At 44.3% G+C, this 124,835-nt stretch overlaps 2 protein-coding genes and 1 long non-coding RNA gene across 4 annotated transcripts; 1 reads left to right on the top strand and 2 right to left on the bottom strand.

Annotated features, from left to right (window-relative positions):
* Positions 1-3,446: 3,446 nt before the first annotated feature.
* yipf5 (Yip1 domain family, member 5) lies at positions 3,447-7,502 on the bottom strand. The gene is made up of 6 exons (XM_053847390.1): positions 7,377-7,502; positions 6,166-6,283; positions 5,309-5,481; positions 4,931-5,076; positions 4,678-4,859; positions 3,447-4,051 (listed from the first exon to the last, which is right to left on the bottom strand). Exons 2-6 carry the CDS (start codon positions 6,273-6,275, stop codon positions 3,889-3,891), a joined length of 774 nt encoding a protein of 257 aa, XP_053703365.1. The 5' UTR covers positions 6,276-6,283; positions 7,377-7,502; the 3' UTR covers positions 3,447-3,888.
* Positions 7,503-14,297: 6,795 nt separating this feature from the next.
* On the top strand, positions 14,298-91,862 carry kctd16b (potassium channel tetramerization domain containing 16b). The gene is made up of 2 exons (XM_053848160.1): positions 14,298-15,640; positions 86,534-91,862. The coding sequence occupies exons 1-2, from the start codon at positions 14,827-14,829 to the stop codon at positions 86,995-86,997; spliced, it is 1,278 nt and encodes a 425-aa protein (XP_053704135.1). The 5' UTR covers positions 14,298-14,826; the 3' UTR covers positions 86,998-91,862.
* On the bottom strand, positions 64,622-71,429 carry LOC128748995 (uncharacterized). Of its 2 annotated transcripts, XR_008412862.1 has the most exons (4): positions 71,232-71,429; positions 69,611-69,721; positions 66,460-68,620; positions 64,627-64,891 (listed from the first exon to the last, which is right to left on the bottom strand). It is a non-coding gene; the product is annotated as an uncharacterized LOC128748995 (long non-coding RNA). The 2 variants fall into 2 exon arrangements; XR_008412861.1 differs by having other exon boundaries at positions 64,622-64,891; positions 66,460-69,721.
* Positions 91,863-124,835: the final 32,973 nt, after the last annotated feature.

Below are 124,835 nucleotides of genomic sequence, written 5' to 3'. Positions count from 1 at the left end.
TTTTGCAAGGCAGTCTGTAACACAAATAATCCACCTTCTGGTGGTCTGCTCCAGGGTGGAGACACAAGGGGGAATCAGTTCACCTCGAGCCTCTTATCGACTCACTCTTCAAGTCTTGTTCTTCACAGCGAATAATTGGTCGTAAAGCCGACAGTAGCTAATCGCCTGCTCCGCAACAAACACGATGATTTGTTGCGACTCACAGGTTCACTGAGAGAAGACGTGTCCTGTGACTACAATGTCCTGCTCATCTCGCGTCCTCCGTCCCCTTCCTCCTGCGCCGGCCGCGACGCTGAGAAGCCGCCCAAAAGCAAGGGTGTGATTACGCAGCTAATTCGCAGCGCTAATAAGAGGCTTGTTTACCTAGCAGGAGCAATTAAATGTGTCAATTAGTGTCAATTAGAGCAGCAGCCTTTAAACGCGCCATTAAGATGCAGGAAGAGAGAATGTTCCCATGCCTACTCCAGGTTGGACACGGCTATAATGAGCGCTGGCTTGCACAGGAATAAAAGCTTTTCCGTTGCAGTCGGGGTCAGAATGTTTAGTGAGTTTCAGGAGGTTGTGTACCTTAGACAATATCCACAGGGTTTGCAAACACAGGATCAAATATGTATGTCGTGCTAACTCGCATGATGACATTATTAGCCTGTTTGTGGACTATGGGAGGAAACCGGAGTGCTCAGAGGAAAGCCACATGAGAGGAAAATATACAAACCCCACTGAGAAGTTCCAGTGACCTAATGTGGCCTTGAATACAAAGAAGTGCAACATGTTTGTTTTATATTTGTTGTTCTCTATATTCTGGGAAACAAAACAAAAAAAAGTCATAAAAATGCTCAGGTTTCAGTTGAACAAGGCTGTGTGAAAATACAAATTTGAGGTGTATCAACACGCTTGGAATGAAATTATTTCTCACAGTTTTTACCAATAATTCAGCTCATTGATTTCAAAACTTTTGCTTTTCGCAAAACAGCACCTGTGTTCGGGCAGAGTAGCATGATGGGGGCGAAACCTGATCGGGAAATGCCAAAAACACAATAACAAAGTTGTTGGCAACAAGTTTAAAACTTATCGGCTGCAACACCGATATTGAATTTGTCAGTGCAGCAGAACCAATGTCCGAGACCAAGACAGGAAGACAACAGTCCAAGCCCAACTCTGTGAAACGATCAAGACTCAGAAAAGGAAGTTCAACGGCGGAACACAGACTCTCGGTGAAGCTCCCCGGAGTGAGGAATTGGTCAGTGACCAATCAGGACACAATGAGCCTTTTGTTGTCGCCGTCCTAAAAATTCCCGCAACACAACAAGAGATGTGAAGCTTGGTCCTCTGATGGCGGGATAACCATTGATGTGATGGAGACAGGAAAATAGGTGGTGACCACAGACAGACCCCAACACACGTGCACCTTTTTTCAGTGTGATCTTGGAAAACAGTTTCTTATTTAGTAACATGTTCATCATTGTCTTTCATCCTTTCAATTTCTCTGCCAATGCTTCCCCCAGTTCATTCTTCCTTCCAACCACAGAAGCATCCGATTTTGCTCTCATCGTTCTTCATTATTCTCTTTAATCCTTCCTTGTTTGTTTTCATCTTCCTCTGATCCTCTCCTCTCCTCTCTCTTCTAGGTTCCTGTGGCTGTTGATCCTGAAGTCTGTTTTTGTTTGTGACAATATGTTTGTGTTTCTTGACGTGAATTGTCAGGTCAGGCTAATAAAGTTTGAACGTTCAGCCTTCCTTTCTCTTGGATGAGTCACATTTAATTTCCTAAGCTCCACACTATCAATCTTCCATTCAGTCATTCCTCTCCTCATGACCTCAAATCTTTTATTTTTCTTTTCCCCTGTGATGTTTGTCCATTTTTTTGTGGCGTCTTTTCTTCCTTCCTTCCATTCACTTCTGCTCCTCTTGTACTTTCTAAGCGGGAGCCTTGTGTCTCTTGGACAGTCTCATTGCTGGAGTTGGATCACAGAGTTCTGGTTTGGGCGTCAGTGGAGTCGGCAGAGCAACCAGAGAAACAATTAGCGTAATGAAGAGCAGCATCGAATCACACTCAGTTCACTCTGAATATTCATGCGTCGCCGGCGCCAGCATCGACGCCGCCGCCTTGTCGCAGAATACCAATCGTCACATTTCCACCTTGACAAGACAACAGCAGTGCAGTCAACCTCTCGAGAAAACAGCTTTTATTTTGACCTGAGGGGATGATGACCATTTTCAGAGGCAGTGTGATGTCAACAGGTAGTTAGAAACGGGGTCACACAGGTCTGCAGTTGTTCATTTTCTGCCTTAAGTGGAGACGTTTACGTATCTTGGGGGTCTTGTTCTCGAGTGAGTGACCCCCCTAGCCAGAGCTGGTGGATGTTGCCCTGGAGAGGGGCATTTGGCACAACCTTTTGAAGCGGCTGACACCGTGACCCGTCAACGGTTAAGCGGATGAGTTATACTTATTTTAAATTGTTCTGCCTAAATAAAAATCCATGGAGCAAAAAGAATTGTGAGCAATAATTACAATTTTAAAAATGACGCCTGAAAATATATTAGGTCGATTTGGGGTTGGATTGTTTATAATAAACAATAACAAAAACGTTTTATAGAATAAATGAGCCATAAGCAATGGGTTAAGATTATTATATATATTTTTCTTTTTACACATTTTCCCTTCTTTCCCTCTGTGAGTAATGTAGCTGCAGCCATACGTGCTGCTCAGCAGTCAGCAGAGATAATCTGTAACTACATAATGGTCGGGGGGATTACAGCGTCCAGCTGCTGCTGCAGAAGAGGCTGTCTGCCATTAAGAGGATCTCAACGTTGACTCACTATAAAGTCCAGGCTGATGATTACAGGGAGATTACCGGAGTCAACTTCCACAGATTAAATTATGAATGAAAGGATCGGCTGACTCATACATCAGACAGGGAGATGATATGACTGTTAATCCAGGAAAGCTACAGCTCCTTCCAGACTGGTTTGGATTGTGAGTCCAGATTACAAGACTAATTCTGTTTAAGCGCTGGGAAGACGATGAAGGTAACGAATCCTGACAAACACCGCCCTCTTGTGACAGGCAGGAGAAACTGACTTAACTGTGCAGCGTACGTACAAAGATATTACATAGACTTCTTATTTATTTAAATTAATTTATTTTTTGGTCATTTATTTCGCGAAGTATAAACCTTTTTCTTATACATTTATTTAAATGATATCTGTTTATATTTGTCAGATCAACACTGTTCGTGTCACTGAAAATACTCAGAGCACGACTTTCATTTGAAGCTACATTAAAAGCAAACTATTTAGAGGTGAATAAATTCACTCTGAAGCGTTCTTCGAATACCTCAAAAAGGATTTGAACACTACACATAAAGATATATATATATATATATATATATATATATATATATAGTCTTTGTTGTCGACTGGTCAACATGAGGAGGGAGACAAGCCTTGATGACCACTTTAATGTGCAAGTAAACACTCAAACCACGGCGTGGATCACAAAAATAAACAAGATGTAAATCCAGAGACACCTGCTAGAACATGAGCTGAAGGTTGTCTTTATTAAAGGCATCAGATATAATAAAATAGAGCAGACGGAGTTGATGTTGATTTTTACAAAAATGACTCGCCGTTTCTCATTCCAAAGAAAACCCCGCCACTTCCGTCCTCTGAGCTTCCTGTTGTTTTCTGTAAAGAGTTGTGACGGGTATTGCTGAGGAATGGCGCCGTGTTTTTCCACTCCTTCTTTCCTTTCAGATGGGACCGAACCTGAGCAGATTCTTGCGGTTGGTTACTAACAGCGATGATGAATCCGAAGACAGATTGAAAAATCAGGATGAGGGAGGGGGGCGTGTGTTCCGGTGGGTTTGTGTGCTGCAAATGTTCCACTCAAAAGACAGAGATGAGGGCAAAGACCCCGTATAGCAGAGCGCAGGGATACGCCACCAGCAGCTGCTGTCCGTCCATGGCCAGAGCCGAGATGAAAATCTTTGACGCCGACAAACTGCACCAGCCGATGATTGCCGCCGTTAGTATAATTCCCATCATGCCCCTGTGCAGGAGGACGCGGGGGAGGAGGAGGAGGAGGTGGTGGAGAGGGAGGAGGAAGGGGTTCAAAATCATCAGGAACATGTTTGAAGTGACGTGAAAAGGTTTTACGAAGCTACTTTGAGCTCCTGAATGAGGAGAATCCGATGCATTTCAGGTTCTTGTACCTAAAGGTGCTATTTAAGCCTCAAATTCAGCCATGAAATATCTTGATAATCACAGCTACACCTTTTCTTAATGATGTCTCTCACACACACACACATGCACGCACGCACGGAATCTTTGAATGACGTTAGTCAGGTGACTCTTCATAATCTCAACATCACATGCACTTTTTCCAAATAAAAAAAAACTAGGGGGTCTTTTCTGAGGCAGCGGTGACCATGAACCATGATTTTGCACTCATGACATGAAGAGTGATGACATCATGTCTTGCTGACAGCTGAAAGTATATTATGGAGCATATGTTTTGCTTGTCAGATCAAACCATCAGCACACAGTCTATACATCCTAGTTGAGCACAGCTGATACGGCAGCTGGAAAACAAGTTGCTCATTTTTCTGATCAGTGGAAACAGTAACAGAGTAGCAGTTTGAGAACATTTTGAAAAAAGAGGATCTGTGTACTCACTGTAAAGAGAAGAGGACGCCAAAGCTGGACAGAAGAATCATGGGAAGGAGACAGTACCCCAACACGCTGGCCACACACCCGAAAGAAACGCCCGTCATGCTCATGAGGTTGAGCAGACAGTACATGCCGAGGCAGCCGATGGCGCTGATGCCGTAGACGTAGCCAAACTGAATCTTCCCTGACTGTGATTTTAAAAAAAACATTTTTTTACTGCTCAGACTTGTGAACCATGCGTTGGCGGGTTCAGATTTACCAAGAGGAGTGTGGCGCCGAAGGCTAAGCAGAAAACCATGGGGCCGGCCAGGTCTGTCTCGTTCATGATGCTGCCGTCTGCCACCTTCAGGGGATGCAGCACCGTCAGAGTCTTCTGCCAGATGTGGTCGAAGTTGATCCCCAATTCTAGATGCGAAGGAGTTGGTGAGACACAAACGCAGTCTTTCATAAATTCTTCAGCTCATTGTAACCTCCCATGACACGCGAAGCTTTTGATGCCACAAACCTTTATTTACTGAGCAGCGCAGACTCCATAGTCTTATCGAAAGCAAACAGGATTAATGCTCATGCATTTGTTGGACTGAAGACTCGAGATGTATCACCAGAGTGCAGTGCATGAATAAGCCACAGAACTCACCTTCCAGCAGCGGCGGCTCGTCATCAAAACTACTGCTATACATAGACTGTGAGGCGGACGGGGTGTAGGTCTGTGTGGGCTGGAAGATCTGTCCCGTGTAGGGCTGCTGCGGCTGCATCATTCCTGGGGAAGCGTAGCTCATCGGCTGGGAGTAGTCATACTGGCCGTATTGCCTTGAGGGGGAAGGAACAATCACACTGATTATAGCAAGACTCGGAGCAGATGTAGGAGGATTAATTAGGACAGTTCATCGCTCAATTGTTACAGACATCAAGCTCTAAACCAGGACAACACAGAACACAGCATCATGCACGGTTGATGATAAAATGATCATCTATTTCCCCAATCTGTGAGTTAATATTCCCAACATCTATCACATTCAAGTACATAAAAAAGAGCGGTAGGTTAAGATGTTGCACGGCAGTTATTCCTTCGTCACGTTTTTTTTCTTTGGCGAATGAATTCTGTGAATTTCCACGCTTCTCTCCAAAACTGAGCAGGTGTCGGCCAGTAAGATTATCAGACACGATGTAACATTTGAGATCTGTATATTAATGTCAGCATGAGAGGGAGATGAGATGGGGACTCTTTGTTCAATATTTAATATAATTCCAATACATGACCCTGATGTCTTAATATTATCACAGCTTTCCAATAAAAGATGACTCTGGACATCATGTCAGAAGCAGGCTGTTATCTAGCAGTCATGAAAATTAGACGCCCCACTTTTGAGCCGTTAATAAGGCCGATTTTCACCCTCGCCATTTCCACGGTAACTTTGCTGAATGTGATCGAAAGTCCAAGCTGACCTCTCACTTTCCAAATTTCCACATGACAAAACTCATTTATTCACTTACTTGTTATAAGGGTTGTCGTTGTTGCCGTACCCATATGCCGCTTGGTTCTGGTCATCTACACTGTAGCTGGACTGATAGAAGTCTGTGTTGAAGTTGTCAAACCCCGACATCTCGCACTCTGTGAATTAAAACCACAGAGGAAACGCATTATCGAGGATCTTATAAATTAGAAGGGCCAAGAAATGTCTCTTTTACTGTCTTAAATAAAAGACAGATAAATGTGATTTCAAAGTTTATTTTGATAAGCCAGTCTATGACGGGCAGCCAATACTCAGGTATCTGTCACAGCAGTGATGATAGAAAAAACCTTACTTATCAATTCCAAAACAAATTATTCCATATGACTTAATGCATCAAACATTTTTAAAGAATGTCTTTAGGGCAAGTAATTTGCACACTAACGGTGACCCAAGGGCCAGGAGCAAACTTATTGCACCGAAAATAAAAAGTAAATACAAAAGCATATCGTCATTTTAACATTCATTTTGTGGAGACAATTTTGAAAACTTCAAAATTGAAGCCGATCACATATTTTGAGAAGATTAAATTTAACATTAACGTTCTGTAAAACGTTAGTCCAGAGACACGTAAGAGTTGTGCATATTTCATCTGTTGTTGCTCATAACATGCTCTCACTCAAGTCTTTTGCAGTTCAGCACAAGATACAGACTATCAAACAGTGACTACGCGACAACATGCAAACCTACATGACCTACATTCTAAAACAAAAAACTCGATGCAATACATGGCATGAAATTGCATTCCGAAATCACTGATGCCTCTTGTCGTGTCATTTTCTTTTTCATTTTAACGAACTGTTGAAATTAAACATCGCAGTTAAACTTTATTATTGAAGATAACTTCTGCAAGTTTTGTTTCGTCACCATTGTTATAAATAGTCTTTCGTAAACATTGACGCTATTTTGGACGCTATACACTTTTATCAAACGGGGAAAAACAATACGAAACGACTCAAACAGAAATGCAATAACTTGCCAGTTTACATATAGTTAGTTATTCACAGCATTTAGAACAGTACGTGTTAAAACGTACAGTGAAAGTTGCTAATCTCTGGGAGGCTAACGCAGATGCTAATGCTAACTAGATACGCTATGAAGATGGGGCAACAGCGACTTTGCCAAATGTGAGTCCAGCTCATTTCTGATCAAACAATAGAAATTACATCGATTTTGAATCTTCTTATCGCTCACCTCTGGCGTCTGACAGTCGTGAACTGGCTCCTGCCAACTCGGCTCTGGTTGCTACGTGTCAGGAGAGGAGAGCTAGCGTTTCCGAGTCAACGGGAAGCTGAGAGGGACAAACATATGCGACGAAAGGTGAACAGCGACTACTACTGGCAGGTGGTTGTAACAACAACAACAATAACAACAAAACAAGAAAATATTTTATCCTTTATTTGCCCCACAGTGGCGAAATACTACTACTACTAATAATAAAAATGAACATCATTATTATCACTACATGATTGTGAGATGTGTACATGTACTCTAATACTGTTTACACCGCAAAACATAGCTAGAACCTCAGGAAAAAAAACAGGAAATAACTACTAAAGATCTAGGGAGAACTGATATTCAAGATAAAAGCTTCTATTACTCAACTCTAATAAATGAAGTAAATGATTTGTCGCTATCCGAATCTCCACGGAGTCGAGAGAGGCAGATGAAAGACGAGTGTGTAATCGTCGCACACGCAGACAAAGGGCAGGATGATATGAAAGGACAATCACTGAGCCTCGGGCAAGAACAAAGGTAGTCGTTTCCATTAGCCAGTGGAGGAAGAGATCAATCATGGCGGCTCGTGCTGGAGAACACACTGCAGGGCTCCCAAAAACGACACAGAGCTGGCCTCTTTGATGATGACAGATAATGTAAAATAATACGTCGCCGACCTCTGTGGAGGGCGAACTTCAGAGGCACAGAGGGAAGGATGAGAGGAGCTGGAGACCCACAGCGACAGACAAGGTAAATTGACAGAAACAAAGTCCGTCGAATCAGCCTGGTTATTGTATCATTTGTTGGATGGCGACCTCTCAAAGGTGCATCTTTAGAGGCGTCTTCTGTTTGATAACTCAATGACTAGAGAATGTAGTGGCTGCTCATTCAGTCTTGCTGCTACTCAGATGTGACAGTGACCTGTTCCACCCTGGCTGCACTCTCTTCTTCACCTCCATTACTCTGGATGACCCCGAGCAGTTTTCCTCCCTCATCTTCCTCCATGTAGGTAATAAGCAGCAATACTGCCTCACTTCCTGGAGTTTTGGCATCGGCTCTTATGTGTAAAATCATCTGGACTTCAAAGTGAAAGAATTTTAGCTTCAAAAAAGTGAGAAATGACACAAAATGGTGGGGTGGAAATGACAGCCTTCCTCTGCCAAAACATGTACTGGCACACCTGATGTGGGGAATCAGTCAATGAATTTGAGGCAGGAAACTTGGCGACCATTTGCCACCTCTTCTGTTATTTCCCCCTGTTATAAAAAAACAAAAATAATATGAATATGAATAACACGAATGACCGTCATGAAAAAAAAATCGGGATTATAATTATATTATATTATTTATAATCGCGGCGTTTCTGGACCGACACGCTCATATTTCCGCTTAATGATGAGAAAAATCAATTAGAATTTCTCTAGTGAGTCGAATCTTGAGAAGCAGCGAGTCGCCTCCTCTTCTTCTCCAACACCTTTCATCTTCGTGCGGACTTTGAACCGTCTCTATACGCGTCTTCCTTCTTAATCCACTTAATGAAAGATAATTGAAAAGTGCCACGGACGGTAATTGAATTTAGGGCAACGTTTTCTGTCATGACTGACTTCTTTTATGAAGTCTGGCCTGTAATCCTGCTGTCACACTGAGCGCCAACGTGTGGATTACACTAATGAATTTACTTTAGTGAGGTTTTTTTTTTTCCCCCCAGAAAATGATAAAGCAACAAAATCCCTAATTCAGCACAAAATATAAATGGTATTTTCCCTGAATAATCATGCAAATGCAGCGACGAGCCTGTTCTCATTTCCCCGCAACACAGACAAGATTGCATTTCTTTCAATTAATCGAATTAAATGTTCCTCCAAACCCTCAGCTCCGCATGGATTAAATGAGCTGGCATCTGGTGCTCGACACTCACGTACTCTCCGGCTTGATTTCTCCGTCTGTGATGGAGCTAAATGCTTAATACAATCAGCAGCTGCACAGTTTTGCAGCAGATTTCCTCACCCTGAAAAACAAAAAAAAGCACCTGACAGCATCAGAAGAGCGCTGGGGGAAGTGTGAGCAGAGGAGGAGGTGAAGGGTCGAGGTCTAGGAAGAGTGAGGGATGATGGGGAGCGGAGGCAGGAGGCGTGTTCAGGATGCAGCAGATTGGTTTCCACTTCATTATGCTGAGTCAGGAGTGGAGAATTTCTGGAGATGATTGTGAGGAAATGATCACGTCCATGAACCGAGTGGTCACGCTATCAGGCCTTGTTCGAATGATGAATAAGTTGCTCTTCCAAAATGGAACGTCTCCCTCACATTGGAAGGTCGATGCGCTCCAGATGTCCGCGCCAGAATCGGAGAGCCACTGGAACCACGAGACATTACTTAAAATCCATGTAAAAAAAATCATTTTGCAAACAAGAAAAGGCTATTTTATTATGCGTTCAGTCACCCAGAAGACTGGGCGCCTCCACATGAACTCTCTCCATGGTGGTTCAATGGAATTGCACCAGGTGGGATTGAGAGAGCAGTTGGCCGAGCTCCGGTAGTGGGAGTCGTGGAATGAGGGAGGAAGAGTGGGAGTCGGCAGAGTCTGTGCTGATTTGATCGAAGTCTATCTGACTCAAGAAAAATGTGATCTGCACGACCACCAACCTCTGGATTATTTTAAGTGTTGTTGACCTCTCTGTTTTACCTGTTATGTTTTCTTCAAGGCTGTTGTGTATTTACTGACCTGACTTTCTGGGTGCAGCCGGGGTGAACTCTAACTGACTCTTCAGTTTGATGACATCATCACAGCTAAGTCGACCCTTCACTTAGCACAGGATCAGGATGAGGATCAGCTCCTCTAAAGGCGTGGGATGTTGCAGAGGAATTCCTGCCGAATGGAATGGTCTTTTGTGGTAGAAAAGAGAGCTGAGCTAAAAGACACTGACTCGTGGTTCCAAGCTTGGAGCGTTACATTTTCTGCTGTATTTCTCACTCTTGAATACGGATCGACATTTCTCCGGAGCAAAACCAGCCATGGAACCTTAAAGACTCCCACTATGGAAAGACCAGAGTCTGACTCATTGATCACAGTGGAATTCCATGTCTTGGGAGAGTCGATGTGCCCAACCATGTGGACGTGATGTTGCTAAGCACCGGCTCCTGCTCCATAGGAGGCCAGGAGGGAACAACGTGGGAGGAATGGACCGGTGTGCTGCCATGGTTGTCTCTCCTGAGGTCTGCTGATGCAGGGAAGTCCCCGCGCCTCTGCATTTCCTTCCACGACGGCCAAAGCTTTAGACAAGAAGAGAGAGCTTGCCATGTCCTCCATCAACATTCTGCTGGGAACATCTTCGATTGACAGACCTTTAAGAGGCCATGACAGGTCATCTAGAAACAGACAGTTGCGAAGGTTGAGAGAGTTGGTCATGTGACCGACAGACTCCACAGTGAGTCGTTCTATTTATAACCTACTATTGTAACATGTTTTTCAGTTGTGGAGCCATTCTTTGGAGAAACAAGCCGCTAATTCATACCTGCAACTAGTGATGGGCTGATGAGGCTTCATGAAACAGCAGCCTCATTTTCAGAGCCCACTAGGTGGAACTCTAGAATCCTTGCTTTTGAACAGCTATTTTATTTTTGAAACCTCACATTTTTGTTGTGACATTTTTGGTCCGACAGTGCCACCTATTGCAATCAAATACACTGTTTCATGAAGCCTCATCAGCCCGTCAGTACCTGCCACCTTCACAAGTCTGCACTGAGTGTTGCCATCTTGGTGACTTTGTCTCTGCGAAAAGCGACAATTTTTGCGGCTTGTTTGCATTTTGATATAAAGGATGTTTCACTGCTGTTTATTAATGACGATTCCTGAGTTTATTGTCTATTTTTATAGCTCAGTCAGTGTTTTAATGCCGTCCGTAGTGGCTTCATTTGCTTTTGTCTAGTGATGGGCTGATGAGGCTTCATGAAACAGAGGCCACTATGTTGCACTCTCTGGTCAGCATTTGCTTTTTGTTGCGATGCATTTTATTTGGTTAGTGTTTCGGTACCAGAAAATGTCAGCTCCATATGTGACTATAAACATTACCGTGGGGTGGGCTGAGGTGAGCTGAGTCGAGCTGTCTCAGAGAATTGGGCTGCAACTATCAGCCCGTGAAGGACGTGAGGAACACTAACTGGTCCTGTGAACTTGCCGCTCCGTGTTCTCGACCAGCCCTTCATGCCCACAGACAGGCTGACACCAGCACGCTCTCTGCTCACAAGCAACTTGACAGCTCTGCTTCCTTGTTTTGGACCACCGGAGCACCTCTGCCTCCTTGATGACTCCAAGACTCGCTGTTTATCTGACACAAGGAGTCGCTTGTGTTTGGCCGGCCGGGTCTGCTCCAGCTGCCAGAGCCTTCCGTGTTAAGTGGGCTTCCGGTTGAAGGCCAGGGTCTCTGGGGACCGGACCCAGTTTAGTCTGGCTCACTGTGAGGGATGAGGAGATTTTGGGAAAGCAGGAGGCATCATTTGGGTTACATTCATTTCTATTTTCTCACACTTGACCGAACAGCTAACAACCGTGGAGAGCAAAGACAATTCAGAGGAAGTTTATATTCACCACATTGAAGCACTCTGTCTCTTTATTCATTAACAGAGGAGAAGTTTTATGGATTTCTCCACATCGCAATTGTGATACTTGATCAGCCATGTTCCCGAAAAGCTGGCAGGAATTTACCAGCAGATGACGACTGTACCATAAAAGGGAAGTCCTGCCTGCTCCTGGGAGAACTCTAATGAAAGTTTGGAAGGAATTTGACACTAGATGTGACAGACACCTCCATCAAATCCATTCAGTAATGTTTCCTTTCTGATCTTCATCCTTTGACTGGTTTTGTCAGACCATCATAGCTGACTGGGTCAGCAGCATGGATCACCTGGTGGTACCTGCAGTTGATGTTTAAATTGAAGGTGAAGAGCCGCTCCACTGATCCAGGACCTGCTTTGGTGAGTGTCTTTCCAATGAATCCTAAAGACTCAACTAGTGCAGTAGCTGTGATGAATCCAGTTCATGTCTGATTCCGGGATCAGACACCGGTCTGATCTACTTCCTACCTCTGTCTCTGTCTCCAGTGATGATTCCCAAACTGCCCTCAATTCTGACGTGATCAGCTTCCTTTGTGAGAGTGCGCACAAAGTTGTCATGATTTGTACTGTCTTTCAGTAGAACAAGTCCTTTTGTAAAGTCCCGGCTCCTCCAGGGAGGTGGATGAATAATAAATGGGCTCGTGGTTGAGTTGGTGTTTGATCTCCAAATTTGAAAAGCTTTGTAAGGCCAAATTAATAAAACTTGAAAATCATAGCGGCCCTTGTCTTGAGCTGTGTGCGTGACAGCTTAAATGCCTTGAAGCCAAAAACTTCTTGTGGGACGGAGAGTCGGATTTCTTCAGCCCAAACGGGTCAAACTCGGTGCAAATCGTCCATCATCTGATCTGGAAATAGCAGGGAGCGGCGTGGTGGCTGCATGTATTTATGATGAAGCGACTGGCCTACTTCTGCGTGAGCGCTCAGGTCCGGGCCGAGCGCACCTCCTGCACCCGACTGTTCCCCTCTTACTGTCACTTCTCCCTGATAAGTGTCTGAGAACTCCTACGTGTCATGTTTAGGTACAACATGACAGAATATTATGGGAGAGCCAGTGATCTTTGAGGACAATATCCAACATTTTTACTTCACACTGTTGATATTTTCAACTGGCAGACATATAGAAGAGTAGTTTTAAAACTGTGTAATACAACAATTACCTGATTCTGCTTAGACATAACCAAGGGCAAAGAGGCAAGGAAACATTAATAAAAAAAAAGTATATTAGAAAAACTGATTTTGAAAAACCTAATGCTGAATGTCTTTACTGCTATAAATAACAATAATAACCATAATAATAACAGGGACTAATAAAGGACTTCTAATCTAATCCAATACTAATACTACTAATAATAATAATAAAATCTCAATAAATATTATTTAGATTCTTTTTCCATCTCAAGGCTTTTGAAATTCATATTTGGAATATGAACTATGCAAAGCTGAAACAACAATAGTACAGCAACTACATTTGTATTCTTGTAATCATTCTATGAAATCAAAATAAATTATGGTGGCAATAGTATTTTAGAAAATACAACTGAATATTTTACACAGGATTTATTTGTTTTAGATTCAGTAACTTTCTTATATTAAAGGAAAAAAAAACATAACTCAGAATCCTGACAAACAAGCAACTAATAAATAAGGGTTTCCCGAATTATTTTGAAAATTATATACATTGAAAAAAATGATGAAAAAATGGAAAAATATCTCATTAAAATAAATATTTTCATTCTACTGCAACTCTATAAAGATGCCAATAAAAACGTCAAAAACCGTTCTTCATATGAGGTAAAAACAAGTAAATATATTTCACGAGGTAAGTTGAAAATATGAAATGGAGGTTTATGTGTAGCAATTATGTTAAGTCGTTATATTTACCATAGAGTTGACGTTTAACTTTGAGTGTAGAGATGACGGTCCACACCAGTCTCAACTTCGCGTCCAAAACTAGAATCAGAAACTCGCGATGTATTTGTATAACATCTATCAACTGACAGAGGGGGGCGCCGTTGCTCATCTCACCCGGTTCGTCGCCCTTTTACTTTAAACTTGTAACTGAAAGACGCACATTTAAATATAAAACACATGTCAGTTGTGTATCGCCTCTGACACGTTGATGACTTTTGTTTGTGGAACAAATAGAAGTAGATGAGAGGAAATACGGAAGATGTGTGTGTGTGTGCGCGTGTGTGAGAGTGCGCGCGTGTGTGTGCGTGTGCCACCACAGAGGGGGCGGTACAAGAGGAAGGGCGAGAGAGGAGAAGTAAAGAGGGAAGAGAGTGTTTCAGCACCGCGGACAGCTCCGGGTGAACCACCAGCAGCAGCAGCAGCAGCAGCGCTGCCTCCGCTCAACATCCTGCGCGCTTGGATTTGGGAAACCGGTTTACTGGAGGAGTGAAGACGGATATTTCCTTTGGTAGCGGCCGGGACTACGAGAGACGTTTGCACGCGCAACCTCGGCCAAGTTTCAGGTGAATAGCAGACGCTCCGCTGCAGAAACCTCTGCCTCTGCTCCCAGGATCCTTCCAAAGTCCTTCTGCGGAGTTCAAAACTTGATTCTCGTTGGATCGTACCAAAGCGAGCGCTCGGTTCTCGTCCCGCGCAGGTGATGGAAGTCCCACCGGCGCTGACGCAAGCGCTCCAGATTTTTACGCGCTGATCTTTCCCTCCTGTTTCCTATCGAATCGAGCAGACCTCGCCTCAGCTCAGATGCCGGAGGCGATGGATCGATGACCTCTGTGCGATGAACTTGCAGAATCAGCGGGGACAACTCTGATTATTTCCAGGTAGACGCGGTGCGCGGTTCCTCACGATGGCGCTGAGCGCGAACTGTCGGACCAACAAAGAGCAGGTCCAGAACAGCTTCCCAGATGTGGTGGAGCTGAACGTCGGCGGGCAGGTTTACTACACGCGTCACGCAACTTTAGTGGGCTCCCCGAGCTCGCTGCTCGGCAAGTTGTTCTCCAAAAAGGACGCCTCCAACGATCTGGCCCGGGACCCTAAAGGTCGCTACTTCATCGACAGGGACGGCTTCCTCTTCCGGTACGTGTTGGACTACCTGCGGGACAGGCAGGTCGTCCTCCCGGACCACTTTCCGGAGAGGGGTCGGCTCAGGAAGGAGGCGGAGTACTTCCAGCTGCCCGACCTGGTGAAGCTCCTGAGCCCGGAGGAGCTCAAGCAGAGCCCGGACGACTACTTCCACAGCGACTATGAGGACGCGTCCCAAGGCAGCGACCACCGGCAGTGCCCCCCGCCCTCGCTGGTGCCGGCGGACCGGAAGAGCGGCTACATCACGGTGGGATACCGCGGGTCGTGCACGATGGGCCGCGAGAGTCAGAGCGACGCCAAGTTCCGGCGCGTGCCTCGGATACTCATCTGCGGACGCGTGGCCTTGGCCAAAGAAGTTTTTGGGGAGACCCTCAACGAGAGCCGGGACCCGAACAGGACCCCGGATCGCTACACCTCCCGTTTTTATCTGAAATTCAAGCACCTGGAGAGATCGTTCGACATGCTGTCCGAGTGCGGCTTCCAGATGGTCGCCTGCAACTCCTCGGTCACGGCCTCGTTTGTCAACCAGCACACGGACGACAAGGTCTGGTCCAGCTACACCGAATACGTCTTCTACCGTAAGTAACGCTTTGGGCCGGCCCCACCCATCAAGCAAACTAAGAAGCTTGCCGTGATCTGTCATGGTGAAATCTTCTGTAATTACACTTTTCTCCAGTCATCCTGAGCCGTACAGGTCCACAGATCCAGGAGATGTTCGTAATTGCAGCTCAGCTGAAGACAGTGTGTTTGGCTGCGACGTGGTTTGTGTCGCTATCAGAAGTCTGCTAGTGAAATGTGTCGTGAGTTGAGTTGGTGTGTTGGCGCTGGGGGCGTGCCCACTCAGCAGCTCCATGTCGAAGTGGAGGATATTATCTGACACCCCTTGTTGTTTTACCCAAGACTGAAATCCAGACTGTTTCAAGGTCCATTTATGGTCCAGTTGGACCTTATAAGTCAGGTCTCTGGTGACGCTTGTGTAGCAGCTTCCTGTACAGTTGGATGCGTGGTTGTTTTGGAGTTGCTGTGTGACACCTGGATACAAGCAGGATTTTGACACAGGGCATCTCAATGTCTGTATATATTCATGAGATACCATGAGATTTTGCCCAAAAACATTTGTATGAGTTTGAATGAGTTTGAATTTAATAATTCGAGTATTTTCAAAATGAGTTTTTTTACACATATAGTTTCACATTCCAATTATTCAAACAAATTTAATGTTTTTAAAATCTTTTCTAAGCTTCATAGCTGACCTTAAACTAATGGCCAACATGTGCTCAAACATAGAAGACTTTCAGTTATCATTCTGCTTCTTCTTCTTTTTCTTTCGGCTTCTCCCTTCAGTGGTGGCCACAGCGGACCACCTTCCTCCATCTCACCCTGTCCTCTGCTTCCTCTTCTCTCAAACCTACAAACCTCATGTCCTCCTTCACCACCTCCATCAATCTCCTCTTTGGCCTTCATCTCCACCTTCTGCCTGGCAGTTCCAACCTCAACATCTTCCTACCAATGTACTGGCTCTCTCTCCTCTGTACATGTCCAAACCATCTCCATCTAGCCTCTCTGACTTTGCCTCCTAAACACCTGAGCACATGTGCTGTTCCTCTGATCCTATCCATCCTGCTCACTCCCAGAGAGAAGCTCAGCATCTTCATCTCTGCTACCTCCAGCTCGGCCTCCAGTCTTTTCCTCAGTGCCACTGTTTCCAAACCATACAACATTGCTGGCCTCACCACTGTTTTACCTTTCATTCTTACGACACCCTTTTGTCACACATCACACCTGACACTTTACACCAATGATTCCACCCTGCCTGCACCTGCTTCTTCACCTCTTTCTCACACTCTCCATTGCCCTGGGGAGTTGAGCCTCAGTACTTCAAATCCTCCACCTTCATTATCTCTGCGTCCTGTAACAGTTATCATTCAATAAAAAAGCCATATAAATATGAAAAGATATTTAAAATATTGCTGATGAAGCAAATGTTCTTGCTCAGTAATTTGCATGAAAACACTTGTTGGATTTAAACACGTATGTGTATTAAAAGTTAAAAAAGGAAAATATGACAAAAAATGAAAAATAAAAAAAGGGCAGCAAAAACGAAAAATAAAAAAGAGAAGTGATATAAACTTGAATGTAAAAGCTGAAGCTTAACCCTCCCCAAAATAGAAATAAGTGATAAATAAATAATACAAAAATGTAAAAGATATAATTATATACAAACAAGCACATAACTCAAACAAAAAAAAAATCATGATTAAAAAACAAAACAAAAAACAAATGAAGACAAAAAAAGACACAAGATCCCGATAAATATGAAGAAAACATCCATCTCCTGCGTCAATGAAAGGAAAATGCATAAAACACAGAAGACAGTAAACAGAACTTCCTCATGAAACTTTGTCAGTCGCATCAAAGTTTTATCTTCCGCAATGATGTGGCACTAATCATCCTCCGTACGGCTGCGCTCACCTGTTCTAACCTCCTGCTGCTCAGGTAGTTGAATCAGAACCAGGAGACGTAACTGGGTCAAATCCCACAAGTTCTTTTTCTTCCTGAAATCAAACCCAAACATCTCCGTCGCTGTACTTCCTCCTCGCGGCCTCCCCACTTACAGCAGGTTGCAACACTCGGCTTCTCCTCCAAAAACGCTTTCACTGCACGTGAATAACTCGCCGCCGTCTTTAGAGCCGCGATTTGTCAATCTCCCGCTTCTCCTTATCAGGCAGCAATTTTCTCCTCCACCTCCTCCCTCCTTTCATCCATCTTATCCTTTCTATTTCCGTCCTGCCTCCTCCCAAATCTCTGCTGCCGAGAAGAGACATCATCGAAACTTTGTTGATGTTTTTGTTATCCTGGATTCAAAGTAGTCGGCCGCAACATTATGACCACCTGTCAACACAGATTGTTCAGGACTCAGTTTCTGAGATTGTTTCTCTGACTACATAGCTGCTCTCACTTCTGTCCTATGTAGCTCTTGCTTTCCACCCTGCCTGCACTCTCTTCTTCACCCTTCATATCTGGGTGATTTACCCTACCCACGAGCTTCACTCTTCTTCCTGCCTCCTTCTTTTACTCCTTCTTTTATCTCCTCCTTTCTCCAGCTTCCCCTTACTCACACTACAAACTACTTTATCGTCTGCAAACATCATCATCTCACAGATCCTCAAGGCGAGCCTCTTCTCTCCGTCCATCATCATCCTCATTTTCCAGCAACAAACGCGCTCGTCCTCATCTTCATTTCGCCGTGACAACTGCCAAACAAACCCACCATTGTCTTCTCTCCTTCACACTCCATGTTCCAGCGCTCACACACTTTGCCAAGTACATGCTGAAATTTATGAAACACTTGCAAACAACACTAGACCGTTATTTGGGTCATAACTGCCGTTACCATGGCAACTCACACTCCAACAACTTGTGGAAAATCTATTTCTCACCGAACCCACAATCCCAAAAGAAAATGACTTTGCTGCATGATTGTGACGGAACAATGAGGAATTATAGTCTGAAAGGGAAGTTGCCGACGGCGGCCACGGAGGTTCTCGGGGCGACAACATTTGACACACCTGTTATTATAGATAACAGAGCTTCTCTTTTCTTTAATGTTTTTCTTTGGCATGTTAGTTGAATGTAGGGTTTAAGAGTATAACGTGACCTTGTTTGTTTCAGGATTGGCACTGATGGTTTGCTCTGATATTTCAACTCTCTGTGCACAAGCCGCTCATATACAAGATCAACACACTCTCCATAACAATCATCTGACATTACTGACCAAAAAAAAGGCTACTTTTCTGATGAAATGTGTTGTTTTAGGGTGAGTGAAGGGGGTTTTACTGATTCTAAGTCATTGTTTATGGGTAAAACATCCAACATCGCGGTACATTTTTACATATTTGGAAGTATAAAATATGATAGAAATGTATCTCAATAGTGACAACTGATGAGGCTTCATGAAACACTGCCCTCATTTTCAGTGGCCACTAGGTGCCACTCTCTGCTCTAAAATCATTGTTTTGGAACAGCTACTTCAATAAAACCTCACGGCATTTCTAAACAGACAGCTCCACCTACTGAACTCTGAAAATAAGTGAAGCTTCATGAAGCCTCATCAGCTTGTCACTATATCTCAGCAAAACACAAGGAGAGTTCGGTGCTGCAGGCAAGTGTCTTGCAGCGGTGTGGTCAGCAGACTCTGTTAGTCTTTGTGCTTTTTCCTGGTCCTTAAAATTATTATTTTCTATGGAACTTTACTTACTGTTAAAGGACTCCAAGAGCAAGCAAAAGTCCTTCGACGGCCTTCGAAATGCTTCAGGGGAACTCCTTGGTTGCTTTGGCTGCTTGACCTTCTTGCCTGGTTGCAGGGGTCAGACTCCTTTTTTCTGTTTTTTTTTTAAATACTTCAAAGCCTTTTGACCTTAAATTTAATCTCTTCAATAAAGTTATCTATTAAAATCACCATTTACGAATCGATGTTAAGACTAGGGAGCCCCCTAGTGGCCGTGGCAATGATGAGGATTTGCAATGCACCTCGTGGTGCAGGCTGCCTCCTGAGCAAGTGACAAATATAACTTTTATTGTCTGCAGTTATCTTTTATCATCCAGTTTCGATGTAGCCCATTAATGGTGACGTCGCCCCCCCCATCCCTCCCACACGTCCCGCCTCCTGTCACCTTCCTCTCCTCCATCTCCATGATTGTTTATTTACCTTCACCCTTCCACATCCATCTTTCCGCGCGTTGCGTTGGAGCTCATGCGTCTCCTCTGGCTGCCATTGCCTCGGCAGTCTCTGCATCATCGAGTTGCCTATCGACGCCATCTGCCCTTTTTCATCAGGCTGTCAAGCACCCGTGCTCCATCACGACCTGCCGAGTCTGATACGGAGGCATCAAGGCTTCAGGTTCTAGTCTCTGTCAAAGCATCCAGCGATTGAAAACACGCCAACATGAGGAGGTCCATGTTCCACTCAGAAATGAACCTTTTATTAACTGATCAGTTTTGTCTTCCTCCTAAAAATCTGGTATATTGTCTTGATGTTTTTGATTCTTTTTTTTTACATGGTTTCATTATAGTATTTACTTTTTTTTTTTTTAATTATAGTTAATTCTTTGCTAAACAGTGTATTCCATTGAACCTTTTTTTAGGCTTCCGTCCATTTTTATTTTCATTTATTCATGTACCAAACATGATGGGTCTTTTAGTAATAACTAACTTACACAACTTTTATAACAATTTTTCTGTTTCAATAAAACAATCTTTATTATTCTGCACCTTTTTATTCTTATTGTTAAAGATTAAAGAGTAAAAAAAAAGTAAGAATTGGCGAGATGGAAATGAACTAAAGTTCATGGAAAATTTTCAATAGTTTGCTTAAAATGTTCTTGTTTATTTAAGTTATTGAAGCACAGTTATTGAGCTAAATATGACAACATTGCAATATTTACATGAATTTAATCAAATTAATTTTATAATTTAATTATCATTTTATGTTCATATAGTTAAATATTTATTTTCATTCCAATAGTATTTTTTCATTACTTTTTTTTTCCTGAATAGACTAGTTTCAAAGAATATTTAGTGGATATTTTTGGAAACACTTTACACTTGTTTGTGTCACCTGATAAAAATAAGATAATGAAAGTACCCTTTAATGTGGAACAGCAGGAAAGCAGAAGTGGAAAGTGAAATCGAGCCTGGTTGAGTATCAATTTTTCGGCTGCCTGGATGTTGATGTGTATTTCGCCTGTAGTTTTGGATCCCTACTCTGCAGCAGTGTTGTGAACCAGGCTGACCTTCCGTCAGCCTCTGTCAGCGCGAGCTCCAGGGCGACGCGTTTGACGCGAGACACACTGGAGAGCTCACATCTGCCCGTGTTAAAAGTTGCCCCGTCACGTCGGGCCGACTCGCCACTGGCTGCGATTGTGATAATAATGGTTCGATGAATCCAGCGAGACGCTGCTGACGGAGGATTTATTCGCTCCAATCCAGCACTAACGGTTGTTTTGGACGGCCGTAAATAAACGGCTGCTTCAGACTGTGACCCTGAGGCTGGTGCGGCAAACGTGTTCTGGCAGGTGAGAAGCGAAGGGGTTAAAGAGATGCTCTTTGTGACCTGCATTTGCAAAGCCGCTGGCGGAACACATCAGAGCCGGGACACGCTCTCCACCGTGGGTGCACGCGCCCCGTCTCCCGGCCCAGCGGCTGACAGCGGTGGCAGCGCCGCTCCCACGCTGCATTGCTGCAGGAAGTGATTAGCCGGAGAGCAGACAGGCCGTGACAGCTCCGAGGAGAGTCTTGATAGGGACAGCTGCTACCCGGCCCTCCGCTCCACCGGGGAGGACGGCACCTGAATTCTGGATTATTCAGCTTATAGCCGACGGAAGAGAGCAGCAGTCAACGCTCCTTTTCAGCCTCAGCACTTCTATTTTTAAAAATGTAGCTCATAAATCAAACCATTTTTGCATGAAAGTACTTATGTAAATGGTCACTTGAGTTGACAGCGCAGGTGAGAAGGACGTATATTAAGCTGATTTCTAGGTTCTTTGTCGACTCAGTATTCTTCTCTCAACTCAAGCACATGATTATTCATCTCAAGAGAGATTTTAAAAGCGAAAAATTCTGTATTCCGTCTACTGAAATTGATCATATTAAACAGAAAAGGGTCACGATTAAAATAAAATAAGCAGTTAGCCGCATAAATACCAAAATATTCTGGAATAAAATTCACATTTTTCTGTCTCTGTTCTCTATTAGAGTCTGGGGTGCACTAGCATGGAAATCCAATATGGCCGCTGCCAGACTTGTTTCTTACTTCTCTGCTGACGGAGCAACAGGTCTTAAATATCTCATATCATTAAACGTTTTCACAGTCAATATTTCGCAACAGCAGAGCATAAAAATGCACCGCAGTGTGTAGTTGTGTTGTGATGAATTAGTCATAAGAGGACAACATGGAGGACGGCTGAGAGGCGAGAAGGTCATGTGGAAAAATATGGGCCCTTCTCACTTCGCCTCCCCTCCCCTTGACCTTCTCCTCCGGAGGCTTAGTGCATCTACGTAGTGTAGATTCCTCTAATCCTCTGGCTCTGGAGAATACAGCAGGATCTCCAGGAGAGAGGCAGGCGGGGTGGTGCGGCGGGAGGGTGGGGGGGGGCTCCCTAAGCCCTCACTAGTGACTCGCTCCTCCGCCAGCTCTCCTCCCGCGGGACTCTCCTCCTGTTGTGGTGGAATGAAGTTCTCTGCGCTGGTCGTAACGGCGGAGGGTGAAGTTCATGGAAAGCCGCCTGACGCGAAGGTCCAGATTGGCGGGAAACGCGATGTGAGGGATTCAAGTGGCTAATTGCGTTTTCTAATTATAAAAACAGATGTTTCCTCTGTGGGAGTGTTGGTCATGGTTCACGTCGTCTCGCCAATTATCTAACTTCCCTCCACAGCAGCGGAGTTTTGCACCGAGACGCGATGGTGAATGGGATGTTGAATGGCAGACTTGCTTTCAGAAATAGCCGGGTCACGACCAGACGTGTGTCTCAGCAGCTAACAGGCGCTTGGTCTGGCTCCAGCTGGAGGCAGCACTGGGCCAATCCTGTGCTGCGCTGAAATGTGCCGCCTGACGCTCGTGCTCCTCCGCCACTAACCATGCAGATGATTGATACAAGTACATGTTTCATCAGTTGAGCTTCTTCTACTTTTGGTTGCTAAAAATAAAGCAAATAAATAACAAAAAACCTCTTGAACCTCAATAGTACTTGAAAGCAACAAAAAATAAATTGCTGTGAAAAAAAAAAACGTATATAACAGAAGAAAAAAACAAAACAAAATGAGTGGAAAAAAATATAAAATAAATAAATAGAAAACAAAGAAAGAAAACAAATATGTAAATGAATAAATAAATACTGAGAAAAAAGAAAAAAGAAGAGAGAAGAAAAAAATGCCCATGCGAACTAATGGACACAATAACACATGACATGAAGTCTTAAAATCTCAATAGTGTAAAATAAATGAAGAATAAATTGCAATAAAAAATTGAAACGAAAAGAGGGAGAAAAGACATAGAAGAAATAAAAGAAAGAAAAAAATAGACAAATATCAAACACATTTTGAAAAGAAAAAAAAATCAATAGTATAAATAGTAAAATAACAACAGTGGTATTTAAAAACAGTAAATAAAAAGCTTTTATAAAATAAATAGCTTTTTTTCAGTAGCATAAAAATGTAAATAATAATAATAAAATAAAACAGAGTGTCTATCATTACCTCACAAATAAGAATATTCCTGAAGAAGCGACACCACCCGACAGCTGGCCGGGGTCAAAGGTCACACTTTTCAGAAGCAAGTGAATCGATGCGTGTGGGTTATTGATGGCAGGCGCTTTGGTGGTCAGTGACGCAGACTGTGATCATCACCAGCGATGATGCATGGTTCCGATCAGCGTCGGCCATGCTGGAGCCATAATCAACTTTCCCGTGACCTTGATCGTAACGCTCATTATTCATCATCAGCGTGATGGATACGGTTTCATGAAGCCAGTGAGGGAGTTTCGTCCGACGCTTCCCAGTTTAGCGCTCACGAGTCGAAGGGTGGCGAGAAGTTCCTGAGCCATACAGCAGCTGAAGCGTGATTTTTTCCCCCTGTTTCCGCTGCTAGTAAAAGCTGCAGTGAAGACAGAAGTAAGCAAGTGTGAGGAAGGCACGTCTGGCTCTCCACTCCACCTGCCACTTCTCACGCTCCGACTGAACATCTGGCTGCCAGTCACACCATTCATTCTCCAAACTTCATGACGAAACTTCTCACTTTGGTCGTGTTTCGGATTGTTTCCAATTCCTCCGAGTCTCATTAAAACGTCCATTGTCACTCCGGCGGCGGCGGCGTGATGGAGTGTTTGGTCACGCTGCAGTAGTTCCCTCCTGCTTCCTGTGTCACCGCCGTTTCATTTGCAAGTGGTAATAAAGTCTTTACGTCCATTAAGAAACCTCCGGGCTCTAATGTAGCAACTCCAGTGGAGAAATGCCCAAAGCACCAGTGGTTACCTGAGAGAGAAAAGAGCGCTTCTTATGATCTCAGTTATCTGTGAGGTTGAGCAGTTGGAGGCCAGACGCAGCCGGTGATAACATTAAATGAAGATTGCGGATAATAATGTAAGAGGCAGTTGCGTAACTGCTGTATGAACAGACCTGAGAAAGTGCTGTGATGTTTGCTGATACAAAAGAATGACGGCTATAAACTCAGACACCATTGCTGAATTGACCTGAGCTAAAGGTGCGTCCCACTTGTCCTCATCATTGAGAAGTCATTTGTATTCACAGCACCATTTGTTTTGGCTTTGCGACTTAAGACACCCATCCATTGTCTTCCTCGTATCGAGGGTTACGACTGCCGTACAGAGGAGCAGACTTCCTGCATGGTGACTGGGTCCACCCCAGGATCTCCTCCCAAAATGCCACTTCACTTGACTTCTCTCGACATGAGAGAGATACTTCAAATCTGTCCTGGATGACTGCGCTTCTATCTTCATGAAAGAATCCAGAAGAATTAAAGAATAAAATGACACAAGAAAACTAAACAAACTTGACAGTAAGAATAAGAATGAAAGAAAAACAGACAACAAACCAAACGTCGCAAACTAATGGACAAAGCGATGCTTAACAAAACAATATAATATTCATACATGATACATGAAACTGAAATTCCATTATTAAGAGAACAAAATCTAAAATCCAAAGAAAAATATTTCTCACCCTAAGAGATAACAAGATATAAATATCAAAATTATAAATAGATGTGATGTGACAGTAAAATTGGAGAATAAATTGCTGAAAAAAAAACATAAAACACATGATAAATAAGTTAAAATACTAAAATAAAACTGACCTGTTAAGGCTGAGGAACCAGTGTTGGACTAGGAGGAGCTGATCCAAGTGTAAAGCGAAAAGGAAATTGCATCAAAATAGCATTATGAATGACATTATTAAACAAAAAAGGGTAATCGTTTTTAAATCCAGTCATAAAAATGAAAAAAAAGAGTAAACAAACAATATGCTTAACAGCATAGCATCACATCCACATCGAGAGGAACCAGCTGAGGTGGCTCGGGCATCTGCTCCGGATGCCCCCTGGACGCCTCCCTGGGGAGGTGTTCCGGGCATGTCCTACCAGGAGGAGACCCCGGGGAAGACCCAGGACTCGCTGGAGAGATGGTGTCTCCAGTCTGGCCTGGGAACACCTCGGGATCCCCCGGGAAGAGCTGAAGGAGGTGAAGGTGAAGGCTAACAGCAGAACATTCAAAGCATTAGTGGCCACTCTTGTGTAGATTAAACCTTTCTTTAAGCTACATTGAGAACAAGTGCAAAATGTGTGATTAATTCACCATTAATCTCAAGTTAACTCAGCTTCAGTGCGATTAATGTAGATTAAAAAATAATCTATAACACTAAACAAAACTAAAGAAAACTGCCGTGGTGACAGCTTTATTATATATTCTGTGACATGGAACGACTGTCTTAGAGAAAAAATAAAAATAGTCCCAGTGAAATGGTTCGTGTTTCAGGGACGTGTGCGACTGAGATCAAGGGAGGCGAAGAAGCGAGTGCACGTATAGACGACAAAGAGACGTGGAGTAGTTAGAAAGTTAGAAAAGCCAGGTGGTTTGGAGAGGAGAGACAGAGGTGGAAGAAGAGAAGAACAACTAGTGAAGGCCATGGTGTGTGACGGTAGGGACCAAACTAGGATCAAGGCTGAGGTGGAGGACTTGCTGCCGAAAGAAAAAAGATCTGAAGGGTGTAAAGTCATTTTGACTTAGTGTAACAGGAGACAGCGTGTGCCAGCAAACACAGCAGAGATCATCAAACCTTCCGTTCACTTCTGGGAGGTAAATTTATATGAACAGCTCGCTGATGAAAAATGACTCTCATTAGAGGAAAGATTATGGATCAGACTTCACACCGACACCAGCTCGCCGATGTTTGCAGTCTATCTAATTGCTGCTTTGAATCATTTCGGCCCGTTTATGTAAAGTGGGCGGACGAGAGATTTAATTCGCACAACCTGTATTTCTCTGATGGATGTCCTCAATTTCTCCAGAAGAGTTATACGCCGGGAAACGCTGGGTGGGTGTGTAAATCTGCTCACGCAGTCTGAAATGACTGAATCCTTCCCTCCAGTGTGAGCGCAAACATTCTCGGAATTGTTATTGAATGTTAGCAGAAGCATTGGTTTCTGTTCGACCCGGTTTGACTTGCTGCACCCGGGACTTGAGCTGTCAAGAAATGAATAAACAGAGTTTGAGCGACGCGACACTGAGCCGATAAGCTGACGTAAAGATGCAAGGTCAGAAAGATAAGCTCGTTTTTTTCTTAGTGTGCGACAATTATCAAGTTTAACACGATGAAAAACAGAAATAGACAAAGAGAAAATATACTTCCATAAGCTACTGAGCTAGCTGTCAACATGGTTCTGCCCGAGAAACTTGGAATCAGGAGCCAACTATATTATTTCTCTCTTTTGTTTTGCTCTTCAACATTCTGAGGCTTTTTAGGCTGAACACTTTACCTGCAGCACCAGAGTTAGAGTTAGGGTTAGCCCACGCTAAGCTGAGAGACAAGCCAGGTAAAACTGTGTGGCGCTGCATTGGAACCTGTGCCAGTTGACCCTTAAAGACAACCAAGAAATATCAACCTTTGTATCCTCGACCTTGTTTTCGACACCTTCTAAAGGTGCCAGAATTACTTGCTGGTCATGTAAAAAAGTTAAAATAAAAGAGGTGAACCCAATTCTAACTGGTCCCACACTTCTGAGTGGGTCCCCATAAGCCTCACTCCCATACAAGCGTGCTCAGGATTTATTTTCTCTAGAAAACGACGCCCTCACCAAGACAACCAAGATGTAGGGACCTGGGTTCACCTTGGCCATTGCACGGTCCCTCATTCTGGAACACCATACCTAGTCGGTTATCCAACCTTGTCATTCAAGAGAAGACAAGTGAGTGCTAGATGCGCAAATTTATGGCCTTGTCTTCATGCGAGGGATCAAGAGGGTCTCCCTGTGGTACCATTCCCCTTATAAACAAACCCCTAGTCTGTGCCTGAGCCAGCACTTTTCCTGGGTAAGGAACCTCAAGGCTCCAATTGAGTCAATACATCCTTGTCAGCGAGCAAACAATGATAACTTGGCATGGAACTGCGGCCTTCTAACCCCACCTGGGGCGTCTACTGGTTTGGTTTGGGAGCAAGATCCCGAAGGTGGGAAGATCTCAAATGGACTCAGATGTGTGGCACTCTGAGTCTACCATAGGTGAGACCCACTTTCCACCCAGGAGTGATTCTTTAACCCACAGCAGGTCGCCCTCTGGTGCGTACCAGCGCCTCATATATGTTCCAGCCAAGATAAGGTATTACTTTCCTGCGCAGTGAATCAAAGTGAGAAGAAGCAGATTTGTGACTCACACTGAACTCTATTATCAAGGCAAAGATGCAATTTGCTTATAAATGACATTAGCTTAAAAAGTAATTCACTGCTGAGCTCGTAGCAATCACACTTAATTTTTGTTTGTGTTGTATTTACCACATGCAGATGACGATGCGTTTCCTTTATCCAAATGGAAATGACACATTCCACTTCACCACAGGAGGACAGGGAGGAAAAACATATTGTAATTGGTGCTTATGACAAAGTTAGGGGGAGACATGCTAGCGTGCCGTGTTGCAGCGAAACACTGAATTACTGGAGTATAATTTCTGTGTTTGTGGTAGAAACAGACGCTTAGGCATAGTGATGATGATTTATGGAAAACAGAGCAAGCGCTGTTATCGTGTCCCTCCTGCGCTGCTGTTTCACGCTTTAATGAATTATTGAGTGCGTCTTGCAGAGAAGTGTGTTGTCGCCTCACTGTTTGTGTCTTTCCTGAGCCCCTTAATACGCACAACCTGGATGCCAGCGTCCTGAGCGCACGCCTATGTATCAACAACAGGTCGATGATTTTGGATCTCCGTGGGGGACCGGAGGAGACGCTTCAGTGGGTGGGGGGATGCTATAGGAGCATTGGGACACGCTCAAAGATTACCCTGGCAAAAGCTAGCGACGGATTAGCGAGTGTTGTGTGTCTTTCTGTTGCAACAAAAAAGCAACTCCGCTGAATGAACTGTACAAAAACCTGATTAGCATAGCCACATTTCTCTGGGAGCTAGCACGTTGTGTGAAGGGTGGGTCGATATCAGGGTCCTACAATCTAAAAAGAATGTCTCAAAATGTAGAAATAGGATCCTAGAAGCGCAGGGTAAAATTGCTACTTATTTCTGAAGGGCAAGTTGTGCGTCTTGATGAGGAGTTGAGATGAGTGAGTTGGTTCATCCTTTAGTGTTGAGCTAAAGATGTTAAGTACTGATGCTCACTAAGTAGATTTGACACAGCTGTGTTTCCTGATGCCGTCGCTGGCGTGTCACCAGGCTGTCTCACATGTCTTCATCTGAACATGTGAGAGTGGTTGGTTGAGGGGACACTTCCTCACTCCCATGCTGCAAGATATTGACATAAGCACATGATCCGCCTTCCATGGCATATCCTGATGCCATGTGCAGTGCGTCGCATAAACATGGGGGTTGAGGTCAGACATGGGATGGGTGGCGCTTTTTTTTTTCGTTCCCCGATGGAGCCTATGCGTGACTTCTGCGTCAGCTATATACGCAAGCGTCCACTTGACGACAGTTAACATGAGACGCTGCAAGAGTGCGCATTCGTTGGCTTGTCTTCGGAAAACGTTTTATTGGCTCACAGGATATTCTTAATTCTCAGTGAAATACCAGGTACTATTCCTTCCTCCACGATTGAGGGTAGTTTAGACAGTGAATCTCCGAGTGGAGCAGAATTCCCTATTTAGGACAGGGACTCCCGTGACAAGGCACAGCACATGGGTCTTTTATTTGACATTCCTCTGGATGGCGACTGAGTCTTTTGAGTAGCTTTACCTTCCTTGAATTGCTACGAGAACGTGATGTACGGGTTAAGGCAACCCTTTTGAACAGGCGCCATGTGTCCAGATGGATTGTGCCCATGGTAAAGTCCAAGGAGTGTCATGCGGGACCCCATCCTCAGTCAACTTAAACAGAACTGTCATGTTTTCTCTAGGAGTCTGACCCAAGTGTTTAATCGTTACCTGTGTACAGAAGGCTCAGAACAATGAGAGTAGGTTTGACAGAGTTTAATACAGACTTACGATAAATAATAGAATTAAGAATCGAAGGAGTGGACACCAGAAGTGCAGCGAGGAAGACAAACACGACAAACTCACAAGGCCCAAACAACAAACTATCAAGGAAAAAACAAAAGGTGAGTTACACAAAACACTCACACACAATCGTAGATAGCAGTAAGATTAACAGAAAACGAAGCGAGGAGAACAACAGAGTGGGAGATGGTAAAAAGAACAAGCTTGCACCAACAAGAAACAATCAAACATAATGGAAGCCATGAAAGGTAGAGTTTTATCATTGGAACGCGGAGTAACCATCTGGCAACACGAACTGGCACCGAGGTGTAGATATACAGCTAGGCTCATTAGCTGAACAGGAATCAGCCGCGTTGCGAAGGAAGCTGGAGGGAGACAAACAGGAAACAGAAACACAACAAACGGAGAAAACGCCAAAATAAAAGAACAAAAACGAACACAACAAGAACAGGTCAGTCGAGGTCTGCCTCTAGTGTTGAGAAACATATGAAGGGGAATGGCGTGACAAGGGAAGAGGCACAGGAGGCCGATTTGCTGAGGCACCTTCTGATGAGGAATGGTGAAAGGGGAGGTTTCCTCATTCAATAATGATGCAGCAAAACATCGAGATATTCTAGATTCAATTGAACATCCTCACTCAGGCGAAGAAATGTCTCTAGTTCCATACTGCTAGTCACTAGGGGTCCAAACCAAGTAGCAAGGGATGAATGCCGTATAAGTCTGAGAGCCAGAATTAGTCCCAGTCCATGGGTAAAACTAGTCCCACCTGCAAAGCTTGTTCTTGAGTATCAGCGTTCGACCTTCAACCAAACCTGATAAGAAAACATTTACCACACAGCTTGTTAGTTTTTTGGCAAAGAAAAAAAAGAGTTCTGTTCCAAACCAAGATCAGCACATGCAAATAGACGCAAACACACAAGCATCAAATAGTGTTTGCGTAAGAGTTTTCCTGCGAACTAGAGTCATTTATTGGGCTTATCCGTTAATACCTTGTGTTCTCTGAGGACTGTGTTTTGTTTGATTTGTGAGTCCCAGTGTGCTTTAGCGATCGGTAGCATTGTGTTTGCACAGCAACACTTGCAGCATCCCAACGACGGGACGCTCTTCCCCTCATGGGCCCACGGGGTGATTGTTAGGGGAGTAACTACCATGGAGCACGCAAACAATGATGATCACCCATCCGAGATAAGACTTCTTAGCGCAGACAATTATCCGTCTGGTTTTAATATTTAGCATAAATGAGTTGACGAGAGTGAGCTGAGGACAATATCAGTGTTTGTGTCAAGATCCTTGATTCCGTTTGAGGTCACATGCAGCGTGAGCGCTTCCTCTCACGTTTATAGTCGGAGAATGAAAGAGAGGAGTTCAAGCAATTCGCCACAAACACACAAAGGTTTTTGGCTCACTGGCAACGTGTAAATACACTGGATCGGACTCCACACGTGGGTTGGAAAAATGGCTGTTCCTCTCCTGCTTTTCTGATCTCACCTTCCTGTCCTGGATCTGCTGCCGCTGCTCCGAGCGATTGATTCCCTGCCAGTTGTGTGGATCAGAAACCGTTTTAAGCTTCAAGGATTTTTTTTTTTTTTTTTCGTGGGGATGTGTTGATGCAGTGCTACGCTAGCTGCGGATGCTTCCCATGGCTGTTCGGTTTGAGTCTGTTAGAGTGGAAAATGCAGGGAAATGAATGGGCTTTTTGATTGCTCTTGAGGGGGTTTGATGTTTCCTTATACTCTGTTAGAATACAGAAAACTTGACGAATCAATTCCGCATCAATAAAGTTCTAACCTCAGACACAGCTGCCCTCACCACCAACTGCTCCCCTCGGGATACTTAAACGGTTCCAGGCTAAATGAGATTTGTGTCTCTCCCCCTTCAGGGTGTTGTGGGTCTGTCCGATCGGTCGGACATGACCGGAATACCTCCGGGTTCTCGCTGTCCAGCTGGCATCCTGATTCGATCACCCGTCCTCAGAGCTCTTTCGGTGGTGGACAAACACGAGCGGGACTCTTCTGCTCAGAGACATTTCCGTCACGAGAGACTCCGCGGCTGCACGTGATACACGTTTGGTCCAGTTGTTCGGGTAATTGGAGGGTTTGCAGAAGAGAAGCAGACAGCGGGTGAAGTCGACTGTGCGTACTGAAGCGGGTTCAGGATGATGATAAGACGTCCGGGCCAGTGGAAATGGAGCCGCAGTCATGCCATAATAATAATACGATTCTGTTTATGGGCTTGTGTTTTCTTGATAGTGATGCACAACCCAGCCAAGTTTCAGGCTTAGAGATGAGATGAGTAGCCAGAGCTAACCTCAACATCATGAAAGCACTCGCTTCTTTAAATACCTCTTAAATAATGCGACCGGATCAGTGGGTTTGGAGACACGTGGATGGGGTTACGGTGTGAGAGGGGGATCCATCATGGCGGCGTGAGTGATGTGGCACGAGTGGGCGTGAGCTCTAATGTGAATGGATGCCACTCGTGAACTGCAGCAGCCAAGTGGAGTGATGACTTTGTGCATTCAAGCTCAGCGGACGACTTCCAGTGATCGACTTGGTTACGCTGTGATGAATGCCGCCTCATTTTATAGTCGGGTGACGTGCCGCCGCTGCCGCCGGGGGCCACTGCCACGCGGCACAATACCGTCACATTGAAATGCGTTTTCTTGTAAATGACAGCAAATTCATTGCTGTGTTGTTGTCGAGTCAAAATATGTTGGGTTCAGGTCGTTTATCTGGTGTGAAGCCAGATGTGAGTGTGACTCAGTCAGGATGAGGACTTTCCTTCCTGCAACGTGACAAGAATGTATTCATCCATCCCCGCACTCATATTTCAGTCACTTTTAATATAGTTCAATTTCCAGTCTTAACTGTCATTTTTAAACGCATTTCCTCCGCAAATAAATACACTTCACTTTAAAAATGTTTCTAGTATATTAAATGTATAATGTTTCTGTTTATTTTCCCATATTTTTATACAGATATTTTTCCTGTATATATAGTCTTTCGTTCGATCAATATTTGATATTTTATGCAGGTAGCTAATCACACGTATTCCTCCCTGTTTCAGTGTACGTATATTATTACTCACATTATTAGCAGAATGTAGAAATATTATTTAGTCTAGATTTTTTTCTTTTGAGCACTTTCTCATTTATTTTATTATGTTATGTGTATATACTTTTTTTTTTTTACATTATATTAAAAAATATAATGATATAATCATATTCCCCTCCACATTATCCTGTCTTTCATTTTTGTTGAACTGAAGATGAATTTATTTATTTATTTTATTTTAATCATTAATTTTGAGTATCAGTTTAACATTTCTGTTATTGCTTTAAACAATGAAAATGAAAGTGTAACACACAGACACCGTGATGACCTTTGTGTAGCCTGTGACTTTTTTAAAAGTGCATGTAAACCAGCAGTTTTGTACATGATCTAGTGAGCTGTGCCTTTGTGGTGGAGCAGAGGTTCATATCTTTGTATGATGATGAAGATGATAAAGGTAAGAAGACGGCACATATATATATATATATCCAGTCCTGGGGAGCATTTTCTCAGCAACTTCCTTTGTCAAGCCTCATATAAGCATTGATCGTTCGCCCGCGCAGCCGCCAACTTTTGTCCTCATTCGTCTTGCGTTTAATATGCAACATAAATTGCAAGGTTATGCGCTTTGAGAGAAAGGAGATGGTCTGGTATTATCTAGTCATATTTCCACTCCAGAGGATGCTCTCAGTGCTGCTTCACGCACTTCTGCATCATCAGATAAGACATAACGTTGACAAGGACGTTTTGGGCTGGCAGCGGACGCGCGCGGACAAATGACGCATCACCGCGGCTATCGTGAGGACGGACGCGGATTTAGTCGACTTCAACTGGAACTTAATTTGACTTTTACGCATTGCAGTCAAGAGGGCGGTGACTCGGGTGTCAGTTAAATGGCTCGGGTTAGTGTGTCCGACAAGAAGAGTGAAGCTATAGTTAGTGATGATTTCTCAGTGTTGGGAGAGTCAAACCCGGTAAACAATCTGAGTGACTCCAGTCTGCGTTGAACAGCAGGGAGGATTTTCTTCCTGTGGGATTCCATGTGCTTCACAGTACAGCTGAAGCCTGAGACGAAGAAGGTTGTGAGTCAAGCTGAGTGGACTAGATTCAGCTGGTTTCCATGAGAGACTCTGGTTTCCTCTCACAGTCCGAAACATCCTGTGGTTAACTGATGGTGCTTCTCAGCTGCTGATGTTTGCATTAGAATCTTTTCAGTTTCTCATTATTTGACTGGTTTGGTAGCTTTGGAAGCCCTATTCAAGCTCAGTTTGCTGAATTCTGATCCTTTTAACATCACTACACCTGAAGGATAATACAGAACAAAACAACATGGCGACTTTAAAGGAAGGTGAACTGCAAATACACTGTAATAAGTTAGCCGTTAGCGGTTTCAAAGCGCACAGTGAGCGCTTGAATGAAGAGCTTCTGCTTTGCTTAGAGAGAATATGGGGAGTTAGTGTTGAAGGACAGAGGCATGGCGACTAGAGGGCCGTGGAGACACAGACTGGCCAGTTAAATCAGAAAAGCTATTTTGTAAACACGTCTCCTGGGGGCCATCATGTTCATTTTGTCCTCTGTGAGAATATATTTTACAAAATTGCGGTCCATTCCACGCCGTGCTGGGAAGCCGGACCTCAAGGTTCTGGCCTCAGAAATCACCCCAGGTGCCGGTTTGGGGACGGAGCCCTTTGATGTTGTTCGTCGTTTTAATATCGCGAGCGCCGACGGCTCCGGGAAATGTCTGCTCCCAAATGGAATTGAGTTAAATTGATGTGCCTCAGCGACGCTCCTGGGACCACTGGCTTCACTGCTCTTGGAGCTCGCCTCCCGATGGTTCGCTCAGATTTTCAGCTCGGACTTGTTAGACTTGGTATCAAAATATTCAAAAGTGCTATTGACAATGACATCATGAGGTCATGCGATTATTCTCTCAACCTACAAGATGGATTATGTCCAAAACAAACAGCCAGAAGATCCACTCGTCTTTGTGCCTCACAGTGCACCGCTCAACACGTGTTGCATTTTTGAGTCATAGATATGTCCATATGTCAAAGGCATCACAAAAGTAGGTACATTTAATGGGAAGGTGGTTCTTCAGAGAGAGAGCGTGCTCTGAAAGCTCCACTGCACTAATGACTACATTCAAGGAACAATAGAGTCCATTAACCATCTGATGCTTTGATATGGAAAGTGCCTTCAACTCCACTTCACCATGAAGTATCGACACTTCTAGAAGTGCTTGATGTTTATCACAAAGTTTGCTCATTCAGAACATGATGTGACTTTGTTGCCATTGCTATTGTTATGTGCCATGTTTGGTGTCGGTTCTGGTTCTTCCATATCAACATGAAAGGAGTAAACAAACTGGACTTTCATTTAATGTGCTCTTTTCCACAAAAATATATTTTTTTTATTTTATATACATACAAAGCAGTTGGAGTAGCAATTGAAGTATTTATTTGTATTTTTCAACAAATTGAATATATATTATGGGAATATGGGATTCCATTAAAAAAATTATCTAGTTAATTATAGAATTTGTGATTAATTAAACTCAATAAATCGCAGTTTAATGGTATAAGAATATTTGCCCCAAGAAGCCACATTTTTCAGTTTGAATTTGAATTCGGTATAGTACTGAATCAAATGATGGACCCATACATTTAAACAACAAAATATTGTTTATTTAGCATCAGTTTGACAATAGCACAATAAATCACAATGGTGAGTTTTTATATTATATATAAACTAAAGCTCTTTTAATATATATATATATATATATATATATATATATATATATATATATATATATATATATATATATATATATATATATATATATATATATATATATATATATATATATATATATATATATATATATATATACCGAGGCACCACTGTATATATATATATATATATATACCAGTGTGTATATATATATATATATATATATATATATATATATATATATATATATATATATATATATATATATATATATATATATATATATACACAGTGGTGCCTCGGTTTTCGAACAAATCGGAATTTGAACAAAAATGTCTAGATTTTTTTGCTTCGGATTTTGAACGAAAATCCAGAACTTGAACGCCCCCGAAATAAGCCGGAAAAAACATAACATGCGTGGACCGACCAGCTGACCCAGGACGCGCTTTGTTATTGTGCAGCCTCTGTATGCAGACGTGTCCCATTAGCTACATTGACAGCTACATGACTGTTTTTTCTTCATATTGAGGTGTAAAACCTTTCCTGTCTCCGCACTGGACCGTGGTAGAGTGTCACAGGGGAGGTGCTGGAGCGCTCACTCCAGGGTTTAATGTCCTGTTGTGGGCTGGAGCTGGGACAGGGATGAGGCGAGTCTGGGACAGAGCGTGACTTGGTTTATGACTTTGTCACAGCCAAACTGCACAGAAGCGCACATTCAGAGCTGGACACGCACCGGGCACCTCTTCACTTCTGGAGAGACGTCACTCACTCGGCAACCCCTCCCACATGCAGCGGCCACACACACAGAGGAACAGCCACCTGCAGCAGACACTCTACATTCACTCCTACAAAAGCCTGTTTTAAGGCTTGGAACGCATTCTTTCTTTTTCCATTCATTGTAATGGGAAAAATCCATTCAGATTTAGAACAAATCGCTTCTCGAACGGCCGTCTGGAACGGATTGTGGTCAAGAACCCAGGTACCACTGTATATATATATATATATATATATATATATATATATATATATATATATATATACCATATCCATGGCAGTCGTGTGTTGAACTGACTAACCTCTGATCACAACTGTTTTTATTTCTTTAAACATATCAAGAACTCAATTACAGGACTTTTCGCTCTCGAACAATGCAAATATTGGCTCCATCTGCTGCCTTTAATGAGCCACTTCAAATGGCAGGAAATCACAAGTGAGGCAGTTTTCGGTGGGTACACACAGCCGAGCCCCCTCCCCACCCCGCTCTTCGCCGCTGATCCGCGCGGGATTCACGCTGATTCTTGATAAGTCGAGTGTCAGGAAGTCTGCCAGGCGCCTTTGAACCACTGAAACTTTTTTCCTGCAGGAAATGTAAACAACAGATGCAGGCGGTTTATGGGGAAAAATACTGCTTTCATGTGTTAAATATGAATGATGAAACAAAGATTTTTGTCTTCAAGCGGCACCAGTTGCAAAAGCCTTTAATGCCTCTTTGACTTTTGGAAAATCTCATTTTGACTGTTTATTATATTCGATCGTGGAGGTGTCGGACTGCCTTGGAAATAGCGGAGAATTTAATCGGTAAAATATTCTTTTCTCATCTATCATCATTTGTCAGCGCATCGATTACGAAACCCATTAAAGTTGTGTTAGAATTTATGCAGCGCAGCGTCAATAAGAACTTATCTGGGGAGATTCATGGAGGATCCAGCCATATCCTCTCCTCACGCTTCCCTCCCTCACGACCCCTGCACTTGTTTTCAGTGACACGGAGTCGAATATTCCTGCTGAGAGGAGAGGTTTGCCGCCCTCATCAATTTCATATGAACTTCATTTGCATAAAAGCTTAATCGTGCACGTCCGCTAATGGCGCCACAAATTTGCATTGCAGGCGCTCGCTCTCTTAACAAATCATGAGCTTGCTGAAATGCCACCAGTTTTGTGGGAAGGTTTTAAACAAGAAAAAAAAAAAGGGAGGTTATAGTTTGACTCATTTGTTGAAGGCGGATATCATTGGAATGCCGAGGTCGGCATCTATTTGTAAGCACCTTGTGACACAGTTCTGTAGTGATGTGAGCGTAAAGTGTCGCTCATCCATTTATTGTATTTTCCACTGCAGTGCTATAGAGTCCAAAATACGTGTGTTACAGTGTGTTTTAGATGTAGCAATGTTGGTGTCCAGCAGGAAGAAGTTACGTGCAACTCTCAGCCGCCTCTGTAAATATTTTTATATATTTGTCATTGTCAATATCACATTATTACAATTACACCTCTGCATAACATTGTATCCTTGTTAACATGAAAGAAAATAGATAAAATAGATCTGCTTACAATAAAGAATAACTTTATTATCATCGCTCCACGCCCCACTATTTGAGAGGCACTGGAATAGACCAAGGACAGTTATGTGTTTGACTCTTCGGGCGCCAGAGTCTTTTCAATGAAATATTCAACTTTAATATCACTATTTCAGAGGGTTGAAAATGGTCAGAGATAAAGGCCTATGGTACAGTAACTGAGAAGTGACCTGGAGTTTGGGATGGGAGGAAATACCTGTGTGAGTCTCTCAGTCAAGGCATTTGTGGGGGGGGGGGTGCACCCAGCCCTCTCTTGAAACAACTTCCACTTCATGTCCTCAAAGATCGATCGTAAATCTGGTTGAATTCAACCTTGAAAGTCTCACCTCAGACGCTTAGCCAATGATTTCCTCGGGGTCTGATAAAAATCGAAGCCCACTGATCTATTTTGGGGGGTGAGGACGGAGGGGAACAGACCGGGGAAAAAGCATGAGAAAGATGTTCTCTGAGAACTAGTATCTCACTTAATGATAGGACATTGAGGTGGTGCGCAGTGGAGGGGAAGTGAAAGCTGCTGTCAGCCCTGGTTTGCAACATCAATCCAGACACGTATTTTACAAAAGGAGCAAATGCACATGGACACAGAGCGGAGCAGGGGGTTTATCGATGAACGTCTGCAGGGCTTCCAAAGGTCACGCAGAAGAATCCACCAAAATATATTTGGCTGACTCGGCAGTTCCTCTCAGCCATGCAGTGTTTCGACTCATTACTTTTATTTAACGGCCCTCCACTTCCGAGTTTTCTTGCATATCAGTTAAAAGCGCTTCAACACAGCCAGGAAGCAGCAATTAAGAGGATGTGGTGGGCACTCGGGAGGTGTGGCCTCTCACCCAGAGGTATGATGGGTAGGGTCCTGACCGAGGGTATATATAGAGGCTGTGCGGGGAAACGTGTTTGAGTGTTGTGGCCCGAGAGACAATAAAAAACATCACGTTCTCAACCAGCGACTCCGGACCGTTTTGTCCTGCCACATTGGTGACCCCGTTTTTGAACATGCTCGAGGTGGACGAGGACTATGTTCCCTCATCTTCAGCCGAGGGACGTGTTTCCCCCTCGGCTTCAGCGCTCCAGTTCCCGCAGCCGACCAGCTTGGAGGGATCGGTTAAACTCCCGGAGTTTTGGCAGAGCGATCCGGCTCCGTGGTTTCAGCATGTCGAGGCGCTTTTCCACCTGCGTGGAGTTGTGGCAGACGAGTCACGGTACTTTTTGGTCGTTGCGGCTCTGGACCGGCAGTCCACACGCCGCGTCATGCAACTGCTGCGAGCCCCACCACGACACGGCAAGTACGTCGCGCTGAAGCAGCTTCTCCTTCGGCGCTATAGTTTGTCTGCCGCGGAGAGAGCGGATAAACTCTTGTCGCTACCGGGCTTGGGCGACGGTTCCGCGGTGGACCTTATGGACGAGATGCTGTCGCTACTCGGGTCGGAGGACGGCGGTTTCCTTTTCCCTCATCTCTTCCTGCGCCAGCTCCCGCTGACGGTGCGCTCCACTCTGGCGAACTCACCGAGCCTGGACGCCGGCGACTTCCGCGGTTTGGCTGAAGAGGCGGATCGAATCCTGATGACTTCCAGACGAGCGACCGTACAGAGTGTGACAGCGGATCCCCAGCAGATCACGGCGCAAGAGGCGGAGATGACGATGGCGGTCGGTGTCTCTCCTCGGCGAAGGCGCGATGAGCTCTGTTTCTTTCATCGTCGGTTTGGCGTCAAGGCTCGCCGCTGCATCCCTCCTTGCTCGTTCAAGGCTCCGGGAAACGACAGAGCCAGCGCTCAGTAGCAGCTGTGGGCGCTGGCGAGCATGAGGAGCTGCTGTTCGTGAAGGACTCGCTCTCGGGTAGAAGATTCCTGGTGGACTCGGGTTCGCAGAAAAGTCTCTTACCTCCGGCTGACGCGGACTTGTCGGCGCGAGGGCGCGGGCCGTCCTTGAGTGCGGCAAACGGATCCTCCATTGAGACTTTTGGAACTAGGTCGGTGACAGTTAATTTCAATGGACACAGTTTTGTTTTCAATTTTGTGATCGCATCCATCGCGGTTCCCATCATCGGCGCGGACTTTCTTTGTGCCAATAGTTTGTTGGTGGACGTGGCTAACCGTCGTTTGATTGACGCGGTGACTTTTGCCTCATTTCCGTGTCAGGCTGGAGGACCCGGCTCGTTGACGCATGCCAGCTGTGTTGCAACGGGAGACGGCTATCAGAAGTTGTTGACCGATTTTCCATCTCTTACAACGCCTGCTTTTTCGTCCTCTGTTGCCAAACATGGAGTGGAGCACTTCATTCCCACGGTGGGGCCTCCGGTTTTCGCGCGCGCTCGGCGTCTAGACACGGCTAAGTTAGCCATAGCCAAGGAGGAGTTCGCTACGATGGAACGCTTGGGTATAGTGCGGCGCTCGAACAGTCCCTGGGCCTCACCCTTACACATGGTGCCGAAAGCAGACGGCTCTTGGAGACCGTGTGGAGACTTCCGTCGGTTAAATAATGTGACTGCGCATGACCGTTATCCCATCCCACACATCCAAGATTTCTCTGTGCGTTTAGCGGGCATGAAGGTGTTCTCAAAAATAGATCTGGTGCGGGGTTATCATCAGGTTCCTGTACGTACAGAGGACGTCCCTAAAACCGCAGTCATAACGCCATTTGGGTTGTTCGAGTTCCTGCGCATGCCTTTTGGCCTAAAGGGGGCAGCACAAACTTTTCAGCGGTTGATGGACTCTGTGTTGCGCGACCTGGAATTTGTGTTTGTGTACTTGGACGACATTTTGGTGGCCAGTCCTTCAGTTGAGGAGCACCAGCTGCACCTTAGGCAGGTTTTCCAGCGTCTCCATGATCACGGTCTGATCGTGAACACAGCCAAGTGTCAGTTTGGCCTCCCAGGTATCGACTTCTTAGGCCATCGCATTTCGTCGCAGGGTGCTGTGCCTTTACCGGCTAAAGTGCAAGCCGTGTCAGCTTTCCCTAGGCCGGTCTCTGTCAAGTCCCTACAGGAGTTTTTGGGCATGGTTAATTTTTATAACCGTTTCCTGCCCCGCGCAGCTCACCTTATGCAGCCGTTGTATGAGGCTTTGAGGCTGAAAAAGGCCAACGATCAGGTCGAATGGACCTCCGAGAGGCAGCAGGCTTTCGACGGCGCGAAAGCTGCTCTGGCTAACGCAACACTTTTGGCTCATCCTGCGTCCCAGGTACCCATTGCTCTCACAACTGATGCTTCCGACATTGCTGTGGGCGCTGTGGTAGAACAGCGCGTGGCTGGTGTGTGGCAGCCACTGGCATTTTTCAGTCGCAGGTTACGGGACAATGAGCGGAAATACAGTACGTTTGACAGAGAGCTTTTAGCACTTTACCTGGCTACGCGTCATTTCCGTTTCCTGCTGGAGGGCCGTGAGTTCACCGCATATGTGGACCACAAGCCGCTGACTTTCGCCATGGGCAAGGTGACAGAGCCTTGGTCTGCTCGTCAACAGCGCCACCTGGCTGCTGTTTCCGAGTTTACCACCGATATACAGCACGTCGCCGGTAAAGCAAATCCAGTTGCGGATTGCCTGTCTCGGGTGTTGGTGTGCCCTGTGTATCTTGGGGTCGACTTTTTTAAGATGGCTGCTGACCAGACTGGGGACCCAGATATTCTCTGTCTCAAGTCAAGCGGTTCTGGTCTCAAGCTGGAGGAGGCAGTGGTGCAGGAGGGCAGTCCAGCTCTTCTGTGCGACGTCTCCACGGGTCGCCCCAGGCCGGTGGTGCCAATAGGTTGGCGACGTCGTGTGTTTGAGTTGGTGCATTCTCTCTCTCACCCGGGAGTCCGGGCATCAGTTAAGCTGGTGGGGCAGAAATTTGTGTGGCCTGGTTTACGGAAGGACGTGAAAAGTTGGGCAGCCGCGTGTGTAGCTTGTCAACGGGCAAAAGTACAGCAGCACACAAAGGCCCCTCTGGAGCCGTTTGAGATTCCAACCAAGCGGTTTGATCACGTCCACGTAGACTTGGTGGGGCCACTACCACCTTCTCAAGGTTTCACCCATTTGCTCACAGTGGTGGATCGCACCACTCGGTGGCCGGAGGCTGTTCCTCTTTCATCCACTTCTACTGCAGAGGTGGCGCGTGCGTTCCTTTTCGCTTGGGTCGCACGTTTTGGAACTCCGTCTGACATCACTTCAGACAGAGGTTCTCAGTTTATTTCCGAGCTCTGGTCAGGACTAGCGAAGTCCCTGGGGACGCAACTCCATCGCACAACTGCCTATCACCCGCAATCGAACGGCATGTGTGAGCGTTTTCACCGGTCTCTGAAGGCCTCGTTGCGTGCTGCTCTCTGTGACGCAAACTGGGTTGATCGTTTGCCGTGGGTGATGCTGGGGTTGCGTTCGGCTCCTAAGGAGGATCTAGATGCCTCTCCGGCGGAGTTGGTGTTCGGTCAACCACTTCGTCTGCCAGGGGAGTTTTTGCCTGAGGGGCCGGCAGGGTTTCGTTGTCCCATGCTAACTGAGTCTTTTGTAGCCCCCGTGCCGGTGCACCATTGTTTTCCGCAGTCGTTCGTGCCGACAAAGCTGGCGACGGCTCGTTTTGTTTTCGTCCGTCATGATGCTCACAGGTCTCCACTTAAACCCCTGTATGATGGCCCTTTTCGGGTACTAGAGAGGGGTGACAAATGTTTTGTGCTTGATATGGGAGGCCGTCGTGAGCATATATCACTGGACAGACTCAAGCCTGCTCATTTTGTGACAGGGGAAGATGTGGTGCCAGGCCAGGTTCCGCGTCGTGGGCGTCCCCCGGCTGAGACCTCAAGGACAACAGTTTCTGGTGCAGAGCCGGCAGCCGAAGACGTTTCTCCAACAGTTGCGCTCCAGGAGAAACGGAGTATTTTCGGCAGATTGTTAAAACCCAACAGTCGTTATGCCGACTTCAAGTAAAAGTTCAAGTTTTTGTTTTGCTGTTTGTACTGGTTTAAAAAAAAAAAAAAAAAAAAAAAAAAAACTGTTTAAGGCCCTGAGGCCCTTGTGTTTCCCTCTGGGTGTTCGGGGGGGAGCTGTGTGGTGGGCACTCGGGAGGTGTGGCCTCTCACCCAGAGGTATGATGGGTAGGGTCCTGACCGAGGGTATATATAGAGGCTGTGCGGGGAAACGTGTTTGAGTGTTGTGGCCCGAGAGACAATAAAAAACATCACGTTCTCAACCAGCGACTCCGGACCGTTTTGTCCTGCCACAAGGAAGAGAATTTGACCTTAAATGTTCGACTTTCAAATGTTTCAAAGAGTCAGATGAATATTTTTAGATGAAACGAGAGTCAGCTGGACGGAAATCAAGTCGGACTGAAGCTACACTGACAGTAAGACCCCATTACAACGAGGATAAAGGGGATTTAGACGTGAGAATCCAGTTGAATTCCAGGCCATTTTACATGTGTGTAGAGCCTGTTCTTCTGGCTTCAGTCTGAGTAACTGAAGAAAATGGTTTCTAAAGGTTGTGCTATCTCCTGCCCTGCTGAGTCAGAGTCACGGAGGTGATGAACCCAATAGATCTACAAACACAACGGTGGACTGTCTTTCTGTCACAGATAGTAACGCTCTAACTGACCCTCACAAGCTCTTCAAGGTCTCTTAGCACCAAAGTTTGCTACCCCCTATTAGGGCTAGGTTTGCTCCAATGTCTCTATGCCAAGAACAGGGACCTCTGTTGCCAAGAAACTAAACAGAGACCACGGGCAATCCCAGTGGGAAATCTATGATCGGGTAATATGCCCTTTAAAATGATGGAAACAGTTTCATCCCCTGCTGAGAGCAAGACTCCAGACCCATTGAGACCTGGATCTTGCTGCGCCAGAACAAGCACTTGTGTCTCTAGGTCTACCTGAAAAGCGGAAGGACCTCTCAGAGGTATCCATCATCAGTGACTCGCAGACGTTTGGACGGAAAGCCACCTGAACAGGAAGCCATTCCAACCATCAAATCTTGTTGACTTGAGTGGACCTCAAAGGTTGGTGGTCCCTGAAGAGTTTGGCCAGCAACATTCTCCTTGCTGCTGATCCCACTTTCTCCCTGGCACAAATCCAAGCCACTGGAACTCAGTACTTGATTCATGGATGAAAAAAAAGACTCCTCTTGGAGGTCCCACGCCCGTGAAACCATGGTCCATTCAACTGAGAGCCCACCCTCTCTTGCCAGGAGACTACAATGAGCTGAAGCCATTTCATGCTCCGTGGCGAATCTTTCTATGAGCTCCAAATTTCGCTGTGATAGGATAGTGGAGCTTCTCCGGAACATCCCTGACACGCCTGGGTGGTTAGCGCCCGAGGCTCCTGGAGGTCCGGAGAGTTGATGTCCAAAAACACGCTGACGGAAACATCCTCCTCCTCCTCATCAGCTAAAACACAGATGGAGTGGTGTTCTGAGACTGACTGTGAAAACTCTCTTGGAGCTTTGAAAAAAAAAAAAAAAAGGGCCTGAAGGGTGTTGGGTGGATTAAATTAAATATAATGAAGGATTAACTGGAGTTCAAAATGTTACTCCTCATTAATTAGGTCCAGAATTAGCCAGCAGAATCAACATCTTCATGAGGTGAGGCAGAAGTCGAGCTGCCGCTGCCGCAGCTACCGCTGCTGCCGCCGCTGCCGCAGCGCCCACATGTTGCACTACAACGTTTCGCACCTCCTCTGAATCCATTTCAATGAATGCTAGAACCAAAATGACTGAGTGAAGTGTTTTGGGCTTCTTCTTCTGCCTTGGAAGAGACGGTGCCATTCTGGGTTGCGGCGGTTTTGAAGCGTATGAATTAGTGAGTGGATCCTTTCACATGAATATAGAGACATCTTTTAAGAGATGCTTCTGAGCTCGTGACTGGCTGCGTCTTCTGAGCAATAAAATGAAATTATATTTTATTGAGATTTGAACCTAATTATGTCATTGAGCTGGTTTGGACCATCTTCACTGCTAGCGCCACCTTGTGGTGTTATCATTTCATTGCGTATTTTACATTTATACTACTATACACTGCGTTCATTTTGTCAATATTTCAGCATCTTTTCACAAAGCTAACGGATACGGACCAAACGGAGCAGTACCACTGGACACTATAGGGGGCAGTGTTCCAGTTACTACCCAATATTTAGCTCTAATGAAATTCTCCGTCCTCCAGTCACGATATATATAACAGCCTCACCAACCACCGCCTCCTACAGCTCTGCCTCGGTTTCCTCTTTAGTGCAAGAGGTAGGGTCACGTCTTCCACAGTCGCCTGCTTTGTTGTTTTGGAGTTGGTCATACACTTTTGCTCCCCCTGGTGGATATATTGGTCAACTGCAATACCAACGTAAAGAACGCATGGAGGCATGTGATCAATAACGGTAATGTGGTTTGAAAAGGATGGGTATATTTTCATATGTAAAGGGAGCATGAATGGGCCTTAAGATGTTCCATTGAAGCACCCACCTGTTTGGAGTGTCAGATGGCAGGGCAAAAACTTTTCCATCTCTCAATGAGGAGCAGCAGTAACTCCACTCTGAGTCTCTTCCAGAGGAATGAGCTTCCACTGTGAGGAAAACTCATCTATTCCCGTTAATATTAACTTCAGTTTCTACCTAAAAGCCTCAAATATTTCCTAAAAAACGCTCCCTGGCTTTTGCGGTGAGCGACGCAACATGTTCAGATAAAACACAAAAGCGCCTTTATGATACACAAAATTGGTGGTCATGAGATAATAACCTCTCCTCAAGATTCTCTTTTATGTGCATCGCACCCATGAGAAGGGTGAAGCTGGCGCCCGAGCAAACCCTGAAATCGAATGACTTTGTAGATCTAAAATGGGACACAGCTTCTCTTGGTCTGTCACCGCTTCCCTCTCTGTGGTGTTAAAATATTCAAATGATCTTTTTTGCCTCCCGTCTGAGGCGACATAGAAATGCTCAGCCTTTTAATGTGTTTCTTGCATGATGGAAACAATTCATAAAACTCTGCGTGACGCGTTCCCCTCGCACATGAAAGCCAGGTGGAGATGGACGGACGATGGAGGGGAGGAAAGAGTGAGCCGGCACACGCCTCCTCACTGGGCTGCAGAAACACATTCAAACATTCAAGAGCTATTAAAGAATACAAACAACACGCACATGAGATGTTTCCACTGGTTTTAACTCACATATCAGGTGAAGTACCGGAGATTTATTTGGGTTTTCAAACCCATGTCGTCTTGGTTGGCGGCACGGCGGGGCTCCACAGTCAACAACTCTTCAGAAGATTCAATGACAGGACTCAGTACGTTCACTCATGGCTGTTTGTCATTTCACTTTCCACATCAAAACCCCCCCCAGCAGTCTTTACTTCACCGTTATCCTCAGAGTTCCCCTTTTAAGCCCCAATTTCCCCCGCGCTGCTCTCTCCTCATTACTCTTCCCTCCCTCACTGTCAGACACAATGCTTGCATTCAGCCCAGCGCACCAATTTGCCCTGACAGTGAGTTGTGTCAGAAATATTTCCTCTTTCGGTTCACGGCGTCCTGCGGGACCGTGAAGTTTTTCTGCGGCCTTGCAAACTTTATGGGAGCCATTATGTCATGAGAAGAACCAACAGGTGTCGAATAAATTGACTCTTGCAGAAACAGTATACACACAGTAACAGTATGTATTGAACTGACACATTTTCCAGTCTTCGCCGTCCTCAGATTGAGAACAAGGCGACCTCTGGTTGTTAAAATTCTTCGCCCCAGCTTGATTCGTGGGTGGTTAAAGGGGAGGAGCTTCATGGCACAAGTGGCGCCTGAAGTGTTTCCTTGGTCCGGAGGGGTGTAACGTGAACACCGATCCATTTTAAAAAATGACGGCACCTCCAAAAATATCACTGACAAGTTTAGTCTCAGACTTAAAAAGGCCAACGACAATAATTTGTTTTTCACAATGACAAATATCAATGTGTAGCAGGTTTAAAGCGCTACATGGTTTTCTTTTGTTCAGTGGCTGAGCGACATCTACAGTTTAGAAATTATTTTATTTTAAAACCATCTGTGGCACCATTGTACGGTCGTACAGCCAGTACGACTCATGAACTGCCTGCACTTATTCCTCACTGATATTGCAGTTGAACAAACATCAGCTGCTTCTTCCTCTCTTTCTTCCTGCCTTTCTTAAAATCCAGGGTTAGAGAAGCAAACAATTTCTGCAGAAAACAAACAAATCCCAAAAGGCGACGTCTTGCTGCTCTCAAAACGTAGACGTTTGTGCACTCATAAGCCCAAGTGTCACGTGATAAATGCAAGTGCAGACATGGTAAATAAATGTTAAAATGAAGTTGATGTATTTTATAAGGAAGGTGTATTATGGTAAACTTTTAAGAGTGAAACGAGTGGAAAACAAGTAACAAAAAATACAAACAAAGGCGTAAAAGCCAGCTATAAGATAAGATACGATAAGATACCAAAGTAAAACATAAATTGTCAGGATGAAACTACATTTCTAGTGATGCGTTTTATATAAAGGCATCATGTTTTTGTGAAGTAGATGTGTTGTCAGTAGATGCTACCGACGTCGCACAACGCTCCAGAACAATGGCAGCACAGTTATCCTTTTCTCTGGAACCATTACAAACCTGATAAACTCATTTATAGGATCCATTAATCTCCCCGGCAGTAGTTTCATCTCCAGCCAAACACAATCATAAACACACACTCACAATCCAGATCCACCTGATAACCTCACTCCCACACCTCCTAATGCACACACACTCACACACACAGTGGAGTGTGTAGCTGCGACGACTGGAGGGCCAAAGTCTAATTCCTGCATATTCAATAGAAATCTGATCAGCGCTCTAAATTGCTTTTCTGCTCACCCTCTTAGCACTTTAAAAAGTTTCTCTGCTCCACGCGCTCCATCTTGATTTATTTCACCTTCTCCCTGTCTCCATCTGTGTTCGCTGCTCTCCATTAGGACTCTCTCCTCCGCTCGGTTTCGATCCCAAAAACACTCTGGTCCCACCGTCACGCCGCCGTCTCTGTTGCCTTGGTTCCCACCAACACGCTCGAGCCAACTCTAAATATTTACTGGTGATTTATGAGATCATTTAGTGCAACACGGATGGCGTCTAGTTGAAGAACATCTGGTCGAATAACTAACTCGGTTGCCTCTCTTCCATTCTAATGGTGAATCATGTTGAACAGTAAAATGTGGGGTCAAATGTTGAACCAACAAGGAACGAGTTTCGGCCTGTAATTCCGAGTCTTCCTGAAGTGTCTGAACTGAATGTAGCGACCCCTGATGACCCTAAACTGACCCTAGATGAAGAGGAAGAAAAGAAGATGAGTCGCTTACATTACATAGGAAGTTATTGTTCAGGACTTTTAAACAAACACAGGCGGAGCTTCCTTTCACTTGAGTCACATTACCTGCCTGGTAGCTGCAGGGACTCACTTGGATGTGTTGGATTCAGTGTTAAAGAGCTAAAGAGGAAGTTAAACCTGTCTTCGTATGAAGTTTAAGCAACTCGTGTCTGTTTCATTGGACTCCAGTGACTGGAACTGGAGTGATTTCCTGCCTCACACTCGGTGTCTCAGGGATTGATCGCGATGAGGTCAAACAAAGTGCGACTTGTGGGTTGACATGCTCTCATTTCCTGCACCAGTCTCAGTTCTCCGCGCTGTGAAGAGCGAACCATTCGCTACTGGCAGCTGAGAAGCGGCGTTCCTGCTCCTCTAAACCTGAGTTGACCTTTCCTGCTCTCCTCATTAAAACACACATCAGCACAGCATGCGTTTTTTTTGGTGTCTCCCCTGCGATGGCAGCTTCCTGCCTTCCCTCGTGTTTACACTTCCAATTCTAGTTTCGCCCTGCAGCCTAATATCGCTCCCACCAAATGATGGATTTGTTCTCATCGGACCCCGCGACCTCCCCGCCGGCCTGGCCTCGGATCCACTGTCCTGACTCGGAGTGACACTGCGCCCTCGACCTTACCTCCTCAGCACGTTCCTGCAAGGACCCAGTCTGGCCTTTCAACTTTCTCTCACTGCCAGCACAATGGCTCTGCTGATCCAACGGATTTGGAGGCACGCAGGGCCGAAATGAACTTCGGAGGCAATATTTCATAAGCCATGGCAGGTTCATGCCATAACTGTTCAATCACCCGCTCGCTGTGAGCGCTTTCACAGAAAGGATGGACTCACGCGAGGCATCAAAGTTAAAGAGATAACATTTTGGCATGAGCCTGCGTGAGGCCCTTGTCAGCTCTGCCTGCAGCCAAACCAGAGGATTTCAACCGGAAGTTTAAATAAACTCCCGGTAATTGCAGTGTCGCCTCGGTGATACCCGACAGACGCAAAGGGCACCACCTGCTTTCACTATTAGATGCCAAAACTGAAGCAAAAAACCTCTGTTTTTCACCTGTGTCTGGGGAGCTATTGAGTAAAATGTGTTTATTCTTCACATAAACACAAGCTAAAGTAGTAGTTGCCATAGCTTCAGTGTGAACTCAGACTTCTAAAAGACACTTTTTTGGGCACCTCAGTTGCCCTTTTTCATGAAAAGCTTTCCAAAGAAATAAGGTTTCTTCACTTATTTATGCTTGTTTTTTGAGTGACGCCTTTCAGACTCTAAAAATCAATGCAACAGAAATTATATGGATTTTTTTGTTGCATCTGTGCTACCTGTAGGTCTGTAGCACCTGAGATGGGTCTGTCGCAAGACCACTTTTCTAAGCTCTTGGTCATGTCTTGGTCGCGACTTGGTTAAGTCAGACCCAGATATGAACCCAGAATTTTTCAGAAGAACAAATGTGCATCCAATAAACAGTAGTTGCTGTTTGTTACCACCCTGTATGCTCTAGTGATGGGCTGACGAAGCTTCATGAAACAGTAGTGATGGGCTGATGAAGCTTCATGAAAAAGTGGTGATGGGCTGACCAAGCTTCAGGAAACTGTAGTGATGGGCTGACCAAGCTTCAGGAAACTGTAGTGATGGGCTGACGAAGCTTCATGAAACAGTAGTGATGGGCTGATGAAGCTTCATGAAACAGTAGTGATGGGCTGATGAAGCTTCATGAAACAGTAGTGATGGGCTGATGAAGCTTCATGAAAAAGTAGTGATGGGCTTCATGAAACAGTGTGCTTATTTTCAGAGCTCAGAAGGATTAGAAATGTTGTGAAGCTTCATGAAACAGAGCCCACTAGACGACACTCTCTGCTCTAAAATCATTGGTTTGGCACGGCTACAGAACAGTATTGCAGCGCTCTTCTCTTTTGGCTATCAATCATACATAGCGCTCCGGTCCAGCCTCCTGCAGCGATGCTAGTTGTTCACATCATCATGACAAGCTCTTAGACCTCAGCAATTTTTCACTTTCTCACACACCCGTCTTTTCTTTTCTCCCTCTCCGTTGTATGACAAGCCTTCAACTAACTGCGGGCGTTATTGGTCCAGGAAAAGCTGCTCAAAACAAATGTGAGTCGGAGATGTGTTGCGCAGAGGGAGGGCTTCTTAAACTTCACCTGCTCCCTGCTTCTCCTAAGGCGGCGACACAAGGCATGTGGCTGCTTGGAGACATCCATGGATGCCATTGATGTGTGGTCATAGTGTCGCCCTGTGAGTTGGAAGATGAATGTCAATGAAGGCAGCGTCTGCTTTCGTCCACCGAGAGGCTGACAGGGAGCATCAGGTGCTTACTTTTGCCCAGCCTGCCACTGATCTTTGACCCGCATCAGAATGCTGCATCAGTTGTTATTGCAGGACAAAACTGCAAAAATATTTCATATATGTGGTGGACACATTTTTAATATCGTGCTGGTGCTGTTGCTGTTGCTGGCAAAAAAAGCCTGAACTCTGATGGAAACTGTAGCCTCTGTTCGCTTTTATTTTTGTTTTATGGGACACAAATAGCACATACAAACTGAACTTTAGCATTTGGTGTCAAAAATTAAAATGTGATTAATCGCGATTAATTCATTAGAAAACCTCGATTTTTCTATTTTTACTGAGTCCCATGTTGACATTTAACAGAGAACATAGGAGCAGAAACAGTTATGTCGCCAAAGACATAAGCATAAATGGCGGCAGTCCGTCAAGAATAAATAAGAAATCTCGAGCAGTGAATCACAACAAACCCATTTACTCCTGTACCAGTAGTTTAAAACCTAGATGAAATATGAAAGACTGCAGAGGAAACAAATGTTGCCAACAGGAAAGCTAATGGCTACAGTTTTAACCAGGCATATCATGGTCTTTTTGTCCTTCCCGTTACACAGATAAAAAAAAAATAAAAGAAAATAAAAATAGTACTCGTGATGAATTAATCGCGATTAATCGCATCATACCAGACACCAGAAAAATCAAATCTGACTTGAATTTATGCATTTTATCTTAAACAGAAGCAATTTTTCGTGTGCTTCTATTCATCATTTTTTAAATTTCTTATTAAAATTATTTTATAATTTTCTCAATCTGTAATGGCATCATTGATGTTTTGGTTATGACATCACATTGCACCTGGAACTGACACACTATAAAAGGCTAATACGTGATCAATTTGCGTTTGTTCCGTCATCAAAATTATTGCTTTTAAATCCCAGCTGTAAAAGATCCGTCCCATGTCGCACTGCAACGGTTTTAAATCGCTTCACGGAACAGACACACTAGAAACAGCAAGCAGAAGAGCGATGGACCTATAGCTGCGGCATCGGTGGACCAGGCTGTAACTCCTGGTTCCTCTCATTCAGACTTTTACTGGTCATGTGAGAGCAAGAGGAGGAAAATAAACTCATTCACTTTGAAGAAGAATATCTCCACGACGGCCCTTTTATCTGCTTCAGTCATGAGTTACACACACTGTCAAAGTGTCAGAGCCAAGACAGAAGAGTGCGAGTTCATAAGGCAACAGAAACTTCACTGCTAATCTATTTTGACAGTCCTTTAAGGATTTGTTTATTGAGACAGAGCAGAAGTCAGCGAGCACTTTGCCCAGAACCAGAGGAAGAGCGGATCCTCATGAAGTCAGCTGAGAGGCGGCAGTGTTCACAAGCCGGAGTTATAGACCACTGTGTGGTTACAGAGAGGCAAAGATGGACAAACACAACGGACGGAACGTTTATAGCGATGGCCGCCTCATTGCTCCTGGAGATACAACGATATTCGTCTTACAGTGACATATCAGGGTCAAGAATGATGTCGTCTTATGATCCCTATCCTCCGATCATAAACTGCCTCACGCACGATGACCTGTGCAGCACATTAAACACCACGCACACACACACACAGTCTCCAGTGCTACAGTGTTTATCAACAGATTGATCTTCATTTTGCTGCAACACATTGTCATTTTGTTCTCACTTGGCTGGACACTCTTAAAATGAGGTTCCTCCTCCTTGTTCGGCCACGTCAGGAAACCCCATCGATTTAAAGAGCAACACAGTGAAGTCGTTTCTGGCATGTTTTAACGCTCGGCTCGTGAAAAAAACCCAACAACATAATAACCAGCTGCCGCACGGGAATCAATTTCCACGCTAAAACTCGCCGTCGAATAACAGCTCATTTTGTTTCCTAAATTATTTCTATTGATCCTGACCTTGACTACGTCTTGATGAATGGTAGAAGCCGTGAAGGTGTAAACACACACACACACACACACACACTTAGGGACGTAGTGTGCAGCAGCTATTGGAAATCTATCAATTCCAATTGAATGTAATAACATGAGAAATCTTGGGATCATCTTGGGATTAGCTTGCTGCTAAAAATAAAAACTTTTTTTTTTAATTGCATATAATATATATATATATATGAAATGGAAAAACTTGATACTTGAAGGTGGTGATAAATAATTAAAAGCTGTAAAAGTCACAAAAATATACAACAAATCAAGACACTGCGAAAAAAAAAAAAAATCAAATATTGTAAAAAAAAAAAATTCAGACTGAAAATCATAAGGATTTTTTCCGATCATTGCTGATATGCAACTAAATAAAATGATAAAAGTAAAGTAAAGTAAAAATAAAAAGGAATGAAATGGAAGTCGAAAAATCCTATAGAAAGGATTATGGATTTATGAGATTATGAAAAATGGCAAAACAATCTGAAGAAATGTTAAATATAAAAACATCAGTTGTCCAGACAGTTAAATCCATGCATTTTTTCCCACTATATATATATTACTTTATTACTTATATAATGTAGATCATTATTTGTGGATCCACCAAATACAAAATAAATAATTAAAAACTGTAAAAGTCACAAAAATATATAACAAATCAAGGCACTGCGAAAAACACTTAAAAATTCAAATATTGTAAAAAAAACAAAAATTCAGACTGAAAATCATAAGGACTTTTTCCAATCATTGCTGATATGCAACTAAATAAAATGATAAAAAATAAAGTAAAGTAAAAAGCAATGAAATGGAAGTCGAAAAATTCTAGAGAAATGGGTATGGATTTATTAGATTATTTAAAATGTCAAATATAAAAACATCAGTTGTCCAGACAGTTGAGAAACACACTGCATTTCCCCACACTGAAACACCCTGAGAAACACATTGCATGTGTACATATTTACACGTGCATGTACATGCAGCTCAGGCACATACTTACTGAAATCCATGCATTTTTTCCCACTGTACACACTCACAGGTGGACACACACATGCATCACTGGAAATAAGAACTTGTCTACTGCCATACATATGAATACACACACTGAAACACCCATCTCGCCTAACACATTACAACCCACAGTAGACGACACTCGGATGGCTCCACAGAAAAACGGAAGCATCCCTGATGAAAGTAGGAAAGGTCTTTTTAATCAAGTGGATATATCGGCTTGTGCATGGTGAAGTGATGAGGCGAAGAGGCCGAGCTGTGCTGGGTGTCTGATGAACGCCGTGCCCACTGACGTCTGCCATCTCTTCTTGTGCTGGAGAACAATAGGAGCGAAAAAAGCGAGGAGCCGTAATAAGCAATTCTGTTTTATCATATGAGCGTCTGTGGCGTCCTGTAACCAACAAACCCGGAGCCTTTCCGCTCAAATCACGTCAAAAACCCACAGTTTCGCCCAAGAACACGATTATACATCGAAATGGAAAATCCCCGTGGCCATTAGAAACCAGTGAATCTCCGCAAACACTCTGCCTCTAAGCTACTTTGCCAGTAAATTAGCTGTTTCACTGGAGTGATAACGTCTGTGTGGGACTTTCCAATTTTCTCTTTCTCCCCTTCCAACCTTTACTTTGCGCATTTTCATTCCTCGCTTCTTCACTTGGAATATTTTCTTCCCGCGGTGTCGGCTGCCGGCGTCAACCTCGCGCTATTTGCATTCTTTATGAGCCTCGGTGGAAGCTGCTTTCCCGCGTTAAAAACAACAGCAACAAAAACACACACACACACACACGCACGTCCTCCGCCGCCGCTGTTTTTCAATTAATCACATCAGTAATTTACTCGCCAGGACTCTGCGTTTCGCCTGGGATGAATTGAAAATGGAAAACTTTAGATACTTGAAGGTGGTGATCGTGACGCTCTGCGGATGTGGGAATAAATAAGTCGGCGTTCAAGGGCTGGGAAAAGAGAGTCATATGTTACTGGGAGTGGAAAACAACAAGCCAAAAAGCTTATCGCTTTATTCGACTCTGGCAAAGCGGGAATCAATGAAAAAGGCATCTAGGTGCAGTCACACACAGTCAGCAATACTTTCACATACAACCACGACACAGCGCGGCGCGTCAGCTGAGATCAAGTCCTGACGCATGGAAACTCTCAAACTCCTTGAATTTTCGGAGATTTTTGTGGCCATTTGTTTTAGTTTGCGCCACCTGATAGCATCAGTCAGTGCCGTTTCCTTCACGTGAGACTGGCCGGCCTGCTCAGATGGGAAAATGGACTGGTTCGGTTCCAACTACTGGGACTCAAACTTCACTGGTGGGTGACTCGTATCCTCTGTTTACAACATGAAAGGGAAGACAAGGAAGTACTTCTTAAACTTTGCGTAATGCGGGCTGGTTCCATACAAAGCATAGAGGCAGTGGTCCATCCAGAACCAGAAATGAGTGACTGTTTCTCGACTTTCTCATCCTGGTTTCCACCAAAAACGTGCTGCTTCACAGAATCGCTGTTACGCTTGTTGACATTAAGCGTTTCACCGTTCCGGAGTCCCGTCTCTGTGTGATCGTTGAGCACATTCTTGTACTTTTGACGACAAATGTTTTGTCTTCTCAGGGTTCTGGCACTGACGCTCAGCGCCAGAGGACGATGCGTACTGCCTTAAGGTACGTCCGCACCAAATGGCGACACTTGTTGTGCTACTCACACCCGTGAAGTCGCTGTAGAAAAAAAGTAGGTGAATCTGCTGGGGGTAGGTCTGTCGTGATCGGAGGCAGAGTGGAAGTCTATTAGTGTAATAACAGATCGGGTCTGAGAAGAGCCACGCCCCCTCGCCATCGCCACCTAGACGGAGAAACGTTATTAGTCTATGATAAATAATCTTCCACAAACTACTGTCCATTCGACGCTAAAAACCAGTCAAACACCAACAAAGACTGTCTGAGGAACAATGGAGGTGCAGGGTACGGCTGGAGACCAGACTCACTCTGGCAGAACTAAGAAGACAAACTCACATAAGAGGAACTCAGGACGCTGACAATGTCAGAAAACAGTTCACTGGCAGCGACCCACAAAAATCTGGGCGGATCAGGACCTGCAGGCAGCTGATACCTTGCAGGGAGACGATGTAACCTGGCAGCTTGCTCCAGCAAGGGAAGCTGCTTAACTGTTAAGGTTAGAAAAAACAGCCTCAATATAGGAAGTGGACTGACAAAATAAAAGTCTGAAACAACCAATAAATGGCAATGGCAATGAAATATTAGAGAAATATTAGAGAATACAAGCCCCGGAATCTAACCCTGCAACACTCGTGGACTTCCTGTGGTTCAATGTTCTCGACTGAGCTCCGCGTTGAGCAGACTGAGGAGGTAAAACACGATACATTTAAATTCAAAATATGCATGTTTGCCGCGGCTGCTCGCATATGTCGGTTCGTATTTGAAATATACTTAATCCATATTTGCATGAGGCGCAGGTTTATAAAGGTTACGGTCTTCAAAAAAAAAAAAAAAAGAGTAGCAAGAAAGCAAATGTTTTTGACTGTTTCCCTGAAGCCCTGACCTTCTCCGTCTGTAATGGAGATCATAAATCAACGCAGCGCCTGGTCCAGAATATACTGGTTCTTCATTCTTATGTCTGTAAACGTACAGCAAAATAACAGGAGAATTATCTGCCTTCGATTTGTCTGTTTCTATCTCCATGCATAATTCAATACTCGGGCTATTTTGGGGGCATCGCGTGGACTGAACCTCAGCCAAGTGAATGAGAAAGAGAGACGCTAATGATGATAATGGCTACAATTATATATATGCTCTCATTTGGCACTCAGTTCCTCCCCCCCTCCTCCTCTTTCCGATCTTCCTCTCAACTTTGACTGAACGGCAGCCATCTTATCCTTCCCCTTCTCTCCGCGCCACTCCGCTTCCTGCTCTTTCCCTTCCCCAGCTAAGTCAGACAGGAGGCATCAAAGCCACCTGGATGACGCTCACCTATCTATAGCCGCCGCGGAGACCAAAGAACCAGTGACACCAAGCAGACTGTCATCACCCGTCATCTGGCTCATTGTTTGACATCACTTCACTGCTCCGATACCGGGGAAGTTTGAGGGAGAACTCTCCGGAGACAGAAACCGCCATTTCAAGAAAAGTTTTGTTCCATTTTAGAGGAGTCGGCGCTTGTGATTCCGTCTTGACAGAAGTCATCGGCAACAGAAGCGAGCTAATGTCGGGAGCAGAGCCGGGGAACGTTAGATTTGCTCTGTGGGTGAGAGCCGGGTGCAAATTAAATGAGAGAAACAATTGTGGGAGGATGTTTAGTTTGGAGGCCTTTTGGATTTTCCACCCCACTTTACTGTTCCGCCACAACACTGAAAAGTCATTGCGAAACACATTCAGAACCTCCAGTAATTCAAGGTTTACGATTGACGCTTGCACTTTGAGCATTGACTATAATCTGGTGCCCTGGGTGAGGTGTCCCTCCTACCTATCTGGGGATTTGTCTTCTGGCAAGGCGCAAAACTCAGATGTAAGTATGTTTTCAAAGGTCACAGATATTAGTTTCTGCTGCTGGGTATCTGGACTGGCGTCTTCACTGCGGATGGCCTGGTGAGGCTTCATGAAACAGTGTGCTTATTTTCAGGCCGCTCTTGGTTTGGAAATGTTGAGAGGTTTCATTGAAGCAGCTGTTCAAAACCAATGATTTTAGAGCAGAGAGCAGCATCTAGTGGGCTATGAAAATGAGGGCACTGTTTCATGAAGCCTCATCAGCCCATCACAAGATAGAAGCACATGAAGCAACTGCAGACAGCACTAAGCCACTGACCGAGCAATAAAAATAACTGACATTAAACACATAAATCGTCATAAATAAACAGCAGAGATACATCCTTTTTATCAAAATGTAAACAAGTCAGAGTTGTGAAGGTGGCAGGTAGTGATGGCCTGATGAGGCTTCATGAAACAGTGTGTTTGATTTCCGGGCTCAGTAGGTGGCACTGTCAGATCAAAAATGTCGTGAGGTTTCAGTAAAATAGCTGTTCAAAACCAAGAATTTTAGAGTGCCATCTACTGTGCTCTGAAAATGAGGTCACTGTTTCATGAAGCCTCATCAGCGCTTCACTAGTTTCCATTGCGAAAGGGCCTAAAATAGCCGACGCATTTCTTGGGTGGAGACGGATAAGGGCACCGATACCGTGACATGCCCGCATGCGCCGCCGTTTGGGGGTCATGAGAGAGCAAAACCTGAGTTGAGTTAGCAGCCATTGTTGTTACCATTACTGAAAACAAGAGTGATGGACTCATGATTCTTCATGAAACAGTGCTCTTATTTTCAGAGCTCAGTAGGTGGCGCTCTCAGTTTAGATGATGTGCCTGGAGACCTGTTGCTACATTGCCTGAAACAACCTCTATCCAATGTTACACCCAGAATTCTCAGCAAAAATGGTTTGGAGCTCAGCCATCCAGGAAAGACTCAACGCAGATCAGTAGCTCCGCATCCAGAAAAGTCCTGATGTGGAGTTCCCGACAACTGGGAAGATTCCGGGGACATGCTGCAGAGATTATGCGGCAGGAGGAGGTTGTTTTGGGTGGGAAAAAAAAACCTTCCACAGCTGAATGTTGAATGGATGGATGGAGTCACACAGGAGCAGCACAGAGAGATCAGTATTTGTCAAGTGTTCCCCACACACATGAGCACACACCTTATGTTTTAATGCTTCGTATACACTGTGCATCAGGCTTTACACGTGCAGGTTATGAAATTTTTATCGAAGGCCTTTTGTCTTTTCAATATGCAGTTTTCTCTCTCTCGCTGAGCACTTAGTGTAAAAACAGCCGGTGCGAAAATGGCCCGATCGCGGGAACAAACTCTCGCACACACACACACACACATCCACATTCCTCTCTCGATCCATCAGTAGGTAACACATGCAGGCCGGGCTGACATGATTTATAGAGTTCTCTGGGAATAAATAATCGAGTGAAGAAGTGAGGAATCAGGAGTGCGAGGTGATGCATGGGTTCGGGGGAGTGATGGCGGCTGGAGAGGGAAGGGAAGGGCAGGACGCGGGGCGAAGTGAAGGTTAGCCCAGGGAGCCATAATGAGATTGTTTCTTCACTGTTTTCTCTTGTTTATGGATCCCATTTAAAACGGTATCGGCTTACGCGCTTTAGAGCCGTCGAAGCTTAGACGAGGAGGATTTGTTCTCTTCAGGTACGCGTCCGTCTCGCTGTTGAAGGTGATTAGGTTCCAGCTGCTGGACTGAATGCAGCGCAGAGAGAGTAGCCACCGATTCATTCAACCTTGGATGAGTGAGGTTTTTTTTCAGCTGCTTCATGACTGATGCTGTGAGACGCATGGAAAAGTGCCTTAAGGATTTCTGTCATGCTGTTTTTTTGCTTTGAGTTTAGAGAGTCATTCTTGGCCTTTTTAGCGAGCTATTGAGCAAGTGTCAAACCCGTGGCCCGGGGGCCGAAACCGGTCGACCAAGTCCCTCCATGTGGCCTTTAGATTGGCTCAAATACATGAAGATACCATAATGTACATGTACAGTTTTACTGTCTGACAGGTGCATGAAGAGATGATGTAGACGATGAAAATTGATGCAGACGGAACAGACTTTGATGAAATCGTATACTATATAATATTTTATTTAGACTCTTCTGTTCTGCCTGGACAGAGCAGTGTTTCGTGCTGGACCTTCAACTATAGTCTCACACCACCAGTTCTTAAATTATATTAAATTAGATTAGATAGAAATTCAAATTCAATAAATGTCTGTTTGTGCTGGATAATATTGACCGTTTTTTTTTCTTTCTAAGCCACTTGCACTGGGTCTGTTACCTGCTTATTTGTAGCATCATTTTGGGCTCCACACACTCCATGTGGCAAACAGCAGAATTTGATTTAGTTTCAGTCAAATCTTTTGACAAAAATGCTAATTTAGTTTTAGTCCCAACTTTGTCATTGAAATTGTTTTAGTCTTAGACTAGTTTTAGTCGACAAAATATTATAGGATTATGATAGATGAAAACGACAGGATATTTAGTTGACTATAATGCAGTTTGTAATACAATATCTTCTTATAATAGAAGTTATTTTTTTATTTAACGCCAACGTTGGCTTCAGACTTTGTTTTTATTCAACACACTTCAAGTGGATGTGTGTGTACACAACTGCACATCATGTTCTCCGTGTGTCGTCATGTCAAGCTGAAGCTTCAGAGTAACATTTTTTTCTCTCAGCAAGTTGTTGGAGGGACACAGACTTGTTTTTATGCGTGTCCTCTCTAACTTCGTGGATGACTAAATGTTAGCGTCATATTCGCACTTTTGAAAATACATTTTGACAAAGAAACGGAACGAGGCAGGAGATGACGAAACGTTACAGTGTCTGAGGTTGTGCTGTCTCACAGACCAGTTTGAAAAAGTACATAAATGTATATACATTTCAGCGTACAATGTCACCAATGTAAAATAAAGTGTTGCCCTCTCCACAGGCCGATTTATCGGCTGTAAACAAATGCGCTCACTTTTGAGAACTCTGAGATTTAAGTCAGAATTCTGCCACTTTTTTTCTCCACTGGCCCTAATCCTCTTCTGTACGTTTTTATTCATTGATGACAATGTCAATGCGTTTGGTCTTCGCCTTCATCCTCTTGAATGGATTTGATTTACTTCTCGTCTCGTCTTTGTCAGTGAATAAAGGTCAGTGACGATAACTATGATGAAAAATGAACTTTGCTGGGAGATGAGCGACAACAGAGAAACGTCAACCATGTTGGAGAAATAAAAGAGAGAGTGATCCTCCCTCAAATAAATCATCTTTGACTCCAGCTCCATGGTTGAGTTTATTTTCCCCACATGCCAATGCTGCCGTCTGACACGGCTGTAATGAACCCGGCAAAACCGCCCCCCAATTCGAGCCGTTGCCCCCCGAACTGTTGTCACTGAAAACGTGAACAGGATTTATTAAAACTTGCCGTTTCCTTCCCATCTGCAATATTCATTTGGGGAAATTGTCCATTATTTGTTCAATCTGTCCGACGGGGATCCCACCAGGGGCATTTTGGGAGCGATACACTTTCTCATTACTGTGATGGAAAATGGAATTTATGTTGCTGAGGTCGTTATCTGGTCATTTCGCTTCCTGTTATTTCTGCCATCGCTCAGATGTCTGGACCCCAAGAACACAACGTCATCTCAATATGAATGATGGTTCACCATTTAGACTGTGTTAAATGGCAGTTTGGCTTGTTTGGTCTGTGGCCTCAAGTTAGGTGTTTAGTTGAGGGCTGCACTTCTGGGTCTCTGTTTAATATGTCTGTGATGTTTGTCGTCTCCAGTTAGGCAGGATTGGAGCTGTGTGTCTCAGCACCTGCAGGGTTGTGACCTTCAAAATTTATGCTTTGGGATTGTTGAATTTTGGTGAATTTATGCTTTGTTTAAGCCATATATTTTCTATATTTAGATTTAAGATGCCTGAGTTGCTTTTTGGGTTTTTTGTTTCCAGCACCATGATTGTCTCTTTTTTTCTGTGTTTGCTTTTTGCATTCTGCTCTCTGGCAATTCATCTGTGTTCTGGATTTGAGTTTATCTTTTTTGGTTGGAAAATATGTTTTTTATTGCCTGTTTTATTTTGCTTTGAGCGGTGTCATTTAAATTTAAATTTCTGCTAGAAGTACAGTTAGAACTATCAGTAACTTTTGCTCGGGGTTGGATCCAGCGAGTGTCTTCACTTGGATTTTTCAGAGTACGACATTCAGAAGATTCCGCTCTTGAAGAACATTTCCGAAAACTTTCTGGTAACAGCAATGTTTGCAAAGCCAAAACATAAAAGAGTCTTGTCATGTTTATTTTACAAGGAAATAGCGAAAACAATCACGCACACATCGCGAGTCTGGGACTGCTGCGCTGCGCTCCCGTTCCCAAGCACAATTTTCCTGCAGCTCCTGCCTGCACACCTCGGTGTTCTGGGAGTTTGAGAAGTAGTTTTTGAATGAGGTTGTCCGCCTAGATAGTGATCAAATCCTTTACTGCCCGGCATTCATCAGGTTTTTGTGGAGTCGCACTGTACACATAGTTTCTGGCATCTCTGAGGCAAGAAGCTCACCACCCGCTGAGAGTTTCCCGAGACAAAGTGCAGCCGACTCGGCCAAAAATGACTCACTTTTGTTCACATCTCGGACTTCTGTCTCGAGACAGAACCCGCAGTGTGAATGCGTCCTAAAGCTGGACAGCTGAGCAGTGCTGCGCCACGAAGATTAGTTGGACAAAGAAGAAGTCGGAATACATATACGGAATACAACGGAACATTTTAGCACTTTAATGGCAATAAAACGAATGTAATTTCACTGGCCTGAGCAGCGTGAAACTTGTTGCCTGCAAAATTCCATAACATAGAGATGAACGACTGTGATTGGTTGACTGGGCTGCCGAGCATCATGGGAAGTCATTGTTACTGAGCTTGTTGTTGAGTCTGATGGCTCCTCAGGTGCAACTTTATTTGTTAAAGTGGCCAGACAGGATGATAAATAGGAATGAGAAACTGTGGTTACAGCATTTCGATCTCTGATGTCAGAGACCAAAGACCCAGAATCCTTCGTCGAAAGAGCCACATCTGGCTTGCGAGTCATAGGTTCCCTGCTTTAAGTAGTGTAGCAAGTCATTCTGGGCTGCAGCCACAAGGGGGTCCAACACAGTTCAGTAAGTAACAAATAAAAAGTATCGCAGCTATTGTTCAACGTTAAGCAACCAGACAGCACCAGGAACGAAACTGTTCCTGAATCTGGTGGTTCCGCATCGGATGCTACGGTACCGTCTGCCGGATGGCAGACGCTCCATCAGCTGAAACTTTACAAAGAATATTTTAAAATCTCACTGAAATACAAAGCATTTTTTGTAAGTGAATCAGAATTAATTACAGAAGCAGCCGGTCTCCGTGAAGAACACCCATGAAGGCAAGCACGCTCCGAAGCATGATCGCTTCAAACAAAAAAAAGCCACCTACGCACATTCAAAAGCCAGGAAATGAAACCAGCGGAGTTGAAGTCGAACACGGTCTTGTTGTTCTTTTGTCTGCCCTCCAGGAACATCCCGAGCTCCACTTGATATTCATCCCACATGTGCTTTAGATGAACACAACAGAGGAGTGAAGAGAGTTGAAGGGTCCTCGGTGGATGTCTGTTCTGCTCTCTCCATCACACAAACCCCCGGACACGGACTCCGTCGCTCCGTCTCTTATACATCACTCTCCGCTCATTGCTGTAATCAAACATCAAATCTGCGCCGGCCGGGAGGCACGAGTGAAGGACGTGGCTGATAAAAGTACGGCGCTCCCTTCGGAACGCCGTCATGTTCGGATTCATCCCGGTGCCCCGGAATATCCTGAAAGATTTCCCTCAAAACAAATGAGGTCTCCCATTCCACCACATGAAAACAGCCGAGGTGAATGTGCTGTGACCCAAATATAATCCTGCTTTTGCATCGAGTACAGCCGCCCAATGCCTATCTGTTTTAATGGAATTAACACTTTTTAATGTACATTTTTGTTTCATAGCATATTTTGTATGATATTTTATATCCATCTAAAAATCATTTGTTGCTTACAGAAACATTACATAACGTTTTGTAGTCACATGATCGTGACATGTACTAGATAATATTTAAATAGGGACCTGGGGTCGTTTTACATCTTCCCCTAGATGTTCTTCATGCATCAAAGGAAAAAAAAAATACAAAAAAAAAAAAAAAAATATATATATATATATATATATATATATATATATTTTTTTTTTTTTTTTTTTTTTTTTTTTTTTTTTTTTTCCTGTTCCTGGAGGGCAGACAATGCATAAATGACCCCAGGTCCCTATTTAAATATTATTCATTAAATGTTATGTAAATGTTAGCATATCTCTCTCGCAATATATATATATATATATATATATATATATATATATATATATATTATTTTGGGTATCACCGGTGAAGTGGCAGCCATCTTGCTTTGTCACTTGGTTTTGCCAGTTATGCAGATTGAAAAATGTGTGATGATATTTCAAGCCTCCTCAGATCACATGACCTCTGTAATATGCTCCGCAGTGCTGCAACGGTTCATTTAATCTGTAAATGTTAAAACACTGAAACGCCACTGTGTTTCACCAGCTGTTGTGTGTGGGAACGTGAGCACCTTCTTCAGGGGGGGTGTGTTTTTAGCCTGCCTCACGGCTAACCGTTGCCTTTATGTATTTTTTTAAAGAAGAAAATGGCAGGTTTTCTTTGGTGATACACTCTGGAAATGTCAAATACTTCGCTCACAGGCTCCATTTGTGCCTCCAAATGAGAGCAAAACACTAGAATCCTGGAGTCAAGGGACCTGATTTTGGAGGCATCTGCTTCCCGGTGGCAAGAGGGACCCTTTAGCTGGTCTCTCCTGGGGCTTTGGTTCTTCCTAAAAGTTATGGAGGTTAATCTGAGTGTGAGTGTGTGGATGTGCCTTGCCGTGGACTGGAAACCTTTCCAGAGCTTGTCCCCTCCGGACCAAGGATTGGCTCCAGATTACTGCAAACCTGGAATATCAGAGATAAATGGTGCATTTTGGGACAGATCGAACCGAATGTGTGTGTGGGACACGCTGACGTCCCGCTACAGTGGTCACTGGGTTCATGAACACCTTTGTATATGTCTATTTTGGGCACAAAGAGGCAGGTCTGATGATGGAGAAGCTGGATTTACTGGTAACATGGGTGGGAGATCAAGTGGGCAAGGATGCCACCATCATGGGACACGATTTTTTGTGTTTTTCTGTCCATTTTTTCCATTAATCCAACATCCATTTCATTGGTCCACTTCAGTGTATCGATAGTTCAGATGCAACTCTCAGTCCTGATTCAGTCTTCCATCCTCTTGTTCACACACTCTCCTCCTGCACTGTTTATCACGGTGACTAGCGGCATGTCTCTGGCTGACGCCCTCCTCCGGGCCCCCGCTACGTCCTGCACCGCTAGTGTTAAGCTAGCTACACACCGGTGACACATTGAGCTTCTCAAACCCAAGCGACATTCGCAGAGGCACAATACATTGGGACTCCACTGTCTCTCTGAAACCAAATCCTTCACAGGTGCTATCCAGACATGGGGACTCGACTCATTGTGACTTGGACTCGAGTCGACTCTGGTGGTGTTTTGATGGCTTTTGACTTGACTTGACAAAAACTGAATGACTTGAAACTGACATTGAGAGGAAATGACTCGACACAACGACTTGAGTGTTGTTGAGTTTTTGTATCAAAAGTGAGACAGTGGAAGTTTTGTCAACATTAAAAGCCATAAATAAAAAGTTATTTCTGTTTGGCCTCATGCATATCAGTAATTACAATGTAATTACAATTACAACACTTACTTATACTTACAGATCAGATTGTGCAATTAAATATAGTGACTTGGACCTTACTTGATTTGACCTGACTTTCTTTTTATGTTTTTGTAAGCATTTACGAAGCATTTTTTTGTAAACGATGGTGTAAAAGGTTGGACGGAGCTGTGAATAGTTCCTTTGCTAAACACTGCTTTGTGTTCCAAGCATTTTAGAGTGTGAGTATCTGCTTAGAAAAGTGTAACTCGCAAGCTCAGGTAAGAGAACGAACAAAGAAACCCACAGGAAAGAGACACCACATCCTGTTAAAACACTCTGCATCTTTCATTCAGGTTTGGAGTTTCAAGACGTCAAACCGTGAAAACATTTCAACCTCGTGTGAAGTTTTCCAGTGAAATCCAAAGATTAGTTTCTTCCCCAGACTTTGGGAGACAGGTGACAGCCGAGGTGTGCCCAGGTTAATCATTTGAAGCGCTTGGAGTCGGGCGACAGGAAGTCACGACGGAGGAAGAAAGAAAAGCCCGCAGGCTGGGGAACTGGGTGATGGCTCCGCCGACTGTCAGCGGCTGGTGCGTCTGTGTGGGAGAAGACTTTACTTAGGGATGTCAAATATGTGGGAAAGTTAGTGGAGTCTGGAGTCTAAATCTACTTATCAAAAAAATAAGTATATATGCTGCTCAGCAGGTGGCGCTGTCAGTTTAGAAATGTTGCAAGGTTTCAGTTAACTAGCTGTTCAAAATCAATGGTGTTAGAGCAGAGAGTGCCGTATAGTGGGCTCTGAAAATGTTTCATGAAGCGTCGTGGATTAAAGCAGTCAGGTGTGGGCAAGGCCAAGACCCAAGTACAAGACTCAAGTATCTTCAAGACACTCAAGACTCAGATGGGAATAGCACAGGTGGCATCGAAACAACTTGGGAGGGTTGAAACTAGTGATGGGCTGATGAGGCTTCATGATACAGTTTCATTTTCAGAGCCCACTAAAGCCTTGGTTTTGAACAGCTACTTCGATAAAACCGCACAACATTTCTGAACTGACAGCGCCACCAACTGAGCTCTGCAAATAAGGAGACTGTTTCATGAAGCCTGATAAAAATAACTTAAACAATAACAGGAAATAAAAATAAGGCTGAATTCAATGGTCAGATGATTCAGTTAGGACTGAAAAAACAAAACCAAAAAATTGTATATATAATATAAAACCAAATGAACCCCCCAAAAATGTATGAAATACTGTGGGAAATTTTCAGTGAAAAAAAACAATATCTATAAAAATGAAATGTGAAAAAGGCCACTGAGTTAATGGTAGGAAAGAAAGTGAGAGCAGTTGTGGAACTTTGAGCAGGCTGGGAAGTTTGGCTCACCCAAACTCAATCGTTGCCCCTCTGGCTCTCCGCCTGACTTGTTTTTGTTTTTTTCTTTTCCCAGCGAAACGGTTGTTTGATTTGTCAAATTCTTATAGGAATCGGTGTGTGTTGTGTGCAAACATCCAGAGCGCCGGGGCTGAGGGGAGCAGCGCGAGCATACAAAATGTATGAGCTGGAGCAGAACTGGGGGAAAAGGCGAGTGCAGGGGAAGGAGAGGGAGGCGTCGGAGAAAAATGCGTCTCTGAGAACGTGAGCGAGTCGGAGTGGAGGCGAGATTAGGGAGCCAATATCACACTGTCCATCAATGTCAGCGAGCTGGGGTCCTCGGCTGGCGTTCCATCCATCAGCCCGGCTGCTTCCAAACGCCTGTTTTGAATTTCTTTAATTCCATTTTAAATCCTGCAGGAGTCACGCGACGACTGATAAATGTCGGAAACACTCAGGTAGATTGCAGGAGGAGCTCAGGGTTTTGCTATCAACAGCTTGTGGGGACCGTAGGTGTTGGTAGCTCACATGAATCCCTGGAGGAAATATCGACATTTCACACTGTTATCCGGAAATATTTTGCTCAACTTTTGAATAATCCGTCTGCCCTTGGAGCTGGTGTTCCAGGAGCGCCGGAAAAACCTGCCGCAGCTTTTCAGGTGTCAGAGAAAGTTTCTTGCTCTTGCGCACGCAGGTGGTTCAATTTATGGTGAGTCCTCCGTGTAAGCAGCTTAAAGAAACAAAATACTACAAAATAAGAAGAGAAGAAAGCAAACAGAAAAGAGCATCTTAACCTGGACATCTGCATCCGTGTTCTTCCTTGCTGGTGTTTGGAAGTTGCAGGTTCAACTCCAGGAGACGACCACCACAACTGCATATTTTATAGATGTTGAAAAGACTGGACGATGACTTGACTAGACAAGGCTTGATTTTAACTTGAAGACAGTTTGACTTGACAGTTACTAGAGGAGATACAAATAGACAGTTACTTGACTGGGGGACTTGATGAGATGGGACTTGACCAGATGGTCGACAACTTAACTTGATGTGGAGACTTGACTTGACGGGACAAGGTGAGCTGATGACTTGTCGAGACGGTTTCTCGACTTGACTTGATGAGATGAGACAACAACTTGACTTGGCGGTGACTAGACGAAGTACAAATAGTTACTTGACTTGACATGGAGTCTTGACTTGAAGGGAGGGGGCGAGATGATGACTTGACAAGACGGTTTCTCCACTTGAAGTGGAGACTTGACTTAACTTGATGAAATGAGACGACAACATGACTTGATGGTGACTAGACAAGATACAAATAGACAGTTAATTGACTTGACGTGGAGTCTTGACTTGAAGGGAGGGGGCGAGATGATGACTTGACAAGACGGTTTCTCCACTTGAAGTGGAGACTTGACTTAACTTGATGAAATGAGACGACAACATGACTTGATGATGACTAGACAAGATACAAATAGACAGTTAATTGACTTGACGTGGAGTCTTGACTTGACGGGAGGGGGCGAGATGATGTCTTTACAAGACAGTTTCTCCACTTGAAGTGGAGACTTGACTTAACTTTATGAGATGAGACGATAACATGACTTGACGGTAACTAGACAAGATACAAATAGGCGGTTAATTGACTTGACGTGGAGACCTGATGGGACAAGGCCAGATGATGACTTGACAAGACGGTTTCTCGACTCGACCTGGAAACTTGACTTAACATGATGAGACGAGACGACAACTTGACTTTACAGTGACTAGACGAAGTACAAATAGAGGGTTATTTGACTTGACGTCAGGATGTGACTTGATGGGGAAAGACATCACAATGACTGACTACTTGTCTTGACTTAATGGGCAAGACAACAACGTCACTTGACAGGTACTAGACAAGATTTAAATAGATGAAGACTTGATTTGACGTGGAGACTTGACTTGACTTGACAAGAAGACAATGGCATGACGATGACTTGACGAGGCGACTCGGTGCAATCAATGAAAGGGAGACAGACAAGACAAAGGGGGTTAAGACAGGAAGTCCAGACTAAGCTCACCAAAATAAAACAGGAAATAAACAAACATTCAAACTACCAGAAGAACAAAATAATACAAAGAAATAAAACCTGACAATAATAATAGAAAAGCAAAACAAATGAAACCACTAAAGCTAGTTGACAGAGCTGGAAAACAAAAATGATCTTGAAATCAAACAGCAGCACTTGAAAACAAAACAACTGAACACGAGCAGCAGAAGAGCGGCAGGAACACTTGAGAGTCAGAATGAAAATGAAAGGGAAATGAACGTGTGTCAACCGCGCCCTGAAGTTCAGCTTCCACTTCTCTCCCCGAGTGACTGGGCTCTGAACGCAGACGGAGGCCCTCTGCAGGTGACTCGCTTGTGAGTCAGCAACTTCCTACCCTGCTTCCCATCGCTTCCCATGTTCAGGATGAAAACACATGCTCGCAAAAGTGTGGACAAAAAGAGCCTGGGAGGCAGCGGAGCCGACCCTCTTTTAATTGGTCTGCACAAAAGCGTTTGAGGAAATTCTCCGACTGCTGTGTTGGGACTGAGAAATGCTCTCATTAAACAGCCAGTCGTCGAAGTAGTAGAGCCGCTCTCATTTAGGCAGCCGCTGTTGATTCACCGCGCCTGTGGTACACAAGTTCATTGTGCTCGCCATTAAAGACCAACACGTGCAGAAGGTCCTATCTTGTCTCCAACGCTGTGGCTCTGTTGTTTATTGTGTCTTAGTGACACATTCACATTCACCACAGCTGCTGCTGCTGCGTTCCACTCGTCCTCTACAGGTGAATGACTTCCTGTCGGGTCCCTGGTAAAACTAGTCCCTTCACGTTGGGAATATAATCTCCATCCACGAGACGCTGCTTCTCTATTGTGAGTCTGTCGCTGGTTCGCTGGATTAACAGATCTACCGGGGAACTCTTACCCTGGAGAACAACGTAGAGCACAACTTCAACACAACATATATCTATCAATATAACACATATCTATCTGTCTATCTATCTATCTATCATCCATCTATCTATCTATCTATCTATCTATCTATCTATCTATCTATCTATCTATCTATCTATCTATCTATCTATCTATCTATCTATCTATCCATCCATCCATCCATCCATCCATCCATCCATCCATCCATCTATCCATCTATCTATCTATCTATCTATCTATCTATCCATCTATCTATCCATCTATCTATCTATCCATCCATCTATCTATCCATCTATCCATCCATCTATCCATCCATCTATCCATCCATCTATCCATCCATCTATCTATCTATCTATCTATCCATCCATCCATCCATCCATCCATCTATCTTCCATCCTGGCGTGAATATCTCTCAGATCTGAGAGCTGGTTCTGCTCCGCTGGCTGTCAGCGCAGACTTCAGTGATAGCCAGTCGCAGAAGCTGAGCACAACTGTTCTCTGAGCATCATCTGCCGTCTCCACTGTGAGCGCAGGGCTCTGACTCGGACTCAGAGCAGAGTTGCTGCTCATTTAAAGACGACACACGCTGCTCCTCTTCCAGCAGGATGTTGCCCATGTTCCATGTTGGAGTGTGATGAGAATCAGACTCCGGTGAGGCTTTCAATCAAAGGCCTATTATTAGACCCATCCTCAAAGAGCCGAGGTTCAAATCGATATGTTCTCCTGTTGTTGCTCTCACAACAGCCGACAACAACACACCTTTATTCAAAGCTCCATGAACAGCATGTCATTTTTCGACTATTGTGGACCACGGCTCGACACCATTTGCATATATAGTGAGCGGAGAAATGAATAAAGTCCCGGGGGAGAATTATGTTGTGTTGAATGTGGCTTTTGAAGCCTGCAGCGGGCGGTTTAGCCATTTAGGAGAAGCCAGGAGCTGGCAGCAGTCCGGGAATACAGGAGAGAAGAAACAAACTCACCATGGAACAGAGGCAGATGATACAGATATGATGCGTGAGATCATCCCTTTTAAGACGATGATTCCGTTGAATTTCCACTCAAAGAAAATCCAGCCGCTACAGCAAATTCCGCTGAATCAAAAGTGAGGAAATGTCATGTTATTGAGGCAGACAATGGGGGGGGGAAATGAAACCCTAAATCTAACCTTCCCATCCCAGTTGGTTCATGTTACATTTCATATTAAGTAGCTAAAAGCCTCAAGAGCGACATACTTGGGTGCCTTTTATGAAAAAGTTAAACCCTGGAAACAGTCGGAGCGACTCGTGTCTGCTATGTATCTTAACACGATTCCCTCACTGCTCTAGTCAGAGCAACTCAGTTGGATGTGATCCAGTCAGTCGTCGATGAGACTGACAAGTTGTACAAGTTGCCAGTTGTTTCACTACATTACAAAGTATTTTATATTCTGTTCCGAGAGCTTAATGTCTTGCAGCATTCCTTCTTTTTGAAAATAGTCAGCAAGTGAAGAGCTGATGAGGCTTCATGAAACAGTGCCCTCATTTTCTGAGCCGACTAGATGGCGCTCACTGCTATAAAATCCTTGGTTGAGACAGCTGCTTAAATGAAACCTCACATATCTAAACCGAGACTGAGCTCTGAAAATAAGTGCGCTGTTTAAAGAAGCCTCATCAGACCGTCACTAGTCACCACCAACTTGGTGACCTGGAGAGCTGCTCGGTTAATGCTCAAGTCCTGGCAGTCTTGGTAAATTTGTTCCCAAAAAGAAGAAAAAACTGCTTGATAGTCAAGTGAAAGTTGACTTGTTTAAGCAAATAGCCAAATATGTACTTGGTGAACTAGAAACTCCACATTTCTGTGAACTAGTAGGTCTGAAATAGACTTGATAAAACAAGGAAGACTTGGTGAGTTAATAAACCAGAAGCAGACTTGAATATCTAACAAGTCCGTGGAACACTGACAAACTCGGCATTGACTAGCCGAGAGTGCATAACAGACTTGTTCAACTAGGGAGCGTGGCAGCAGAATTGGTGAAGCCCAACTTGACATCGGTAACTGACTCGAAAAGCATGTGGTTGGTTCATAAGTCGAAGATGGACTCGGAAACTATGAAGTCAGAAATTCATGTCAAAGTAGTTAAAGGAGAGTAGACCTAGTAAACTGACTAGTCCAAAAGTGACCGGGGTAAACTGGTAAGTGAGAAAATTGATGCTTTGTTCAAACAGTGCCCTCAGTTTCAGAGCCCACTAGATGGCACCCTCTGCTCTAAAATCATTGGTTTTGAACAGCAACTTTCGTGAAACCTCACAACATTTCTAAACCGAAAGCGCCACCTACTGAGCTCTGAAAATAAGTCCACAGTTTCATGATGCCTCATCAGCCCATCACTCGTGAAAATGTACCTGGTAAATCACGACAAAACTGTAGTGACAGTCTTGACCAATGAGCTGATGACTCGGGAATAGACTTGCGTATAATAATGTACTTAGATATCGAGTAAGTCCAAAACTAGACGTGTTCACAGGGAAGTCTGGAAAATGACTAGTTCTCCTCCACTTTTTCACAAATAAAACTGATGCAAAGCTTCTGTATTCTCAAGTTTCTCGCTGAAGAAAAACATACATGACTGGGCCCCTGGAATCTCCGTAACTGAGGTCTGGTTAAACCCATCAGCACTTTGTCACACAGGAGATGAAGAACAATCCACCGCCAGATGAGGATGTTGATGAGAAATGAGACGATTAAGAACGGGTCCTCCAGTGCGCTGACAAGACTCGCGCAGACACTTCCCCGAACCTTTCTCATTACAGCCCTCGAGAGAGCGTGAGAAATGGAGTACAAAGAAGAGCAATGGGAACGTAATAAAGACAAATTAAAGGCGTGTTTATTCCACCGCTGCGGCCATATTGAATGACTGTTGCCTTGGATACAGTGAGTTTAGACAAAGAGGGCGAAGCGGGAGGGGAAAGTGAGAAATACAGGCGGTGAGAAGTGAGGAGACAGAAACAGTGGGGCACGTTGTTAAGCGCTGTGCTACTTATCGATTCCACCCTGTCATCTCCCAGGTAATGGCCATGACTCCCAACCAATTAGAAGATTAGGGACACGGTCTATCTCAGTCAGACAGCCGGGCGGCTCGCGAGGCTAGGAAGGCAGAGTGCACTTGTTCGGGAAATCCGACTTTAAATGGAAACATCAAAGGCAGTGAGTCTTCGCTCCCTTGTTGGCTGAGAGAGCTGCTCCTGTATTCGACAGCACAGCATCTGATGGCTGGCGGGTGCGTGGTGGAAGATCCCGAACAAGATATTTGGGATCACTTCATGTCCAGTCGTGTCACAGCAGGTGGGACGCAGAGCTGAGAAAAAGGTATTTTCTGTGGCTGAGACAGTAGAAGGGAAGGAGTCATTGGTTTGGATGGCTGTGACTTTTGTCAATAGTACAGTGGGTTTTTGGGACTTGAACTTTGTTTAGAAACTGCAGTGATTTAAAAGACGAGGAAAACAAAAATGACAAAGCTCAGACTAGACGAAAGAAACATATCATGTACCTCGCCTTTAGAACACTCATTTTTATAGGCTTAGATTTACATCATGTTGGTCAAACTTTTATTTCGCTGAGCGCATTCATGTTTACACTTGCAGTTGTGAACTGCAACCTTCAGCTCTCGTTCGAACGGTTCGTATGACGCGGCTGGGACGAGGATCAGCACCTCTAAATTCGAAGCAATGGTTAAAAGGGTTTGGACTGTGTCCTTGCCTCAAGTGGAAAAGTTCAGGTAGCTCTGGGTCTTGTTCTCGAGTGGGGGAGTACGAGACTGGTCCACGATTCGGAACATACTTCAATCACACTATCGTACTGTTGTGTGTTAAAAAAGAGCTGAGCCAAGAGGCATCCATCAATCTTCGTCCCGACTCTCACCTGTGGTCATGAGATTTGGGTCATGATGGAAAGAACAAGGTGACGGGCGTCTCCCGTAGAGATAGGGTGAGCAATTCTCTCACCTGGGAGAGACTTGGAGTAGAGCTGCTGCTTCTTCATGTTGAGAAGAGCCAGCTGGGAGGAGACCAAGGGGTCGACCCAGGACCAGGTGGAGGGACTATATCTCTACATTGGCCTGGGACCTAGCAACAGCGAGGCGAGGATGGATGGCTCTAGACGCCATATTCTCTGAATCTAGTTGCCATATGAGAACCAAGTGTTCCAAACGCCAATATAACTCGTCCATCTGAGCTCCAAACATGCGTGAGCCAGATCCACTGCCAAGTGGGAGACACCATAGCAGGAAGTGGCCGAAGCAAACCCTATTCATTTCAGATTCAGTCAAAGCAACGACAAAAATAATGAGTTTCTGTCATAACTAAAGTAAGTTCATGAGTGAGGACTGTAGATGATGCATGAAGATTGTGGAGAGCAAGAAGGAGGGCGAGGAGCACCAAAGTTTCCCGAAGTTATTTTGGATCTCTCATGTTTTTTAAGAATGATAGCTTTAACATAGACAGCTTGGGCTTTTCTCCCGTCGTGTAGGTCTATAGAAGAGGATGAAATACAAGCGCCATATGGAGCTCTGTCAGGAAATTACACCACAACTTAATGAAGTGAGCCACTGCTCCTCGGCACCATCACACAACACCAGACTCATGAAGATGACGGAGAGCTTCAGCTGCTTTAGAAATCTCAGCCAGACAGAGCTTTTGCCGCCAATGACCGAGCAAACAGAAGATCAGGATGAAGAGTGGCAGCATGTTTCCTGATCCAAAGTCGTATTGCAAGTGGTATTTCCACAGCCAAAGTTTTCCACCTGCGCGTCACGCAGAGCGCACGCTGGGGCCACATTTTGTCTCGTCATTCAAAGAGAGAAAACAGATGTCGAGCCACAGAGCGGGGGATGTACCGACGCAAACTAACCCTTATGTCTCCTCAAAGAACCCCCTCTGGGGTTCCCTGATCTAACTCTGCGCATGTTGCCTGGCTTCCCCCTGCTGGGAACACTCCAGGTGAAGGATTACAGCAGCACTCTGTTTGCTCCTGACACTCCAGACTCGGGCACTTAACTTCAAGTGGATGCAGATTTGAGTTCTGCAGAGTCTGTTCTTTTCTTCTGCTTCATGGAGGACGCCGTTAAAGATTCATGAGGGTGCACTCTCGCATCCCTCTCGGCAGGAATACCCTGGAAAGCAAACCAGCAGACACGTGAGCACTGACTCCCCGCAACAAACACACTTGCTTTTAACCTTTTTTGACCTCCACCACATTATGAAATTAGATGAATGCTTTCGTATTTTAAGCATCTATTAATAAGGAAAATAATATGCATAAGGTAAATAAAACTAAGTCAGCTACCCCCAAAAATATTAATAGATATTTCATATATTTTTTAACTTCAAAACCGAGAAAAAAACAAAATGAATAAAGATAAATATTATATTTATATTATATTTATTTAATATATTAATTTGATATATTGCATTTTATTTAGGATTTTATTTTAAGATTTAATTTACTTCTCTGCTTCTATTTATTTGCATTCAGTTTTATTTATCTTTTATTACGCATTATGTTTTTGATTTCTTTTATATATTTCTTGGTTAATGTCATAAAAACATAGTACAACACAAAAAATAAAAATAACTACGAGATTATTGTACAAGGATGTTGCAGCACGTTCGGACAGCTCATTCATGAGCGGAATAAAGATGTCGCATGACACCTTTCCTCAGTGAAGATTTCATTTTTGAGCCTCCCCGTCGCTGTGAATCAGTGATATCTGAGTGGGCCTACGCTGTTCCTGGCAGTCCACCAGTCGCCCGAGAGATGCTTCAGACTTTCACAGACACTTCTCCGGGCCAAGAAGTGGCCATCCAAGTCAAAGCTCAAATGATCTGGCATCTGGCTCAACACTTTGGGGAATCAATTGCATGAATTGTTAAGTACAAATGGTCACCTGGGGGAAATGCCGTGGACTCTTCATATACTGTGGCGAGGCTTCTCTGCCAAACCTCAGTGAGGAGACGGAGCACGGCTCCGATCCCACGATAAAATGTGATTCAGGGAAGCGTCCAGCCGACGCTCTTGTCTGTGGCCGAGCCTCACTTCCTCGAGTGATTCATTTATCTCAGTGGTGTCCAACCACGGAGGCGCAATTGCCGGCTCATCCTTCATAAGCTCAAAAATAAAACGTCATTTTTATTCATGAATGTATTTAGATTTATTCATTGGATGCAGTCATTTAATTTAATCTAATTTTTTATTGGGTGAATAAAAGCATTAAAAGTAGATGTTTATGTTCATTCAATCCATAATAATTTTTCGTGTTTAGTGATTTATTTCTGTATGTAAATGTATTCTGAAGCAAAATATGAAGATAAAATCGCAAGCATTTTACAAAATAAATAGCAGTAAAAGTTGTCTTTATTGAAGAATTATTTGATATATTACCAAAAAATGTCCATATTTTACAAATTATTTTTCAGTAGTAGCTGATAACTCATTTAAGAGAAAACCAATAATTTTTCATAACAGTATTTACATTCCAATACATGAGTGGGAAACTAGCGATTGTTGCTGAAACACCCCTGAAAAAGCCACTTGCTCATGTGTGATATGTGCACGAGGGTGAAAGCAATGTGAGGTTGTGGAGACTCGGTGATGCAGCTGGCGACAAGTCACCGAGACGGACGAAGGATTTCGATCAAGAAAAGCAGGATCAAAGTGAGTCGAGAGCGTCGTGTGAGCAGAAGACAAAACCCCTGATCAGGAGCAAAGTAATGGACCACGCTGAAGTGACCGCCAATTGGTGCAATTTGTCCGAAAAGAGCGAGTCCCTGCTGTTGCCAGGGACTGTGTGAAGTGGAGAGGTGATGACTGACCACTCTGGTGCTGAGTGATTACGACCGGGCAGCTGTTTGCAGATCAGCAGTGGTTTGTTTATTTGGAGATCATCAGCCAGATGATTCACAAGTGGCTTCAGATTCCCCTCGCGCTCATCACTTCTGCAAACACTTGATCTCTAGCTCGTGCCTGGATTTGACCGCGGAGAGCTTTTTCATGGCTTATTGTCTTGGCAGATACTGCAGTCAGTGTTGCAGAGCAACACGTTCTCACCCTAAAGGCGGCGCTTAGGCGGCATCCTGACGTTTATCGGATCTTTTAGTGACAGTCTGAATGACCTGGTTATGGGGTCCAACATCTGAGGACCAGATATACGACGGCAAGCTAGTGGTAGCTAATGCTATTATATTATTGTTATTTTCCTGCTGATTGTTCTAGGCGGCTACCTGTTCTACCACAAAGTTCGGAAACTGCTGTCCGTCATGACTTGTGCACGTCTGCCAGCACTCAGACTCAAGCGAGAAGCTGACGGCTCAGCTCGGCTGAACATGACCGTCAGATTCGGAACAAGCCACCAGGAGACTCAAGGGCAGATGGAAAATACCAGCATCAGCCTGACCCAAAACAAGTTGCTATCTTCATTGGCTCCCAGATACAACCGGCCTTCCAAGGTCGCTCAACTCTCCTGGAAGTTTTGCAGACAAGACACTCCAGCCCCTCTTCCCATCCTATCACTGACTCTTCATCCCCGTTTTCAACGCCTTCTTTGGCCCCCACTCTGCCTCCCTCTCAGGTCGGAAAGGCAGCCTAGTTTGCGGCGCCCATTGTGGCAGCGGCTCCCCTCCCAATACCTGCACTGCAATACCGTACCCCTCTCACGAATGTGCAGTCCTTGAGTTCTGTTATGTCTCCGATGTTGCTCATGTGCTTGTTCAAATCTCACACTGTGGCACCCCCCTCACAGGAGCCTAGTTTGGGAGTTGCCTTTTTCTCCCCCCTCCTGCCTCGTGTTCTCTTTTCTCATCTATTTCATGTATGTCTACCTGGAAATGCTTTTTTTTTTTTTTTTTATTCAACGTCTGGCACTGCAGCACGTAGCAGCCCGGCATCTCGTACAAGAGTTACGGCAGCACAGCATCCCAGCATCTCACTCTCACACAGCCATCTACCAGTACAGCAGTACTTGTAACCCTCGCGTCGGCTATTTTGAATGGCCGCCCAATCCCGGTCGTAAGTCGGATGTTACTTGTAAAGCGAATCCAGATCCTGATCCTAAAAGCCAGTCACCATAAACGTGCGACGGGCTGATGAAGCTTCATGAAACAGTGTACTTATTTTCAGAGCACAGTAGGTGGCGCTCTCAGTTTAGAACTAGCTGTTCCAAACCAATGATTTTAGAGCAGAAAGTGCCATCTATAGTGATGAGGCTTCATGAAACAGTGTCTTCATTTTCAGAGCCCACTAGATGATGCCGAGCTATTTCAATGAAAACTCTAACTTTTCTAAACCAAGAGTTCCACCTACTGAGCTCTGAAAATAGTACAGTGTTTCATGAAGCCTCATCAGCCCACCACGACCATAAACACTAGAAAAAGTACAGAAGGTGTGGAGGGAAGGGTGGATAAAAAGGAGGCTTGACTATCGTTCCTTTCCTGGCAAGAAGAGTTTCCACCACTTTGTCTGGTGATCTCCTCTCATCGATTCTTTCCGAGACAAACTGTTTCTCCTTGTTGTGGAGATTAAAAACACTCAGATTTACTGCACTGCCGGCCTGCGAGGGAGGAAGTCAATCAACGACGGACGGGTGGAGAGACTAATGTGCTGCTCGGAGGGGAAGCCGCTGTCACTCTCGGGTATCAATCCTGAGAGAAGGCCAACACCTGCTGGGAGATTTAGAGTGCAGAAGCAGCAGCGCAGCGGTCAAACCCGCACCCTCGTGTAGGACGATGATCAGGCGTGATCAGGAGGCAGACGGGGAAACGCAGAGGCTGCATTCTTGTTATCTGTAGCGCCAGCCCTGCGAGGAGCGCAGGAATCGGCTTTGAAAGGGACGACTGGACAATCAGAATTTGCTGAATTTTATATGCGACAGCTGACGTCTTTGTCCAGAATTCACTCCCGGGTCCACAGACAGTTTAATCGATACCTGACCAACCGAGCGTCTTCAGCTGGACAGCTGAGATGTAAAGCAGCAGCTCCGACAAACAGCCACAGCGTCTTGTCCTTGAGCTTCTCTGAGTGTAAAAACGTGGGGAAAAAAAAACAATCAATCGTCGGCTTTAGTTTGCTACAGGACAGCGATTGTCATCGCGCAGAACATTTTCCAGACACGACGGCTTGATCAATTTTAGAGTTGAAATATCAACACACAGCCAGATAATAGTCGCTCAATCTCCCCAGATTGATTCTCGGCGTCGCCTCGCATCAGCGTCGATGCTCAAGGGTAGAACCGACTCTTTGTGTCGCTCACTTTGTTTGGCTGCGGTAGACTGAACACTCAATATTCTGATATTCGCCTTTCATTGAGATTGTAGTCACGCCGTTGGAGGCTGAGACGAATAAGAAATTTCAAAGTGGAATATTGTATCAAAGCAGTGGCAAAGTCTGTTATTTTGCGAACATGAGGTGCAGTGACTTTTGTCTTTTGAACCTTACGTTAAAAACGAATCCAGGGCTGCTCATTGCAGTGATCCGCGACGATGAAGCGCCTGCTATGAAGAGTTCACTGAGTGAGACGCCATAAACCACGTAACATTTGAACTTGTTTTTGCAGATGAATTTGCCTGAGCTCGGAGGGTATTTTCATGTCAGCTCAGTATCATTGGAACACTGCTGACCACAGAAGAGGGGCAGCTCCGACCCTCCATGGGCCTTTGATCCTTCACCTTGCATTGGTAGCTGTCAAGGGTTGCCATGGTGTCCCGACCCATGATTGTCAACAAATTCTGAGATCAGGTTGAGCGTCAGGGAGCGACCAGGAAGTGACCAGGAAGAGTGAGTTTAGGGAACAGACTCCAGTTCCCTTCAAATGAAATGAATAATGGATGGACAGAAGAGAGATAAATACCTTTCATCTTTGGACAAAGAGGCACAGACTTTCCTCTCCACAAAGACCCAGCTCAGCTCTTCTTAAGGAACAAAGGTTCAGGGTTCGCTACATCGCTGCAGGTCTTCAACTTCCTGGAAGTCCTCCTGTGGGATTAGCCTGTCCAGAATGCATCCAGACAAGACACAACTGGTGTTCTACTCTGAGTCTCTCTTGGATGGCAGAGCGTTTTATCTTAAGAGTGTGTGTGCGGCAAATATGAAATGCACAAGTTGAAATTCTGAGCGTCAACTTTTTGGCCAATCACAGCCCACTGACTTTTGACTTAAAACACGACTCGGGAGTCACTGGCGGAGTCTTGTACCTGTGGCCTTGGGTTTGAGTTAGAACATAGCTCAACTGATCGATGTAGAGATGCGTCTTTTGGCTCTTTCATAGCCATGACAGACCGTGACACTAGGACAGGTTCTCGTAGCCAGTGATGGATGAATGAGGCTTCATGAAACAGAGCTCAATAGGTGGCGCTCTCGCTTTAGAATGATTGTGAGGCCTCAGTGAAGTAGCTGTTCCAAACCAATGACTTTAGAGCAAAGAGTGTCATCTAGAGGGATCTGGAAATGAGGGCAGTGTTTCATGAAGCCTCATCAGCCCATCACTACTCATGACCACCCTGGACAAGCCACCCATTTCCAACTGAGAATCGAGCTGGTCTCAACCCTGAATATTCCAAGACCTGATCATAGATTCATCTTGACTGCAGCTTGTTTATCTCCATTAAACTGAATGCGACTGATAAAAATAGCGGGCGACAGGAAGCCGAAGATGGAGCATATGAAATGTTCAAACACCAATTATGGCTGTAAAGTAGCTGAAAAGGCAGCCCAATGTTTCAAGCAGCAAATGCATTATTCATTTATTTATCAAATATTTATTACTATGCAAAGGCCTGGAATTCCACCATACGTGGAGAAAAGGCTTTTTTTTTTTTTGCATCTTTAATGTCCGCCGAGTGACACATTAAACTACGGAGCAACATTAAGACATAGGTGGTTCGGCAGCCGAGGACAAACACGGAGGGAGAAGACATCTGTCACGCCGCGTCTCTGCTTCACCATCACTGCCACAGTGCAGGTTTCATGCTTATTTGCATATGCTCTTCCGAAGCCAGGGAAACTCATTTGCCCCTGCATTTTTGGCAATATTCGGAAAGTTGAAAGATCTTTGTGCAGATTTCTACCATTTATCCGGGTTCAGAAAAGTTTGCTCTGGTTTCCTCCCTCAATCAGGGATAGGTTGTTAATGTCTCTGAATTGCCTGCAGGTATGTGACTGGTTGTCTGTCTATAGGGGTCCTTTCCAGGGTGTCCCCTGCCTCTCACTCCAGGTAGCTGGGACGGACACGGGGACGTCCCAGGGCATCTTTACAACAGGTTATGACGGTGGAAAAAACGGTGTGCTGCATGGTGAAAGAAGGTCCATTGGTTTTTGTTGGGCGAACATCATTTATCACCACTGAGTAGACGGCCGGTGCCGAGAGGCGGCATGACAGAAATCAATCAGAGGGCAATCATCCCTACACTTCCACTGGTGCCGCGGCATGAGATGAATGCCAAGTCAAAGAGGTGAGGAGGGAGAAACAATGGCAGGAGAAAACTGCAATAGTCTCAATAGTCATATCCATATGAAGGCAAAGTAAGAGAGCAAAGACGTGGGGGATAGTGAGCCAACAGACGTCTTCGACTAAAACCTCCTGATAATCGGCTTAAAACTGTAATTCATTCATTTTGCAGGAGCAGCGACTCCTCCGCTCCAACAGGGGGCGCTCCACTTGGCCCCATTGCCACCACACATTCATCATAACCCAGCAAACATTGACGGTTTGGGGCGTGGCTTTGTACTCAAAGGCAGTGACTCACTTTGGATCAAGTGAGGAACTTTACAACCGTCTTGAACGTTGAAGAGGGATGATGAAACTCAACGCTTTCTCAATATTTATGAGTCAGGGCAAAGATTTGTGCCTCATGGGTGAATGAAACGACTCTTTAGGAAGTTTGAGGCTTCACATGTCGGGTGCATTTTACATCATCTGTATTCAGGCTGGATTTGAATGGGCGAATGGAAAGGAAGACTCGTATCTCACGGGTTAATAAACAGGTCCTTGTTGTGTATTAACAATGACCCGCAGTACATTTTAGACCAAACGAAACTACTGTATTGAGTTTTTTTGGATGAGATTCGTTCAGGCTCGTGATTTAATATAAAGATTTGTATACAAGTTTTGGCTGAGGATTTCAGAGAGTGAGTCAGTGGTGAGGCAGCGTTTGTTTATGACTCATGGGTTGATCTCTTGAACCGCTCCAAAAACTTGACGTGAGACTGTGACTCACGGGTTAATCGTGGCGTCTTTTTGTCGCTGGTCTCACCCTGACCTCATGTTTGCGGTGTTAAAGTCTGTTGTGCGACCAGCGTGATCAAAAGCGAATATGCTGTCAGCGTGCCAGGCAGCGGTCCAGGCTGACCGTGGCGCGAGCCTGGAGCCCCGCAGGTCGCTCCAAAGATAGCTCCGCCCTGGACCTTCCCGCTGAGATCAATGCTTCAGAGCCAGCGGCTGCTGTCAGAAGCATTGTGCTGTTCCACACGTGTGTCAGTGTCATTAGACTTCAGTCAGAGCTGCCCGCCCCCAGAGAAGCAACATGGGATCACATGAATCAGCCAGCACACAAGCAGGGACACGGGGAGAAAGTGCAAGTGAGCGGTGAAGGATGGCGGCCGGCGGCGAGGCCGACACCGCTGACACCTTCGATGACATGAGTGGAAGCCACCTGACACCAGCGCGTCTTTTTCCCACCCACGGGCGGACAAACACCAGTTTCAAGGCCGGTGTCACTTAGCAACTGAGGGATGACCACGAGTGTGTGGACTGGCACGTCGGCTCACTCTCGCAGAAACGCACCGCCGTTCATCACGTCAGTCCAGATGATGAACACGCCGTTCATGCCAGTTGCTGATGTGACCAGCTAAACCTGGAACTCACTGCAAAGTGTGCAAGACTGTCTTGTTTCCACTGCAAATTTAAAACTTTACTAATTTAGTCTGAACTAAATATGAGGGCAGCGAACCCACAAACCAGCAGGCACAGAGTTCAGATGTTTTGAAGCTGTTTTTGTGTGCAACATTAATTTCTATTTTTATCTATTTTCTTCCCCCCAATGGTTTTATATATATATATATGTATATATATATAGATAGATCGATATGTATGTATGTCATTATTATATATATATATATATATATATATATATATATATATATATATATACTGTATATTTTTTCAGTTGATGGTGTCGAAAGTTTTTTTTCCCCTCATTTTAGGTTTGTTTGACATTTATACAAACTTGAATATTTTTTTTTCTGTTTTTTTTTGTATTTAGAATATTTTATTGTATTACTTTTATTCCTGTCACTTGTGACAAAATGGAGCTCGGCTTGACGCTCTCAATATTCCTGTTGCGTTGTTGAATAAATCCACATAGAATCGTTCCTAAAGGTTTCAAGAGTTGGTGCCAAACAGTAAAAATGTAACACAAAAAGGGCATTGAAGCATCCGTATCATCCAAACAACAACGTATCGAAAGTTATCCAGAGAGATAGCAAGAGTGAGGTCAAAAAAACGTGGGGCTCCACTCTTACTTTTTCCAGACTGCCAGCTTCAGTGCCCTTACGGAAGCCCCAATGGGACTTAAGGTGTGCAGCAACTCAAAACTCAAAACTTCCACATCCTCCAACCCACCTCAAACCATTCAACTGATAAATGACAAACTATTCACTCAAATGAACAGGAAATACCCGCAAACAGGCCCTTCAATCTCTCCTTCCAAAATAATAAACCTATATTGTTATAAACTTCTGTTTTTAAATTAACTTAAACTATTTAACCAAAGTCAAAGGACTGCATCTCGGCTCCTACAACGTTTTTCTCTGCCTTTTATATTTATATTTTTTGTATTTATTTAGTTTTAATTTGATGTCATATTTCTCGGTTCTTTCAGTGAGAGGAAGTGCTGTGAATTCGGTGGAGGTGGACTCTGGCGGAGTCCTGAGTCGACTTCACGCACTTGTTCCCGTCGTCCTGCTTTTTAGGAAGACTTCCCGCCGCAAGCTTTCGCAAGAAACTTCACCAGGATTTGATTTCACTTTCAGTTGCTGCGGCAGGTCCCTGGGGCAGTTGGAGGATTCCTGAGTCAGATTTTTCTGCCAGTGAATCCTGCAGGGCGCCTGCCTTCATTTGCTGCTCTAATGATGCCCAGACGGATCTGAGTGGCGTGTTGCTAGCATGTGACCAGAATCTGAGTCACAGCAGGTCATCGCTAGCAGTTAGCGGCGTGTGTTAGCAGAGGCTTGAAACATGAGCTCCCCAGAGGGACTGCGGCGCATTTCCACATCATCTATACCAGGGGTTCTTCACCTTTCTGTTCTCAAGGTCAACCTTTTCCAGAACAACTGGGTCCAGGGCCCATTGAAGGAATAGAGCCGATTCATTGCTGTGATAACTGATTCATGATTTCAGAATTACTCATTTCATTTTTGGTCAATAACCATATACATGTTAACAAACCAAAACCTCGTGAAATGACATGAAACCATGTGATCAGCTCAGAGATATTTGTCATGGAAGAAGTCCAACCAACCATCAAATTTACTCAAGAAAAAATATGATGCAAACTGTTGAGAAAATTGGAAATACTGTACGTCATGAATGAAATTATGAATGAAATAAATATTGTAAAACAACATCTAAACATCCCACAATATTTTCTTTTCCATAAATAAACTCCAAAGACGATAAGTGTAAATGAAAGTATCGCTTCTCATTCATGTTAAAAACTGCTCCAACAGGTGAACAGTGTTTACTGTTGAGGGTGACATCACTTTCTTTATCATTTTTTTCTTTTCAAGAACTTCTCCATAGTTGGTAACTATCACAAGTCAGTTCAGTGACACACTACTGCCACCATTTGTGGCAAGTGCATTAAAACTGAGTGTCCCACAGCGCAGAGGTGTAAAACTAAAAAACTTTAAGCGGCCTTCTAGGGGGCGCTGGCGGCCCTCAGCCCTATGGTTAAGGATCACTGCTCTATGCGATCAATAACCAAGGTCTTTCTGAGTGCAAATGTTTGCCCAAATTCAGCCTCTCAGGTTCCAGCCCAGCCTCTGCAGACCTGGAGAGTCGTGTGTCTTTAACCCCCCCGACCCCGTGATGGACTCCCGTCTTCACAAGCCAAGCCTCAGAAAGACTCAATAAACCGTCACCGCAGCAACTAGGGGCAGCATTATGAGTCTTTCTCAGTCGCTCACATTAGCAGCCATTTAATACGTCTCCAAGTGTCGAGTGACTTCCTCTCCAGCTTGTCACCAACTGTGAGGAGGAAGTCAAAATAATGAATCTCCAGAGTGGAGCTCGCACGGATCCTCGATACCTGCGAGATAAATCACTGTCGCGGTGGAGAGCCGGCGGCGCTGGATAGCATTAGTTAACACACTGCTTTAATCAGCGCGTCACACACTCACGAGCGCAGGCACCTAAAGAGTCACCCAGGCCTTGCCTCACTCATTCTGTTGGCTGCTGGAAGAACACATACATTTTTATTCATTTATTTTGTGAGACAACAATGATGAGCATGCAAAACCTCAATCTCTGCCCACTGAGTAAAAGGTCCCGCTTCTGTGGACAGTAAAGTTTTAGTGGAATGTTTCTTTAAAATAGTTGAGAACAAATTCATTCATTGGTTTAGTTTTACAGCTTACTTTTTCCACATTTATTTTATTTTATTTTATTTTATTTTATTACATGAATCCTGATTATAGTGCTAGTATTTTGTTTTGTCATTTTAATACATACTCAGTTGGATCAGATTTATTATTATTGTTATTATTATTATTATTATTAATAATAATAACAATGATAATTATAATAATAACAATAATAATAATAATACATATGTTTAGTGCTATTAATGTTGTTGTTGTTATAATTTAAAAAATATTTATTTATTCAGTAAACTTCATTCTATGGCACCTGTTATCCTTTCAGAAGATTAATAAACAAAACTTAAAAAGAAAAATATGCAGATTGACCTAAATAGTTTTTCAGGTTTGCCCAGTTTATTTACCTCAATACAATATGACTTTACTGCATATTTATTCTGAAAAATCAGGCCTGAAAACACAACCATTGGAATTTACATTTTATTCATTTTACAGTGCAGAAAAAAATTGAGCATTAAAAAACGACACAAATTCATTTATAAGCTAATGGAAGTTATAAAACGTTGTAGTATGTCTTTTTTTTACTACTTTTTTACAAAATAATTTGTTAAAAAAAGATGTATATCGATTCAGCCCGTGAGGATTTTTTTCCGGCTGTTGTGACACTTTCCTCAATCATCTGTATTATTTTGGAACTTATGACTATGATTTTCAAGTATTTATTTTTCTAGTGTCTAAGTTCAAGAAGGCTAAAAACGCCCCCCACCATCTACAGAATCATTGTTTCCCTCCCAAACCATTTGCTGATATACAACTTAAAAGAGGTTGTAAATATCAGAGCTTCTGGTGAGATGGTTCTAAACACGTGGTACGAGCCTGTAATGACGCATCTTCAAGAGCTGAACTTCTCTGGTTTTACTAGCAGAAGGTGTGTGTTATCTGTGGCATATCTCCAGCTCCCTCTTCAAGTTCACCCACCAACTCGCCGAGGACAGAGCAGCCGCACCACTCGCTACAGGAAACGGCCATTTATTTTTCATACTAACTCCCTGAATAATTGAAGCAGTATCTGTAGCGGATGGACTCTTCCCTGTTCAGAGAGGAAAGAGATCAAACCCCCCTGAGGCCGACGCCGTGCCCTCAGTCAGGCCCCGCCCACCAGCGCCACCGCTTCTCATCCCAGTTCTGTTCTTCAAGGAACATTTCTTTTCATGTAGCGAGCGGCGTTCACATCAAACAGTCTGATGCGAGCGACTAAAAATAATGCAGCTAAATATAAATGAATCCTTCTCCACCTCTGGTCCTGGAGCTGCAGAGAGTGAGAGCTTGGCTTGTTCATCTCTGTCACTATTCATGAAGTGCTCTCCACAAGACGTGGCGGAATGTAGTTGTCAGAACATGACACTGTGACAAAGCAGACTCTGTTATGCATATCGATGGAATTTTTAAAATCATATTTATTTTTAATATTTTTTACACCTTAGCTATGCATTTTTACAGAAAGGGTTGTGTACTTTTTCCCATAATAATATTTTACTGGTGGCAAAATGTGATTTTATTTATTTATTTATTAAAAGTTTTATGTTTTTTCCACATGTACTGACTTCCTGTTTTCCAAGTTTGATTTATTATTCTTCTTCTTTTAAGTGGCAAATGATATTTCATTTATATATATATATATATATATATATATATATATATATATATATATATATATATATATATATATATATATATATATATATATATATTTTAAAGTATTTTCCCTCATCTTAATCTGAATGGAAAGTTTTAATTCTTTTAGTTGAATCTTTATTTTAGTGGTGCGTTTCTATCGATCTATTTACATTTTATTTACTACTTTTTTCTCACATACATTTCATTAACGCCGCTTCATCCGTCTGAATAAATTTGTGATCATTTCATCTCATCATTTTGGGATCCACGCCGGACCCAGCTTATCAAACAGGTGCAGCGTGAGCTGCTTCCTCCTCTCCTCCTTGTTCCCTCGAGGGCCCTCACTGACACTGAATCCAGCTGAAACACCTCCAGTCCATTTAAGGCGTTTTACCTTCCCTGCTTGTAGTCTGAGCGGCGGAATTGTTTTATGTGACAGGTTGTTCCAAACCCACTTGTCAGTCGCTGATCCTAACTTTGTTGTGGATGATGACTGATTCCGACTCTGCTCCTTTGTTATCTGTATTTAGACGCTGCCTTTTATCTGCTGCTCACTCATTTATTCCTCCCTTCTTCTTCAAGTGAAGTCTCGGCTTGTCTTCTCCCAGGTGGTGCGTCGCGCTGGTCGTCGCCTCCCTGCGACTGCTGCTGCAAGAACCACAAAGGAGACGGCGAGGGCGAGAGCGGCACCTCCTTCAACGAGCTCTCCACGTCCAGCTCCGAGAGCCAGTCGGAAGCGGGCTCGCCTCAGGGGACGGTCATATGCGGGCCGGTGAGCCGGCAGTCGCACCCCCACGCCAAGGTGCAGACTCTAGACCGGCCCATCAAAAAGGGCCCGGTCGCCATGCTCCAGCAGGCGGAGCAGCGGCGGAAGAGCGATCTGCTGCGCACGCTCACGTCCAGCTCGCGGGACACCAGCACCTGCAAGAAGAGGGCGGCCAAGGAGAAGCTGACGGTGGAGGAGGAGCTGGAGAGGTGCATCCAAGACTTCCGCAAGATCAAGATCCCCGAGAGGTTCCCCGAGCGGAAGTACATGTGGCAAGCCGATCTGTTGCGGAAGTACCGCCTCTGAGCGGCGAGGGAGCCGCTGCCAGGCCAAGGATCTGTTTACAAGCTTTTTGATCAAAAATCGGGAGAATTATCGAAGCATATACCAGACTGTTGATACCTGTCACGTGTATGTGTGTGTACCTAGACTAGTATGTGCTGTACTTTGCTGAATGCTTTGAATTATTTATCTCTCCGGACCAAATCAGTTCGTCTGTGTGTGGCGGGGTCACGCTCCTCCAAACACTGCAATTCACCATTATTCCAGCAAAGGGAATCGCAGAAGGTACAATTTGAGTCGGGAAAAAAAAGAAGCAGTGATTGTGTGTGTTTGTGAATGTGTGTGTAATATGGCCGTGTTCTCTCCCCGGTGGCCCAGAGGTCACAGATAAATCTGCATCATTAATAATTCATGGCTCCTGACAGGGCTCCCTCTATAAATACACCAGCGCTCTCTGCTGCCGTAAACAGAGTCGGTGGATTAGTCAAATTTTAGGAAACAATCCTGGACTCCCACGGTCATATTCCGCCGTCTAATATCGGCGGTGTTGGAGATGTGACCACGACTTTCTTGAAGGAGAGTTTGCAAGTGTGTAAGTGTAGTACAGCGCTGTGCTGCGTCCAAACGTACAAGCGTCACTGTGAACGAATCACAAGGTTAGCGACAGCACACACAAAAGACGAGCTTTAACACTTGAGTTTTTGCTTTCAAACTCAGTTTTGTGCAGTAAATTCACTTGGGTCCCAATTCAATTATTTGTAGCCCAAATAAAGAGACATGAAAGTTGAGATTAGCAACGTCGGATTTTGTTTTCAAGGTTGAATATGGAGGACACGTTTAGAATGGTGTTTTTAAATCCACCACAAGTATCCTTAAAAACAAAACCCCAAAAGTCCTGGATCTAAATGAGAAAAATGGTCCAATACGAAGGATCCTTTAAAGAAGTTCCTGGACCACGACGGCAATCTGGATCACTCAAAAATAATTCCTTGTCCCATTGTTTCCAGAAAATTTCATCCAAATCTGTACATAACTTTTATTTTGAAACAAACAGACAAACGCCATTGAAAACATAACCTCCTTGGCGAAGGTAAAAATACAAACACTTAAGATCTGGAGATTCAGATTCCAAACAATACATCAACAACCGACATGTTTGATGTAACATTGATCTCCAGTGTGGAACCAGAAGGAGCCTCTGGGGTCATGCAGAGGGATTAAATTCCTGTGGTATCCAGGGAATACAAAGCTAATATCTACCACGGGTTGATATCAGTTACTGATGGAGGAGGAAGGCACCAACCTCTGGCCTGAAAACTTACCTCCATTCAATGTCTTCAACATACTGTCACACAAACTACTTCCTTTGCTCGTACACCTGCCATCCGACCTGCGCTAACAGCGAGTCGAACACACCTTTCAAAACCTGCATTCTGAACTCTGTGGTTTCTTCAATGACGTTACAATACATGGATTTTTTATGCTGCTACAATATTGAACCTTTTGTCGAGAGGCAGCAGCTGAGACCTGTGGCGTTGGAACTTCAGACACGCAGGTGAAAACAACGCATTAATGTCAATAAAAGACGTGAGGAGTTCATGATTCAGGTTCAGAACATTGCCCAGTTTGTTTCATGAGTCAGTCTCCATGCTGGACCCCGTTTTCAATAGTAGTTTAGAAGTGATCTTCATGCACCACTGACCTTTCTACGGTGCAGACTGCACCACTGCACCCGCAGCTTATAGACGACGGCGGCTCATGTATGAACAAGATCTATTTTCCTTCTTAAATTTAGTGGTTGGGCTCTGTAGTCTGGAATTTACAATAGCCCAACTTACCTGCCTGGCGACGACCAAAAACCTAGCTACCTACCTTCCTTCCCAATGCACCTACAGTACCTACTTTCTGCCCTAAAAACCTGGCTTCCCAGCTGCCACTGAAGTAAGTCAGTCTACTTTCCCACTAACCACTGTCAAAATCGCTGTGTATTTATCCCCAAACTACTGTCACTTACGCATTCAAACGTGCGTGTATATTCATGTTAACATCACGATCCAGCTCAACCTGATCATCTCAAAAGTTGCCTCAGAAAGTAAGTAAAAAAAAAACACCCTTTCATTTGCAGTTAATATAACAGCTGGAAAAACAGAGCGATGCATCGGTGCAACAACAATGATGGATCACACCTGACCACAGTCGTTTGTGAACTCGTCTCTATGAGCCGGCGGTGTTTGCTGCTCTGGTTCCCGGGGACCGGCGCTAATTTAATTCTGAGAATCTTGTCTTGTTGTGTAGAGCCTGTAGCGCTGAGCGAGGAGATTTATAGCGCACACATCACTGTCAGCACAACTTTGGAATCACAACAAATAAAACTGTTACTTGTCATCCGCCATCATCTTCGGCCAGCTAAGCTAAACTGGGGAACCTTGAAAGACGGATCAGAACTCGACTCTTTTGAGGAACCGTGGCTCCTGATACGGTCCGCCAGAAGTTCCGGGACTGGAACCGGATGTTAGAAACAACGCATGTGCAAGGTCTACGAATTGCGTTTACTGGTTATATTGCATAAAGTCGTGTTTTTTTTTTAATAGTTGTTAAAATATATATTATATTTGACAGTGAAATCTGGAAATTATACATTTTTACGCTCATGCGTAAGTACGATCTGCCTCATGTGGTCGCTGGAAATAATGGTGCTGGAGCAGGAAGTTACGAACTAACCGGTTTATTGTTGATGCATCTGCGCACCAGTAAACATGCAATTATGTCAATTCATTATTTTTTATGATTAAAATAATAATCAATATTTGTCATTGTATTGCTTCTGATACAATACAGAGTGTATGGGAAACATTTCTCCTAGAATTTGTTTCATATTGATTTAAAAGGAGCAGGAGTGAACTCATCGGCCCCTGAACAAGGTTTACGTCAACCGTGGTGCGGCGCTTGAGTCCGTTTATGTTGTTGGATTAAAAAAAAACAAAAAAAAAACAGAATATCATATAAAACATACAATTTCTTAATCTAGACTCTAGAAGTAAAAAAAAATTAATAAGTAAAAAAAACTGCACAATATAACCGTGGACGCATGCGCTTACCAGTAAACGTCAGTTGGTAAAACATGCACAATTTCCGGTTCCAGTCGCGGAATTTCCGGCGGACCGCATCAGGCCGGCGGACCACATCAGGCAGTGACACCTCTACACCACGTCCTACTTAGCCACTCATGCTAAGCTAAGCCATGAGGCGTGCTACTTCCGAGATCAAAAACACTCAACTTACTCAGTATATAAAAACATTGAGGGGTGTAATTTGTGGGCGTCCAACATTCTGATACTCCTGTTAAACATGAATCAGAAAATGTCAGGAAAACAGAAGGCAGTAATGCTAAACAAGTTAGCATGCGCTACACATTGTTATCGTAGAACTGAAAGATAAATGTGCTTGTAGCGTCAAGTCTGAGAAGGTTAATCTAATGTTTTAAAAATGGACCTTGTTGCCTCCATCTTTTCATTGTCGCCTCGACGACACGGCACGACTGCATCACATGGCAAAAGCTCAACAAATGTGTATAGAAATCATAGGCAACTAAACAGCACGTGTTTATCTTCAAGCAGATGTTATAAAACGGCTCAGAATAGAAGCGTAAAATCCCAAACAGACTTTTCCTGAGAGCCAAAACAAGACGTTATTTATGTAAATAGCATTTGTGCTCTTATCCTTATCTCAGTTGAAGCACAACCCTGCCTGCCACTTTATGAGTAAATATAAAGATTTATTTATCAGAGCTGAATCGGTGAGGGAGGTCGTAGTATGATCGACACCCGGCGGCCTTCTCGACGAGACCACAGCTTAGTTTGCACATGTATAAAAGAAACACAGACAGGAAAGGACGTTTTGAAATCACTTCACACGCACCACACAGCCACAAGTGTCTGAGCGGGAGCTGCAGAGCGATTCCAACTGGCTGAGGAGAATCTTAGCCTGAGCGAGTGAGTGACTTGGCTGTCCCCGAGGTGAGGCCAGCGTCCTCCAGTGCGTGAGCTGCTAGCTTCCTCACGTCGCCGCGGACCGGCCACGAAAGAAAAGGTTGTCCGTTTTGATGTATTCTGTTCGAGCACAAAAAAGGAAAATACATTGTGAGCATGTTGGTATATTAAAAAAAAAAAACTGCAAACGTTTCTGTTTTTGTGTCAAAACCGATATATAGCACATAAAAAAAGAGATAAGCACAGATGTGTCGATAGTGATTTTCTTTCCTTTATTTTGGAACGAGAGGATGAAAATAAAACAATGCCTTTATCTATAGATGACTCTTAAATTACTCTCCGGTTATGAAGATGAATGTGAGTCCGTGGTGAGAGTCGTCCTGTATTCCAGGTGTAACGTCACGTGACTGCATCTGCTTTTAGACATCTTTAGATACAAGACGGAGATAGCATTTTTGGAAATGTATGATTACAAACAATAAACAGACATTGTGTAAAGTCATTTTTGGGTTGAATTATTCGGGGTGACATGTTTTGGTTGCAGTTTTGGGGTGAGGTTCGGGTTGTTGAAACGGCGGACTGACTTATTCTGGCATGGTTTTCTTTGATACTTCGTCCCGAATTAAAGCATGAAATCTTGAGAAGAAGAAGCTCGACACTGAGGCAGCCGTCGATAAAGGCTACAAAAGGGTCTTAAATCATTTCAAAGCAGCAGACTTGTCCGTCAAAAACCTGCGGTTGATGTGGCTGACGGAGAAGCGGCAGTGTGAAGCCGCCAGCCACTTACTCTTGATTTGACTGGGCACTTACTCAACATTTCCTGAGCTACATTCTGGGTGAAATAAGTGCAGTAATATTTGACTTTTTCTTTCCAAGAAAAAAAATAAATAGTGATAAAAATATAAGAAAAATAATAGTAATAGTAATAATGGTAATATTAATAAAAGAAAAAAAAAGTTTTTTTTAATGGCATGGATTAATGTTATTTTAATGAATTTATAAATGTAATATCCACGTAAAATAAATCAGGAAATACAGAATGTACTTAACTTCTGCCTCTACATACAGAGTACTGGAACCCTCATGAATATTAATTGCAGCTGTCTAAACAAAGATATACACGATGGTATTAATGTCAAATGAATTATTAATATATTATATGAGACAATTAAATAAAATAAGAAAATGTATACAAATAATATAAGTAAATAGTAAACAAAAAATTTATAATAAAAATTTGTAAAAAAAAAAAAAATAGTAGAATCATTACATAGCGGAAAAATAATTGAATGGTACATGAAAAATAAATGAATAATAATTTTAAAATAAAATAAAACTCATTTCTTATTTGTGAATTAACATCTCGAAGGAATGATATTAAATGAAAAATGCACATATGCACAAAATAAATATGATATAAATGCAAAAATATCACAATATAAAACAGTAGAAACGTCTTATAAAGGATGAAATGGAAAGAAAAAATATAATGAAAGGAGTCAAATCTGTGACAGGATATTGCTTCTAGCACAGTGAAAATAATAAATTTGGCCGAAGGAAGGTGCGATACGATCTATATCCAGTCAACATGCCTCTAATTCCTGCTGCTTTTCAGATGTCTTTGCTGTATCAGGATTATCCGGGTGGTGAACTCTTGCTGAGCGTCTCACAACACACAACACGAGGGGATGGATAAATATCATTTGAAAGTCAGAATCAGAAGTTGGAGGAAAGTTTGCGCTCGCGATCGCACAGAGGTCTTAAAATAGCTACAAGGAAAACAGCGCCGCGTCTTGTCAAGATTAGACGTGGCGGGCCTGGAGAGCTGACCCCAGCTGCTGATGAAAAGCTGATAAAACCAGGTGAGGGTGGGAGTCAGCGCTGGCTAAATGTGTAAGCGATCGCTGAGAAGGAGTGGAGAGGAAGATAACTGAATTCATTCGGGACAAAATGCGAGCAGGTGCACGAGATCCCGCGGTCGGGAAGTGCAGGAATGCAGGAGGAGGCAAGCGTCGCTGGAGGCTCGAAAAGACGGACTGGAAATGCTCAGAGCTGAGTGGGCTGTCAGCATCCGTCTCCAAGATAAGAGCCGCAGCAACATGATGTGTTTTCCACCAGCATCACCGACGAAAGCGAGTGTTGCTGTGAAGCAATCAGATCAGCCACGTGTCGCCATTGTTAGCGCGAGTCCCGATGATTCTCTCAGTAACAGCTGCTCAGCGCCAGGCATTGTGGAGCACAATGGTCTGATCCGGCTTCTGCTCTGTCCAGGAGCTGCCGGGAGAAGATTAGTCAACTGGCATTCATGTCTGACGACGATGACTTCAGATAAGTCTGACTCACGAGAAGAGCAGATCTGTCATCGCCAACATGTCCACCCACATTATTGCCCTACTTAAAATGACATCCATTTTTTGGGCCAAAAAGTGTCAAATTCTAATGAGCTGACTTGGACAGCAGGTGGTAGTAGTGTCCGTAAACTCGCTCACACAACACACAAAACGAGGAAAACTGGTTGCATCTCTCTGTAGACCCAGGGTTCTTAGCCTTTCTGACCTGGGGTCCCACCTTTTACAGAACTACTGGAACCTATTGAAGGAATAGAATGGTGTTATTACTGTGACTTCTGATTTCATTTGTGGTCAATAGCCATATACATGTAAACAAACCAAAACCTTGTGAAATGACATGAAACCATGTGATCAGCGCCAAGATATTTGTCATGGAAAAGTCCAGCCAGCAGCAGAAGCAGGTGCAAGTCATGTTCCTCAAATTTACTGAAGAAAAAAAGAAGAAAAAAATGATGCAAACTGTTGAGAAAATTGGAAAAACTGTGTGTCATGAATGAAATTCTGGATAAAATAAAGATAATAAAGCGATGTCTAAATATTTTCTTTTCCATAAATAAAGAAGATGACAAAAGTGTAAAAGAAAATGTCATCAGAAAAGGTTTTAATTGATTAAAAAAACTGCCCCCACAGGTGAACAGTGTTTACTTTTGGAGGCGTCATCACTTTCTTTATCATTTTTTCAAGAACTTCTCCATAGTTGGCAACTATCACAAGTCAGTTCAGTGACACACTACTGCCACCATATGTGGCAAGTGTATTAAAACTGAGCGTCCCACAGCGCAGAGGTGTAAAACAAAAAACTTTAAGCTGCCCTTTAGGGGGCGCTGGCGGCTCAACCATGGGCCTTGGCCCTATGGTCACGATTCACTGATATAGACAACCTCTCATGCCTCACCCACCTGTTTTTGGAGTGGCAGGAAATCTGAAAGCCTCTTTGACACCTGGGCTTTGGGACGTCAGAGGCTCAGCAGCAGACAGACGCAGGTCTTTGGTGTCCATTGCACAGAGGGATTCGAGGAAGATGGTAATGAGCAGTTCAGACCTGTGGAGGAAACCCGGAGCCTCGGGCTTCCTGTGGGGACGCTTTGGGGCCCGTCTGGCCTTCCCAGGTTCTTCTGAGGAGCCATCTTTGTCTTGTAGCCTCCGAACTTCTGGAGCAACCTTCCCAGGAGCAACACACTCGCAGCATTAACCATTGTGAAACTACACATTTCAGACTCCATAACTGGGGATGTTTTACACGTCCACAAACGCAGAATTCTCTCCAGTTTATTAACCACATTTTGTTTGACTGGATAGAAAAACCCAGCGTTTGTTTACGAGAGGAGTCGGAGCCAAACGTTAACAATTGCTTTTTAAGTCCGCTGTGGAAAGCAGGTCGATGAGAGTTCATTTCATTAACCGCGGCGCGCAGTTCAAATTTACCTGATAAACAGCATCAGAAAATACTTGTAAATATTCATCAGAAGTTGTTTGGCTATTGATTAACAGCAAACTATAAATTTGCAGAAGTGACAGCTCAATTTGGGTTGGAGGAAGAGAGAATATTAAGATGGCAGGCGCCGTAGATCAGAGCGGCTCTGATGGACGGACAGCGCTCTGTGTGTTGACACTGAGCCTGCGTTTTTGTTTGCTTCAGCTACGTTCCAGGCGCGTTGCCCACGGACGTGTGCCTTACCTGTACCTCATCCTAGCCTTATCAGTGTAGTTGAACCTCACCATCTCGGTCCAGCTCCCTTCACTTGGGTTGAGGTAGACACCACAGAAGGCACAGCTTTGGAAAACAACAGCTTCAGGCCGAACCAACCGTATGGTACCCAAATATTTGTACGCTCTCATGGAGAACTGTGTCGCGAATGCCCTCACCGTGTTTGTTTCATCACCATGACTCATCACTCCACCATGTGTTGACCCCAAACAGAAGCCAAAGGCCGCCGCAAATGCAGTGGAGTGTCAGAATTCCTACTTAAGTGCACTTTCCTCTGGCCTCTTCACAGTCGCCGATCTATTACGTTTATGTTTGCTTTTCGTATACCTGTGTCAAACCGCGAAGGCGGCGGGGGGTTAGAACGGTGGCACCGAGAGTCACATCGCCGGAGTCACAGCCTTGGTCCATTAGCTGGATGTTTAAACGTCAGTTGGGCTTGAAAATGGAGGGGTGGGAACCATTATGATGTGATGCTTTGACAGTAACTGTGGGGGGAAGGACAACTTTGGCCAGTTAAGACAAGCGACGGTAAGGCTGCGTTCCAATTCCATCCTTAATTCGCAACCTTAATCCTCAAAAAAGCAGGTTCTCGTGAGCGGCAAGGATTGTCCCAATTCTTAGGAAGTTAAATTGAGCTTCAAGACTGAGGAACGTACCTTCCACGGTGTTGAGGAACTCCACAACTCAAGGAATACCCAGAATCCTTTGCGTAGCATCCAGAAATAAAAATGTGTCGTCGAAATAAAGTGTTTTCATTGTTAATGGAGATGCTTCTTCTTCTTCTGAATTGACAGACGGAAGTACCTGCATGAAGGAGTGTCCCATTTCTAAGGAGCAAAGTCTTCCTTGCCCCTTGCTTTTGAGGATTGAGGTTGAGGATTAAGGAAGGAATTGGAATTCGCCCTTCGTCTTTAGCTGTGTATAAATGGCATACATTTGGGTGGAGGATGCCTTTGAAAAATCTTTAAAAATATGTGTTTCAGCGTCCAACTTTACAATGATGCAGCCTTGTTTGTGGAAAACATAGTTTGGTTGTTGTGGCGGCGTACAAACATTATAGACAGAGGCAACAATAGAATCTCGAAGCCTTGGAAGCCTTGGACTAGCATCGCGCCACACACTGTGCAATGGCAAGTCTTCGCATGCAAGGGTGTCTCGGTCCATGTTGGGTCCAGCGAAGCCACACAAAAACTGGACAGCAGACTAAACAAAAAACACCTAAATATTCCAAAAGAACAGGACTCCTACGTTGCTCTACGAATGCGCACTTCGCGGTTAAATGACCGTTCATGAAAACATACTGCACACATTTACAAAAACCTCTCAAAGGTTTGATATTGAAATGGATGACAAAATCGCAATGGACAAAATGAATGGAGTCATCTGCAAACAACTGCTATAATGGAATCCAACTCAAACGCTGTGGTCGCACGGTACTGCCCACGCTACATCTCACCCCGAACACGTTAGCTATATAGTGTACAGCATATGCCGATAAACCTTTCTGGATAACTGACCAACACATTTTCCCGATTACCTAGTTTGCGTTTTTTTTCTAACTCTGGAGTCAGAGCTGCTTTTGGCCCGGCCTTACCTCAACAGACTGCGTGTCCACGCGGCTGATACCAGATCAACAGAAATAATAATCTCCCGACAGCAGGAGAATGTGCCATTAACGCAGGCAGAACACTTTGTGCTGGGCCCCAAATCCTTTTTTTTTCCCCTCTGTTCTCCAAAAAGCGCCCATTATCTCAATATAGCTCAGCAAAACACACAAAAGCCAAGCCGTTATTAAAAAATATGAGCTGCCATTTAAAACCTGACACCAATCCAACCTTTACTCAAGCTCATGTGTGGAAAAAAAAAAAAAAATGGCTGCTCGGAACACTCGGAGGATCTGCTCCACAAAGAAAAGGTTACAGCGTCGGCGCCAGACATTAATATTGTAGCATGTTGTAATATTTAAGGTGTTAATGAAAGCAACCGACGGGAATATAATCTGACACGCATGGGCGACCGGGACCCACCTCCAGGTCCGTGTGTCACACGTTGTCGGGTTACGTGATGTGTGTATCTGTGTAATTGTGTGATAACTGCGGCGCTCCGGCGATGCTAAAGGGCCGCGACTATTTACGCAGCACTCTGTCAGCTTGAGGGAGAAGGCTCATTAATAAAAGCAGGGTAATTCATTATGAGCTGTGTGGCGTGGCAGGAAAACAAACACAGCCCAGTGCAGATAAGTGAGCACTTTAGCGCGACAATAAATCACGTTACAAACACTTTTATGTGCTCTGAAATCGCTAGCACAATCCTATTGATGTCTCAACCCCGTCGTCTGAAGCTGCTGTCAATGGTCTGGTTTCACCTCATCCACGTGGAGCGACTTGGAAAGGCTGACGTCACTGGACATGTCACACCGCTGTCATTCAGTGGTGGAAGCTCGACTTTTCCGCTTTGTCCTAAACTTTATTTAAATGACAAAAACGTTTCGCATTTTTTCCCGACTAAGCCACACACTGCTAGTTGCACTTTGACAGTTTGCACTCTCATGGTTAACTCGACATTATTTACAATAAAATTTACTTTACCTTACCTTACCTTAACTTTATTTAAAAAATAATAATAATAATATTTACATTTAAAAGTATGTGCTATAATAATCTATGTTTTTATTAAAATGATCACTTTATGTCAATAAATGTATGGTAATAATTTCTTTTTTTTCATATCCTTTACTCAAAAGAAGTTCAGAATTTCCTGTTTTAACAACCTTTTTTGGTATTTTGTACTTGCAAATCCTATGATCTTTTCATTTTTATTTATTTTTTAATTACATATACTCATCTGGCATATGCAAATGTCAAACTGAATAGTACCAAAAGCATCTCTTCCTGGGTTTCATTACTGCTGTTTATAGCCATATGCTGCTCAGTCATTGCCATGATATAGTGTTTTTAGAATCACATTAAGCATAAAGATTTAAATTCAACAGTAGATAAAAAAATAATGTATTTAACTTTATTTTTTTTCCACATCATTTACATCTTTTATTTGTTATTGAGAAGTAAAATCATGTTCTCTTGACACTAAAATTGCAAGCATTACAATGTTATTGTTACAAAAACATCCTACCATGGAAGCAATGAATAACTTCATGTAAAAATTATTTACATGATACCGGTCTTTTATTTTGAAACTGCCATTTTTAAGACCATTATATATTTTTTGCATTTAATTTAAATTTGATTTTGTTAATGTACTTGTCATAAAATAAGATAAAAGCAAAGGTGATTTTTATATATTGAGCTAAAGAGCTTAATACATTTGATTCTTTTCATTTCAAGAATTAAGAATCAAGAAATTAAATAATAGAATGAAATAAAAACACAACCATTTTAACTTCTACACCCACCGACGTTTGAGCTTGATCTCATGTTTACATTGAAGTGAAGTGGTATCAGTTAACACGCCGATTATCGTGGAGCCTTGAATGGCGATCAGATCGCCTTTCTTCCCATATTCTGGTCCATGAAGTAGAAGGTCAGATGTTGACCCAGTCATTTCACAACATCCACCTGAGCTGTCGTGGGGCCACGGTTGTCAAGGCAACTGTGTTTCTATTCATGTGCGAGGAGCGTTTCTACAACCTCAGCGACAACATGCAAGTAAATATGCACTGCTCCGACCAGCGTGTCAGAATCCATCCGAGCAGAATCCAGGCCAAGAGCGGCGTGAAAGCTTCCGAGGATTCTGGCTGGAAGTGAATCAGCAGAAACCTGGAAAATGGCCTTTTATGCAGATGATTATTAACAGGAATCGACGGGGAGCCTGCCAACTCGCTTCCTGCGATGAAGCCTGAGAGCTGAGTCGAGCCTGCGGAGGGAGCCGGTGTCACTCTGTTCCAGAGGCATCCAGCCGGGTCAGAGGCTGGGGTCACCCCAGTTACTGTTTCATGAGCTCATGCTGGATCTCGCTCATAAAACATGACACAACGTTTATTGGGGATTAAATTCTTACAAACCCCCATTAATGATTAAAGTCCTATTTAAAATAGTGATGGGAATTTCACTAGGTATGAGAAACTTGGAGCTGCTGAAGTTATAAGGAAGTGAAAGTTGCTTTCTCTGCAGGTGCCATGTGACTCTCCCAGAGATGAAGAGCTCGGTCATCCAGCAGAGACTCAAAGAGGAACCACATGATCTCTTCCTCCTAGTGAGGGCGACTGGGAGGAAGCTCGGTACATACCAAGGTATGTAGGTGACTAGGGAACATGTATTGCTGCAGAAGAGTTTGGGTCTCTTTCCCTTGACTGCTGCCCCCACGACCCGACCTGAGATGAGGAAAATGAATGAAGGAACACTGCCTTTTGGTTCATAGCAACATTCAAGTCCTTGGGTGTTTAGTGGTGCCAACTTTAGAGTGTAATAAATACATAAACACGAAGAAAAATATATATTTTGTAGGGAACAAAAATTATATATTTTCATAAGGATGACTAGTAAAAATTTGAAAAAATACTTTTTCATTTATTTTACCTATTTTACAGACACAAATGTAAAAAATTCAAAAGTAAACTTTAAAGCAAGTGCAACCTGCCCCACCCCAAAAAAAAATTAAAATAAAAAAAAATAGTTCATTATTTCAACATGATTTTTCATATTAGGCTTCAAACATTCTGCTCATGTATCTATTATTTAAAAATAAAACCTAAAAAATAAATTATTTAATTCAACTTTCAATATTAGTATTTTTTTATATATATATTTGATAAAAAAGCAATTACAAACCATTCAAAATAAATCATAAAAGTGAAGCATGCCCTGAAATATCGATCTATGCTTTTTAATGTTTCTGTAAAGATCCAGTTCATTCATTCTGGTTCATAATTTATTTTTTATTGAAAAAAAAATCAAATTAAGAAACTCTTAAGTATTCAGAATGGAGAGAAGGAAAGTTATATAAAACTATATATATTATATATATAAAGAGGAAGTATATGTGAAAGGGAACGCATGTTAAATGGAAGACAAAATACTAAATGAATAAAACTAACAACAACATCACCTTTGATGTGGAAAAGCAGTGGACAGCAATGCGGAAGGTCACGTGTGATCAGCTGTTACAAAGGCGACTTGCATTCCAGGATAGACGGACCACATTCAGTCGGCGGCGCTGGCAGCTCTGCCTTCAGTCCAGCAGCAGAACCCACCTAACAAGCTACAGCGACATCACCGCCCCCTACCTCATCTACAGACCATCTCTCCGCTTCAGCAACTCTCACTCTTTTCAACTATTGTTAGAGACCAAGCGAACGCCTCATGAGGTCTAAAAATAGAAGCCCACTGAATTCATCTGCGTGCCAGATTGATCTGCTTTCAGCCGCTCATTTACGTCCAGCGATGAAAGGCTCGGGACCATTGAGGCGGAAAGTTTGATATCAGAGCCTTTCTCCACTAATGATGCCCAATCCTAGCTCACTTGGCTGACCTGAGGGGTTCCACAGGGCTCTGTTGTAGGGCCCGGAGGGTTCCCTTGAAACAAGTCGCCTCCCCCTGGACTGCTCCTCCCACCTCTGCCCGAAATAACCATCAGAAATGAACATGTTTAAATAGATTTAAATGAAAAGAAATCTGTCCATAGCAGCGTTCATATATTATTCCAAATCACATTCAAATAAATGACCAAAAACTACTTTACTTTTGAGGGTGTTGACTGGATTTTAATCCCCAGGGAGGTATTTTCCTCTACTTTCCAAAGGGTTTAAACATCCGCAAAACGTTAAGACAAATAATGTCTAGGTATTTTTTATTTTTATTTTTTACTTCAAGGGAAATATTTGGCCAAAACACATTTTTTTTCACAGAGAAACTGCACTTTAAATGACGGATGGCGGAGGGTATAGCACCTGGCAGTGGGTGACAAATACATTATTGCTGATGGAGAGTCGAGGCAAACAGCCCAAATGCTCTTTTGGGGAGAGTGAGCCGTCGCAGGCGCTGCAGCCAGACATCATGGCATACAGTAAATAGCAATAAAAAAGGGGGAAACGTGAAGACGGCAGGGAGGCCGAACCCCAGCGCCATCAATTAGGAAGGACGCCGTTGAGCTGCGGAATAGAGGTGGCAGACTCCCGCCGAGCTCCGCGTCCATTTCTTACACAAAAGACATTTTAGCCTGAAGGGAGACGGCGACTAATGATGGCAGGCTGTGAACCGCTGTCAGGTAGAATAGCTACGACTGGGTAATCATCGAGGTGGGGATGTATAATCACAGGCTGGTAAACACATGGTTTACCGCTCCAATTGAGGAGGTTTTCTTTTTCAGAATACTTAAGAGAAGCCAGAAGGCCAGTGAATTAGAGGAAATAATGGCGTGTGGGCTTCAGTTTTCCCTCTGGAGTTTGTCCTACTTTGCCCAGTGTGCAAACTTTGCAGGGACTGAGCTTAAGGATAAGGGTGAGGAGATCATGTGGTCATTGGGGAGCAGCACTACATAAGAGCACCGGGACACTGCGCTGACATAAGCTTGGGTATCTGGGCAGGACGCCTCCTGGACACCTCCCTTGAGTCAGTTGTGTGACTGGGAACTAGATACCAGGGGCACTAGAGGGTTCACGTCTCGTGTGCCATGGGAATCGGTCGGTACGTTCTCAGAACTGTTGGATCAGGAGAGGCCTGGTTGTCCTCATTCAGGCCATGAATGACATGATGGATGAAGGGAACACTCTTGACCCTAACCATACCTTTGATGGAGACCCCTGAAACCCATCCTCATGCAACCCATCCTCACTCCCATGGTGGAATGTGACCTTGGGAAAGTGGACTTTTGAGTCCTATACTGACGACAAAGGCAGCCTTCCGTGCTGCATGTTGACACATAGGCTTTCAGCGAAGTAAAAAAATCCATTTCTTCTTGTGTTGCGTTCCAGGCGGGGGGAGTGCGAGGCACATCTTGCATAGGAGGTAGAGCTCGAGGCTCGGGGGAGACGTTCGGAGGCTCTCAGCACTGAATTACATGAGGCGTCACCTGCTATTTATGTGGCTATTCTGAGTGTGGTCAGCCATCCCATGGCTTTCCTAACCACAACCTCCATCTTTTCTTTTACCTGGCAGGCTACCCACGGCATCCGGGGAAGGCGGAACAATCAAAACCTAAGGCGTCTACATGCAACATGGAAGGCTGCCTTCGGCATCAGCCTACAACTTTCCCAGTGTTGATATATTCAGTATGAATGAGGCATTTGGATTTACCTGGTTACCAGACGTTCCATTTCAGGCAGTGTCAGTACCCTGTTGTGCATGTGGGCTCTTCATGTCTCGCATGCTCACCAGGGGAAGCTTGTCCTAGACGGCGGGAATGGTCGGATGCATGAATCCGATCTGATGCTCCTGGATGAAATCCCGACACTTATTTGAAGTGTCATCTCTGCATCTGTGGGTACAGGAGACTGAAGTGTCACTTCAGAGGTCACTGCGACAGGTCTGCACGCCTCACTTCCGGTGAAGCCTTGGGCACCAGCTCTGACTCAAACCTGCTTCTTCAGGAAGCCTGTCACTGCGGATATCGCTTTTTAGGATCATCATTTCGTAACATTTTTTTCAGACCCCCAAGGAAGCGGTTACATTTGCAGTTGATAGAGCAGCTTTTGGAAAGATCATTGAGGGTCACCCCCTTGATTCTGCAGTGGAAGGAATTTGTTTGAGTAAAAAAAAATGTTTTTTTATTTATAATATGTGTTTGGAAAGTTTATCACTCACTGCTGGCGTTTCGTTGCTTGGGCATCATGTGCATGTGCTATGACATTTATAGGCATTTCCTTCAGCAAGTTGAGCGCCTGAATCCACAAAAATAATAATACAAAAATAAGAGTTTTTATGCTCGGATTATCGCTTCCTTCCATTTCAGTTTTGCCTTCATCCACCGTTGGAGTGCGGGGGCCACATTAATTGTCCGTTATTCCTCTGAGGCACGGAATAAAAAGCCGAGCGGAGGCCACACCTGGCTGGACAGATGTCTTGATGCAGGTTATCCAAAAGTCTTTTGTCCCCCGTCTGCCAGCTCCACCTCTGAGACTCAGGTAATTGAGATCAAGCTTGAGTCGCTCCTTCAGGGAATCTGTTGCCGGAGCCGCTTGAGTTTAATGACGCCACAAGGCGATGATAATAAATATGTATTTGTTGTTATATGGTTGCAAAGTCTTTCCTAATGAACCTCATTAAGTTCATTGTCTTGAGTCTGCTGATGCTAATCAAGTCTGTTTATGGCTTTGAGTCAACGTTGGTGAAACACGCAGCAACTCTTTGAGTCACATGGGGCCGTGAGCGCTAGCATACTTTGGCGCTACTTTTTTTAAGGCATCACATGTTCAGATTGGAGCTTGACTTGGATGTCCTTTCTTGACCTTCGTGTGTGCTGTATCTCACCAGGAAAACACACGTATAAAGCGCTCTTATTCTTTGTCTGTTCCGCGTGCTTTTATTTTGTTAACCCCCTGTAGGTTCCTTTGTCTCATCCAGCTTAATGGCAGCGCAGCTGGAGCTCATCCCCTCATCAAATCCTGTGGATATCACCTCACGAGCTCCAGGCTGCTGGGTGGTCTCTTCGTGTCATTCGGTAAATCTCCCAAGACTTAAGCTTCCTTGCTATGGCTCCTGAGCTTTCGAGTTTTTGTGCGCGCTTCAATTTCTCTTCAGCCGCTTTCTTAGTTCCGCTTTCTCCTCCTGGCTCCGCTTCTGTTTTCATCTCCTCAATTCTTTCTCCAGACCGCGTGTGAGTGTTCTTAAACTCACTTTTCATTTATCGATGGTGTAGGTTTTCTCCCCTCCCTTCCCCCACGTCGCACTTCTAGTTGTTTGGACCTCGTGAATTTATTTCCGAGCGTGTTTGAGTTCTCCCTGTTTTTGAAGGTTGAATCCAATTCACCTCTCTTTTGTTGCAGATTTTTCCCCGAGTCCCTCTGTGTATTTCCCGGTTCGTGTTCTGACTCTGGCGCCTTCAGTTCCTGTCTTTGTCGTCTGTGTTTATTGTAACTTGTCTATTAAATGTATCAATTTAATCTTGTGTCCGTGCCTTCTGTCAGCCTGCAATCATCTGCACCTGGGTCACTACTTAGGTAAACACGACACTATGTATTCTGACATGCTGCACCATTAACTGGTACATAGCTTGGGCGCCTCTTCGCGAGCTGATAAATCGCTCAACAGAATCCGTTTGTTTAGTTTCAAGCGTGGCTGCTTCTTATTGTAGCGCCACCATCAGAATGGAGGAGCTGATAACTGGTCATTTCTTCAGATTTGGAGTTAAATCTCCAGGTGACTCAAAGCTGGAGTCATAAAAATGACTCGAGTCTTCAACCGGCTCCTTTAGCTTTGAGTCACAAACAAACGTGTGCATCCCTTCGGTTGACTCAACCCAAATCCTTCTCATTTTTGCATTTCTCTCACCCTTATTTAGACGTTCCTCTCGTCGGCAATGACCTTCTGATATTTCCCCACCTCTATATTTCCCGAGAAAATAATTGATTCATTCCCTTTCATTAAACAAGCTCCACCTGGGATCAACATCCAGCCCCGATGAAAAACAGCAAAAAGAACTGGTGAGAGCGAATCCACCCGCAGCCCACTTCTCCCTTCAATTTGCATAGTTTTAAAATAACCTGAATAAAGTCTATTATTTATCCTCGCCTATATGCCTTTGCTTCCTTGTTTTCCTCTCGTGTAATAATTTTTCATTTGAGCGATAATGTTGTAATGTGCCATTTCAGTCGCGCCGGCAGGTGAATAATTGCCTTTTTTTTTCAGTCCTCAATTTAAAACGACGGGGATCAACCTTTTGAAACGGTGTTGTGTTGAAAGGTTTTGGCGACAAAGCTCTTCCGCACGACGTCAATGAGCCGCGTGAAGCAAGAGAGTGCCACTACGTTCAGAGGCTTAGTGAACTTGGTGTTTTCACATGAATTAAACCCTTAATTCACACATTTAAACAAAAGGCTTTATTCAGCCGAAGGCCAGTCAGAATGGTCTATATTTAGTTAACACCGAGGGCCTGTAATACTTGTTATCACTGTGAGACCAGGCCAGATGGGACCTAACCGTGGCTTCTTCCCCAGCTGGCTTTCTAATTCGCTGCTTTTAGGAAGTGCTTGGCTGGTTGCGCAGTGGACACCGCTTCTTTTTTCACACCTTCAGACTTCAGAAAAGAACTAAGAATACATATTTCTGGTTGGACTTTTTTGTGAGTGGAGGAACTAAAAGTCCCTCAGTTTTGGGAGCAGATGCTTGTGGTTAGTGATGGGCTGGTGAAGCTTCATGAAACAGTCGATGGCACTCTCTGCTCTAAAACCATTGGTTTTGAACCAATGATACTTCAATGAAACCACACATTTCTAAACTGAGAGTGACACCTACTGAGCTCCGAAAATAAGTATGGTGTTTCATGAAGCCTCATCAGCCCATTACTACTTTTTGAAATCATGGGAACTCATCCAGTCCAGTCCTGATCCAGGACACCGTCAAAAATCTTCAAATACCCACAGGAAAGACCACCTATATCTCACTCAGTAACAATGCTTCTTTGTTGTTCTCTTTTCCTCACCATCCATCCATTCATCTTCCCCTGTGTATGTGAGGTTGGATCACGGTGGTAGCGGGCAGAACAAGAGACAAACTCTTGCTAACATTGGTGCCGGAGCGGTGCACCGTGTTAGTGGCTCTACTGTCAGCCTCTTCAAAGTGGTCTTGTGTCTGTCTCGTGGTTCCTCTGTAGTTACAGCTACTCTCCTTTTACTGCATGCATAGATGGATGGATGGATGATAGACAGATGGATAGATAGACTGAAAGTCATACTTTAGACTAGTAGACTAGTGGCTCTGGTTTGGACTCACAGTCCGGCATTGAAATGCTGATATGGAACACGAGACTTGTCGACGCGACTCATGGACAATACTCTTGTTATCTTGCTACTAGCATTAGTTTGGAACGCTAAAGTGAAGATAAAGGTTTTGCAAATAAATCGATGCTTCCGTCGTCGGCATCAGCATTATCGCTCTGAATCACACCAGCTGGCAGCCGTGATCCCTCCAGTACAAACATATGTGACCCTCCTGCCCCCGACTGTGGAGGGTTAAATTGGGTTTCACAGCCGCTCCATTGATCTCAGTGGCCTTTACACTCCTCATCACTTGATTCGCCCCATTCAAGTAGAGCGGGCTTTAATAAGGCAGCTGACCAGCAGCTGCAGGATCGATCGGCATCGCTCCAGCCGATGATGGATTATGGACAGGGACTAGATGCGGCGGTGAGATAAAAACGAATCCAGAAAAACATACCAAGTGACACCTTCTTGGCGCCAGCAGCTCTCTGGCGTGCGCCACCGACTCACCCCTCGACTGGTTTCTGTTTTTCCACCTCACCAGTCACAGTAGCGGCCTTGTGTTTCTTCACTTTGTTTTTGAGATTTTGCCTACTGTAAGGAAATATGACCCCATTTTTAGATTTTATTCGTGCAAAATAAACCTTGCCACTTCACTCCATGAATTTGAAAGGAAAATAAATGATTTACTAAAATACTCTTTTCATGAATTAACATGGCCCAGTAACCTCATTCGGTTTCAGTATTTTATTTTGAAATAACAACTGTTCTGCTGCATGGACCAAGCCATATGAGACCCTCAGAACAAAGGTCTGCTCAGAACCAGAGACAACCAAGAAGAAGGTCCATCATGTTTTACAGGAAACTGTGGCGCCAAGGAGGTCAAGGAGAAACCCACCAACCCTGAGGAGCAAGACCAGGGCTCTCTCTTATGTCTCTTTCCTCAACTGGGACCTGCCTCTTCGTATTACCAGAGATTCTCCATAGATGATGGAGACCCTACAACTCTTGGGATCCAGATCGTCCCTGTGGAAAGTCCGAGGTCTTACCTGGTGGCACCCAAGAACCAGGAACCATGCCGTAGGAAAGCTTCTATACTCAGTTGAAGAATGTGTTCCATACACACTGCTTGCCTCAGTGCCAACCAGTGCCCAAGCACTTCTCTAACCACCAAGGCCCCTACATTCTATGAAAATAATGAATAAATAAAAACACTTTATGGGGGCCACTAGTAGATAGCAGTGTTCCAGCCCCATTGAACGATTGAAGTACCTTATCCTTGGGGTCTGGAGGCCTGAATCAGAGGCAGCCTCGAGCAGTTCTTCAGATCACAAATCACCAAAGTTCTAGAGGTTGCTCCAGCGAGAGGCGCCTGCGCATCAGTCAGAAGTACCCGAGTGAGACATGCTGCGAGCTCCGATATGTCGATTCAACACAAAGCAGACAGACGTATATTCAAATCTCATTTATCCGAAATTGCTTTGCAACGGCAGGAAAATGAAGCAGCAGCCTCAACAGCCTTATTAACTGCCGTGAAAGAGCCCCAGCTGCGTCGCCGAAAAAAAGCACCTTCGCAGGCTTTTATTCTGCTTTCGTTTACATATTTGAACCTGACAATAAATGATTGAGCCCAGTCCTCACTCAGCACAGGTCTGTCAGGAGTAAGTTATGTGCCCATCCTTTTGATGAATGGCTGCACCTCAAACCTGCGACTCCTGGTTTTCTTTTTCACTTTCTTTTGACAACTGTTGCAACTTTGTTCATAGGATTAGGCTTTGAAATTGGAAGCTGGTCCGACAGGATGTTGATGATACTGGTTCACATTGGAGGGGTCTGACCGGGCGCACGCGAGATCATACAGTTTCCAGGAAATACGTTCCCTTTAGACCCTCCATATTGATATCCATCAACTTCAAATAGACTGGAACGTTCTTCGACCAACATCTTCTCTCTCTTCTCCAAACCACCCTTCTCCAGACCTCCCTAACCCTAACTCTTATTTCTAATCTTGTCCTTCCTATAACTCCATCTGAAAAGCAGAACACCTAAACTCTGACTCTTCCATCTATGCTTCTTGTCTTTGAGTCAAAGCTCCTCTCAAAACCATACATCATAGTAGGTCTCGCTACTGTCCTGTCGAGCGTCTCTTTCACATCCCATCCACCTATTTTCATCTAGGGCCACAAACAAAGGTCCACAATCTGAACCCGGGCATTTACATAATAACATGAAACCCGTCTGACAGCCGAGTCATTTCGCTGTCTGGAGATTTACATCTGGAAGTCTAATGAAAGGAGAAGTCAACACGAATCACAGTGAATTACACAAACCCCACGTCACCGATTGGAAGGAAGTGAAGCTGAAAAATGTCGGTGGTGAACCGCGATGGACTGAAAAAGGTAATATCTGGAAAATGAGATGCCGGAAGATCGGCATGACGGCAATTTATCAAGGGGGACGCCACGGAGCACTTGAGTTCCCAGGAATAATCTCACAATGGTTGTTTTAAAGACAGGTTTTGGTAAACACTGACAAAACCGCTGTCAAAACACTTCAACCTGGCAGCAGAAAGGTAAGAAATGTCAACAATAATTAAAAGCAGGTTTTCCACCCCCTGGATTTGAAGTTTGTATCCTGTGCAGCAGGAGAATGTGAATCAGTTTTGGCCACTTCAGCGTAAATGATTCATTCATAGGAAGCACTTTTCCCTGAGTCTGAAACAGTTGTGGAAGATTAAGTGTGTCAAATAAAGGGAGACTCAAACACAGGAAGTATGTGAGCTGAGGCCATAAATAGAAAAACGGCAGAGCCAACGGGACGCAGCCCAAAGTTAAGAATGGGAACAAAACGATTCTCCAACAGATGATGATCAAAGTTCAGGATTGTCAGTAGTCCAAACACATGAACAGAAAGAGTCTTCAACAGAGAATATACAACAGTCGACGTCCAGAATATTCCAAGCAAAAGAGCTCATGAAATAGACTGTGCATGAAGAGGAACTAAAAAAAAACGAGAAAACAAAGTGAGGATGAAACTTACAAAAACACTCAGGTACAGGTCAAACCAGGGGAAAAACATAGATTCAAACACGAGATGATCAGCACACCATGGCTTGAAACATTGTCTGATCTGGGGCTGAGCTGAAGTGAATCGGGGGAAATGAGGTGTAGCTGCCGCTTGTGCCCGATCGCTCAAGACAGAGCAAACACACAGGAACCAAGGAAGTGTCCACACAAAATAAAAGCAGGCAGGAGGGGACCTGGCATTAGGAAGGAATTGAAATTCGCCTGTTAACCAGGTAGTCTGAGATGGAAGGAGGCAAACACAAACACCTGCATCGCCCAACTTGACTTCCCGTATTACAGCTGTAATAACCAGTCTCAGGTCAGACCTTGTCTTGTGTTTTAGTTGGAGGTCTGTGTAGAATTTAGGGAGCAAAGCCGGTGAAGATTGTGCTGAAAGGGGAGGGGAAATCCCTGTGTGTGGCTGTGAAACTAAGCAGGAGCTGCACAGAAGGGAGAACAGCAGAAGGCAAACCTGGGGAGCCATCGAGCTGAAGGTGTCGGGGGTGGACCTGTCGACCACCAAGTGATAATGGAGGATGTCCAGCTCCCCGGTTCCATTCAAGGCATCAAGTCCAAATCACAAATGACATCCACGTTCCATCGAGTCCCAAATCAATGACAGGCCTACACAACAGGGCATTTGCTGAGGGACAATGATGGACGGTGATAAATCACCTCATTGTTCCATTGTTTCCTCAGCTCATGAGCTCCAAACACTTCAGCTTTCAACCATAAACATGCACATTCCCAGGATCGTGTTTACATCCGAGCTTGTTTTCCCTTTACACTCGTGACTCTCCTGAGCTTCAGACAACTTCAGTGAACAGTCGGGTGAATCCATCAGTAAGCCGCACGCTTTCCATTTCACCCGCAACCAGAATTGTGCTAGCAATGACATCAGGTCCCCGAGGTTGCCAGAGCTAATGACTGCGGTTCAAAGGGAGAATCACTTTCATGTCTGCTTTCATTAGTCAGGTTAACTCAGAGGGGCTCACTGTGGAAGAAGTTTGAAAGTGCTCTGAGTTTGTGCCCTGGATTGTAATTTCTTGGTAAATCTCCCAGAAATAAGATAAGATTTCAGAAGCACCGATTTTCTCTCAGCTCTTCAACATCACACCTTTTTCTTTTTTTTTATTCTCGCCACATTTTGCCTCCATATTCCCAGTGGGCCGCTCTCCTCCCACCGTGCTGCGAGAATCAATGCCAGTGACAGTATCGCTCTCCATTTAGTTCGGAAAGTTTTCATCCAGCAACGTGGCACAATTGTCCGTAAAAGACACCAACACCTGCGGGAGAGAGGGATGATGAAAACCATGTTCTGAAGAAGAAGCGTAGCATTTAATAGTGACCTGAAACGTGTCAAAGCAGCCAGAAATTGGGGACAGGAGTCTTTGCGAATCTATTAAATTACCCTCATGTGAGACGTATTAGCACAGACGGTTGCTTTAATAAGGCAGAAGAATCAAGAAAATAGCGTTTGATATAATCCTCATGGAATTAACAATTCAAATTTCAGCTAATTTCTTTTATGGGTCAATCACATTAAAGATGAATCCACAAGTCGGATTAATGATCCAGCAGAGCTTCACAGCCTCCGGCTGCAGCGATCGCAGTATTGAGCCGAGAAGCTCAAATAACACGTATTACATTCCTAAACGACTTCTGGAACTCATTCTACATGTTGAGGGTGTTTGATTCTTTGAATGTTATCTGCGTTTTGCAGGCGTTCCTTTGCATAATTTGCTCAATTGCGATGAACAGACTGGATTTGTTTAAGTTGATTGTTCCCCATGACGACACCACGATTGTTTCGGTGCTGTATTTGCAGCCCAGAATCTACAGCAGTTTCTGATCACGTGTTACGTGTCCGTCAACACGTTACGATATTGTTTTTCCACTCTGCTTCTCACGACTTACCCCTTTTGTCAGGTAAACATCTTACTTTGGTCTGATAATTCTGCCTGGTAAAATCCTTTTAAGGAGGGATCACCACTTTCACTGCCCTCCCCGGGATCACGACTTCCCCCTGTACCCCATTCAGTCATTCCCCTGGTCCACACAAATCCAGTGTTATTCCCACAATCCCCACCGGATTATAGAGGAAATCTTCGAATAAAGACCTTGATACTGATCCGTTGTGTATGAGTCACACATTTGGGTTCTTCACCAGCTCACAGCCTCACAGTCCTGGAAGTGAGATTTGCACCTGAGCTTGTTCTGGACTCCTGGAAGTCCCCATGAGCACTGAAACCAAAGTTTAACCGCGAGAAAGCCCCGCACTTCCCATCCCTATGGAAGCTGGAATCTCTGTGTTCTTACTTTGTCTTTATTTCCACCGTGCGAAAACTTCCTTCTGAGGCCCAGATCAGACGCTCGGGGCATCAATCAGAGGCGCCTACAGATCCAGACCCCCTGTGTCTTGGGTATACCTGGGTGGGTATGCATATCACTGCCGAGACCACAAAGTCAAAGGAGTCTCAGGTTGCTTTTATCACTGTTAGGGGAAACTCCTTTCTTTCATGGCACGCAATCCTGAGTGAACCACTTCCTGGAAACGAAAGGCCGATTTATGCTCCCTTTACAAACAACATTGTGCCCATCTGTTTAAAGCGGTTACCGTCAGTGAGCACATTCTTCCATGTTTACTTTACATTACTGTTCACCAGTATAGACCACTGAGTCAAAAGTGTATGACAAACCCAAAAACAATATGGCTACTGTCAAGGAAGTATTGATGACGTACCTGTCATGATTCGCTTTTATTTTGTTCCCTTGATTCCCATTCTGGTTCTCCCTCCTTCCTTCCTGTTTTGTGGCACACAGCTGGAGCCATTCAGCCTGTGTATAAAAACACCTGAACTCAAGCAACAGGTGCCAGATGGTCTCCTTTGTTCCTGTGGTAAATTGGCTCTCCTCATTCGTTCTCTCTCTGCGCTCTAGTTTGCTCATTTTTGACTACTCTCTCTGAAACTCTGGTGCCTGAGTTAGAGTTTAGTTCCTTCCTCTGTTTCCGCGTTTTTCCTCGTTTCTGCTGTGATTTACTATTTCTGTTCATTGTGTTTCTGTCCGTCTGTTTTCAGGGTGCAGGTCACCCCCCTGCCGAGACCTTTGGTCTTCCTTTGCCAAGCCGTGCTCACAATGCCACAAGGCTCACTGAGGTCCCCATTTAGGTCTAGCGAGGATTCTGCTGTGCAAGAGTTTGGTTCTTCAGACGTGTCCAGAGTTTATCAGTTAATTACAATACTTTCCGCCCGATAACTTGTCAACTAATTTGACGTTTCCTTAGTTCATCTGGAACATGGAATTTGGCTGGAAGAATAAATGGTGATCATTATCCATTATTACGTTTGATCTTTAGATGACAATAACTAACAGAAGGAAACCATTATTCCTCAGTGTCTGGGCTCCTTCTGCTCCACTCTGATGTTCCTCCGATATGAGAAACGACATTACGTGATAAAGTCAGGCGGCGAGACTCGTAATTGCCTCTTCTTGTAATGAAAATGCCAAAGGGGTTTTAAAAAATCTTTGCGGACACCGGAGGAGTAAATGCGATAATGCCACGGCGAAGAAAGAGACGGCCGTGTTTAATTACCTTTTGGAGATATTTGAAGTGCCAACGCTGTTTGACTGACCTCTTGACGGGAGATCAGAGCTGCTGGAGAGCTCTTCACGCTCTGGTGCTTGTTTCTGTCTTCATTTCTAATCGGCTCCTCAGTTGCCTGCGTGTTTTACTCTCCTTTTCCCAGTCCACAAGATTTTGAGATTTTTCCACTAATCACTCGCTTCTCAGTTCATCAAAATGTTGAGTCACATGAGCATCTGTTACATGTGCTCAGCATCTGACTCTTGCGGTAACATATTCTCACTCCTAAGGAAGTTGCTGACGCCATCTTTCCTTGTTGCATATCAACGCATTGGTGTTTCATTGGAGTAAAATGACTCCCCTGTGGTTCCATCAAGGTTGGGGGCGGGGCGTGCTTGATCATTTCAGGCGCTACTATGTGTACAATCATTTACTTAGTGTGAAAGGGGCGCCAACCTCTGTCTTTCTGTTACATGGCACGCTGCCCTCGGCATCTGGATATGCCACAAAATGCAGCACATCGACCGCCTACTACGACAACACCGACGGTTGATTTCGGACTCACTTACAATAGTACACTTGTAAAGAGTTAAGAGTTGCAAAAGAATCTATTGTGGGAGGAGTGACTACTATCCTATAAAGCAGAGGTGGGCGATTCAATTTCCTTAGGGGCCAGGTTATATATTGTCACCATTGTGAGGGGCCGTCAAATTCAAAGAAAGGAAGGTAAGAGAAAAACGAAAATAAAAATAAAGTGATGACGTGTGGTTGTGAAATTACGCTTTAAAAATGCACAGAAAATGTGGGTTTGTTGTGTTTTATTGAGTTTAAAGCACATTACATTTTAAGATTCTCGATGTGTCTCATATGTTTCAAAATCTACTTTCAATTCTGATGTATTTTAAGGGACAAGAAATTCTCCTAAAATAGCCAACGGAAAAAAAAATTTAGAAAAATATTCAAAGACGAAAGTTATGTTTCAGTTGCGTCATAATGAACAATAAACAATGGACTAGACAAAAATATCAGAGACAACAACAATGTCAAATTTATATTTTACTCAAGGTGGGTCAAATAAATACAGTCAAAGGGCCGCATTTGGCCCCCAGGCCACAGGTCTACTACAGGGGTTGGACAAAATAATGGAAACACCTTAAAGCTTTAAGGTGTACAATGTTACGCAGAGGTGATAATTTTATAGATGGAATCCTATTTACAGAGGCGGGGAAGAGTTGGGGGGGCGCAAAATGTTTACTTCTTCCTGTGGGGGCGATGATGGGGGGTAATTGAGAAGGAATGTTCAGTGCAATAGTAACTGATGACTCAAGTATCTGCATAGTGAAGTAGCATTTACATAAAGGAGGCCTCTCTCACAAACACGAGTGCACCACTTGATCCTTCCCTCTTATCTTGGAAACCCAGATCAAACATGCTTAAATTTTGATCAAAGCCTCTTGCCAGAGCTTCTGATAGCTGCGTAAACGCAGATTAACCATCGTAACAAACCGATGACAGAGGCCTCGGCGGGAGGGAAACGGGAGAGGTGTGTAGTGAGTGGCCACGCGGGTGTCTACCCGTGTTCCGAACCAGGCTAAAACAGAGCGGAGGGTTTCTCCTTGAGATCAACGGCTCCTGGCTCCAAGTCAGGAGACAGATGGCCGATCGGCACGCTCATTCTGTGTTTCTGTCTAATTACGCCGCCATTTGTTTTGCGATGGGGGAATATAACGGAGCAGCAGATTATAAATCCAGATATCTGTCTCCGTGAATTCAAACGGCACCAGAAGGCGACGTGGCGAACGGAGCGCGGCTGATTGAAAAAGATGAATGGGTCGGTACAAAGGCGAGCAATGTCAAGTAGCGGGAGCGCCGACTGAGCAGATATCAAACAGCCGCGCCGCTATTGTTTTGTTTCCACAGCACTTTTATGTTTGAATCTGTTTTTCAGCGAGAACAATTAATCCTGAGTGGGAATTGGCGCATTCTTCTCGGCTTTAGTGTGAGAGCGAAGAGAAGTTGGAGCGTAGAGCTTGTTTTTATTCTCGTCGGGAGTGAGAAAAACAAGAAAATTTTGAGCTTTGCTAATATTATTGTCTGATTTAGCTGGATGTGTTTGGTTAACCGCCTTCTTCACTTCACAGCCAAACAGTGTTATGAGGTGGTCTCCGCACAACGTGGCTTTTCAGAGGTTATGGTAATTCCACCGTAAACAAAGGGTACAGTTTGGAGTCTGGAGCGGAGTTGGTGAGTTCCCATTGTTCTCCTGAGCCACTTTTTAAAAATGATTTTAAAGTTTTATTTGTTGTTCAACCTTAAGCATAAATGGGCCTTAACCTTAACCTCCATTTCACTTTCACGCGATGCATGGTTGCTTTCTTTCAAATTTATGTACTATAACATGATTTTCTCCTCCTTTTTGGAAGGTTCCCATTCTTTCTTTCCACCTTTTCTCCATGTTCTTTAGCTGGCATCGTCTTCAACATGAAGGGACGAACATTATTTGGCCCACAGGCCTTGTGTTGTCCTCCATGCCATCATCGTCCCCACAGAGTCACGTTTCCTTCCAAAGATGGAGAGCGACTGAGTGGTGGAATATGAAGTACAAATAATCAAATGTCTGCTTTTATTTACAGTGTTTTTCTGCTTGGCCACTAGTTGGCGCAGCACACTCGTGTCTTCCTGGGGCCGAAGGGCCGAACCAACACACTCTACTCACGGTTTTTAAGTATCATGAATTGCCGGACTGGAAAAGTCGGTCCAGACGGGACGTCGCTCTGCTCAGCAGGATGTTTGGGTTCAGCCTGACAGTGATCACTTCACTCACTGGGAGGTTCAAGCTTTTAAGAGAGCATGAAAGCTCCTCTGCTAAGATCTTATCCAGCGGAGAAAAGAATCAAGAGCTGTGATCTGGCGAAATGAAATATTCATACTCCGTAATGGAATTAACATTTACAGGATTACGGAATAATCCTAAATGCTTCAGGAGTGTCTTTTTTCCCGAATTAACAGGTTCCACAGACTCGCTCAGATGCGGCTTTTACACTCATCCTGAGAAACCTTTGGCAGGTTGAAGCCGTCACACGTTTGTTTTGGTTTGGGGGCAGAAAGCAGTTTTCATGGCGTCACAAGTGGGCTGAACCCTAGTTTCAGTCAAAAGTGTGGAAGTACATTTTGGCCTCCAATATCTTCGGATAAGTATCGTAACCCACTGCCGCACCCACTGAAATTAAGTAGGAAGATCATCCATAAGCAGCGCCGGTCTATAAGCGGCGGGTGCAGTGGTGCTGTCTGCACCGTAGAAAAGCCAGTGGTGCATTTGGCTTAAAAACGAATGAGGATTACTTGTTAACTAGTTTTGAAAACAGGGTACAGCATCCAGACTGACTCATGAAACAAACTGGGCAATTTTCTGACCTTGAATTGTGAACTTTTATTGACATTAAAGCGCTCAAAATCGACTCCGTTTCTCCAGGAGATTGACTCTGTTGACACAAGGGGCAAAAACAGTGCATTTTAAGCACTTTAAAGTCAATAAAAAGGGTTTGATGCGATGAGGCTCAGTATTTTGGGAACTTGACGCTCTTTAGCCTGTAGAAATCCATATATTAGCCACAGTTTTGTATAAGCCGTGTATAATAGTAGAGCCTTATAGTGCAAGAATTACGGTAATTTATCAAAATTCTGGCTTCAACTCTCTTCTAGTTCCAGACCACCAATCTCTAAGAGGATTAAATGTTGAAATTCCAGTGGTTGGTTACACCAACATATCCCAATATATTGACGTTGGGACGTTGTGGACTTTACGTGACGTTGTGTTTCAGTCATGGTGACTTTCTGACATCCAGTGTAGCTCCTCACCATAACATCATCACTGTCAGTCACAAGTTGGTGAGGTCCAGGATTAATGAAAGCCTAACCGGCCGTGTATGGTCCACCAGCCGCAGTTTGCCCTTGACTGCTCTTCCCGCGTGCACAGCTGACTGTTCCCCAAGTGCTGGTTGATAACAAATGTTCGTCGTCGGCGCGTAAACAGCTCATTAACCTTCACTCATGCGGCTGCGATCTTGACGGTGATGTGGGAGGAACCTTGTTAATCTTCAGCCCAGAGAAGAGGGAGGTGTGGACGCGACTGCTCTCAGAAAGAGACACAAGCTGTTGCACATTCCCGATGCTCGTCTCCGGTGAAACTATTGGTTTTTACTTGAAATCCCATGACGGAGCCTTGAGTGCATCGGCTTTATTTGTGTTGTTCGCAGGCTTTATCGAACAGATTGATGCATCTGTGTCGTGGAATCCGATGAGTGCTATCACACTTCCTGCAAGGGAGCAGTTCTCAAACCGCTCGGATTAAATGAGACGCGGAACACTTGCCTGACGCATAAAGAAGTTTAGAACTTGGTCATGCTCCTTAGCTTCATGGAAATAGACACATTTGCTGTAAATTATTCAAACATTTGCATTTCCCCGAGCGCAAATGGCATCACACCGTTTTCTTAGCAAAGTGTGACACTGGCTGTTAAATGTGCTTGACGCACAGCCGGTGCGAACTAAAAAGCCTTTTACCATCTGGATCAGAGCTGTGTAGGTTCACCGGAACGCAGCCACTCGCCACCTCCATGTCATCCATCTTGCAGTCTACAAAAAAAAAAGGAGGATTTGAAGAAGAGAATATGAAGCCGTGCAGACACTGGATACAAGAAAACATGGATGACTGAAAAGGTCATCACATTTCTCAGAGCACAGTGATGCTGAAACTGTTCTGCACCGATTCAGAAAAACACCCTGAAAATTTGTTGGGATGAAGCCAAACAAATTGGGCCTAAAGGTCAGTAGGGCCTAAACAAAACTGTCGCCCCCTCACTGGTCTTTCGTCCCATTAACCAGCAGCCTTTACTAAACCAATCTGTCAGCCTGACTTCATTCCAGTTCCAGACGAACCGAACACCTCAGTGCTTTTGTAGGAGCCGTTTTCTGGTCTCTTAACAAGACTGAATTGATTGTCTTGCCTCACAAGCTCCATGACAGTGCTTCCCAAAATGGCCCCCCTGGGGAGAGAAGTGCGGCACAATGATGGGAATGAGGTCATTTTCCCACTCAGTGTGGAACGTAGCACGCTGCCGACACATTCTCACACCTGAAGCGATTCATATCGACTGTTTTCAAGTGGACTTTAGCGTCCAATATCGGCGTCAACAAGTCCTTTGTTTCGTCGCTCGACAGCATCACGGATGAGTTGAGAAACACATTTAAGAAAAACCTTTGTTTTGCTCTCAGTCACCGGGACAATTCAGCCCCAGAATTTCACTGACAGAAAGAGTTCTTTTAAGTTCATTTAACCACAAAATGTAGCTGACAGACGGCAGAAGAATCAGAGAACTACTGTTGTCAAGTGAAAGTCAAACAAAGGAATGATGCAAATATCTGCAGGTGTCAGGAGGGTTCCGACGTGTGGAGGTATCATGACAGCTCTCATTGGCTGTCACCTCTAAAACAACAACAGATCCTCCACCAGAACATTAGCATTCACACTGACTGTTCACAGCAATAACAAAGTGCTGCTTCTCATTTGAGACACTATTTTTCCGTATAAAGGAATTCATCCAAACTCATCACAAGTAAATCATTTCCATTATGCTTCGGGAATGCTTCGGATTATTTTGCAAATCGAAGCGATGTTCCGGCCTCTCAGCATTTGACAATGGAGAATAAAAGCTAATGAACTGAAACCCGATGGCAACACAAGTGAATGATAATAATCCTGACAGTGCTTTCGCTGCCAAACAAATGAACCAAATTTCAAAGCGTGCGACAGACGGCAGTTCATGATGATCCTTCACTAGTCAAATTTCGCTTCACCTCGGCAGAGAAATGGAGAGATCTCGCGTTGGACGCGGCTCATCGGTGACAAACAAATCTCCGTAATTATAAACAACATTGAGACAATATGCCATTTTTTCAAAACGTCGCGAAGAGTGCAAACATATTAACTGTTACTCAAACAATAATCAAGAATATGTTTCTAAGATAAGATAAGATAAGACAAGATAAGATAACAGAGATCTTAAGTTAGTGCTATTTACAAATATACAATAATGGATGGGGTGGTATCAGATGGGGTGCATATGGTGATGGTTCCAGGTTGTCAGCAGGTCTGGAGGTTATTGCACATGGTGTTAACTACACTGACGGCAGTGGGGATGAAGGACCTGTGGTAGTGCTCCTTCTGGTACTGAAGGGGTCTATGGTCTGGTGCAGTGGGTGGGAGCTGTTGTCCATGATCCTCCTCTCACTCACCTCCTCCACAGGGTCCAGTGCACAGCCCAGGACAGAGCTGGCCCTCTTGACCAGATTGTTACGTCTCTTCCTGTCCTGGTCTGTGTTGCCTGGGGCCAACCAGACAGACGCATATAAGAACGCTGAGGAGTCAAAAATGGTCCTGAGCAGAGGTCTGCACACGCCAAAGGGTCTGAGTCTCCTCAGAAGATGGAGGCAACTCTGGCCCCTCTTGTACAGAGCGTCGGTGTTGTGGGACTAGTTCACACGCAGGTACTTGAAACTGTCCACAGTCTCGATGTCCTCCACATGGATGTTCACCGGCATGTGTGGGAGTGTTTTCCTTCTGAAGTCGACCACCATCTCCTTCGTCTTACTGGTGTTCAGGCACAGATGGTTGCGCTCACACCGGTCCACAACGTCTATGATGACAGACCGGTACTCCAGCTTGTTCCTCTCAGACACACAGGCCATGACGGCGGAGTCATCAGAGAACTTCTGGTGATGACAGACATCCATGTTGTAAGTGAAGTCCAAGGTAGATCATGGATTTGGTGCCAGCAGCCATCAGTGTCTGGTGCTCTGCTGCAGCAGACACCTGAAAAGTATGGTAGTTAGAACGTTGATACCAGCACAGAGTTCATGGATTTGTTGTGCAGTTGGATGCAAAACATAAGATAGATGAATGTCGAAAGTGCACATGAACATTTCAAAGACTCCAACAGTGTTATTTGGGTGCTTACAATGGGTGGGATGGTAGAAGACAGCTAGAGACCACCTGACTGACTACAGTGCTCCGCAAAGATGGAGAGGATAATGGAGGTAAGAACCTCACCAAGATCTCTTCCATGGGGGTGAAACTAGGTGAACAGTGCCCTTCAGTAGTGATGGGCTGATGAGGCTTCATGAAACAGTGCCCTGATTTTCTGAGCCCACTAGATGGCGCTCTCTGCTCTAAAATCATTGGTTTTAAACATCCACTTCAATGACACCGCAGAGCATTTCTATACTGAGAGCTCTGAAGGTAAGTACAGTGTTTCATGAAGCCTCACCAGCCCCTCACTACCCGTCATGGTAAAGTTAGGGTTTGCCTTACCCATGTTTATCTTTGATAACTCCAATCAAGATAGTGTCATCTGCAAACTTGAGAAGCATGAAAAAGTGACAAAGATTCTCCTCTAACCATCTAGAAACCTTTTACTGTCTTCGGCTTTTCCTGGCACGGCGTCATTGTTCCTGTCTGAGCAGCGATTCATCTCGTGGGAAATGAAAGAAGGCGACAGCAGCCAATATTCAATTTGTCTGTTATCGTTGGACTGACTGACTGAGAGTCCGTCTGGTCTCAGGCCCGCAGGTGTGTGTCGACAAACAGTCCACTGATAAATGCATTTCACCTGCAGGAGACGTTTATGGATTTTAATGTGCTCCCCAGCGATGGAGACAAGCAGGCAGTGAGGAAGTGAAGGGGGAAGTAGAGCACCCGGAGTAAAGGGAGGAGAGGGAGTACACCCTGGACGGCCAATCGCGGGGAACTTAAAGCTGCTCCTCCGACTGTGGGGAGGAAACTTCAGCGTCTGCGGAAAATCGAAGACAAGCAGAACATATTGGATCATTATTTAAAATGCGTTTTTAACATCAAGCTCAATAGTGAATATGAAGTTTTTCTGTTGCTCAGTCAGTAATTATACACCATTTGAAGAGGCTGTAAAAGTGAACTTCAGACTTCAGGATTAAAAGCTTGTGGTGAGTTATAACACAGCGCACATGAAAACACCAGCATCGATCGTGTCTTGACTGCTGTCAATAGGAATGGTCCGCGAATTTACATGAGGTCTGATCAAAGACCAGCAACTTCAGATTCAATGAGATCTTCCGGCGGCACGACGCGACTTCCTGGCTCTCGCCTTTCATTCCGCGGCTGTCGATGTTCATCGTCCCCTTCACACCTCCGACAACGGATCCATCGATTGACTGCACACATGAGAGTCAGAGATTAACAAGTGCGCGCATCGATCCGAGCACATTTACATTGGTACGGCACAGCCGGAGCTGCGCCAACGCAGAAGGGTGTTTTTCAGGATATTTGTGTGGAAACGCTGCAAACAAACAAGCCATTGTGGAGTTCATCTTCTCCTTCTGCTCCCCACCGCCTGCCACTCTTCACTCTTGATCCAGATTGCCTTCACCTTTTATTTGCATAACCTTTATGAATGATTTGGGTTTGATCTCACGGACAGAAAAAGACTCTTCGTCTCATCCAGGATGGACAATAAGTCACTCGCTTCCACTCAAGTCGTGACGATTGTGTGGACAATCGAACCATAAAAACTACCAACCTTCACAACAAGTGCATCCAGGACACCTTACTTCACAGGTGACTCAACCAGCCAACATCAGTGGTGAGTCTCTACTGTCAGAACAATGGCCGCCTTCACACCTCCAAACCTAGAGAGAAAACTGCTGTATAAAAATGTATAAAAGCATTATTACTGAAAGCAAATATACATCTAAGTTGCAAAAACTCTGAATAGGAGAATTTAGGTATGCTCCTTCTTCCTTGTAAAATTACATAATATACCGACTAAATCTATTGTCAGCTTTACGCATGGATAATTACTCTCAGCGCCCCCTAGTACTCCTCACTGAGGAGTCATAGCTGTCTTTCATCAGACATTCCCAGCTTGAGATGTCTGACTCCTTCGCATCCGCTGCAACGCCGAAATCCTTCCCATGTCTGTCCATGACTCATGCGATGCAGCTTTAGCGCTGACATGGTAGATGACTTGGAGAGCAGCAGTAAGTACATCACATGTGAAGTGACAGGCTTAAAACTTGTGGTGGAAGAAATGCAGTCATCTTCAAATTTGTTTCGGTGCAAACCACGATGTCAAACCAAGTTGGAGAATTTCTCATTCAGTGACACAGCTGACAACCTGATACGAGTCCATCAGGAATTGTGGGTGGTATGTCAGTCTATTAATTTCTCTAAAGATTTCGAACTTCTGTGTTTTTGGTGATGCTTTTTTTTGTGTGCACGGGGTGGAAACAGAGATGTGTTCCTGGAATGGCTCATTTGTCACAGAAAAGGTTCCTTACTTTCCCCCCCTCCAGCAACACTAAAGCACTTCTTGGAGGGCACCAAGATAAGGAGAAGGCTAGAACACTAGGCACAAGACACGACAGTTGGGCCTCTGCTTCCAGCAGCCAGTGGCCAGACCTTATTCAAGTTCTCTGTTACGGTGGGGCTTAAACATAGACTCAGAAATGACGGTTAGGAAGCATGATGCTCCGTAGTGAAGTTTTGGTCACCTGGGGGGTGTTGGTGGGTCACATGGGCGGGAGACTGATGCGAGAGGATGAGCGAAAGGAGCGCCACCCCAAGCCTTAACCCAACCCCCAACTACTTTCTTTCACGAGAATTCTGTGTTACTGTGGAATTTGCAGGTGAAATGACGTTGTCACACAAAACTCACAAAGTTTTCCCGTCTTCACTGAGGAGTACAAAAGGCGTTCCTTACTGATCAACAGTTTCATTCATGCCATCGGTGGCGCTGTGCAAGACACATTGTTAAAGATCATTTATGTCCCTTTTCCGTACGAAAAGGTACCTCTTCGTTTCAAACTATGTCACTATCATTGCTGTTCACCAATATGTCCACCAGGGGGAGCAGCTCAGAATCGAACTCCAAAACAAAGTGTTACCTCTTGCACTAAAGAGGAAACAGAGGCAGTGTTGTAGGAGGCGGTGGTCGGTGAGGTCGCTAAATATATCGCAACTGGAGGACGGAGAAATTCCGCCATTGTTATGGCTTCTTCGTGTCTCATTAGAGCTACGTATCGAGTATCGAGGCAGTTACGAAAATTACGACTGCCAACGAAGTTGCTGGTGGAGTTCTACATGGCCGTCATCCAGTCCATCCTCACCTCCTCTATCACCGTCTCGTACAACAGCGCCACCTCCATGGACAAGAGCAGACTGCAGCGCATCGTATGTTCTGCTGAGAAGGTGATGGGTTGCAACCTGCCACCTCTTCAGGACCTGTATGTCTCCAGGACCCAGAGACGTGCAGGTCGGATCAGAGCTGGTCATGGACTCTTAGTTCCTCTTCCCTCTGGCAGGAGGCTACGGTTGATCCAGACCAGGAACAGCTTCTTCCCCTCGGCCGTCAGATAGTTGAATTCGGGATCAATGTTTATTTTATTTTATTTTATTTTATTTTATTCCAAAGCATGGCAATACATTTGATTCTGATTCTGATTCTGAGTGGTAGTTTGGTCCATATCTGTGAGCTTTGTGGAAACACATCCGGATCCGTACCTAACGTTGAGCATAAATAGGCCTTTAGTTTCGCTCACAAGCCATTTAGATCTTCGTAGCCTGCAGCACAGCTATGTACAGGTGCCCTCGTGGTTCATGTTTCGATGTCTCCCGTTCCGATTTTTAGGTTCTCCCACGTCTGTCAGACGCAACACAAAATCATGACGCCACATCTGTGCAATCTTACTCAGAAGCCTTTGCGAACTCTGATATAAATTGGAGAGGAAAAACACAACGGGCGGCCTCTTTATTAATAATGACCCTTCACTCTGCATTCAAAAACCAGCATTTGGTCATAACCAGGCTGCAGATGAAGCGTCAACTCTGGACTAATACCAGGAGAAATGACTGCGTTTTTTTGCTTCTGTAATTTAGCACAGCCCTGACAGAGCGTATTTTTCCTCTGGGTAGCGGGAAGATGGATCGGAACCTTATGCCAACAGCTTAAAAAGCCTTTGTGAGTCGCGTGTAGAAGCGAAAGATTAATCACAGCGCAGACAGATGGCAGTGTTTCTACCCTTTTGTTAATTATATGATCCATTATTGGACTCAAACCAGCGACCTACGTGACAGTGCCATTCATTATAATTCGGGGAAAATGGACTGGTTTCACGCCGCTGTCCCACCTTTGCTGCAGCATTAAATTGAATTGATGGACTGATTGAAAGACTCATCACACTCCAGGTGGAAGTTCGGCGGGGAGACGGCCCTAAGTATAGCAGACCAGTGGCTGCTGTAGGGTTTTGGACTTGACACCTTAGAGGTTAGGTCTGGGTCACGACAAGCATGTGCAGGTTGAAGGTTGTATTCCTAGCGCCATATGAGGAGGAAGCAGCTGGATAAAGCAAAGCTGTGCTGGGGGGCGGAGCTTATGACCGGGCCCGGATCTGGGAATACACCTGGGGTGCGTTCCACTATGCACGATAGAACTGAGTGAGTCACGTCTTGTTATGAACCCTGACTCAGAGAGGCACGATCCATATCACATTTTTAATCTGTGAAGAACGCTGCCTGTCTCAGCTCCTTCCTTCCTCCCTACGTCCATGCTTGCCTTCTTCTTTTATTCCTTTCTCTTACTCACTCCTTCCATACACTTCCTTTTTGCTTTTTCCTTCCCTGTGTCCTTTCATCCATCCCCCAGCCACTCCTCCTTCCTAATTCATTTTCCTTCCTCCCTTTCTTTTTCCTCCCTACTTTCTTTCCATCAGTTTCCCTTACTTCCGTTCCCTTTCTTTCCTTCAGCCTTGCCTCTTCCTCTCCTTCATCTGTTGTTTGCTTTTTCCTCCCTTGCTTTCTTCCTTGTATTGTTGCTTTAATTGCTACCTTCTCCGATCTTTCCATCCTTCCTTTTTTCTCAGCTCCTTCCTTCCTCCCTACCTCCATGCTTGCCTTCTTCTCTTATTCCTTTCTTCCATTCTGTTACTCACTCCTTCTATACACTTTCTTTTTGCTTTTTCCTTCCCTGTGTCCTTTTCACTCCTTTCTAATTCCTTTTCCTTCCTTCCTTTCTTTTTGCTCCCTACTTTCTTTCCATCTATTTCCCTTACTTACGTTCCCTTTCCTCGCCTCTTCCTGTCCTTCATCTGTTGTTTGCTTTTTTCCTCCCTTGCCTTCTTCCTATCTTGTTGGTTTAATTGCTACGTTCTCCGATCTTTCCATCCTTCCTTTTTTCTCAGCTCCTTCCTTCCTTTATTCCTTTCTT

This window comes from Synchiropus splendidus, chromosome 17, assembly GCF_027744825.2.
Source record: "Synchiropus splendidus isolate RoL2022-P1 chromosome 17, RoL_Sspl_1.0, whole genome shotgun sequence".
Taxonomy (NCBI): domain Eukaryota; kingdom Metazoa; phylum Chordata; class Actinopteri; order Syngnathiformes; family Callionymidae; genus Synchiropus; species Synchiropus splendidus.
The sequence above is the reverse complement of the archived record's forward strand: the minus strand, read 5'-3'. Positions and strand labels throughout refer to the sequence as shown.

Excerpts from the sequence above, each read along its gene's own strand:
- kctd16b (XM_053848160.1), top strand. The coding sequence starts at position 14,827 with ATGGCGCTGAGCGCGAACTGTCGGACCAACAAAGAGCAGGTCCAGAAC. Across the intron at positions 15,641-86,533 it reads CACCGAATACGTCTTCTACC|GTGGTGCGTCGCGCTGGTCG; the intron begins GTAAGTAACGCT and ends GTCTTCTCCCAG.
- yipf5 (XM_053847390.1), bottom strand. The coding sequence starts at position 6,275 with ATGTCGGGGTTTGACAACTTCAACACAGACTTCTATCAGTCCAGCTAC. Across the intron at positions 5,077-5,308 it reads CGAGCCGCCGCTGCTGGAAG|AATTGGGGATCAACTTCGAC; the intron begins GTGAGTTCTGTG and ends CTTCGCATCTAG. Across the intron at positions 4,052-4,677 it reads GGCGTCCTCTTCTCTTTACA|GGGCATGATGGGAATTATAC; the intron begins GTGAGTACACAG and ends CCTCCTGCACAG.